At 47.0% G+C, this 143,644-nt stretch overlaps 2 protein-coding genes across 15 annotated transcripts; one reads left to right on the plus strand and one right to left on the minus strand.

Annotated features, from left to right (window-relative positions):
• Positions 1-10,063: 10,063 nt before the first annotated feature.
• On the minus strand, positions 10,064-114,479 carry OGDH (oxoglutarate dehydrogenase). Of its 11 annotated transcripts, XM_063608936.1 has the most exons (25): positions 114,334-114,413; positions 101,602-101,712; positions 95,975-96,223; positions 74,580-74,771; positions 72,323-72,425; positions 63,676-63,720; positions 52,767-52,882; positions 45,701-45,855; positions 45,086-45,232; positions 44,373-44,463; positions 43,022-43,201; positions 37,657-37,785; positions 24,838-25,017; positions 24,266-24,418; positions 22,680-22,782; positions 22,249-22,377; positions 21,746-21,896; positions 21,333-21,460; positions 21,048-21,226; positions 20,564-20,635; positions 18,580-18,708; positions 17,246-17,318; positions 11,769-11,932; positions 11,421-11,575; positions 10,064-11,278 (listed from the first exon to the last, which is right to left on the minus strand). In XM_063608936.1, the coding sequence occupies exons 3-25, from the start codon at positions 96,194-96,196 to the stop codon at positions 11,158-11,160; spliced, it is 3,117 nt and encodes a 1,038-aa protein (XP_063465006.1). In that variant the 5' UTR covers positions 96,197-96,223; positions 101,602-101,712; positions 114,334-114,413; the 3' UTR covers positions 10,064-11,157. The 11 variants fall into 11 exon arrangements, with proteins under 11 accessions (XP_063465006.1, XP_063465007.1, XP_055149218.1 ...); XM_063608937.1 differs by lacking the exon at positions 101,602-101,712 and having other exon boundaries at positions 114,334-114,429; XM_055293243.2 differs by lacking the exons at positions 72,323-72,425; positions 101,602-101,712 and adding an exon at positions 72,549-72,639 and having other exon boundaries at positions 114,334-114,429.
• A 22,918-nt stretch (positions 114,480-137,397) lies between these two features.
• Positions 137,398-142,753, plus strand: TMED4 (transmembrane p24 trafficking protein 4). Of its 4 annotated transcripts, XM_055293268.2 has the most exons (6): positions 137,398-137,575; positions 138,400-138,579; positions 139,228-139,328; positions 139,477-139,602; positions 139,808-139,954; positions 141,440-142,753. In XM_055293268.2, the coding sequence occupies exons 3-6, from the start codon at positions 139,245-139,247 to the stop codon at positions 141,587-141,589; spliced, it is 507 nt and encodes a 168-aa protein (XP_055149243.1). In that variant the 5' UTR covers positions 137,398-137,575; positions 138,400-138,579; positions 139,228-139,244; the 3' UTR covers positions 141,590-142,753. The 4 variants fall into 4 exon arrangements, with proteins under 4 accessions (XP_055149243.1, XP_055149241.1, XP_055149246.1 ...); XM_055293266.2 differs by lacking the exons at positions 137,398-137,575; positions 138,400-138,579 and adding an exon at positions 138,738-139,004; XM_055293271.2 differs by lacking the exons at positions 137,398-137,575; positions 138,400-138,579 and adding an exon at positions 138,793-139,020.
• The last annotated feature ends 891 nt before the right edge of the window (positions 142,754-143,644 follow it).

Raw genomic sequence — 143,644 nt, forward strand, 5'->3', positions numbered from 1 at the left:
GGGTGGCCGGGCAGAGGCGCTCCTCACTTCTTCCCGGATGGGGCGCCCGGGCAGAGGCGCTCCTCACTTCCCAGACGAGGCGGCCGGGCAGAGGCGCTCCTCACTTCTTCCCGGACGGGGCGGCCGGGCAGAGGCGCTCCTCACTTCTTCCCGGACAGGGCGGCTGGGCAGAGGCGCTCCTCACTTCCTCCCGGGCGGGGCGGCCGGGCAGAGGTGCTCCTCACCTCCCAGACGGTGGGAGGCCGGGCAGAGGCGCTCCTCACTTCCCAGACGATGGGTGGCCGGGCAGAGGCGCTCCTCACTTCCCAGACGGGGCGGCTGGGCAGAGGCGCTCCTCACTTCCCAGACAGGGTGGCCGGGCAGAGGCGCTCCTCACTTCCCAGACGATGGGTGGCCGGGCAGAGGCGCTCCTCACTTCCCAGACGATGGGTGGCCGGGCAGAGGCGCTCCTCACTTCCCAGACGGGGTGGCCGGGCAGAGGCGCTCCTCACTTCCCAGACGGTGGGTGGCCGGGCAGAGGCGCTCCTCACTTCTTCCCGGATGGGGCGCCCGGGCAGAGGCGCTCCTCACTTCCCAGACGGGGCAGCCGGGCAGAGGCGCTCCTCACTTCTTCCCGGACGGGGCGGCCGGGCAGAGGCGCTCCTCACTTCCTCCCGGGCGGGGCGGCCGGGCAGAGGCGCTCCTCACCTCCCAGACGGTGGGAGGCCGGGCAGAGGCGCTCCTCACTTCCCAGACGATGGGTGGCCGGGCAGAGGCGCTCCTCACTTCCCAGACGGGGCAGCTGGGCAGAGGCGCTCCTCACTTCCCAGACAGGGTGGCCGGGCAGAGGCGCTCCTCACTTCCCAGACAGGGTGGCCGGGCAGAGGCGCTCCTCACTTCCCAGATGATGGGTGGCCGGGCAGAGGCGCTCCTCACTTCCCAGATGATGGGTGGCCGGGCAGAGGCGCTCCTCACTTCCCAGACGATGGGTGGCCGGGCAGAGGCGCTCCTCACTTCCCAGACGGGGCAGCTGGGCAGAGGCGCTCCTCACTTCCCAGACAGGGTGGCCGGGCAGAGGCGCTCCTCACTTCCCAGACAGGGTGGCCGGGCAGAGGCGCTCCTCACTTCCCAGATGATGGGTGGCCGGGCAGAGGCGCTCCTCACTTCCCAGACGATGGGTGGCCGGGCAGAGGCGCTCCTCACTTCCCAGACGGGGCGGCCGGGCAGAGGCGCTCCTCACTTCCCAGACGGTGGGTGGCCGGGCAGAGGCGCTCCGCACTTCCCAGACGGGGCGGCCGGGCAGAGGCGCTCCTCACTTCCCAGACGGTGAGTGGCCGGGCAGAGGCGCTCCTCACTTCCCAGACGGTGGGTGGCCGGGCAGAGGCGCTCCTCACTTCCCAGACGGTGGGTGGCCGGGCAGAGGCGCTCCTCACTTCCCAGACGGTGGGTGGCCGGGCAGAGGCGCTCCTCACTTCTTCCCGGACGGGGCGGCCGGGCAGAGGCGCTCCTCACTTCTTCCCGGACGGGGCGGCCGGGCAGAGGCGCTCCTCACTTCTTCCCGGACGGGGCGCCCGGGCAGAGGCGCTCCTCACTTCTTCCCGGACGGGGCGGCCGGGCAGAGGCGCTCCTCACTTCTTCCCGGACGGGGTGGCCGGGCAGAGGTGCTGCTCACTTCCCAGACGGGGCGGCCGGGCAGAGGCACTCCTCACTTCCCAGACGGGGCGGCCGGGCAGAGGCGCTCCTCACTTCCCAGACGGGGCGGCCGGGCAGAGGCGCTCCGGAGTAGCCATTCTTTTATTCCTTTACTTTTTTTTTTTTGAGACAGAGTCTCACTCTGCTGTCCAGGCTGGAGTGCAGTGGTGCAATCTCAGCTCATTGCAACCTTTGCCTACTGGGTTCAAGCAATTCTCCTGCCTTAGCCTCCCGAGTAGCTGGAATTACAGGTGCCTGCCACCAAACCAGCTAATTTTTGCATTTTTAGCAGAGACCGGGTTTCACCATGTTGGCCAGGCTGGTCTCGAACTCCTGACCTGGTGATCCACCCGCCCTGGACTCCCAAAGTACTAGGATTACAGGTGTGAGCCACCGTGCCTGGCGGAAGTGTTCTTCCTTTCTAATAAACTTTCCTTTTTCAAACCTATACTGTTGTCAGTAAGTTCTTCCTACCAACCCGTGAATCGACAACTTCCTGGTGCCGGACTCTGATACCTTGCCTGGCAAGCACTTTGGGAGGCTGAGGCAGGAGGATCGCTTGAGGCTAGGAGTTCAAGACTAGTCTGCATTACATAAAAGACCCCATCTCTACAAAAGAACAAACAAAAAATATAACCAGTTATGATGGCACATGCCTGTGGTTCTAGCTACTTGGGGGGCTGAAACCTGAGAAACACTTGAACCTGAGAGGTCAAAGGTGCTGTGAGCTGAAATTGCATCACTGCACTCCAGCCTGGGTAACAGAGTGACACCCTGTTTCAATATTAATTAAAAAAAAAAAAAACCAACATGTAGGTAGCCTGGGCAACAGTGTGAAAATGCATTTCTACAGAAAATACAAAAAGTAGCCAGGCATGGTGGCATGTACCTGTAGTCCCAGCTACTCAGGAGACTGAGGTGGGAGGATTGCTTGGGTCTGGGAGGTCAAGTCTGCAATGAGCCATGATCACACCACTGCACTTCATCCTGGGCGATAGAGCCAGATACTGTCTTAAAAAGCCACCAACCGGCCAGGCATGGTGGCTCACGCCTGTAATCCCAGCACTTTGGGAGGCTGAGGTGGGTGGATCACGTGAGGTCGGGAGTTCAAGACCAGCCTGACCAACATGGAGAAACCCCGTCTCTACTAAAAATACAAAAATTAGCTGAGCTTGGCGCCACATGCCTGTAATCCCAGCTACTCAGGAGGCTGAGGCAGGAGAATCGCTTGAACCTGGGAAGCAGAGATTGCAGTGAGCTGCGATTGCAACACTGTACTCCAGCCTGGGCAACAAGAGTGAAACTCCATCTAAAAAAAAAAAAAAAAAAAAAAAAAAACCAAAACAAAAAAACAGGCCGGGCGCGGTGGCTCATGCTTGTAATCCCAGCACTTTGGGAGGCCAAGACAGGCAGGTCACGAGGTCAGGAGATTGAGACCACAGTGAAACTCCGTCTCTACTAAAAAAAAAAAAAAAAAAATACAAAAAATTAGCCAGGCATGGTGGCGGGCGCCTGTAGTCCCAGCTACTTGGAGAGGCTGAGGCAGGAGAATGGCGTGAACCCGGGAGGTGGAGCTTGCACTGAGCCGAGATCGCGCCACTGCATTCCAGTCTGGGTGACAGAGTCAGACTCCGTCTCAAAAAAGAACCAACCAAACAAACAAAAGCAAAAAGCATGTAGGCAGTCGGGTGTGGTGGCTCATGCCTGCAATCCTAGCACTTTGGGAAGCCAGGCAGATGGATCACTTGAGGTCAAGAGTTCGAGACCAGCCTGACCTGTATGTTGAAACCCTGTCTCTACCAAGAATACAAAAATTAACCGGGCATGGTGGTGCACACTTGTAATCCCAGCTACTCAGGAGGCTGAGGCAGGAAAATCACTTGAACCCAGGAGGAGGAGGTTGCAGTGAGCCGAGATTGTGCCACTGCACTCCAGCCTGGTTGACGGAGTGAGACCCTGTCTCAAAAAAATAAAAAATTCATTACATAACTAAAAAGACAGTGTGGTATTGGTGAAGAATAAAGACAAAGATCAATGCATAGAGTAGCAAACCCAGAAACAGACCCAAACAAATAGTACCCAACTAGTGACAGGTATGCATCACCATGCCCAGCTAATTTTGTTGTATTTTTAGTAGAGACGCAGTTTGGTCACCATGTTGGCCAGGCTGTTCTCAAACTCCTGAGTGTGATGGCTCGTGCCTGTAATCCCAGAACTTGGGAGGCCGAGGGTGGATCACTTGAGCCCATGAGTTTGAGACCAGCCTGGGCAATATGGCAAAAACCCGTGTATATTTAAAAGAAAAAAATTGTCCGGCATGATGGCTCACTCCTGTAATCTCAGCACTTTGGGGGGCCGAGGCAGGTGGATAATCTGAGGTCAGGAGTTTGAGACCAGCCTGACCAACAAGGTGAAACCCCATCTTTACTAAAAATACAAAAATTAGCTGGGTGTGGTGGTGGGCACCTGTAATCCCAGCTACTCGGGAGGCTGAGGTAGGAGAAATGCTTGAACCTAGGAGGCAGAGGTTGCAGTGAGCCTCCAAGGGGCTGCAGCCCACCCTGGCCAGGATGGTCTTAAACTCCTAACCTCAGGTGATCCACCTGCCTTGGCCTCCCAAAGTGCTGGGATTACAGGCGTGAGCCACTGCACCCAGCCTGAAGTTTTATTATTACTCAAGTCAGTCTCCCCGAGCATTTGAGCATTTGGGGATCAGAGTTTTTAAGGATAGTTTGGTGGGTAGTGGGAGGCAGCCAGTGAGTCAGGAGTGCTGATTGGTTGGGTTGGAGATTAAATCATAGAGAGCTGAACTGTCCTCTTGTGCTAGGTCAGTTCCCAGGTGGGGGCCACAAGATCACATGAGCCAGTTTATCAATCCGAGTGGTGCCAGCTGATCCATCTAGTGCAGGGTCTGCAAAATATCTCAAGCATTTATCTTAGATTTTACAATAGTGACGTTATCACCAGGAGTGACTTGGGGAGCATCGGAATCTTGTAGCCTCCAGGGATATGACTCCCAAACCAAAATTTCTAACCTGTTGACTAATTTGTTAGTCCTATAAAGGTAGTCTTGTCCCAGGCAAGAAGGGGGTTTGTTTTGGGAAAACGCAGTTATATTTGTCTCAAACTACAAACTATAAACTAAGTTCCTCCTAAAATTAGTTCAGCCTATGCCCGGGAATGGACAAAGACAGCTTGGAGGTCAGAAACAGGATGGAGTTGGCCAGGTCAGACCTCTGTCACTGTCTCAGTTACAATTCTGCAATGACAGTTTCAGGAGGCCCCTTCGGGGAAGTAGAAATGACCAGCATTGGGAGGGAGTTAGAAGGTTCTTACAACACAGAATGAACACAACATTTGCAGTGCCTTGAACCCCAAAGAGCAAGTGCCAGCCACTCAATAAATAAGCCCTGGATGAAGGGTGGGGAGGGGGTCAGGAGTCCCATCCCAACTTTGGAAATCTAGGCAGGACCTGGCCCATCGTGGTATATGGGGCTCTGGTATTGAGTCTTGGAAGGAAAGAGCTATGGTAGCTTCCCGACATGATGGCCAAAATCCTGTTCCATTTTCCTATTACCAGCCTTTCTGCTCAGTCTTTAGTTACCACCTCTCCAATGGAGGGAAAATGTAATAGACAAGCAAGTATCCCTGCATCCTGGAAGCCCAAGGGAGTCCCTGCCATGTGCCAGGCACTGCACCCAATGTGGGGGACAGCAAACAAGCCAGTGGCAGGATGGTGACACACACACAGCTCCTGAGTGACAGGGTGGGCTGGGAGGGAGTGGGCTCTGCAGACAAGGCAGGGAAAGGGATTCCAGGGAGAGTGAGTGAGGAGATGAGGAGGGGGCACCTAGTTCCTTTCCAGGTCCTCTTTGTGCAGCCCGGAGCACCAGTGGGGAGGGAGGACAGCCCCCTAAGCAACCAGACTGCTGGGGAAGGTGAGCTAGTGGTTTCCTACAGGGGACAGACAGGATCCAATCTGAGTTTGAAGATCATTTTGCAGTAACAAGGCAGTCCTACAGCCCTGAAGAGATGAGCAGGTGGCTCCTGGCACAGCCCCAGCAGGGGGAGGGAATAAGGGGTACAGGATGCCCAGTGGCACTGCCAGGTTACTGGCATGGCTCATTAAAAAAACCTAGGGAGGGACACCGGGCGTGGTGGCTCACGCTTGTAATCACAGCACTTTGGGAGGCCAAGATGGGCAGATCACGAGGTCAGGAGATCGAGACCATCCTGGCTAACATGGTGAAACCCTGTCTCTACTAAAAATACAAAAAAATTAGCTGGCCGTGGTGGCGGGCGCCTGTAGTCCCAGCTACTCGGGAGGCTGAGGCAGGAGAATGGCGTGAACCCGGGAGGCGGAGCTTGCAGTGAGCCGAGATCGCACCACTGCACTCCAGCCTGGGTGACAGAGCGAGACTCCGTCTCCAAAAACCAACCAACCAACCAAACAAAAAACCTAGGGAGGGACAAGATCTGGGGCTGGGTGGAGAAGAAAAGGAGACTCCCCTTGGACATCTAGACTCAGCCCCTGCTCTGCAGAGGCACATGGTTAGCTGTCGGGGGCCTGCTCCCCACCTCCTTTCTTCCCACTGTCTTATCCAGTGCCCCAGGGGCCAGGACCCCCACCCACAGATGACTCATAGGACCCAGTGCGTCTCCCTGCTCTGATCCGTAAAGCCAATGGCCTCCCTGACATTTCCATCTGGAGGTCACAAAGCTTTCAAATTCAGCCCCACCCCCTACACACCCCTCTGACCTACTCTCCCAGTTCCACGTTGCGGTTGGCCAGGCAAGCCTTCCTGACATCTGCCTGCCTTCCGCCCAAGTTTTTATCTCACCTGGATCTCTAAGCTCCGCCCATTTCCCTCCAACACCTCTGGGTGCCAGTAACATCTGCTCCCACAGACCACTACAGCCTCTGGACATACCAACCTGGTCACCAATCTGTTTACCTTCCTTTCCTGGCCTCTGGCTGTGACAAATGAGGCAATGCGGCTTTGCTAACTCCAGAACTAAGCAAAACTGTTCCTTGATCCACAGCCCAGACCCTTCATTGAACTTAGGTGCTAAACTCTGTTAAGCCTGACCTTCAGGACCAGAGTGAGCAGAGGAAATGAGAGAGAAGACCCGGCACAGAGGCAACAGCCCCTATCCTCGGGGCATGTTCAGTAGTGACTTTTCCCACTAGGGCTGGTTCCCTACACAGGGTAGAGGTCTGGGCAGGGAAGGGACTCAGGGTGCCCAGGTCAAGAGTTCCAGAGGCAGACCAGAACCCAGTTCTGTGCTGGGGAGAGCTGGAAAGGAGACAGGGTCTTGGCAGGTCTCAAGGCTGACAAACCACAACCGACACACCAGTGGGTAGAGCACTGGAGGGAGAGACCCTCTGGCCAGGGGCCTGGGTGGACTTGGGCACTTAGGAGTTAACAGAAGTTCCCATGGCAGTCTGGGGCCCTGAGCCCATGAGCCAGGTTGGGGGCTAGTGAGGCCCTAGGGAGGAGAAGTCTGGGAAGATGGGTGGGGCTGGGTGGGGGAATGAGGCCTTAGGAGGTGGGTAACGTGGCCCCTTTGGGTATCCTGGAGAAAATCTCCTGCTCTGGCCCTCATTCAGGGAAGTCTTTGATGATTTATTTTGGGGACTGAGCCAGGTGTGCTAGCATACACTGGCGTGGGCAGAGCAGGGGTCCCTGAGCAGAGACCTGCTGGTCACAAGATCACGGAATCCTACACAGGGACATTTCTACCATCTCTGTACAGTGAAATCCCAGTCGAATACTATCCCGACAGGGAGCTTACTACCCCACCAAAGTTAGGCCTGAAGTATCACTGGACATTGATTCCAATTCTGTTTCTGCTGGAGGAAAGGGAGGGAATCCAGGTGTAGGGTTCCTAGTCACTCCAGTGGGGCTGGCAGCCTCTTCTCCCTTCTCAAGTGTGGACACCTTTGCACAAACATGGGAGTGAAGCCTCAGCCTATCATTCCCCTATCCCCCACCTCCCACCCCTCCAGAAGGCACTAGCTCTCAGACCACACTGAGTTCACGGGGCTGGTGATGCCCCTCTTTCACCCTCACCCACCCCACCCATCACCAGCAGTAGTACTTGGGTGAGGGGGGCTGGCTCTGAAGTTCCCTCCCCAGTGGGGCAAGCTGACGCTCTCACATCTAGCTTAGGTATTTCGGATCCAGAAGTACCTTTTTTATATCCAGAAAAGCACAAAGACATTGGCAGTGATGTTGGATAGGTTATGTCCCTGTCTGCCCTGCCCCATCGGCGACAATTCAGGAGCTTCAGGGGTGAGTCAGGGCCAAGCTGCTCGCCAGTGACCAGAACAAGGCCTCTTTGTCCTAAAAACAGTTTGCGTTTCCCTTCAGCTCACCCACACCACACCATGCCTGCTACATCTGTGACCCTAACCCAAGGCTGTCACCTGATGTCACTCTGCTGTTCGGTACACACACACACACACACACACACACACACACACACACACACCCGGTCCTGGCCCACAGTCTCATCTAAACACACAAGATGCTGCCTAGACTGCGTGGAGCTTCTTCCTTCTAACAATTGTTTTCCAATTTTAGAAAATGGGACAATTAAAAACTGAAACAGAACAAAACCAGGGAACCATCTGCAAGACGTCATGTGTGAGCACCTGGTCCAGCATGTTCTGAGTGTTCTTGATCTTTCCAGAGCCCTTACAAAGCCCTGTTCTCCTTCAGGGTGCTGAGGGCCACAGACCTGCAGTGAGAACTTACAAAGACCCGCCACATACTTCGAATTTCCAGAGGAGCTTTGCCCGTTCCTGTGGTCACAACTACCGCCAGGACAACCTAGGGGTCACCGTGCTGAGCCGCTTCAGGAACCAACTCAAGCCCCACTCTCTGGGAAGTGTTCCCAGACCCTCAGAACCAGTTTGGGCTCTGCTCATCCGGATGTTCCGCTTCCCTGGCCAGCTGGGAAGCATTGAGGCGAGTCCCAGCTTCCCTTGCTGCAGCACACTGAGGCCATTTTTCCAAAATCTTTTTGTTGTTGTTGTTGAGACAGGGTCTTGCTTTGTCACCCAGCCGGGAGTGCAACCACAGCTCCCTGCAGCCCTGACCTCCCAGGCTTGAGTAATCCTCCAACTTCAGCCTCCTGAGTAGCTGGGACTACACGTATGCGCCATCACACCCTGCTGGTGTTTAAATTTTTTTGTAGAGATAGGGTCTCTGTTGCCCAGGCTGGTCTTGAACTCCTGGCCTGAAGCGATCCTCCTGCCTTGGCCTCCCATAGTACTGAGATTACAGGCGTGAACCACCCAGCCCGGCCAGGATTTTGGGTAAGTGGTGAGGCACAGGGAGGTGGCACTGGTCACCAGCAGACGCATGCAGGAGCGCCTGTCTACAGCTCTGGGGGTGGTGGCAGCAGCTCTTCACGGCCACCCCAGGACCCACTCCACTTGGCACTGGCTGGTGGTCATGCTTCCATCAGAAGAACCTTGGGCCATGCTGTAAAGGGACAACAGGACAAATCAAGGGACCCAGGCAGGTGTTCCCTAGAGAACAGGGTGATGGGTCAGAGGCTTGACCCCACTTACGCTCTTCCTCAGGGGTGAGATTGGTTGAGTGCTCAGGAAGCCAATACCTGGCTTGTTATGGGATGAAGCTCTTGGCCAGAGGGGACCCAGGTGTGTGCTGATGAGAGGCCCCATCTCTAGGTTGGAATCGTTGCTTGGGCTCTGGGGAGCACTAATTAACAAATGTGTGAGCCGGGCGCGGTGGCTCACGCTTGTAATCCCAGCACTTTGGGAGGCCGAGGCGGGCGGATCACGAGGTCAGGAGATCGAGACCATGGTGAAACCCTGTCTCTACTAAATGTATAAAAAAAAAAATAAGCCGGGCGCGGTGGCGGGCGCCTGTAGTCCCAGCTACTCGGAGAGGCTGAGGCAGGAGAATGGCGTGAACCCGGGAGGCGGAGCTTGCAGTGAGCCGAGACTGTGCCACTGCACTCCAGCCTGGGCGACAGAGCAAGACTCCGTCTCAAAAAAAAAAAAAAAAAAAAAAAACAAAACAAAAAAAACACAAATGTGTGGTTAGGGTGAACCCGCAGGCACACTGGCTAAAACGGAGAGGCACAGAGTGCACAGTACTTTTTCAAGGTGGAGCCAGGGGAAGAACCCAGAGCAGGGAAAGCTCAGAAACAGGACTGCACCCAAACAGCCCGGCAGCCCAGGCCACCTCTGCCGCATTCACAAGGATGGCTTTGCCTGAGAGGGCCTGCAGGTGGTGGTCACCACTCCCCCTGTCCAATGAGGGGAGGGCTGCTTCCCAGGCGGGTTAGGAGGGGCCTAGCCCAGCCCCATCCCCTCAGGGGAGAAGGCAGAACAGACAGACACAGCAGACGCGCCCACGGATATAACTTAGTTTATGGGTCAAGCCGATGCAATGCGAAGTTGTTTCTGTTCCTTTTTTTTTTTTTTTTTTTTAACCAAAATAAATAAATCAGATCTGTCCCTGTGAAGGTCAGAGTGATAAATGAGGGGCAGCTGGCCCCTTGGCCATGGCCTGGCCCCTTACCCCCAGCCCCTCCTCTCCCTCTTCTGACCTGCTTTGGCACAGCAAAGAAAATGATGCATCAGAAAGTCTCCACTGGGTTAAAGGAGAAAGAAAGAGTGGTTAGGGTGGGGAGGGAGGCCAAGGGAGGAGGTGGGTGGAGGTGGAGGGTTAACAGGACCAAGACAGAGCAGCCAGTGCCCCGGCGGTGGCGACCTGAGCGGGGCTTCCTGGCTACACACAGACTCTGTGGGCTCCAGGTGCTGACTGGGCCCAGGCAGGGTGGGTGGGGCATGCTTGGGCCCTACACACAGCCTGGAACCCTCGAAGGAACAGCAGATAATGGACACTGCAGAGACCGAAGCTGCCCTTTCTGTGCCAGGTCAGGCCAAGGCTCTCTCCTGCCAGCTGCCCCGGGTCATCCTCAGTTCATGCCACAGCTGGGGCCCACCCTAGAAACCTCTGCCAGCCATGGCTAGATCCGACTCCAGGCTCCTCTACAGATTCTAAGGCTCAGGCTCAAGATGAAGCTATCCTAGTCTCAAATACAGGAGCCTGTGTGTTGCTGGGTGACAGGGGTTGCCAGCACACTAGGAAGCCACACAAGGCCCAGTCCCTACCCTAGTGGGTGAGACTGGTGGGGAGGGCTGTGGCCAGAGCTGACCCCTCCCCAAGGACATCCCTCGGGGGCTACCTTTCCTCCTGCTTCCCCGGGGCCTCCTGGAAAACTGCTCAGAAGTCAGCAGAGCCTGGGCAGCGTGTGGCCTGTGGGACAGCCAAGCACTGGAGGGGGACGACAGCCTAACTCCTACGAGAGCAGAGGGAGGGGTGGTGGCACAGCGAGGAGGGCGGCGGTGTGGGCAGTGCTGAGGCACTATTCTTTAGTCGAGAAGCAAGGGGCAGTCATGGGTGTGGAGAGAGCAGTGGCCCAAGCAACCCTAGGCAGCATCTACGAGAAGTTCTTGAAGACGTCCAGGTCGAAGGCCGTGTCCAGGAGGCGCTGCAGCTCCGTCAGGTGGGTCTTCTTGTTGCCGGTGGCTGGAGCAGCCGCTGGGTCCCGGCCGGCATACCTAAGAGACAGAGGGAGGGGGCAGTGAGGGCAGGGGCCACTGAGTTGGCCCAGCCCATCTCTCTGCTGCATGTGCCTGGCTAACTGCCTACTGGCCTGAGGGGAGGGTCCCACAGCCTTCCTGGCAGGGACTGAGGCCTTACCAGACGGGCTTGGCACGGCTGATGGTGGTCCGAAGTCTTGGCTTCACGTAGTCATAGTAGCCTTGGTTCTTGTGCTCCTCCTGGCACCAGGCCAGCTCAGCACTGGGGTACTTCTGCACCTCCTTCAGCAGGAGGTCAAAGGGGAATGGCGACAGCTAGGAGACAGCAGGGGTCAGATCAAAAAGAGGAAACTCAGAGGGCAGGCAAGATCCAGCAAAGGGAAACTGGTGTTCCGAGCAGGGAAGGTCAGGAACCTGAGGGCCACACCCCAGGCAAGGCTGTTCTGTGAAGGCAACAGAGCCCTGACCCCTGCTGGGGGGACACCCTGATGGCACCATCTGCCCTCACCTGCTCAATCCTTGTGATGGCCACCTGCCCCACCATGTCGCGTGCTTTGCGCTCCCGGGTGAGGTCATAATACACTTTGCCAGTGCAGAAGAGAAGCCTTTTGACATTCTCTGGGTTCTGAGCTGCAGGGCCATCTTCTGGGATCACCCGCTGGAAGTGTGTTCCTACAAGAGAGTTCCCATGGCTAGGCTGGTTCTCTCAGAGATGTGGCTGAGAGCTCTCCTGGGCCCCTCTCACTTCTGCTGTGTGTGAGCAGAGGGCTCCTGGAGCCAGGGCTGTGCCAGGGACTGCTGCCAGGACATGCAGCTTTCAAGGGTTAGAGATGCTTCCCCTTCACCAGCCTCTGATGCCCTGTATTTGCTCTGACCAGGTGCACTTTGAAAAGCACGTTATGTGTAACAAATACACAACAGACATGGCCAGCTCTGGGTATCAAGTAACACCAGGCTAGCCCTCAAAACAGCTTGGCTCAGACTTCGGGGACAAGAGTATATTAAAACATCCCGGCCAGGTGCGGTGGCTCATGCCTGCAATCCTAGCACTTTGAGAAGCCGAGGCGGGCGGATTGCCTCAGTTCAGGAGTTCGAGACCAGCCTGGGCAACATGGTGAAACCCCATCTCTACTAAAAAAATAGAAAAAATTAGCCAGGTGTGGTGGTATGCGCCTGTGGTCCCAGCTACTCAGGAGGCTGAGGTGGAAGAATCAGTTGGGCCTGGGAGACAGAGGTTGCAGTGAGCCAAGATCATGCACTATAGTCTGGGCAACAGAGCAAGACTCCATCTCCAAAAAAAAAATCCCAGCCGGGCGCGGTGGCTCACGCCTGTAAATCCCAGCATTTTGGGAGGCTGAGGCAGGTGGATCACCTGAGGTCAGGAGTTCGAGACCAGACTGACCAACATGGTGAAACCCTGTCTTTACTAGAAATACAAAATTAGCCAGGCATGGTGGCGCATGCCTGTAATCCCAGCTACTCGGGGGGCTGAGGCAGGAGAATTGCTTGAACCCAGGAGGCAGAGGTTGTGGTGAGCCAAGAATGCACCATTGCACTCCAGCCTGGGCAACAAGAGTGAAACTCCATCTAAAAAAAAAAAAAAATTATAAAAAAATTATATTAAAAAAATCCCATGTTTATTCCATTTCTACTGCTCAGGATTTTACAAATATAAAAACTTTCAACACAATAAGAGAAAATATTCAGATAGAGAACAGTGGGTTGGCCAGCACTTTGGGAGGCTGAGGCAGGAGGATCCCTTGAGCTCAGGAGTTCGAGACCAGCCTGGGCAACATGGTGATACTCCGTCTCTGCAAAAGTACAAAAATTAGCCAGGCACGGTGGTGCACACCTTGTGTTCCCAGCTACTTGGGAGGCTTTGGTGAGAGAATCACTCTAGCCTGGGAGGCAGAAGTTACAGTGAGCCATGATGACCACGCCTCTGCACTCCAACCTGGATGACAGGGTAAGAATCTATCTCAAAAAAATATAGAAAACTGGGTTGAATGGTACAAACATATAGTTAGATAGACGGAATTAAGTTCAACGTTTGATAAAGGAGTAAAGTTAACAAACATGTATCGTACTTGGGTGATGGACACCCTAATACCCTGACTTAAGCACTACGCATCATATACAGGTAACCAAAACCAGTTGTGTTTCTATACACTAACAATGAACAATAAGAAAAGGAAATTAGGCCAACAATTCCATTTATGATACAAAAAGAATAAAAGTCTGGGCACAGTGGCTCACACATGTAATCCCAGTACTCTGGGAGGCCGAAGTAGGAGGATCACTTGAGCCCAAGAATTGAGGCTGCAGTGAGCTATGATTGCATCAGCCTGGACGACAGAGTGAGACTCTGTCTCAAAAAAACACAAACAAAAAATAAAAAACAAAAAAATTAGCTCAAAGTGGGTCAAAGATCTAAACGTAAGAGCAAAAACTGTAAAACTCAGAAGAAAACATAAGGCAAAAGTTTCACAACACTGAATTTGGTAATGATTTCTTAGATATGACACCAAAGTCACAGGCAACTGAAGAAAAAATAGACAAATCTGACTTCATGAAAATTAAAAACTTTTGTACATCAAAAGATACTAACAACAGGCCAGGTGTGGTGGCTCACGCTTGTAATCCCAGCACTTTGGGAGGCTGTGGTGGGCAGATCACCTGAGGTCAGGAGTCCAAGACCAGCCTGGCCAACATGGTGGAACCCTGTCTATACTAAAAATACAAAAATTAGCTAGGCATAGTGGCGTGCACCTGTAATCCCAGCTACTTGGGAGGCTGAGGCAGGAGAATCGCTTGAACCCAGGAGGCAGAGGTTGCAGTGAGTTGAGATTGCACCAATGCATTCCAGCCTGGGTAACAGAGTAAGACTCTATCTCGGAAAAAAAAAACAAAAAAACAAAACAAAAACCAAAACCAAAACCAGATACTAACAGCAGAATAAAAGAACAACCCATAGAACGGGAGAAAATATTTGCAAATTATATTTCTGATAAGGAATTAACATCTAGAACATACAGAGAACTCTTAAGAATCAAAAACAAGCAACCAGATTCAAAAATGGGCAAATAATTTGAATAGGCTGGGTGCCGTGGCTCACGCCTGTAATCTCAATACTTTGAGGCCAAAGTAGGAGGATTCCTTGAGCCCAGGAGTTCAAGACTAGCCTGGGCAACATAGTGAGATCCTGTCTCTTAAAAAAAATTAAATTAAAAAAAAAAAAAGGATTTCAATAGACAGTTCTCCAAGGAAGATATACAAGTGGCCAATAAGCATATGAAAAGATGCTCAACATCACTTAATCATTACAGAAATATACATCAAAGCCACAATGAAATATCATCTCACACCCATTAAGATGGCTACTATGAAAAAAACCAGAAAATAGTAGGTGCTGATGAGGATGTAGAGATGGTGGGATCCTCATATACTGTTGGTGGGATGTAAAATGCAGCCACTGTGGAAAGTTTGGCAGTTCCTCAAAAAACTAAAAATAGAATTACCATATGGTCCAGCAATTCCACTTCTGAGTACATATTCAAAAGAATTGAAAGCAGGGACTCAAAGAAGTATTTGTACACCAATGTTCATAGCAGCTCCTCTAATCACAATAGCTGAAACATGGAAGCAACCCAAGTGTCCATCGACAGATGAATGGATGAGCAAAATGTGGCGTACACATATAATGGAGTATTATTCAGTCTTTTTTTTTTTTTTTTTTTTTTTTTTGAGACAGGCTGGAGTGCAATGGCACGATCTCGGCTCACCACAACCTCTGCCTCCCGTGTTCAAGTGATTCTCCTGCCTCAGCCTCCCGAGTAGCTGGGATTACAGGTATGCACCATCACTCCCTGCTAGTTTATTTATTAATTTTTTTGAGACGGAGTCTCTCTCTGTCACCCAGGCTGGAATGCAGTGGCGCAATCTTGGCTCACTGCAACCTCTGCCTTCCAGGTTCAAGCAATTCTCCTGCCTCAGCATCCTGAGTAGCTGGGATTACCGGTGCGCGCCACCATGCCCAGCTAATTTTTGTATTTTCCGTAGAGATGGGGTTTCATCATATTGGTCAGGCTGGTCTCAAACTCGTCACCTGCCTCAGCCTCCCAAAGTGCTGAGATTACAGGTGTGAGCCACTGGGACCGGCCTATTCAGTCTTTTTTTTGTTTTGTTTTGAGATAGAGTCCTACTCTGTTGCCCAGGCTGGAGTGCAGTGGTGCAATCTTGGCTCACTGCAACCTCCGCTTCCCGGGTTCAAGCAATTCTCCTGCCTTAGCCTCCAGAGTAGTGGGGCATGCACCAACACACCCTGCTAATTTTTGTATTTTTAATAGAGACGGGGTTTCACCCTGCTGGCCAGGCTGGTCTCAAAACTTGTGACCTCAAGTGATCCACCTGCCTTGAACTCCCAAAGTGCTGGGATTATAGGGATGAGCCACCATGCCTGGCTATTCAGTCTTAAAAAAAAAGAAATTCTGACACATGCTACACAACATGGATGGACCTCGCAGACATTATGCTAAATGAAACAAGCCAGTCGCAAGGGACAAAGACTGTATGATTTCACTTATGAGTTCCATAGAGTAGTCAGTCAAATTTATAGAGGCAGTAACACATTGAACTGGATACTTAAAAATGGTCAAAATGGTAAATTTTATGTTGTGTATTTTACCATAATAAAAAAAGATTGGGGGCTGGGCACGGTGGCTCATGCCTGTAATCCTAAGCACTTTGGGAGGCCAAGATGGGTGGATCATGAGGTCAGGAGATTGAGACCATCTTGGCTAACATGGTGAAACCCCGTCTCTACTAAAAATACAAAAACAAAATTAGCTGGGCGTGGTGGCGGGCGCCTGTAGTCCCAGCTACTTGGGAGGCTGAGACGGGAGAATGGCGTGAACCCGGGAGGCAGAGCTTGCAGTGAGTCGAGATTGTGCCACCACACTCCAGCCTGAGCAACAGAGCGAGACTCTGTCTCAAAAATAAATAAATAAATAAATAAAAATAAAAAATAAAAAAAGATTGGAAAAAAAACCCCCAAAAAACAAGGGGCTCGCCTTGATTGAAGACTAAAGGGGGTTTGGTGACTGGTGGGATGCAGGCTTCCTGGCCTGGTGGCCCCTGGTGGGTGGTAAAAGCTGTGTTAGCATCCTGCACTCCACTGTCCCTATAGAAATCTCAATGTTATGGGTCTCCCTTCACACAAGTGCAGCTGGCATGTGACTTGGCAGGAACTGCCGTCCAGTGTTTTTTTCTCTGTCCTGAAGGGCTTGCTTTGGGGCTGGGCCTCCGAGCCAGTGGTGAGCTGCCACTCACCTGCTGAAGGAGGCCGCAGGCAGCGGCACTAACCCTCAATCTTGGACATACTTAATTGCCTCTAGTGGAGTCCTTGGGGGCATTTGCAGGTGAGAGGCAACAGCTCCTGGGCTGCATGTTAAGACATGTCATTTGACCAACTTGAATGTAAGCTGTGACCTTCCTCATCTGGTATCATGGGTCTTTTTTTTTTTTTTTTGGTGCCAGAGTTTTGCTCTTATTGCCCATGCTGGAGTGCAATGGCATGATCGCAGCTTACCGCAACCTCCACCTCCTGGGTTCAAGCAATTCTCCTGCCTCAGCCTCCTGAGTAGCTGGGATTACAGACATGTGGCACTACGCCCAGCTAATTTTGTATTTTTAGTGGAGATGGGGGTTTCTCCATGTTGGTCAGGCTAGTCTCGAACTCTCGACCTCAGGTGATCTGCCCTCGAACTCCTGACCTCAGATGATCTGCCCGCCTCGGCCTCCCAAAGTGCTGGGATTACAGGCGTGAGCCACTGCGCCCAGCCATGTATCACGGGTCTTTACAACCAAAAATCTGGCAAGAGCCAGTGAGAATCACAAATGTCAGCCCCACCAGCTGTAAAAGAGCAGCAGCAAAGAAGCCCCAAACATAGCTTCCCCCAAGGAAATGCCCATCTCCCTCACACCCACCTGGAAGCATCTCATCAAAGCTGGATCTGGCCTCGGGGTGGCGCAACAGGGATTTGGGGGTGAAGATAATTAACTGAAATACAGAACAATAGGCTCGTGAAGGATCAGATTCTGAAGATTCCAGAAGGAAGGTCAAAAGCAAGGCTACCCAAGCCTTGACCTTCAGGCCATGAAACACACCTGCCCTCCCACTCAACAGGAGCCTCAGGTCAGAAGAGGCAGAGAAGGAGGGAAAAGGAAAGATGACCAATTTCCCTGCTGTTCACCTCCCCTAGCTGGGTATCCACTCCTGGCAGGGCCCATCCCAGCCTGCTCGGACTCCCAATACTCCCCTCCCTGCTTCTCTGTACCTAGGAAAGAGCTCTGACCCTCTCCTTGGCAGTCGCAGAGCAAATGCACCCAAAGCCCACGTAAGGCTGTGACATGGCCCAGCACCAAGAAGCACCAGGGCTGTCCTGCCCTGTGGGCCCTTGGACTGCTGGGGACACTCTGAGCTGCAAGCCTCCGCTCCATACTCCCACCCCTGCGGCATCCCAGGGCAGCAAGGCACTCCCTCGCTGTCCCCAACACTCCTTCCTTTTTTTTTTGAGACAGAGTCTCGTTCTGTCGCCCAGGCTGGAGTGCAGTGGTGCAATCTCGGCTCACTGCCAGCTCCGCCTCCCGGGTTCACGCCATTCTCCTGCCTCAGCCTCCTGAGTAGCTGGGACTGCAAGTGCCCGCCGTCATGCCCAGCTAATTCTTTTTGTATTTTTTTTAGTAGAGACGGGGTTTCACTCTGTTAGCCAGGATGGTCTCGATCTCCTGACCTCATGATCCACCTGCCTCGGCCTCACAAAGTGCTGGGATTACAGGCGTGAGCTACCGCGCCCGACCACCTTCCTTCTTATGAATCACTTCTCCAATGTATCCCTCCACTCAACTTCTACTCACCCTTCAACACCCAGCTCAGGAGCTGCTCCCTGGGGACCCTGCACTCCCTTGGCCTCTGCCAGGGCTCGCCTCTCTTCTAAAGCTCAGCACACCCCCTATGACCACCTGTTCAAACATCCGTCCTCCCCACCGGGCTGGGGCCTGCAGCCTATGTGATTGCTCTGCATGTGGTGCTCAGCAGTATGCAGGGGCCCAGTTGGGGAAGAGGACACATGGAACAGGCAGTCCCCTCACAGCAGCAGTGAGGAGGAGGGGCCAGGCTCCCCGACACCATGTCCTGCCCACACTGCCCCTGCAGGTGCCCACCTAGCTAACCCCAAGCAAGAGGCTCTCTGAGGAGCCCTTCCCTGCACCAACAGGGCAGGGCCAGGCCTCGTTTGAGCAAGGGAGGCCCTGCCACTGACCGGCTTCCGGAAGGGCAGCAGGATCTGGCGTCGTAGCACGTGGAAGAAGTTGCCAGGGGTGGAGCAGTTGACAACAACCCAATTGCAGTCATACAGCTGATTGATGTTGAAGTTGGCTTCTTTAAGGTCCTGCAGCAAGGAAGGAAATGGCCAGAGGCCAGGACGCAGCACTGAGTCTTCTGGGGCATCTGGGGGCCCTCAGGTGACTAGTTTGGATATTTGTCCCTGCCCAAATCTCATGTTGAATTGTAATCTCCCACTGCTGGATGTGGGGCCTGGTGGGAGGTGTTAGGATTACAGCTTGGGCCATCCCCTTGGTGATGAGTGAACTCTGAGTTCACAATGAGATCTGGTTGTCGAAAGTGTGTGGCACCCCTCTCCCACTCTCTTGCTCCTGCTCTGGCCATGTGACATGCTTGCTCTCCCACTTCATCTTCTGTCATGATTGTAAGCTTCCCAAGGCCTCCCCAGAAGCTGAGCAGATGCCAGCATCATGCTTCCTGTACAACCTACAGCCAATTAAACTTTTCTTTATAAATTACCCAGTCTCAGGTTTTTCTTTATAGCAACATAAGAATGGCCTAACACACTGACTTCACCAGGAGACATAAGCTGACACTAACAAGTGAGTCCAGTAAGCTCCTTCGGCCAGCCTCATACCCTGGAGAAGAGCCTCAGTCCCACTCAATCCATACTATTTCTCTGAAAGCTATTGCCCAGCATGAAACAGATACCACTTTAAGAGACACAAGTTCTACCTAAAACCAATTTTCCTTAGACACTGACTCCTAATGATTTTCTTTTGAGTTCTTTTTTTTTTTTTTTTTGAGACAGAGTCTCCCTCTGTCACCTAGGCTGGAGTGCAGTGGCACAATCTTGGCTCACTGCAACCTCCACCTCCCGGGTTCAAGCGATTCTCTGCCTCAGCCTCCTGAGTAGTTGGGACTACAGGTGCCTGCCACACGCCTGAATAATTTTTGTATTTTTAGTAGAGACAGGGTTTCACTATATTATAGGCCAGGCTGGTCTTGAATTCTTGGCCTCGTGATCCACCTGCCTCGGCCTCCCAAAGTGCTGGGCTTACAGGCGTGAGCCACTGTGCCTGGCCAGTTCTTCTTTTTTTGTGAGACGGAGCTGCCCAGGCTGGAGTGCAGTGGCACGATCTTGGCTCACTGCAACCTCTGCTTCCTGGGTTCAAGCAATTCTCCTGCCTCAGCCTCAGAGTAGCTGGGATTACAGGTGGGCGCCACTATGCCCAGCTAATTTTTGTATTTTTAGTAAAGACAGGGTTTCACTATATTGGCCAGGCTGGTCTCAAACTCCTGACCTCATGATCCGCCTGCCTGGGCCTCCCAAAGTGCTGGGATTTCAGGCGTGAGCCACCATGCCCAGAACAGTTCTTTTTTTTTTTAAGACAGGGTATTGCTCTGTCACCCAGGCTGGAGTGCAGTGGCACGATCTTGGCTCATTGCAGCCTTGACCTCCCAAGCTCAAGCAATCCTCCCACCTCAGCCTCCCAAGTAGCTGGGACTGCAGGCGTGCACCATCACGCCCAGCTAATTTTTAAAATTTCTGTAGAGACAGGGTCTCACCATGTTGCCCAGCCTGGTTCTTTGAGTTCTTAAAGTTTCACTGGAATCACCCCAAAGTTCTCTCCTCTGAAGTGTGTACCTGAATCAGGGTCTGGAAGCATCCCACAGGAGCCCTTGCTGAGGAGCTCACATGGCGTTTCTGTGCTTGCAGCAACAGCAGGAAGCCAATGGAGGCAGTCCCTGCACCTTCCTCTGTGCTCGGAGGAAGTCTCTCATCCCAGGGCGCCCAGAGGCATGGGGCCACACCTGTTCACTCACGTGAGCTCCCCAGGATGGACAAAGGGACAGAGGCACGATCTGCCACTTCAGGATGACCAGATAGATTGTTCTTCCCCAGGTTTCCCACCAGACACCCCGAGAATGGCTGGGCTGACAGGGCCTGTATTACTCACTGGCAGGACGTCTGGGTCATCGTTGCACATCTGCAGGAACCGCTCTGGGCGGGCGGAAGAATGTTCTGGACCCTGGAACCAGACATGTAAGTTACAGTTTAGGAGCTCTTGCGTACTGACATTTGCCGCATCTGCTGTTCCTCCTTCTTAACCAACTAGCTCATTTCTGGTTATCTTTTTTCTTGATGGCAGGGTTCAGTTCCTTCCCCCTCCCACCAGCAAAGCACTCGGCTCATCATTTCCACACTTGGACGCCTGTGCATCTAGGGAGTCTGCACCAGGAGGGACGGGGCATGCTAGCCACATCCAGATGGGCTACTCTGGCTTTCTGAAGTGACATCCCATCTGAGATGGACAGGAAGCACCAGCAGAGCCCTTGGGAGGCTGGTGTGAGCTGCTGGCTCTCATGCCAGTCTTTGGGGTCAGGGTCCTACACAGGCCCTTCCCAAGTCCTGGGTCTGGCAGGGAAGGGCCAGAGGCTCACCATGCCCTCCATGCCATGGGGCAGCAGCAACACGATGCCATTCTGCCGCACCCACTTGGCTTGTCCCGGGCAGATGAACTGGTCGATGATGCACTGGGCCGTGTTATGGAAGTCACCAAATTGGGCTTCCCAGAGGACCAGGGCATTAGGACTGGCCATGGCGAAGCCCAGCTCAAAGCCTACAAGGGACAAAGGAAGGAGAAAACCATGTCCAGGACACCAGCCAGTAGGCCCAGCGGGGGTGGGTGGGTGAGAGGCCCTGGTGGTGTAGCTCCAGGCACTCACCCAGCACGCCGTACTCAGACAGTGAGCTGTTGCACACAGTATAGGGGGCCTGATTGGGCCAGAGATGGTTCATGGGGATGCAGGTTCTCTTGTCCACGTTCTGGTCGTGGAGCACATGGTGGCGGTGGCTGAGACAGGACAACAGAGGTAATAATTAGGAGCTCTGACTTGACAAGCAAATATGCTGGGGACCCGCACGAAGCACCAGCAGATGCCATGCTCTGTGACCTGGACTTCTGGCCAGGCAGCTGCAGGGTCAGCCCCACCCAGGTCTTAACAGAAGCACCCACAGCAAATGAGGGACAGAGGTTTTCAGCCTGACAGCAATGGGACTCAGTAACTGTCTTCTGGAAAAGAAACACCTTTCCATCTTCTACTCTTTGGAGGGCAAATGAAACTGCCCAGAACGTTACCTGAATGTGCCCCGCTCCACGTCCTGGCCGCTCAGCCGGATGTGGATGCCCTCCTTCAGGAGTGAGCCAAACGCCATGTACTCCGCCAGAGCCCAGTCCACAGTCCGGTTCTTCACCATTTCCCCACGAGTCTTCAAGATCCGGCTCAGCCCTGCAGAGACACAGCTCTCACCAGCTGCTGCAGGCCCTGCCTGCACATGCCTGCCTTGCTTCTCAGCGTGCCCATGGCAAGAGCGGAGCCTTCTTTACTCGTAGTTTCTGGGTTCCTGACTTGCTGGAAAAGCTGTGACCTCAGTCTCTCCTTTACCACTGAGGAAGTGTAGGATTGTGCTAAGGGCAGGGAGTGGGAGAGGTGGCTCCATCCAACCACCCCAGAGGCCTTGAGCAGGGCAGGAAGGGAGTCTCTGTAGGACACATGATGGTGGCCAAGGACACAGTCCTAGACAGTCGTCGCCCCTGGCCTGGGCCCCAACATTTCCACAGGTCAGCACAGAGCGTGTTACCTCCATGAATAGTAAAGTTTTCCACAGGCACAGAACTAGCCACATTCCCGATGTGTGTCAGAATATCCTCCGTCAGACCCGTGGAGGGGCAGGACATGCTCCTGGGCTGCCCGTCCAGGGTGAAGAAGCCTAGGAGAGGAAGAACAACTGAGGCATGACATCTGCTCTACTTTTCCAGGGACCACACCATGGCAGACACGTGATTTTGGAGAGAAGCAGGGTGAGAGACAATGAAGCTCACACTGTGTTCCCCAGAAAACATTAGTGCAGGGGTCTGGGTCCAGGGTCTGCAGGGGGCTTTGCTGAAATGGTGCACACAACTGTGCATTGTGGGTACAAAGGGGAAAGCATGAATTTTTTTCTGGGAAGAGGATGCCTCGTTACATCAGATCCTTAAAGGAGCTTATTTGTGGCACTGTTTCTTCACTCACCAGGCCAGGGAGAGTCCAGCCAGTGCTTAATGTGCAAGATCTTCTCATCTTTAGATCTGGCAAAAGCTTCCTCACAGATCTTATCATACTTGGAAATTTCCTCCTGGAGGGTTGGGCACAACACAGCCTGACTGGCAGAGGGCATGACTACTGCACACGCCCACCCATACCCCCACACTTTCTGACGGCCACCACGCAAGCCCAACCATACCCCTGGCACAACTTCCATGCATGCCCACCCATATTCCCACACTTCGGGGATGCGAAATATCTCAGCCTCTGGGCCTGCTCCTTCTCAACAGGCATAACACCTTTCTAAGATTTTATTCTTTTCACTCCCAAAAGTTTCTTCCTCACATTTGCTGGGTAGAGATTCTGCTCAGAGTTTGAACCCCTAACCCTTCACCACTTTTTTTTTTTTGTTGTTGAGACGGAGTCTTGCTCTGTCACCAGGCTGGGGTGCAATGGTGCGATCTTACCTCCCTGCAACTTCCGCCTCCCAGGTTCAAGCGATTCTCCTGCCTCAGCCACCTGAGTAGCTGGGACTACAAGCGTGTGCCACCACGCCCAGCTAATTTTTGTATTTTTAGTAAAGATGGGGTTTCACCATGTTGGCCAGGATGGTCTCGATCTCTTGACCTTGTGATCCACCTGCCTCAGTCTCCCAAAGTGCTGCAATTACAGGCGTGAGCCACCACGCCCAGCCCACCACATTTTTTCTTAAGAACTGGTCCAGGCCAGGCGCAGTGGCTCATGCCTATAATCCCAGGACTTTGGGAGGCCAAGACAGGCGGATCACTTGAGGTCAGGAGTTCGAGACCAGCCTGGCCAACATGGGGAAACCCGGTTTCTACTAAAAACACAAAAATTAGCTAGGCGTGGTGGCTCGCACCTGTAATCCCAGGTACTTGGGGCGCTGAGACATGAAAACTGCTTGAACTAAGGAGGTGGAGGTTGCAGTGAGCTGAGATCATGACACTGCACTCCAGCCTGGGTGACAGAGCTAGACTCCGTCTCAAAAAAAAAAAAAAAGAACTAGTTCAGTTCTCATGGTTCCCAGCACAGTCCCAAGGTCTGGGCCACAAAGCTCTGTCTCCAGCATAGAGGCTACAGGCTATCGGGTTGTTCTGATCTGGGATCTGTCCTGTTCCCATGCTCAGATATAGCTCCTCACACCCACCCTCTCCCTCTCTAAGGCAGCTGCTTGGCCTTCCCACTCACAACCAACCAGCACTTACTATTCAGATTACAACAGGCCCCTTACCAAGCTGGATCCACCACCTACCTCTCAACCATGCACAATTTGTGAAATCTGAGAAAACCTACTAGGCCGCTACTACCTCAACCTGAAAATATCCCCTTCTCTTCCCCAAAACACTGTTTAAGGCCCACTTCCTTTACAAAGCATCTCAGTGGCCCAGATTCTCCAAAAAGTTATGCGTTGAAATGCTGTAGCTGTAAATATTTCACATCCTCTCACGTGTATCCTCATAACTCGCAAAAGTGAGAAGTGGCCCTGTGGCCCACCTTTTCTAGTCATCCCCGGCCCTGGAAAGGCGCACTGGGATAGAGCCGCAGGGACGCACCTCATACTCAGGCTGGTTGACCACACCCTGCGACACCAGCAGCTCGGCGTACTTCTGTAACACAGGCTTCTGCTTGCGGATCTGCTTGTACATGAGCGGCTGCGTGAACATGGGCTCATCCATCTCGTTGTGGCCGTTGCGCCGGTAACACACCTGCTCAGAGCAGTGAGAAGATGTCAGAGACAAGGGCTGGCCCTTTGGGAAGAAGTGCTGTTCGGGCACCTGCCCCATCTCTCCTAGGTGATGGCCACGTTCTTCATTCCTCATGCCTGCCCTGGAGTTTACCTTCTCTAGAATTAGGATTCTATGTATCTCTCCTTCACACAATAGAGCTGCTCTGTCAATGAGGAGTGGCCCTCCTCAATACCACAGCTCCTGCCTGGGAAGCATTCCTTGCTGCTTACAGGCCTGAACTATTTGGAGCTCAAAGGAACCAGCATGAGGCCTGGCAGTAGAGAGCCCTGAGGTGACTCATCTGGACAAGCTCCTCTCCTTGGGACACAGCGGTGCCGAGGGCAAGAGGGGTGGGTCAGATGCTCTGCCCAGGACGTGCTGTCCCCAGAGTCACTCACCAAATCGACGACCACGTCCTTGTGGAAGGTGCTCCTCCACTCGGCCGCCACTTTGCACACGTACATGACAGCCTCGGGGTCATCTGAGTTCACGTGGAAAATGGGAGCATTCACCACTCGGGCCACGTCGGTGGGGTAGGGGGAGGAGCGGGCCATCCGAGGGTCGGTGGTGAAGCCGATCTGCAAGGAACATGTAGCCTAGCAAGAGGGCACCTGGCACAGCCGGCACAGGGACCAAAGGGCGGGGCTGAGGCCGGGCATGGCGTGCACTTGCCACCTGGCTACTCTGATCAGGTACGTGCCCCAAAATGGCTGTTTACACCTCTTCTTTTCCTTTGTTTTTTCCTATTCTGATAACAAAATCCATATATACCTAACATAGAGAATTTAAAAGACATAGTATAAAAATTAAATTAAGTTACCTATAATTCCACAGGCTACAGGGTAAATATTCTGATGTTTTCCTTTCCAGATTATTTTCTTTGTATGCATATATACATAAATAAATATTTAAATTTGGGATATTATTATTTCTATTATTTTGATTAATTCTTTTTATTTTTTGTAGAGATAGGGTCTCACCATGTTGCCCAGGCTGGCCTCAAACTCCTGGGCCTAAGTAATCCTCCTGTCTCGGCTTCCCAAAGTGTTATTACAGGAGTGAGGCACTGTGCCCAGCCTAAGAATTTTTTTTTTTTTTTTCAGACAAAGTCTCACTCTGTTGCCCAAGCGGAGTGCAATGGCGTGATCTCTGCTCACTGCAAGTTCCACCTCCCGAGTTCAAGTGATTCTCCTGCCTCAGCCTCCCCAGTAGCTGGGAATACAGGCACGCGCCACCATGCCTGGCTAATTTTTGTATTTTTAGTAGAGACGGGGTTTCACTATGTTAGCCAGGCTAGTCTTGAACTCCTGACCTTGTGATCCACCTGCCTCAGCCTCCCAAAGTGCTGGGATTACAGGAGTGAGCCACCACGCCTAGCAAGAATTTTTTTTTTTTTTTTTTTTTAAAGAGAGAGTCATGCTCTGTCAACCAGACTGGAGTGCAGTGGTGCGATCGTAGCTCACCTCTCATGCCAGCGTTCTGTGTAGCTGGTGTTATAGGTGTGCACCACCAGGCCCAGCTAATTTTTAAATTTTTTTTGTAGAGATGGGGTCTTGCCATGTTGCCTGGGCTGGTCTTGAACTTTGGGGCTCAAGTGATCCTTCTGCCTTGGCCTCCCAAAATGCTGGGATTACAGGTGTGAGCCACAGTACCCAGCCAGAAAAGAAAATTTAAAGGCTTCATAACATTCCCTACCAGTTAGATGTACCAAAATTTAATGATATATTCATAATTTTATGATCTGCATTTAAATTTTTATCTTATATTTCAAACACAAAGCATGATAATACCACACTGCTCATCCTTAACGCCTTCACCTAACACGAACAAATCTCAACAGTTTCGCCATATGTTAGTGGACCAAAATGTTTCTGTCACAGAGGCTCAAGCCCGCAGGCCTCCTTACCCTTAAATCAGAGGCGGACACTGCCACAAGTTGCTATTTGTATTTCATACATCCGTAAACAGCATATAGTATCTTCTGAGGCTTGTTGGTAGCTTTGCAGTTTGCCTTTTAACATTTGCTTTTATGATACATCCAGGTTGAAACATGTAGCTATACTTCCTTTAGTCTCTACTTTCGAGTGAAACTTAACCAGACACAGTATACCCCAGAGTATTTATCCATTCTCCTGTTGGTGGGCATTTCTTTTGTTTCCAATTTGTGGTAAACACAATGTTGCTGCACACATCTTATACAAATTTTCTCCCTCAAATGCTGAGTTTTTTTGCAATCAAATCCTAGAAAGGGAAAACTGAGCCACAGCCATGAGCATTTTAAATTTTTCTAAATGCTCTCCTGAGTAGCTGTTGTACTTACACTCCTACTAGCAGCATATTAATACCCTGCAATTTCCATTTACCATACTGTGACCATTTCCCCAGGATATTAAACTTTTTTTTTTTTTTTTTTTTTTGAGACAGAGTCTTGTTTTGACTCCCAGGCTGGAGTGCAGTGGCGCACCTCCGCTCACTGCAAGCTCCACCTCCCGGGTTCACGCGATTCTCCTGCCTCAGCCTCCTGCGTAGCTGGCACTACAGGTGCCCGCCACCACGCCCGGCTAATTTTTTGTATTTTTTTTTAGTAGAGATGGGGTTTCATGGTGTTAGCCAGGATGGTCTCAATCTCCTGACCTCGTGATCCGCCCACCTCGGCCTCCCAAAGTTCTGGGATTACAGGCATGAACCACCGTGCCCGGCCATTCCCCAGGATATTAAACTTTTTAATGGTTGTTTAATATCCTATCCAATGGCTTTGCCAAATTTTATGCAAAGACGCTTCTGCTGTTGGACATAAGTTTGTTTCCTAACTTTGTGGTAGCGCAAATATGGTTTTGACAAAAACTTTTTTTTTTTTTTTTGAGACAAGGTCTCACTCTGTTGCCCAGGCTGGAATGTAGTGGTGTGATCACTCACTGCAGCCTTGACCTCCTGGGCTCAAGCAATCCTCCTGCCTCAGCCTCCTCAGTAGCTTGGACTACAGATGTGTACCATGACACCTGGCTAATTTTTGTTTTGTTTTGTGTAGAGACAGGGTCTCACTTTGTTGCCCAGGCTGGTCTTGAACTCCTGAGCTCAAGCAATCCTCTTGCCTTGGCCTCCCAAAGTATTGGGAACAGGTTTGAGCCATTGCATCTGGCAGACAAAGAGTCTTATGAAAAAATATTTACCATCAGATAGCTTCCTCAGGTGAAATTTCTGGAAGGGGAATTTCTAAGTATGTTCTCCCATCCAAGTACTAACCAGGCCCGACCCTGCTTAGCTTCCAAGATCAGACGAGATCGGGCACTTTCAGGGTGGTATGGCCGTAGACTCTAAGTATGTTCTAAAAGAAATAAGAGACTCGGCTAATAAGTTACTTCCTCTCCTTCTACAGATCTTCCTGATGCCACACTACCTCATGAGCAATGAGTCAAAGCAGTAAAGAGATAAAGAAAATATTAGCAAAATCTAACTCTATATTTATGTTTAATGGCTTTTAAATAATCTCCCTTCTCACACTGACTAAAGAAATGATCAGAAATAGTCAGACACTGATGAGAACATTAAAAAAAAAAATGATGTGCCAGAGCCTGACACATAAGAGAGCCCTGAACAATCTCAGCTGGTATTGAAGCCAGCATTGCCCATCCGGGGCTTCAGCATGTAAAGAAGGGCCTGCAGCAGGAAGTCAGTGATCATAACATGCCTTACTTCTAGAACCTCACAGAAAGAAACCCATTTTGCAAGGCTGAGGTCTCAGCTGCCCTCTCCAATGTTCACCACTGTTACGAGCTTCTGTGCCTTCATGCACATATGGATGGGAGCACACATGATGGAGGTGCACTCTAGCAGCAGGAGTATCTACTTGGGTGGATGTGCATACATGTGTGATGGAGGTGCACTCTACCGGCAGGGTTATCTATACTAGTGGCTGTGCATACACACATATGACAGAGGTATACTCCAAATATACTCTGTACTTTTTTCCACTATGGGTGTATTAATAATACCTCTTAGTATATTATTTGAGGCAGCTATACTTACCACTATACCACCAATGTACTCTCTTAGTATACTTTTGGGAGTTAGTGTTTTAGTAGGAAAATCTCGCTAAGAGGAAAAGCTGGTCTGGGAGACAAAGGAACCCTAGGGCCAAATGGTTTCTCCTCTCACCCCTAGCCCTTCTCACCCCTCCCATCTACTTCAACCCTGACAACTCGTTCACTAGCTGTGCCTATACTTCCAAGGAGGAGGAATCCAAAACTTCTGGAGGAGCCGGTTCCCCTGTTGGAACAGGTCTCACTGTTAGGAGTTCTTCCTTTCATTCAACTAAAATCTGCTTCTTGGTAATTGCAGCCACACACTGGAGCTAACTCTGTCCATTAGATGCTTTGCTACTCAATCATTTATATTTGAAAACAGTATCCAAGTGCAAAAGAATGAAGCAGGACTCCTTCTTTGCACCATGCACAAAAATTAACTCAAAACAGATCATAGATGTAAGGGCTAAAACTATAAGACTCAGAAGAAAGCATAGGAGGTAAAACTTTGTGACCTTGGGTTAGGCAAAGCCTTCTTGGATATGACACCAAAAATCACAAGCAACAAAAGAAAAAACAGATAAATTATGCTTGATAAAAAATAAAACTTTTGTGCTTCCAAGGACACCAAAATTGTCCCATACTTGCAAATCATCGGATACATGGCTCATATCCAGAATATATAAAGAACTCTTACAACTCAACAGTAAAAAGACAATCCAGTCAAAAAATAGGCAGAGGATCTGAATAGAAATTTCCCCAAAGATATACAAATAGCCAATAAGCAAGTGAAAAGACACACACATCATTAGTCATTAGGGAAATGCAAATTAAAACCAAAATGAGATATCACCTCACACCTTCTAGGATGGCTAGAATAAAACAGACAATAGCAAGAGTTGGTGAGGACATGAAAAAACTGGAATCCTAGCTGGGGGTGCGGTGGCTCATGCACGTAATCCCAACATTCTGGGAGGCTGAGGCGGGTGGATAACTTGAGGTCAAGAGCTCAAGACCAGCCTGGGCAACATGGCAAAACCCTGTTGTTACTAAAAAAAAAACAAAAAGAAAAAAAAATTAGCTAGGAGTGGTGGTGCGTGCCTGTAATCCCAGCTACTTGGGAGGCTGAGGCAGAAGAATCGCTAGCACCTGGGAGGCAGAAGTTGCAGTGAGCTAAGACTGTACCACTGCACTCCAGCATGGGTGACAGAGTAAGACCCTGTCTCAAAAAAAAAAAAAAAAAAAAAAAGGAACCTTGATATATTTCCAGCAGGAATATAAAAATGGCACAGCCACTTTGAAACAGTCTGAGATTTCCACAAAAAGTTGAACGCAGAGATACCACATGATCTAGCAATTCTACTCCTAGGTATATACCCAAAAAGGAATTCAAACATATGTAGACACAGGCTGGGCACAGTGGCTCATGCCTGTAATAACAGCACTTTGGGAGGCTGAGTTAGGTAGATCACCTGAGGCCAGGAGTTCAAGACCAGCCTGGCCAACAAGGCGAAACCCAGTCTCTACTAAAAATGCAAAAATTAGCCGGGCATGGTGGTACACACCTGTAGTCCCAGCTACTTGGGAGGTTCAGGCACCAGAATTGTTTGAACCTGGGAAGCGGAGGTTGCGGTGAGCTGAGATCATGCCACTTGCACTCCAGCCTGGGCCACACAGAGGAGTGTAGGTGGCAAAAAAAACAAACAACAACAAAAAATGTATATATAAGGCCTGGCGCAGTGGCTCACACCTGTAATCCCAGCACTTTGGGAGGCCGAGGCGGGCAGATCACGAGGTCAGGAGATCGAGACCATCCTGGTTAACAGGGTAAAACCCCGTCTCTACTAAAAATACAAAAAATTAGCTGGGCGTGGTGGTGGGTGCCTGTAGTCCCAGCTACTTGGGAGGCTGAGGCAGGAGAATGGCATGAACCCGGGAGGCGGAGCTTGCAGTGAGCCGAGATCACGCCATTGCACTCCAGCCTGGGCAACAGAGCGAGACTCGGTCTCAAAAAAAAAAAAAAAAAAAAGTATATATAAACACTTGTACATAAATGTTCACAGCAGCATTATTTTATTTCTTTAATTTTTGAGACAGAGTCTTGCTCTGTCACCCAGGCTGTGGTGCAATGGCGCGATCTCGGCTCACCGCAATCTCCGCCTCCCAGGTTCAAGCGATTCTCCTGCCGCAGCTTCGAGAGTAGCTGGGATTACAGGCACAAGCCACCACGCCTGGCTAATTTTTGTATTTTTAGTAGAGATGGGGTTTCATCATGTTGGCCAGGCTGGTCTCGAACTCCTGACCTCAGATGATCCACCTGCCTCGGCCTCCCAAAGTGCTGGGATTACAGGTGTGAGCCACCGTGCCCAGCCCACAGCAGCATTATTTATAATAGCCCAAAAGTAGAAACAATCTAAATGTTCGCCAACTGATATAGGGCACATATTGTATGATTCAATTAATATGAACTTTTCAGAATAAATACATCTATAGAGACAGAAAGTAGATTAGTGGTTGCTTAGGCTTGGGAGGATGGAGGGGTAGCAGTAAGACAACTAAGGGATGCAAGATTTTTCCTTGAGGTGATGAACGCTCTGAAATCAACTGTGATAGTTGCACGTATTTATAAATATACTAAAAACCACTTAATTGCAGACTTGTTAAAGGGGTAAATTACATGATAAGTGAACTATATTTAATAAAGCTATTAAAAATACAATTTAAAAAAGTTGAGCATGTGGGTGTGGTGACTCACACCTGTAATCCCAAGCACTTTGGGAGGCTGAGGAGGGTGGATCACTTGAACTCAGGAGTTCAAGACCAGTCAACATGGCCAACACAGTGAAACCCTGTCTCTACAAAAAAAACAAAAATATTAGCCAGGTGTGGTGGTGCATGCCCATAGTCCCAGCTACTGAGGAGGCTGAAGGGGGAGGATTGCTTGCGCCTCAGGGGTGGAGGCTGCAGTGAGTCTAGATTGTGCCCCTGCACCCCAGCCTAGGCAACAGAGTAAGACCTTGTCTAAAAATTAAAAAAAAGAAAAAAAAATTTCTTTTTTTTTTTTTTTGGCTGGGCATGGTGGCTCATGCCTGTAATCCCAGCACTTTGGGAGGCCAAGGCAGGCGGATCACTTGAGCTCAGGAGTTCGAGACCAATCTGGCCAACATGGTGAAACTGTCTGTACTAAAAATACAAAAATCAGCCAGGGATGGTGGCAAGTGCCTGCAGTCCCGGCTACTCAGGAGGCTCAGGCAGGAGAATCGCTTGAACCTGGGAAGTGGAGGTTGCAGTGAGCTGAGATCGCTCCACTGCACTCCAGCCTGGGTGACAGAGCTAGACTCCATCTCAGGAAAAAAAAAAAAAAAAAAAAAAAAATTAAAAAAAAATTTTTTTTAAAACATGAGCATATTCCAACAAGAAATCCCAAAGAAATTCATGCCAAGATACAACAAACTTCTGAAAACTAGACAAAGAAAATATGGCCGGGTGTGGTGGCTCATGCCTGCAATCCCAGCACTTTGGGAGGCTGAGGCGGGTAGATCACCTGAGGTCAGGAGTTTGAGGCTAGCTTGACCAACATAGTGAAATCTGTCTTTACTAAAAATACAAAAATTAGCTGGGCATGGTGGCAGGTGCCTGTAGTCTCAGCTACTCAGGAGGCTGAAGCAGGAGAATCCTTGAACCCAGGAGGTGGAGGTTGCAGTGAGCTGAGATCACGCCACTACACTCCAGCCTGGGTGACAGAGCAAGACTCCGTCTCAAAAATAAAATAAGATAAAAACCTTCCCACAAAGAAAACTGTAAGCCCAGAAGTCTTTCAGTGGTGGATTCTACCAATCATTTAGGAAGGGAATAATATTAATTATACAGAAACTCATTCAGAATATAGAAGAGGAACCTCCTCTTAACATTTCACGAGGCCAGCATTACCCTGATACCAAAACCAGACAAAGGCATTACAACAAAAGATCAACACCCCTCATGAACATAAGACAAAAATTCCACATTTGGAAATCAATGTACTTCATCATTAGCAAACTATATGGTCATCTCAATGGATGCAGAAGAGCACTGACAAAAATAAGCATCCATTCATTATATATACTGTCCACAGATTAGAGACAGAAGGGAACTCCCCTAGCCATGGTAACGGACATCTATAAAAAAGCTACGGCTGACATCATACTTAATGATCAAATACTAAACACTTTCTTCCAAAAATTGGAAACAAGAAAAGGATGTCCGTTTTTATCCACTTCGACACTGTGCTGAGGTCCTAGCCAGTGCAATAAGAAAATAGAGAATACAAAGCACAGATACATGTGGATTGGAAAGGAAGGAAAATAACTTTATTTCAAGTCACATGACTGTCCATCCAGAAAGAATCCTCAAAAAAAAAAAAAAGAAAGAAAATCCTCACGCTTGTAATCCCAGCACTTTGGGAGGCCGAGGCGGGTGGATCACGAGGTCAGGAGATCGAGACCACGGTGAAACCCCGTCTCTACTAAAAATAGAAAAAAATTAGCCGGGCGTGATGGCGGGCGCCTGTAGTCCCAGCTACTCGGAGAGGCTGAGGCAGGAGAATGGCGTGAACCCGGGAGGCGGAACTTGCAGTGAGCCGAGATTGCGCCACTGCACTCCAGCCTGGGCGACAGAGCGAGAATCCGTCTCAAAAAAAAAAAAAAAAAAAAGAATAAGCAGTTACTCAAAAAGTTAAAAATAGAGGCCGGGCACGGTGGCTCACGCTTGTAATCCCAGCACTTTGGGAGGCCGAGGCGGGCGGATCACAAGGTCAGGAGATCGAGACCACGGTGAAACCCCGTCTCTACTAAAAAATACAAAAAATTAGCCGGGCGTGGTGGCGGGCGCCTGTAGTCCCAGCTACTCGGAGAGGCTGAGGCAGGAGAATGGCGTGAACCCGGGACGCGGAGCTTGCAGTGAGCCGAGATTGTGCCACTGCACTCCAGCCTGGGCGAAAGAGCAAGACTCCGTCTCAAAAAAAAAAAAAAAAAAAAAAAAAAAAGTTAAAAATAGAACTATTATATGATGTAGCAATTCCACTCCACTTCTGGATGTACACTCCAAAGAACGGAAAGCAGGATTTCAGTCAGGCACAGTGGCTCATGCCTGTAATCCCAGCACTTTGAGAGGCCTGAGAGAGAGGATTGCTTGAGCCCAGGAGTTCAAGAGCAGCCTGGGCAACATAGAGAGAGCTTAACTCTACAAGAAAATTAAAAAAAAATTAGCTGGGCATGGTGGTGCACACGTGTAATTCCAGCTATTTTGGAAGCTAAGGTGGGGGAACTGCATGAGCCCAGGAGTTGGAGGCTGCAGTGAGCTATGATCACACCACTGCACTTCAGCCTGGGCGACAGAGCAAGACCCTGCCTCAAAGGAAAAAAAAAAAAAGAAAGCAGAGTGTCAAAGAGATATATGGACATACATGTTCATAGTATCATAGCAGCATTATTCATAACAGGAAAATGTGGAAGTAACCCAACCCAAGTATCCACTGATAAATGAATAAGCAAAATGTGATATATTTTACTTATAGAGTGGAATATTATTCAGCCTTAAAAAGGCAGGAAATTCTAACACATGCTATAACATGGATGGACCTTGAGGACATTCTGCTAAGTGAAATAGCCCAGGCACAAAAAGACAAATACTATGATTCCATTTATATGAAGTCCTTAGAGTACTCAAAATCATAGAGACAGAAAGTAGAGCGGGTGGTTGCCAGGGGCTGGGGGTCAGGGAAGCGGGGACTCGGAGTTCATGTTGAATGGGTATGGAATTTCTGTTGGAGATGAAACAGTTTTGGAGATGGATGGTGGTGATGGTTGCACAGTATTATGAATGTATTTAATACCACTAAACTGTTCACTTAAAAATAGTTAAGAATGTAAATTTTATGTATATTTTACCATAGTAAAAAAATAGAAAAAAGTCCGGGAGCAGTGGCTCACGCCTGTAATTCCAGCACTTTAGGAGGCTGAGGCAGGCGGATCACGAGGTCAGGAGTTCATGACCACCCTGACCAATACGGTGAAACCCCGTCTCTACTAAAAATACAAAAATTAGCCAGGCGTGGTGGCACGTGCCTGTAATCCCAGCTACTCAGGAGACAGGCAGGAGAATTGCTTGAACTTGGGAGGCGGAGGTTGCAGCGAGCCAAGATCACGCCACTGCACTCCAGCCTGGGTGACAGAGCAAGACTGTTCCAAAAAAAAGAAAGAAAAAAAAAAAGAAAAAAACTCAGTTCAGTAGTGAGGTTGGTTTTTTAGACATCTCTGTTCCCTTGGTATTTTTCAGGTCTTCTAACACTATTCTTTCAAAGAAAACAGATCAAATACTGACTCTTATCATTTTCTCTAGTAAGCTATTCAATCTCTCTGCTCCTCAATTTTCACTTTTGTAAAATGGGAATAGTACCACTCACTGCATGGGTAACTACCCTACAAATTAAGTTAATATACATAAAGTACCTAATTCAGCATCTGGGACACAGTAGACAGTAAGTGGTAGCTTTTACCATATTGTGTGTTATATTTACACTGGATAATGTTCATACCTTCTCTTAGTATTTGATCTCTTAAATTTTGAGCTCTTTAGTGTTTGCTACTTAGTGAGCATATTTACTTACTTAAATTTAAATTTTTCCCTTTCTCTCTCTACTTCTTGCTGAGACAGCTGCATGTGTTTCTCTGTCCTCCTCTAATCAATTCTACACTATAACAAATCATCTTTAAAACCAACCAGTATCTCATCACTTCCTTGCGTCAGTCTCTCCAATGGCCTCCCAATGCCATTGGGAGCTTTCCTCAGGCGCTGCCTGATGGCAGTTCTCTCTTGCACTAACCATGAGCTGCAATGGCCTTGTCCACTCCCTCAGACACTAGGACCTCTCTCCTGACTTGATCCGATGCTCCCCAATATTTGCTACCTGACCTTGAAGTTTCCATTTAAATGTCAAATCCTCAGTGACATGTCTGCTGACTAACCCAGTATCTTGCAGAACACCTCCCACACCCACTTCATGACACTGTCTATGAGCCCCCTGACCCTGCAGTAAACTGTAAGGTCTGTGATGATAGGGAGCACATCTGTGCTCTGCCTGGTACCTAGGAGAGTGCCTACAGTTAAAAGGCACTAGAATATCTGTTATGGAAGCTTCACACGCATCGACAAGGGGAACCCTTAGTTGTGGCTGGTGGAAGAACCTAACAGGTGATATGTATCAGGCCTGGGCAGAAACACTCATGAGAATGTTCATCACAGCATTACTGAAAATAAAAAATGAGAATCCTAAGAGTCCATTTTATGACAAAAGTTATAAGATATTTCTATTAAAATTATTTTAAAAGGGTATGTAATGATATGAGCAAATATGTGGTAAATAAGAGTGGATATAAAGCTGTGTACATGGAACCCAGTTTCTTAAAGAAAGAGAACATCTCCATGCACGGGCCATCTGTATGCCTGTGGAACCAGAAGAAAATATTCTTGTCAGGCATGGTGGATCACACCTACAATCCCAGTGCTTTGGAAGACCAAGGTGGGAGGATCACTTGAGGCCAGGAGTTCAAGAGCAGCCTTGGTAACAGAGTGACATCCTGCCTCTACAAAAAATAAAAAAAAATTAGTCAGGAGTGGCGGTGCATGTCTATAGTCCTTGCTACTCGGGAGGCTGAGGCAGGAAGATTGCTTGAGTCCATGAGTTCAAGGCTGCAATGAGCTATCATCATGCCCCTGCACTCCAGCGTGAGCTACAGGGCAAGACTGGTCTCAAACAAACAAAAATCTAAAACAATAATGCCATCTTAAAAATAATGTATTAAAATCTATTTTTTTCTTATTTATTTATTTATTTATTTATTTATTTATTTATTTATTTATTTATTTTGAGACGGAGTCTCGCTCTGTCATCCAGGCTGGAGTGCAGTAGCGTGATCTCAGCTCACTGCAAGCTCCACCTCCCGGGTTCATGCCATTCTCCTGCCTCGGCCTCCCAAGTAGCTAAGACTATAGTTGCCCGCTACCGCAACCGCCTAATTTTTTTGTATTTTTAGTAAAGACGGGGTTTCACCGTGGTAGCCAGGATGGTCTCGATCTCTTGACCTCATGATCCGTCTGCCTCGGCCGCCCAAAGTGCTGGGATTACAGGTGTGAGCCACCACGCCCAGCCTATTTATTTTTTCAAGACAGGGTCTCACTCTGTTGCCCAGACTAGAGTGCAGTGGCATGATCATGGCTCACTGCAGCCTCGACATCCCAGGTTCAAGTGATCCTCCTATCTCAAACCCCCAAGTAGCTAGGACCACAGGCATGCACCACTATGCCTAATTTTTTTCTAGACAGACTCTTGCTCTGTCGCCCAGGCTTAGTGGTGTGATCTTGGCTCACTGCAACCTCCGCCTCAAGGGTTTCAAGTGATTCTTGTGCTTCAGCCTCCCAAGCATCTGGGATTACAAGTGCACGCCACCAAGCAGGTAGCTTTGTATTTTTAGTAGAGATGAGGTTTCTCCATGTTGGCCAGGCTGGTCTCGAACTCTTGGCCTCAAGTGATCTGCCCACCTTGGCCTCCCAAAGTGCTGGGATTACATGTGTGGGCCACCATGCCCGGTGCTAACTTTTTTCTTTTCTTTTTTTTTTTGAAATGGAGTTTTGCTCTTGTTGCCCAGGCTGGAATGCAATGGCGCAATCTTGGCTCACTGTAACCTTCACCACCCAGGTTCAAGCAATTCTCCTGCCTCAGCCTCCCAAGCAGCTGGGATCACAGGCATGTGCCACCACACATGGCTAATTTTGTATTTTTAGCAGAGACGGTTTCACCATGTTGGCCAGGCTCGAACTCCTGACCTCAGGTGATCCACCTGCCTCGGCCTCCCAAAGTGCTGGGATTACAGGCCTGAGCCACTGAGCCTGGCCACCCAGTGCTAATTTTTCAATTTTTTTGCAGAGAAAGGGGGTCTCACTATATTGCCCAAACTGGTCTCAAACTCGTGGGCTGAAGCAATCCTCCTGCCTTGGCTTCCCAAAGTGCTAGGATTACAGGTGTGAGCCACTGCACCTGGTTTTTAATAACAGATGTATTTTTATAATCAGAAAACAGTGAATGTCCTAAATGACTCAGAGATGTCATTCTAAGTAAGACTGATGTGAGCAGCAAAGCCGCAGGCTGGTGTGAAGTACCTGGTTGTTGACGACCACGTGCACGGTGCCATGAGTTGTGTAGGATGGCAGGTCGCTGAGGTGGAAGGTCTCGTACACAATGCCCTGGCCAGCAAATGCAGCGTCCCCATGCAACAGGATGGACATGACCTGTAGACACCAAAGGAGACCCCAAATCCAAAATGTTCTGATTGCCAAGTCCACAAGGCAAACAGAGGAAATGTATCATTTGTTTTTCAAAAAATAACGTTTTGAGATAATTTCAAACATAGAAAGTAGCAGGAAAGTCCACAGGGCCCCAACTCCCCAACGTGCTAGCACCTTGGTATGTCTGCTCAACACCAACACACCCTGCCATCGTCATCTGTTCTCAGCACTGAGAGAGCTGTAGACCTGATGCATCGCTAGGACACTCTCCAACATGACCACCTGGACCCTCCGTTCTGGGAGGGCAGCACTAGCTTAGCCATCTGCCCCAGACCCCACATGGGAGGGCAGCATCGCTTGCCAGGTCTCTTCGGCTCCTCCAACCTGGAGCAGCTCCTCATCCTTCTTGTCTTTGCACCCTTGACAGACCTTGGGTCCCCACTTGGGAAGGACATACTGCATCAGGTCAGGTTAACTGTGCTCACCTGGGAGGCTGCTGTTTGCTATCCTCCCTTTCACTCACCATTGTTTTCCTTGGTGATGAGTATAGTGGTAGTATTTTGTGAGAAGAAACTTTATATCCTGTTCCTCCTCAAACCTCCACCCCAGCCTCAGCAGTATTGACAACTGTGTCTGAACCAGCCCCTTGGGTGGTTGATGGATGGCAAACACCAGTTTCTGTTACTCCTACATTTATTAGTTGGCATTCTCTGCAAGGAAGAGCTTTCCCTTCTCCCTTGTTTATTTACTCGTGTTAATATGTACTCATGGTTCCTATTTTATTCGACAGGTTGCATTAATATTGTTAGTTATTTTAATGCTCACACTGTTCCAGGTTGATATGGAGAGCAGCTCCTTCCAGCTGCCTCCCTTTCCTGTGAACAGGGACAGGTCTTTTCATTCATGAGCACCTCCTTGCTTCCTGACCAACAGAACATTGTAGCTTCCATGTTGTACTGTCCCTGTTCAGCCCTGTACAATATCAGCTGTTTCTCTAAGAAGCCAGCTTCCTCCAGGAGAGGATGGGATTTAAGACCAGTATTCGTGTGCTCATCACTGCCAGGATATCATCATTTCTAGGCCCATTCCGCATAGATCTAAAAAATATACGTGTGCATATGCAGGCATACATATACACGGCTATTTCTGTGTGTGTGTGTGTGTGTGTGTGTGTAATAAAACTATGAGTTTGTATTGACACCTCCAAATTTTAATTCAACACTTTCTAGGCCACCTCCTTCCATACCTATAAATATCTCCTACAACTGCAAGACACTCCATCCCCACTGCCATCGATATGTTTACTCATTTGCTCAGTGTCCCCAATGCCACAATCATGTAAGCCCACCACCTCTACTCCTTGGATACACAGCCTATACCTCTTTAAAACCCTTGTATTAGTCAGGGCTTTCCAGAGAGACAGAACTGACAGGGTGAGGAGGAAGAGGGAGAGAGAGAATGATTTTCTTTCTTTTCTTCTTTTCTTTCTTTTTTTTTTTGAGGCAGGGTCTCACTCTCTCACCCAGGCTGGAGTGCAGTGGCATGATCTCAGCTCACTGCAACCTCTGCCTCCCAAGCTCAAGTGATTTTCCCATCTCAGTCCCCCAAGTAGCAGGGAATACAAGTACATGCCACCACGCCTGGCTAATTTTGACATTTTTTTGTAGACACGGGGTTTCACCATGTTGTCATGGTGGTCTCGAACTCCTGGGTTCAAGCAATCCTCTTGCCACAGCCTCTCAAGGTGCTGGGATTACAGGCATGAGTCATCGTGCTTGAAAGATGGATTTTTAAGGAATCAGGCTGGCAAGTGCAAAGTCTGCAGGGCGGGCTGGCAGGCTGGAGACCCACGGCAGAGCTGATGTTGCAGCTTAAGTGTGAAGGCTGTCTGGAGGCAGAATTCCTTCTTTTCTGGGAATCTGTTTTTTCTCGGAGGCCTTGAACTGACTGGATGAAACCCACTCATATTGTGCAAGGTCTTCTACTTTACTCAAAATCTACTGGTTTAAATGTTAATCTTATCTTTACAAAATGCCATCTAGATGGGTGTTTAGCAAAAAAAAACTGGACGCTGTGGCTAGCCAAGGTGATATACAACACATCCTCTCCTGCTGTGTCCTCAGCCTACGGGCCTACTGACCTGCACCTCCCTGAGTTCTTGTGATTACCCTGATCCTCAGCACTGTGCTGAGTCATCCTTGGTTAAGACCCATGATTTGTGTGTCAGGGACAAAACCTAGAATTTTTAAAAACAGAACCGCAGGTGTCCTGCCTTTTGGTGGATGTGGCAGGTGCTCACTAGGCTAGTAGCATGTGGTCGTAAGGATCTGGTTTGCTTACGGGCCCCCTTGGAGGTGTGCAGCTTTGCTACGATGCCCAGGCTGCCTGAGTGTGAAAGCCACTGGTTTTGAGTCACTGATATTTCATGCTTTCCTGATCCCCATAGTGTGTTGTTTCTTCCTGCAGATACTTTTCTGTCCAGTCTGTCTTCTGCTGACAGGGCATCTGTAGTCAGTCTTCCTCTTGTCATGGTATTTGTTCTTGATCATCTTGGTGATGTTGTACTGCAACTACCATGCCATACTGCACTGTGGTAACATAACATGCACTTCAGCTCCCTGAGTTTCTGGATTTAACAGAAATCAAATCACGTCCTATGGGTGTCAAGAGGAGTAAGAAGAACAGGCAGATGGCTGAGCCTGTAATGACCCCACACTGACCCTGCTGGGGACATGTGAGGGCTTGAGGCGAGGTGACGAGGAGGCTCAGAAAGAGGGCCTGGCAGCTATCCACATTGGGGCAAGGGCAAACTTGTGACAACAGGGTTTGTGCACACTGGAAAACAAAGGGACTGACAGTTCGGACTTAGCTACATGCAGACTTATGAGCAAATCAGGGACTAACCAGCCTCTTCTGTCCTGGCGTCTCATGAAGGGACCAATCAGTGTGACCATCTGTAGCAGTTTAAAATATACTCTATCACTTTTACTCTAATGATTTCATTCCTTTTTAGGAAATTTCCAGCATCATGAGGTGAGTACTGCTAGAGTGGATTTCTGTCCACAATCTATGAATGTAGGAGTCACCCAAAGTTTTCGGGAATCTCATTCCACTACTCAGCCCAAATGCCCGGGCGAGTGTCCTAGCCAAGGAGGGTGCAAATACCAGAGGCACTGGTCATCACAATGCTGGTCTCCCCATGCTGATCTCGCCTTAGCCCAGGCCATCCCAGACACCTAGTGTTGTTACTGCCTGCGGGGGCTACAGGTTCCCCAAACAGAGCTGAGGCCTCTTTGCATCTAGTTGAAGTTTCTGTGACACTGTCTTGGCCCATGAGCTTGAAGCCATGGAATGACCTCTGCGTCCCTGTGGGTCATACTCGTTCTTTACAGTGAGTATTGATCGATGCGGGAATCACTTCCCCAGCCCAGGCTCCATTACCTATGATGGCAGTTTCCCTTCCTTAACACTGTAAGCATGACAGTAGTAAATTTACAGTATTTAAAATTATAGAACCTGGTAAACTAATAATTGGTTCCACTTCTTTTTTTTTTTTTTTCCTTTGAGAAGGAGTCTCCCTCTGTCACCCAGGCTGGAGTGCAGTGGCGTGATCTCAGCTCACTGCAACCTCCACCTCCCAGGTTCAAGCAATTCTCCTGCCTCAGCCTCCTGAGTAGCTGAGATTACAGGTGCGTGCCACCATGCCTGGCTAATTTTTTTTTTGTATTTTTAGTAGAGATGGGGTTTCACCGTGTTAGCCAGGATGGTCTCGAACTCCTGACCTCAGGTGATCCACACGCCTCAGCCTCCCAAAGTGCTGGGATTACAGGCGTGAGCCACCACGCCCGGCCAATTGGTTCCACTTCTAACACAGACCTGACCTCTTTCCAGGGCACAACTAGGAGGCTGGCCCCTCCCTGCTCTGTGTTCCCAATTCCCCCTATATCTTTGCTCTTACCTTTCATCTCCAGAAAACATTCTTCCCTTCCCACCTCCCTAAATCCTGCCACTTCTCAAATAAAATGACAACTACCTGCTCTGCTACTAAGGGGTCTGCCTTCTATCCTTGGTCCAACTCTAGCCCGCACCCCTGCACACCTCTTCCAAAGCTCTTCGTGGCTAACTCCACAGTTTCCTATCATGCCGTGTATGTGCTATTTGCTTCTTTACACACGACCTTTTTTCTAAAAAGAACAGAAGGCTCTGGAGAGAAAAGTGGTGATGCCTTCTTTGTGTGTTTCCCAGAACCCACACATAAGACATTACAGATATTTGATTTTTTTCTGATTATTTAGTTTTTAGGTCATCATTAATAGGAAATATAAAATTTGTCAGACAAGATTCTATCTTGAAGTTAAATAAGGGCAAACTGTTACAATCTGTTGAGACTATTTCTACACAAGCAGGCAGGCGAGTCAACTCCCAACAGTCACATAACCAGAAATGGTGAAGCAGGACCCCACCTGCCTGCAGTCTGTGCCCTCCTCCATCTTCCTCCGTCTCCTACCAGCCCGTGAACTCCCGCCTCTGATCACAGCAAGCATGACTCTCCTGACAAGTCTCAGTTCTACAATTTCTCCTTCAGGCTCACCGACACTTTTTCCTTACAGACTCTCAGACGCCCCTCCTTTTCAGTGAAAACATCTCTGTCCATTCAGAATAACTGCAACCTGGCTCCTTCACAGATTTGGTGAAGACAAAAGCAAATTTCCCACATAGTTCTGACGATTACAACTTCAGGAGAAGGAACACTGTAAGCAGGACTGTTTTACTATTGCTATTCTTTAAAAGTAGATTTTAAATATATATATATATTTATATATATGTATTTTTGAGACAGAGTTTTGCTCTTGTTGCTCAGGCTGGAGTGCAATGGCATGATCTCGGCTCACTGCAACCTCCACCTCCCAGGTTCAAGCGGTTCTCCTGCCTCAGCCTCCTGAGTAGCTGGGATTACAGGCGTGCGCCACCACGCCCGGCTAATTTTGTATTTTTAGTAGAGATGGGGTTTCTCCATGTTGGTCAGGCTGGTCTCCAACACCTGAACTCAGGTGATTTGCCCGCCTCAGCCTCCCAAAGTGCTGGGATTACAGGTGTGAGTCACTGTGCCTGGCCGACTTTAAATACTTTTTTAAAGTCCAGATGCACCCAGGGCTCTGGGTTATGTTGGTGAATGGAACTCCATGCTGGAACATGGGGCCTTGACGATCTGCCTTGCACGCCTCTCTCTGGGCCTTACCTTTTTCCCTTCAGTGTCACCACAGTAGAACTGTTCAGCTTTGGTCTTGCCCATCACCACGGGGTCAGCGGCCTCAAGGTGGGAAGGGTTGGCCACCAGGGACAGGGTAATGTTCCTGTCGGTGACACGATTGATCCTGCGGTGGTACATGCCCAGGTGGTACTTCACATCTCCGGAGCCCTGATGGGGTAAACAGTGAATTTGCAACCTGGCTAAGGAGATGTTCAGTTTCCAAAAGAGTCTATCTATCTTATCTAATCTAATCTAATCTATCTATCTATTTATTTTGAGACGGATATCTATCTATCTATCTATCTATCTATCTATCTATCTATCTATCTATCTAATCTATTTATTTATTTTGAGATGGAGCCTCGCTCTGTTGCCCAGGCTGGAGTGCTATCTATCTATCTATTTATTTTGAGATGGAGTCTCGCTCTGTTGCCCAGGCTGGAGTGCAGTGGCGCCATCTCGGCTCATTGCAAGCTCCGCCTCCCAGGTTCACGCCATTCTCCTGCCTCAGCCTCCCGAGTAGCTGGGATTACAGGTCCGTGCCACCACGCCCGGCTAATTTTTTGTATTTTTTAGTAGAGACGGGGTTTCACCATGTTAGCCAGGATGGTCTCGATCTCCTGACCTCATGATCCACCCGCCTCGGCCTCCCAAAGTGCTGGGATTACAGGCGTGAGCCACCCCGCCTGGCAAGAGCCCTTTTATACAGGAATTTTTTTTTTTTTTTGAGATGGAGTTTCGCTCTTGTTGCGAAACTCGTTGGAGCGCAACGGCGCAATCTCGGCTCACTGCAACCTCCACTTCCTGGGTTCAAGCAATTCTCCTGCCTCAACCTCCCAAGTAGCTGGGATTACAGGCATGCACCACCACGCCCGGCTAATTTTGTATTTTTAGTAGAGATGGGGTTTCTCCATGTTAGTCAGGCTGGTCTTGAACTCCCGACCTCACGTGATCCCTCTGCCTCAGCCTCCCAAAGTGTTGGGGTTACGGATGTGAGCCACCACGCCCAGCCTTATATGGGATTTCTACTCCCAGGAACCCAATGTAGAAGGATATGGAGGCCTTTTCCCAGGATCATTCCCATCCAGGGCATAGGGAGAATGTCCCTCAGCCAGAGGGGACACACCCCTGCACTCAGAGTGGGGCTGCCGGACCTCTGACCAGGAGGTGGGCCACTGGCCACCTTTGTTCCAACACTAAAATTCTTCCAACGAGGAAGGCAAATCACAAATGGTACAGAAGAACCAACCCCCTGTAAGTCATTCTAAGAAAGAAGTGGAGCCAGGGGTCTTGTGTAAGTTAGGGCTATGCTGGATGTGTCTCTATGCAGGTGCCTCACCTCATCAGCCGCCTCCAGCTTTGAATCGAATTGACAGAAGATCTGTTCCAGCTCCTTCCTGATGACATTTGCAAGCACATTCAGCCGCCCTCTAGAACATATGGGCGAGTAGGGTTAGCAGAGCCTGAGGTCACGGCTTCCAGATGGCAGATGAGGGTGTTACAATCCCCTCCCCCTCCCCTTCCCCCATGACACGGCACCTCCTCAGTTTGCAGCCCAAGGATAGCTGTAAACTGGAGCTAATGTGGGAACCGAGCCTCTCCCTGCTGGGCGATCAAGGCCACGGTGGGCAGCAGAAAGGTAGAAGATGCAGCAATGCCATGGGCCTGAGGCTTCCTTACCCTCCTCCCTCCCCACACCTTCCCTATTTTCACAGTCTTGGCCTCCCCTTCAATGTCAGGAAGCAGCCTTCCCTCCAGGTTAGACCCCAACAAGGGAACTTGGGTTTGACTTTCATAAAGATGCACTGTAAGGCCAAATGCCAGTCTGAAACTACATGTGGCTTTGGAGGTGACCGTGACTTTGCAGTCCTCCAGAGGCAGGCAATGTGAGAATCCCCTGCAAAGCAATACACCCTCAGGTACCAGATGAGCCCAGACTCACAACTGGCACTCAAGGAGGAAACAGCTGCTCTCTCAGTGCCTTTACCTGGTGCCTCCTACACAGCCCACAGGGATGGTGAGAAACCAGGCTGGGTGCGCCCTTGGCCATACCTGTGTGGCATGCCCATGATCACGTAGTCCACGCCATTCTCACTCGACTTGTCGATGATGGTCTTGAGGGCAGGGATCAGTACCTCGCAGCCTTCTAGACCAAAGCGCTTCTCAGAAGACCACTTCCGCTGTAGGAACTCCTCAAACCTGGACAGGGAACCAAGCCACCCTGAAGGGCAATTTCACTCTTCCTGACCAAAAAGAGAGGATTCCAGCCAGGCAGGTGGCTCACAACTGTAACCCCAGCACCTTGGGAGGCCGAGGTGGGCGGATCACCTGAGGTCAGGAGTTCGAGACCAGCCTGGCCAACATGGTGAAACATCATCTCTACTAAAAATATAAAAATTAGCCAGCCGTGGTGGTGTGCCTCCGTAATCCCTGCTACTCAGGAGGCTGAGGCAAGAGAATCGCTTGAATTCAGGAGGTGGAGGTTGCTTTGAAGGCTGATTCTACTTGCCTGGTGTCTCTTCGCACACGTGCAGCTGGAGCTTTGCCTGTACCACCCCAAAGCCCCTCTCACCTCGGCCAACAGGCTGCACACAGGCCTGATCAACACAGACAGGGTCGCTGCTTCCCTGGGAATGTCTGCCCCATGGCCCAGGGCCAGACCCATACCTGGTGGACCGCACAAGCCTGGCCAGCAGGGTCCGCTTCTCCTCATTTGTGAACTGCATGATCCCGGGGGTCTCAAACTTCTGCCGGATCCACTGGCACTGCTCCAGGTCATTGATGAACATGAACTCCACCCCAATATGCTGGCAGTAGGCCATCTATTCCATATAGAAACACACAGTCAAGGGGGTTTCTAACCAGGCCTGGCTGAATGAAGAGTGCCGACTGCCCATTCAGCCAGAAGGAGGGGATGAGCAGGAGGCTTGTTCTGAAATGTACCCTAGTCGAGTGTGACTGAGGATGGGATGGAGTGCGTGCCAGGCAGAAGCCCTCTTCATAGGGTCATGAAGTGCTTCCTTCAGGGACCTGGGTCACTTGTACACAGAGAACCTCCTAGCCTTCCAAGGACAGGCCAAGGGACAACCCCAGTTCTACTCTGTTACCTTTGTGGCAAGAAGCACAGACCGCAACAGTTGTGGAACTGGGTTCTTCCCCAGGGAAGACATGCTGTCATCAAGGTCAGACCTGTACCAGCACCCATGACAGGAAATGCCCATAGGGTGTCATAGGCTCAATGGCTGTTTAAGATTTGCAGGTTTAAAAAATTATTTATTTATTTATTTTTTTGAGGCAGGGTCTCTCTTTGTCATCGAGGCGGGAGTGCAGTAGTGCTATCAGGGCCCATTGCAGCCTCAACCTCTTGACCTCAAGTGATCTTCCTGCCTCATGTTTTGAATTTTTTGGAGAGATGAGGTCTCACTATGTTGCCCAGGCTGGCTTGAACTCCTGGGCTCAAATGATCCTTTTGCCTCAGGAAACAAGATTGCCCATAAGACAAAAGTCAGGATCCTGAGCAGATCAAGACGTCCTGCACCACATTCACACCGCACAGCTGGGTGAGGAAGCAGCACCCAGATCTACAGAGCTCGGCAGGGAGGAATTCAGGAAGAGGAGAGGTGCCGGGAGCGAGAGGAGGCACCAGGCTCTTAGAAGTCCATCTCGGGGCCAGGCGCGGTGGCTCATGCCTGTAATCCCAGCACTTTGGGAGGCTGAGGGAGGCAGATCACAAGGTCAGGAGTTTGAGACCAGCCTGACCAATATAGTGAAACCCCGTCTCTACTGAAAATACAAAAATTAGCCAGGTGTGGTGGCACGTGCCTGTTATCCCAGCTACTCAGGAGGCTGAGGCAGGAGAATTGCTTGAACCTGGGAGGTGGAGGTTGCAGTGAGCCAAGATCATGCCACTGCACTCCAGCCTGGGCGACAAAGCAAGACTCCATCTCAAAAAAAAAAAAAAAAAGAAAAGAAATCCCTCTCGGGCTGCCCTCATCCTGGTACTCCTGCAGAGGCCCAAAACTCGACCTGCACAGCTGCCCTGGAGGACCAGAATGAGAGTCTGAGAGCAAACTGCAAGTCAGCATGGAATAAAAAGAAGACAGGCCCTGATGTGGGCCAACAGACACTTTACAGACCCTCAAAACCTCCTCTAACTGCCTTTATAGCAGCCACTGCTGCCAGAGTACTTAAAAGTGTTAGGTCCTGCTCAGCAGCTCTCATCCATGACCCCACTTGGTTTTCACAACAGACAATGAGACCAGCTGGCATGAGCAGTTAAAGGATGTGCTGAATCTGAGACCAGCCCTGTTCTTTGCAGAGGAGGGCAGGCTATCCCTGCACACAAGCTCCATGACCATGAAACAAAGCAAACTTTGCCTAAACTCAAAATTATGGCAAACCACAATACTCTAGTTATTATCCAAGTCAACAGAAGAAAAATCTTGCCTAGGAACTAAAAGAGAAAGTGCTGCTGGGAAAGACCTTAGTATTTAAGGTTTTTTTTTAAAATTAATTAATTTATTTATTTTTGAGATGGAGTCTTGCTCTGTTACCTGGGCTGGACTGCAGTGGCACAATCTCGGCTCACTGCAAGCTCTGCCTCCTGGGTTCACACCACTCTCCTGCCTCAGCCTCCCAAGTAGCTGGGACTACAGGCGTCCGCCACCACACCCGGCTCATTTTTTATATTTTTAGTAGAGACGGGGTTTCACCATGTTAGCCATGATCGTCTTGATCTCCTGACCTCGTGATCCGCCTGCCTCAGCCTCCCAAAGTGCTGGGATTACAGGTGTGAGCCACCACACCTGGCCTTTTTTTTTTTAGATGGAGTCTCCCTCTGTCGCCCACACTGGAGCGCAGTGGTGCAATCTTGGCTCACTGCAACCTCCGCCTCCCGGGTTCAAGCGATTCTCCTGCCTCAGCCTCCCGAGTAGCTAGGACTACAGGTGCATGCCGCCACGCCTGGCTAATTTTTTTTTGTATTTTTAGTAGAGACAGGGTTTCACCGTGTTAGCCAGGATGGTCTCGATCTCCTGACCTGGTGATCCGCCCACCTCGGCCTCCCAAAGTGCTGGGATTACAGGCGTGAGCCACTGCGCCCGGCTATTTAAGATATTTTTATTAACCCCTGTTTGTTCCCCCACAAACTTCATGCTGAAATTTGATCCCCAATGTTGGAAGTGGGGCCACATGGGAGATGTTTTGGTTGTGAGGGTGGATCCCTCATGAATAGATTAATGCCCTCCCTCAGAGGTGAGTGGGTTCTTGCTCTATTAGTTCTTGAGAGAGCCAATTGCTAAAAAGAGCCTGGCACCTCCCCACTCTCTCTCTTGCTTCCCCTCCCACCATGTGATCTCTGCACAAGCAGGTGGGTCCCCTCTGCCTTCCACTGGGAGTGGAAGCAGCCTGAGGCCCTCACCAAATGCAGATGCCCAATTAGATTGTGAGCCAAATAACCCCTTTTCCATTATAAATTATCCAACCTCAGGTATTCCTTTATACTTTATAGCAATACAAAATGGACTAAGACAACCCCAAACCATATGTTCTTTTTTTTTTCTTTTGAGATGGAGTCTTGCTCTGTCGCCCAGGCTGGAGTGCAGTGGCACGATCTCGGCTCACTGCAAGCTCTGCCTCCCGGGTTCATGCCATTTTCCTGGCTCAGCCTCCCGAGTAGTTGGGACTACAGGTGCCCGCCACCACACCTGGCTAATTTTCTTGTATTTTTAGTAGAGACGGGGTTTCACCGTGTTAGCCAGGATGGTCTCGATCTCCTGACCTCGTGATTCGCCCACCTCGGCCTCCCAAAGTACTGGGATTACAGGCTTGAGCTACCACACCTGGCCCCACAAACCATCTTTTCTAATCACATCTAAGATAAAACCAGGAAGTTCTAAATTAGATGCACAAAAAATACAAGAAGAGGGTGTAGTGGGCCCCCTAATCCCTAACTTCAGAGTCAACATCAGTCCACTGTCCTATTTCACCTTTAGAGACACTTGGGGATCCATAGTGCCCAATGTACTGACCAGCAGAAGAAACTACATTTCTGCAGAAACCCATTCAAGAAGACATGGCCAGCCCCAGAGTGGCTGTTAATGAGAACCTTCAAAGAGGACCCACCCTCTTTGGATGGGATCCATGCCTAAGTTGCAAACCCAGCAACTGGCTATCTGTCCCTTCTTCATCACGACCCCAAATGACCCACTGGTGAGGGGTGCTGTGAGGGAAGGACTCTTCCCTTCATCACTACTGCTGTTTCCAATTACAGAGCTGGCAGAACTGTGCTACCCAGGCTCTACCCATGCCTTTCCTCTCTCCCTTTTACACCTGATAGTGGCAGAATTTCCATTATTGAACAGAAGAAACTATTGGGTTAAAAACTCTAGAAATCAGTATCTCTCCAACATTAGCATTACTCTAGCAATTAACTTGGAGATGTAGTTACCGGGCCACTAGATCATGTTGTGTTTTTCCTGTTCTTGGCTCTGTCTCCAGGAGAAAAGGGCAGCAAGTTTCAGGGGCTGATTCTTTGTTTTTCCCTCTAATGAGACAATTTTTAGGAAGCCAATAAGTTGAATTTCCTCTAATTTTTGAAAAAGGTACAAATTGACCACCATGTCACATGATCAATAGCTTAAGATCTGTCTGATTATATCACCAATCTAACATACACACACATTAAATGTAAGTAAAGCATCACCATCAGGCAGGGTGATGAGAAGTTTATGCAAATGTCTGTAAACTGTTGTGAAAATGGAGTTTTCTAAGTTGGGGCCACTCTGGGACCAGGAGGGCGTACAGCCTTAGGCTCCTGGGTACAGGTCCAACCATCTCAGACAACAAGAGCCAACTCCAAGGCTCTGGCATCAACTGAACTGAAAGGGAGGCAGCCCTTCAATGTGCTTCAGGCCCTCCACCCCCTTCGTATGATGAAATCGGAACTACTTGGGATTCAAGATTCAGAGAGGAAGTTAGCCATAGGGACATCAATGCCTCTGCCCCTCATTCTGCTCTCTGGGAAGGAAGGTGCTGAAGAGGCCCCTGAGAGGTGACACTGTGACGTGCTATGGAGACAGTGACTCCGTGGGAGCTTTCCAATGCGAGAGCATGTTTAAGGATGAGCTGCTGGGGCCAGGCGCAGTGGCTCATGCCTGTAATCCCGGCATTTTGGGAGACGAAGGCAAGAGGATCACTTGACTCCAGGAGTTCAAGATCAGCCTGGGCAACATGGTGAGAGCTCATCTCTATAAAAAATACAAAAATTAGCCAGACATGGTGGTGCACTCCTATAGTCCCAGCTACTCAGGAGGCTGAAGTAGGGAGATTGGTTAATCCCAGAGGTTGAGGCTGCAGTGAGCCATGATTGTGCCACTGCCCTCCAGCCTGGGTGACAGAGTGAGACCCTGTCTCAAACAAACAAACAAACAAACAAAGAGCTGCCAGGCTCCCCACAGGGGACTCCTCTGAGGTAAAAGGTACTAGTGCTGAGTCTGCTCTCAGCACAGACTGGTATCACCAGATGGCTGTTGTAACAGAAAATACACTGAAGGAACTGGGTGGAACACATGAGCAGTGAAATAACCTGGGGGTAGGGCCACTTGGAGAAGCTATATGGGGTGCCATTTGTGGGGGGTCCAGGCAACACAAGAACTTCCCAGATCAGCAACATTCAACAGAAACATTATGTGAGCCACATATGTAATTTGTTTTTCTAGTAGACCCACATGAAATTTTCCTATTTTATTTGACCCGATGTATCAAACATTATCTTTTCAACATTTAAAAAGTCATTCAAATATTTTGTACATGTTAAGTGCTCAATAGTAACATGTGGCTAGTAGGCAGAACTAGAAACTATGGTCAGTGTGGTGACGCGGGTGCAGATAAAGGCAATAGGAAGGACCCAAAGGTTCATTCTTCTTGGATTAACCCTTATCACTCCCTCCTGGTGCCCAATACATCCCATTAGCCACAAGCTTCTGATACTGGCACATAGTTCTGGTTTCTACCCCTTTCTCCCCGACAAGTGAGGAAGGGAGGTGGTGAAGCAGCTCCAAGCTGACATGCTGACAATACTTCAGGATGCTCATCACAAACTACAGAAAATGCCAGCATTGGACACTCAGCTTTTTTTTTTTTTTTTTTTTGAGATGGAGTCTTGCTCTGTCGCCCAGGCTGGACTGCAGTGGCACGATCTTCGCTCACTGCAACCTCCCCCTCCCAGGTTCAAGCAATTATCTGCCTCAGCCTCCCATGTAGCTGGGATTACAGGAGCCCGCCATCACACCCGACTAATTTTTGTATTTTTAATAGAGATGGCGTTTCACGATCTTGGCCAGGCTGGTCTTGAACTCCCGACCTTGTGATCCACCTGTCTCGGCCTCCCGAAGTGCTGGGACTATAGGCATGGGACAGTGTGCCTGGCCTGGACACTCAGATCTTTTTAAGCCACTGTGCAGCCAACTGTGGAAACACTGACAAGAGAATTTTAAATTAAAATTCACTTGCGGCAGCAAGCGTTAATCCCTGGGGTGCCAGGGGGCTTCTGATTTAGGGCACCTGGGCTGTGGCCTGGGTATCAGTTCTGTAAGCTCTCCAGGTGGTTCTAATGTCCAGCCATGAGAGGAACAGCCTCAGAGAGCCTTGATGGCCAGTGTGGTTCAACCTGGGTTAGTTAGGGACATCAGGATTCAGACTCTGCATGATAGGCAGGACCCCAGGTGATCTATATACTCAATTCTGAGGGTCCCCATTCCAGAGTACTTCCTCAGTTTATTTTAACCTCAATCCTTTAGCTCTGAATACCAGGAACAGCATTAAGTAATAGTAATAGCCAACTCTTGGCATGGACCTCTCATCAAATCCATTCTCCCCTCTGCAATGGGCATAGAAGTCACCCTTATACTGAGGGAGGCTATGACTTGCCCAGGATGGAAGAACTAGACACAGGTAGCCTAACAGCAGAGCTACAACTCTTAGCCACTGTCTATAATGTGTGTGCATGAAAGAATTCCCTGGCAGGCTTAGTACTAAGAGTCCAGAAAGAAGGAAAAAAATGAAACAAAACACAAGGATGAGAGGGACAGAGGGAGAGAGGGAAGAAGAAGAGTGGCCACCACTCAGCAGCCCTGACACTGAGCTGTGCAGGAAGCCACCCCTGACTTGAGGCCTGTCCTTCAGGGTTGAAATGACTCTCCTACCATCTGTAATAAACTCCAAGTGGGATCTGAAAGCAGAGTTTACTTCCCCTCTCTATGGCTGATCACAAAACCACTGGTTTCTATCTATAAAATGGCAACAATAGCCACAAAAGTCCTCCTTCCCTCACAATTTTTAAAACGACAGACAGGTTCATGTTTGTAATCCCAGCACTTCGAGAGGCCGAGGTAGGAGGATGACTTGAGCCCAGGCGTTTGAGACCACCCTGAGGAACACAGCAAGACCTCATCTCTACAATAAAAAATAAAAAATAAAAATTAGCTGGGCATAGTGATGTGCACCAGTAGTCCCAGCTACAAGAGGTTGGGGTGAGAGAATGGTTTGAGACTGGGAGGTCGAGGCTGCAGTGAGCCAAACTGTGTCACTGCATGCTAGCCTGGGTGACAGTAACTCTGTCTCAGAGAAAAAATAAAAAGACAGGACAAAGAAAAAAAATAAAACTAGTCTCAAAGCCATCCTGCCAATACAAGTTCTTAAAAAGTCCACTAATTTTTCCAGAAACTGTTCTTACCTCCAGCCGACGGATGATCTCCCGCAGAGGAAGTGCTGATTCCTGTCCCCCGATGAAAGTGGTGGTGGGCAAGTGGAAGACCTTGTCGAGGTCAGACTCGTCCAGGCCATAGAACCCTGCAGGGCGATGTGGGCAGGACAAGCCAGATGAGGAGGGACGGGGCATGGCCATGCAGGGACCACAGTTTATAGAAAGGGGAAGGAACTCCCCAGGGGAGCAAAAAGAGAAGAAAAAAATCATATAAAAAGCCCCTGATATATGTGAAATAAGTAATATTTTACAGCCAGAAACACAAACTTTAGCAATAAATAGAAGCTGAGGATATTAGAGTATGACAGGTAAGTCACAAAAAAATTCATATTATGCATATGTTAGTTAAGTACACCAATTATTCATAATTTAGAGACAAATTTATTTCAAGGTTCCAAAGATAACCAGTTTTGGGGGTGGGAAGAGAGGTCCATGAAAAGGCACTGGGTAAGTCAGTCAAAAATCAATACAATAGTTAAGGAGGAATTAAAGTAGAAAATGAAGAACTGATATAGAAGAACAGATCATATGACAATAATATATGTATGTGGTGAATGTCAAAAAGCTGGGGGAAGGGGACTAAGAAGTGAGGGAGAAACAGTCACCAGAAGTCAACTTGTCTGTTGGAGCTCCAGGCAGGGGTGCACCACAGGGCAGCACAGCAGCATGCAAACAGCCCCTGGCCTTGGATTAAGGACCGTTGTCTTCTCCTGAAATTCCTGAACTATGCGTTCTGAGCCCATTCTGCAGGCAATACTCAGCAGTCACAGGTATAACCCTCCCTTCTCTGGACTCCAATCACTCAGCGGGAACCAACTGAGTCAGCACTAATATTGGCTGCAGCACTGTGGGGGAAGACACCACCTCACCTGAAAGTGCATCTCAGTCTGAGAAAGAATAATGCTGGAAGAGCTCTTTCCCTGGCATTATATGCTTGTTTCATCTTGCTGTATCAAAGACGAAGACTGTCAAATGACACCATACATTCTTTTATCCAGTTTGGCATCTCTCCTGACATAATATATCAGCTAGAGTATGGCAAAAAGCACAGTTCAAGAGTCACTAGCACTTGAATACCTTACATCAGCATTTTCTCAGGCTCCAGGAATGCACAGTGAACTGGTATTCTGCAAAGTCTCCAACATCTGACTAGATCTGTGAAATATTCTCATTGTTTGCTGGCCAAATTAAGACTAAAAGGAGCCATAAGGGTCCAGCAAGGGATTAACGGTGGTAGTTTGCAAACACAATTGTGTATTTTGATCTCCTTGGAGATTTATAAAAAGGCTTGTTTCTAGGCTCCAACCCTGGTACTGACTCAGTGAGTCTCAGGGTGGGCCCACGAATCTCCCAAGGTGATTCTGATTCAAGCATGGTTTGGGAACTACAGCCTTTATTTATCTAATGCTTTAGGAGAGGTTCTTTTTTGTTTTGTTTTTTAAGTCTTAAAAGCAAACTCTCCATTTTCCAAGCCCTGTTTGTTTTATTAAAACAAAGCAAATCTGGCTTTTTTTTTTTTTAACCTGGAGGGTGGTGATGGTAGTAGTGGCTTAGTTAAGCCTGCCCACCCAGTCCCTCCTGTTAGTCTGTCAACACTGAGGGCACAGCAACCACTTGGGCCTAGGTGAAGCACGTGGCTCTTGCCATTTATGGCCTGGCTTTTGGGCAATTGCCCTATAATATTTATGGAGGAAAAACAGAATCATCTTTGAGAAATTTTTCCTAAAAAACTCAGGCCAGGTGCAGCTGATTGGGGATCAGAATAACAGTGCACATTTTGTTGGGAAATATTTTGATTGTGAAACTAATCAGTCCAGTGTATGCCCCCAGACAAGGACTGTGTATTGGTTGCAATCTTTCAGCATGAAGACCCTGTGAAGTAGGGGCCTACAGATATCCCTTGACCTCACCGTGTGATGGTCTTTCACTTCTATCATCCTGAGTTCATAGTTCTTGGGCTATACTGCTGAGCCTCAGAACTGCTGGTACACTTTTAGTTCTTTAGCTATTTGAGAAACTAAATCTATATATGAGTGCTTTGTGAAAGTGGAGTATGCATATTCTTCCCTATTCCCCCAATCAGTACAACTAAAAATCCTAGACATTATATGCAAAACAATCATAAGACAACTCTGAAAGGTGGAGAGAATAAGGCACACCAGCTAGGGAGGTCTCAAGGCAAAACACACCAGGGAGTTCCCTGGAATTTCTTTTTTGCTTCAAATACTGCAGACTTGGAGCAGAAGAATCAGCAACCCCAAAACTTTTTTTTATTATTATTATACTTTAGGTTTTAGGGTACATGTGCACAATGTGCAGGTTTGTTACATATGTATCCATGTGCCATGTTGATTTCCTGCACCCATTAACTCGTCATTTGGCATTAGGTATATCTCCTAATGCTGTCCCTCCCCCCCACAACCCCAAAACTTTAAGAAGTGTATTTGATAACAAAAGCCCGACAAAAGCTGCTCTCTACCAAAAGACCAGGAAAGAGGTAGCATATCAACACAAAAAACTTTTAGACAAAAATTGCTCTACTACAGCCAAATACCACAGAAAACACTGTGACCCCACCCTCACCAGGCTGTAATGGGCCCTAGCACCCAACCCCATCACAGAGGTTTCAGAGAAGGCACAAGAGGGAATCCAAAATGTCCTCCTCTCTGGGAGGTAATGCATCGGCCCCTTCCCCTAATCCCAGTAACGGTGGATACTTGAGTGGGAGAAGGACTTCCACCTCTGCTGGCAATAACGAGGTGGTGCCCTCCCTTTCCCCCACCACAGTGGGGAACAGTGTCTACAAAAGGTCTGCTATAACAGAAGATTTAAATAAGATCCTGACTCTCACGATACCCAAAATGTCCTGGTTTCAATAAACTATAATTCATAACAAGACCCAGGAATATCTCATAGTGAATGAGAAAAGACAATCAACAGACATCAACACCATGATGACCAATATGTTAGAATCTCCTAAGATTTGAACAGAGTCATCATCAATTTCTTTTTTTTTTTTTGAGACAGGGTCTCACTCTGTCGCATAGGCTGGAGTGCAGTGGTTCGATCACTGCTCACTGCAGCCTTAACCTCCAGGGCTCAGGTGATCCTCCAACCTCAGCCTCTTGAGTAGCTGGGACTACAGGTGCACGACACCACGCCCAGCTAGTTTTTGTAATTTTTTTTTTGAGACAGCGTCTCGCTCTGTTGCCCAGGCTGGAGTGCCGTGGCACGATCTCAGCTCACTGCAACTTCCGCCTCCCAGGTTTGAGCAATTCTCCTGCATCAGCCTCCTAAGTAGAGCAGCTGGGACTACAGGCGTGCACCACCACACCCGGCTAATTTTTGTATTTTCAGTAGCGACGGGGTTTCACTATGTTGGCCAAGCTGGTCTAGAACTCCTGACCTCAAATGATCTGCCCGCCTCAGTCTCCCAAAGTGCTGGGATTAAAGGCATGAGCCACAGCACCCAGACTAGTTTTTGTATTTTTAATAGAGATGGAGTTTTGCCATGTTGGCCGGGCTGGTCTCGAACTCCTGAGCTCAAGCAATCTGCCTGTCTTGGTCTCCCAAAGGGCTTACAGGCGTAAGCCACCGCACCTGGCCCAAACAATTTCAATGAGCAATTAAGAACACGATAGAGACAATTTTAAAAGTGAGTCACAAATTACAATGTCTCAGCCAAAAACTGAAGGTGTAAAGAAGTACCAAACAGAAATTTTTTTAAAAATCAAAAAACATTCAATGGATAGGCTCAATGGCAGAATGGAGGGGCAGAGAATCAGTATATTTGAAGACGGAACAACAGAAATTAACCGATCTGAAGAACAGAAAGAAAATAAAAAATGAATAGAGCCTCAGGGGACATGTGACAGTATAATCAAAGATTTCACATACATATAAATGGATAAAATCAAAGAAGCAGAGAATAAAGAGGGTGGCTGAAAAGGTACTTAGCTAAAAACTTCCCAAATATGGTAAAAGACCAAACCCAAAGATTCAAGAAGCTGAGTGAATCCACAGGATATTCCCGGCCGGGCGCGGTGGCTCACGCTTGTAATCCCAGCACTTTGGGAGGCCGAGGCGGGCGGATCACGAGGTCAGGAGATCGAGACCACGGTGAAACCCTGTCTCTACTAAAAATACAAAAAATTAGCCGGGCGTGGTGGCGGGCGCCTGTAGTCCCAGCTACTTGGAGAGGCTGAGGCAGGAGAATGGCGTGAACCCAGGAGGCGGAGCTTGCAGTGAGCCGAGATCGCGCCACTGCACTCCAGCCTGGGCGACAGAGCGAGACTCTGTCTCAAAAAACAAACAAACAAACAAACAAACAAACAAAAAAAAAAACAAAAAACAAACACAGGATATTCCCAAAGAAATCCATGCCAAAACACATGATAATTAAACTTCTGAAAAACAAAATCAAAGAAAAAATGTTAAAAGCAGTTGTTGTAAAGTGACACTTTACCTATAGGGAAAACAATTCAAATGACAGATTTCTCATCAGAAACCATGGAGGGTAGAAAGAAGTGGCACAGGCTGGGCATGGTGGCTCAAGCCGGTAATCCCAGCACTTTGGGAGGCCGAGGTGGGGCAGATCACAAGGGCAGGAGTTCAAGACCAGCCTGACCAACATGGTGAAACCCCGTCTCTACTAAAAATACAAAAATTAGCCAGGCGTGGTGGTGCGTGCCTATAATCCCAGCTATTCAGGAGGCTGAGGCAGGAGAATCGCTTGAATCCGGGAGGCGGAGGTTGCAGTGAGCAGAGATCACACCACTGCACTCCAACCTGGGCAACAGAGTGAGACTCTGTCTCAAAAAGAAAAGAAAAGAAAAGAAAGAAATGGCACAACACTTTTCAAGAGCTGAAAGAAAAGGGAAAAGGATTATGTCTAACCAGAATCTTATATCCACCAAAAATGTCCTGTAGGAATGAAGGGGAAATAGAAGTTCCCAGGCAAAGGAAAACTAAGTTTGTCACCAGCAGACCTGCCCTAAAAAATTGGCCAAAGGAAGTATTTTAAACAGAAAGGAAACAATAAAAGAAGGAATCTTGGAACACCAAGATGGAAGAAAGAACACAAAAAGCAAAAATCTGGGTAAATAGATCAGATTCTCCTCCTCTTGGGTCTTCTAAATTATGTTTGATGGTTGAAGCAAACTTATGACTCTGTCTGATGAAGTTCTAAATGTATGTAGAGAAAATATCTAAGATAATTATATTATAAATGCAGGACAGTAAAGAGATATAAAAGGAGGTAAGGTTTCCATACTTAATACGTACTGAAAAGTTATGACACTAGTAGATGATAAGTTATGTCTATATAAAGTAGTAATACCTAAAACAACTACTAAAAATGCTATATAAAAGGATACACTCAAAAACACGCCAGGCGTGGTGGCTCACGCCTGTAATCCCAGCCCTTTGGGAGGCCAAGGCAGGTAGATCATGAGGTCAGTTCGAGACCAGCCTGGCCAACATGGTGAAACCCCACCTCTACTAAAAATACAAAAAAATTATCTGGGTGTGGTGGCAGGCGCCTATAATCCCAGCTACTTGGGAGGCTGAGGCGGGAGAATCGATTGAAACTGGAAGGCAGAGGTTGCAGTGAGCCAAGATCACACCACTGCACCACTCTAGCCTGGGTGAAAGAGTGAAACTCCGTCTCAAAAAACAAACAAACCACAAACTATACATAATTAAAAAAAATTTTTTTAATGTGGGTTTAAAAATCCACAGCACAGGAAAATGAAAGCAAAGCAATGAAAAGCAGAACAAAAAAAAATAGTAAAATGGCAGACTTGAGCCCTAACATACCACTAATTACATTAAATATAAATGACCTAAATATATTAAATAGAAGACAGAGATTATGAGAAGAGTGGAATATAAAACAAAACCCACCTATATGCTTATCCACAAGAAACTCACTTCAAATGTGATATAGACAAGTTGAAGTAAAGGGAGGAAAAAATGTATCATGTAAACATTAATCAAATGTAAGTAGGAGTGGCTTATATTAATATGAGATGAAGTGACTTCAGAGCAAAGAAAATTACCGGAGACAAAGAGGGACATTCCATCATGGTAAGAGGGTAAATCTACTGAGAAGATACAGCAATCTGAAATGTGTATACACCAAAGAACAGAGCTGCAAAATAAGTGACCCCAAATCTGATAAGACCCACATTTATAGCTGAAGACTTTAATACCCCTCTCTCAGTAACTGACTAAAAAACTAGACAGAAATTCAGCAAAAATACAGAACCCAACAGCCATTAACTAACAGGATCTAACAGACGTGTGTGTGTGTGTGTGTGTGTGTGTGTGTGCATGCACATGTATGTGTAGTTTAGAGATAGGGTCACCCAGGCCAGAGTATAGTGGTGCAATCATAGATCACTGCAGCCTTAAACTTCTGGGCTCAAATGATCCTACCACCTTAGCCTCCTGAGTGCCTAGGACTGCAGGCATGCACCATCATGCTTGGCTAATTTTGTTGTTGGTGGTGGTGGAAATATGGGTCTTGCTATGTTGCCAGGCAACAAACTCCTGGCTTCAAGTGATCCTCCCATCTTGGTCTCTCAAAGTCCTGGGTTTATAGGCATGAACCACCATGCCTGGCTCTAGCAGACATTTAGAGAATACTCCACCCAACAATAGCATTTCAACGGTGGCATTCTTTCCAAGCATCCATGAAACATATGCCAAGACAGACAATATGGTGGGCCATTTTTTAAAAACCCAACAAATTTAGCACAATTCAAATCATATAGGGTGCATTCTCCAACCACAATGAAATCCAACTAGAAAGTGATAATAAGAAAGGTAACAAGAAATCTCCAAACACTTGTAAACTAAATAACACCCTTCTAAATAATCCAAAGGCCAAAGACAAAATATCAAGGGGTATACAAAGAATACAATAATGACCAGCCCAGGCAATACAGTGAGATTTCATCTCTATAAAAAATTTTAAAAATAGCCAGGCATGGTGGCATACAACTGTAGTCTTGGCTACTTAGGAGGCTGAGGTGGGAGGATAACTTAAGCCCAGGAATTAGAGGCTGCAGTGAGCTGTGATCATGCCACTGCACTACAGCCTGAATGACAGAGCAAGACCTTGTCTCAAAAACAACTGAAAGAAAATGAAAATATAACATATCAAACTTTGTAGGACAGCTAAACCAGTACTGAGAGAAAAATTTATAGTAGTAAATACATCAGAAAAGAGGGACAGTCTCTAATCAATAATCTAAGTTCCCATTCCTAGAAAAGAGGGAAAAACAACAAACAATCCAAAAGCCAATAAGCAGAAGTAAGGAAATAATAAAGAGCAAAAATCAATGAAATTGAAAACAGCAAAACAGAGAAAAACCAATGAAACAAATAACTGGTTCTTTGAAAAGATAGTAACATTGACAAATCTCTTACAAGACTGACAAATAAAAAGAGGACACAAATGACCAATATCAGGAATGAAACGGGATATCAATACAGACCCTTCAAATATCAAGAAGATTCTGTTCCTTTTCTTGACGTTGAAAAAGAAATAAAAAAAAATGACTCTCAAAAATAAGGGAATACTATAAATAACACTACACACATTTGACAACTTAGATGAAATAAACCACTTCTAGAAGAACACAAACTACCATTACTCACCCAATATGAAACAGATAATTAGAAAAGCCCTATGGCTAATAAGGAAATCTAATTAATAAATAAAAACCTTGTGAAAAATTAACCTCTAAGCCCAAATGATTTCGCTGGAAAATTCTATCAAGTATTTGAAGAAGAGTTAACACCAATTCTATTCAATGTCTTTCAGAAAATAGGAGAAACACTTCTCAATTCATTTTATGAAGCCAGAATTACCCTGATACCAAAAGCAAAGACAGTACAAAAAAAAAAAAAAGATGAATATCCCTCATCAATATGGATGCAAAATATATAAAGAGACAGATACAAAGACATATAAAAAGAATTATATACCATGATCAAATGGTGTTTATTCCACTAATCCAAGGCTGGTTGAATAATCAAAAATCAATCAATACAATCCACTACATTAGCATTAAATAGTCTACATTAAAGAATAAAAATCGGCCGGGTGTGGTGGCTCATGCCTGCAATCCCAGAACTTTGGGAGGGTGAGGTGGGCAGATCACCTGAGTTCGGGAGTTCTAGACCAGCCTAGCCAACAAAGTGAAACCCCACCTCTACTAAAAGTACAAAAATTAGCCGGGCGTGGTGGTGCACATTGGTAGCCCCCACTACTTGGGAGGCTGAGGTGGGAGAATTGCTTGAACCTGGGAGGTGGAGGTTGCAGTGAGCTGAGATTGCACCACTGTACTCCAGACTGGGTGACAGAGCAAGAATCAGCCTCCAAAAAAATAAATAAATAAATAAATAAATCACAAGATCATATCGATGCAGGAAAAACATCTGACAAAATTCAATATACATTCATAATTAAAACTATCAGAAAAAATATGAATACAGAGGAACTTCCTCAGCTTGATAAACAGCATTTACAAAAAATCTACAGTTAACATTATACTTAATGATGAAAGACTAAATGCTTTCACCCTTAGATCAGGAACAGGGCATAAGGCTCACCACTCTTACCTCTCTTATTCAATACAGTGCTAAAAGTTGTAGCTACTGTAATAAGGCAAGAAAAGGAAATAAAAGGCACACAGATTGGGAAGGATGAAATAACTTCCTATTTTCTGATGACATGACTGTCTATATAGAAAATCCTAAGGAATCTACAAAAAAAAAAAAAAAGCCCTAGAATGAGTTCATCAGGATCTCAGAATGCAACATAAACACTAAAATCAATTATATTTCTATATACTACCAACGAATACGTGGACACCAATGTTAAAAAAGAAAATAATAGTTAAGTGTAAATATAACAAAACATATATACAATGTATATGCTTAAAACTACAAAAAGCTGATTAAAAAAATCAGTGATCCAAATAAATGAGGAGCCATACTATGTTCATGGATTGGAAGACAACATGGTAAAAATGTATTTTCTCCCTAAATGGATCTATAGGTTTAAGCCAATTCCTATCAAAATGGCAGCAAGGTATATGTAGACATAGATATGCTTATCCTCAAATTTATATGGAGAAGGAAAAGGCCCCTGAATAGTTAAAACGATATTGTAAATGAAAAATAAAATTTAGTAGCTACAGTAATCAAGACACTGTGGTATCGATGGAAAAACAGACACACAAAGGAAATAACTGAAAATCCAGATATAGACCCACACCAATAAGTCCAACTGATTTTTGGCAAAAGTACAAAAGCAATTCAATGAAGACAGAGTTTTCAGCTAATGGCACCAGAACAACTAGACATCTACACACAAAAATATAAAATGAACAATAAAAGAATCTTGATCTAAATGCCTTACATGGAAATTTACTTAAAATGGATCATAGATTTATATGTAAAACACAAAACTATAAAACCTTTAGAAAAATGCATAGGAGAACATTTTAGGGATCTAGGGCTAAGGAAAGAGTTCTTAGACTTCATACCAAAAGCACAATCCATAAAAGGAAAATTAATAACTGGATGTCATCAAGCTTAAAAACTTTGGGCATATAAGCTGAGGTAGGAAACGAGGGGGGAAAAAAGATTAAAAACTTCTGCTCTGCAAAAGATCCTATTAGCCAAAGAATGGAAACAATCCACTCCAATGAAGAGGTCCTTCAACAGGTGAATGGTTAAAAACAATCATAGTACATCCACACCATGGAATACTACTCAGCAATAAAAAGGAACAAACTATTGATTCACACCAACAACCTACATGAATCTCTAAGAAAATTATGCTGATTGAAAAATGCCAATCCCCAAAGGTTACATACTGTGATTCCACATGTATAACATTCCTGAAATGACAAAATTACAGAAATGGAGAACAAAATAGTGGTTGCCAGGGAATACAAGTAGTGGCTGGGATGGCAGGGAAGTAGATATGGTCATAAAAGGGCAACAGGAGGAATCCTCGTGGTGATGGATGTCTAGAGTCTTATTTTATCAATTTAGTGTAGTGGTGTGATGTTGTACTATAGCTTTTCAAGATGTTACCATTGGGGAAGCTGGCCAAAGGGCACAGAACTGTTATTTCTCACAAGTGCATATGAATCTACAATGATCTCAAAATAAAAAGTGTAATTAAAAAGTAGAGTTTCACAGATATTAGAAGAAGGAGAAAAAAGATAACTGCTTAGAGAAGCCAGAGTGTAAAGAAGAGACTGGCCACCAGGGTGGATGACAATAGGCTGATGATCCCCCAGCATTTAGACTCTGGATTCCTCAAATGTGTTTTGCCCAACTGAGGGTCACTAAGAGTTCTCGGTAAGTTTTTATTAATACTTCAGTTGGCCTTCAAACATAAAACATTTTGGAAATCTTGCCCAAAATGCCCAGGAAGCAGAATCTGGAAGAATCCAGAGTCCAGTCAAAGACTCAGCACAGAATGTGGAGGACAGGACAAGCCACCATGCAGAGCTGAACATGGCTTCATGTGCCCAGCTGGCTATGGCAGCAGCTAAAGGTGAATTATGCTGAAGATGGAAGCTCACAGTGAAGCGATGAAGCACACGTGAAGATGAAAAGTGCTCTTTGAAACACAAATGAACAGAAACAAAACAATACCATATAAGTAGCTCTACTTATTGGTTAATAACTAAAAGAAGGGAAAAACATATTTCAGAACAATTAACAAACTTAAAAACACGTGACAGAAGCTGTGTCAACTTTCCCCATATTGCATGCTAGGAAAAGTTGCACATCCTATTCAAATGAAGTCCTCAACTCTGAAAAGGTGAAAGGCTCATTATTTTCATACCTCCTACTGTTAGCATTCGAAGTCGTTCCTTGAAAACTGCAAGATCTGAGAGGCAGAGTGGGGTATCATGGGTGAGCGCAGAAGGAAAAAGACAGGTGAGAGTTAGTTTAAAAAAGACCCAAACACCAAAACCCTACACCATTACTGCAGTAACGGGTAGCACAGACACCATCACAGGGACACATACACACATCAAGGGAGAAGTGGGTGGGTTACATGGTCAGGGGGGTCAATTTTGTTAAACATGGAAATGATTCATAGAACAGCTGGAATAAGGTGAATCAGCACCCTGACAATGGAAAGCCATCAGGCAGCGTCGTTTGAGAGCTCCTCATCTCCTTAGCTTCAAGAAGTGGCGGATAACAGCACTTTCCTGGGAAGTCACTACTTTGAGATGAAAATTGAGGAAAAGAAAATGAAAAAGCCTAATTTTTAGAGTAGATATTTCTCAGCACTAGATTCAGGCGGCAGACTACTCTAAACTGTAAGATTTTGAAGAATTCTAAAGAATGGAAGGAATCCTTGATCTCCCAGCTCAAGAAGGCAAACTAGAAAAGAAGAGCTTGCTAGCTGAAAACCACTCAAGAGGCACAGCTACGTCTCCACAGCTGTACATTTCCTTCTACCTGTAAACTTTTAATTGGATTTCTACTATACATAACAGCTTTCTGAGCCACTGGTGAAATCAAGACATTTATTTGGATACACAAAACATGCTCCTGACCCTTACTGTCTGGGCGTGCGAGCCTGGGGGACGGGGTCAGGAAAGTAGGCAGTAACACAGGCACACAGAGAGGCTGATAGTTGAGCACTCAGAGTGCTGTCACTGGGTATGCTCCCTGTACTGGGAGTGCAGAGAAAGGCCAGCGAGCGCTTCCTTTGAAGTCAGACTCAGACCCCAGGAAACAGGCCTGCTTCCTAGGGCTGTGACAGGGGCTGCAGGTCTCCAGTCCTGGGCAAGCCACACTGTCTCCTTCCCCCAGGGAACAATAACCACTGAAGAACTCAGAGCCAAGTGGCTCTTAAGACAACAGAGTATCTAAATGTCAATATTTTGCTTAAGGCAAGGATGAAGAATCTTAAATTTTCTCCTTCAATCTTCAAAACCAAGACATGAGACCATGTCAAGATGCCATAAGTGAGGTGTATGTTAGTCACCCTGGAGACTCCAGGTAAGGATCCACACAGGGGAGGGCCTCAAAAGGAACCTTAAATACTCATTCCCATTTTTAAAAATCTAAAGGCAATGTGGTAAAATGTTTACATTCTTAGTACTGAGTATGTGAATGCTCTTACTTTTATCTGTACTTTTTTATATTTTTAAAATAAAAGGCAAACAAAACACACAAACCAAAGAAGAGGAGAGTGAAGAGAACAACAGAAGATATTCTGGTTGTCACAATTTACAGAAAGCACACAGATTTTCCAACACCTGAGTGCTCTGAAGCATTGTAAATTACTTCGTGAAGAGTGCAGGTGCTGTGAGGGAAGAGAGAGGGAGCGGATAGAGATTTGGCCACAGTACTTCCAAGTGAAGCACAGAGGCAGGAATGTGATGCTGGGAGCTAGGGGACTCGGTTTACCAGTTTCTGGGTATCTCCAGTCAAAGAATCTTCTCAAATGTCAGATGTCTACTTGGCCAGCTTCATTCTCCTTGAGGGTGACCATATCGCCCATGGCTTCAACCACCCTGGTTATGTTCTTAGCTTGGCCCCGCCCTCCCGAGTCACTTAGGAAACCTCATCTCCAGCTCCTCGGTTATCTGTGGCACACAGCACGCTGCACACAGCAATCAATGCTTACTAAATGAACTGCTCTATATCACTCTGAAATTACAAAAGCTAATTAAACATCAACTCTATTTTTAGCTTATTTTTCTCAGCCATCAAAGGAACAAACCAGAGAGCCCTGGAAGGTCAGGACGATGTATGGAAACTTTGTCATGACTCGCTGTGCTGTTAATGACAGCAGGTTGTCAGAGAAAGGCAAGAGCTAAGTAGTTGATATTTTGCCACATTTTTGAACTTTTAAACTGACTTTTTAACTATTTAACTCAAGTTCATTTCATAAAATGGTATTAGCAATTTGTAAACATCAATGGTAAATTCGAGAGAAGTTTCACACTTTCTTCCCATTTATTTATACAATTGGTTTTTAATTCTCCTTTAATTATGTTTAAATCTCACATTAAAGTACATCTCACTGAGCACGGTGGCTCATGCCTATAATCCCAGCACTTTGGGAGACCAAAGCAGGTGGATCAGTTGAGCTCAGGAGTTTGAGACCAGGCTGGACAACATGGTGAAACACCGTCTCTACTAAAAATACAAAAATTAGCCGGGCGTAGTGGCACATGCTTGTAATCCCAGTTATGTGGGAGGCTGAAGCAGGAGGATTGCTTGAACCTGGGAGGCAGAGGTTGCAGTGAGCTGAGATCCTGCCACTGCACTCCAGCCTGGGCAACAGAGCGAGACTCTGTCTCAAAAAAAAATAAAAATAAAAATAAAAAAAACAAATTTAATTAGGCCAGGCACAGTGGTTCACGCCTGTAATCCCAGCACTTTGTGAGGCCTAGGCAGGTGGATTACACGAGGTCAGGGGTTTGAGACCAGCCTGGCCAATATGGTGAAGCCCTGTCTCTACTAAAAATACAAAAATTAGCCTGGTGTGGTGGCGCACACCTGTAGTCTCAGCTACTCAGGAGGCTGAGGCAGAATTGGTTGAATCCAGGAGGAGAGGTTGCAGTGAGTCGAGATCGTGCCACTGCATTCCAGCCTGGGCTACAGAAAGAGACTCTGTCTCAAAAAACAAAACAACAACAACAAAAAACCCAGTAAAGTACACCTCAATCATTTTTGTCACTGTGAAAAGTTATACTACAGAATTTACACCGAAACCACAGACAGTGGCATTTTTAAGTGGGAAACTAATTCAAATGCTACACTTGAAAGATAAAATTGGGCCAGGCGCAGTGTGGCTCACCTCTGTAATCCCAACACTTTGGGAGGCTGAGGCGGGTGACTCACTTGAGGCCAGGAGTTCAAAGCCAGCCTGACCAACACAGTGAAATCCCTTCTCTACTAAAAATGCAAAAATTAGCCGGGCATGGTGGTGCACATCTGTAATCCCGGCTACTTGAGAGGCTGAGGCACGAGAATCACTTGAACCTGGGAGGTGGAGGTTGCAGTGAGCTGACATTGCACCACTGCACTCCAGCCTGGGCAACAGAGTAAGACTCTGTCTCAAAAAACCAAAAATAATAATTAAAAAAAACCAAACAACAGCAAGAAAAAACGAGGGCAAGAATTTCTAATTAAGCAAGAGTTTCTAACTGTTTCTAATTAGGCAAATGAGTGGGCCTCACTGTTGGGACTCACTGTCTAGACCTTTCTATTGGTAATACCCGGGTTCTAGTGTTTTGCAATATACACCCATATCTACCATGGCACCTCAACTGATGACCCTTCTTCAACAGCCAGTGGAAAAAGCCTCCCTAGGAGCCCTCCTACCAGAAGACGTTGGGCTGCCACTACCTCCCACTCTGACTGGATCCATTCAGGGATATTGTAACATGAGGTTGGTGCCTCATTCTCTGGATCTGCAAATTTGCTGTCAAGGAACCTCACTATGGAATGTGAGTGAAGAGAAATGTGTATTTAATACGTGTCAGCTGGGTGCGGTGGCTCACTGCCGTAATTCTAGCACTTTGAAAGGCCAAGGCAGGAGGGTTGCTTGAGCCCAGGAGTCCGAGACAAGCCTGGGCAACATAATAAGACCCTGTCTCTATTTTAAAAATAAAATAAAATAAAAAAATAAAGTATCTCATGTTGGAACTCTGAACCCTCTTTCCCCAGGGAAATGAGGTTTATAGTACAGCCTGGCACAAATTAAGATGGGCATCTGGAGATTTACCTGGAAACTGGCCCCTAACTTTAACACTTCGTTAAAAAGTTATCTCTGGCCAGGTGTGGTGGCTCACACATGTAATCCCAGCACTTTGGGAGGCTGAGGCGAGTGGATCACCTGAGGTCAGGAGTTCGAGAGCAGCCTGGCCAATATGGTGAAACCCCGTCTCTACTAAAAATACAAAAAATTAGCTGGGCATGGCGGTGGGTGCCTGTAATCCCAGCTACTTGGGAGGCTGAGGTAGGAGAATCGCTTGAACCTGGGAAGCGGAGGTTGCAGTGAACTGAGGTTGTGCCATTGCACCCCAGCCTGGGCAACAAGAGCAAAACTCCATCTCAAAAAAAAAAAAAAGTTATCTCTGTTCCAGCCATCACCTGCACAGTTATGGAACATAATCCACACATAATTGAGAAACTGTTCTAAAATTAATTTTAAAAATTGTTAATGAAAATAATCACTAGGCTGGGCACGGTTGGCTCACTCCTGTAATCCCAGCACTTTGGGAGGCGGAGGCAGGTGGACTGCTTGAGCTCAGAGGAGTTTGAGAACAGCCTGGGCAACATGGTGAAACCCTGTCTCTATTTAAATTTTAAAAATTTAATTAGGCTGGGTGTGGTGGCTCATGCCTGTAATTCCAGCACTTTGGGAGGCCAAGGCAGGTGGATCACCTGAGGTCAGGAGTAAGAGACCAGCCTGGCCAACATGGTGAAACACGGTCCCTACTAAAAATACAAAAATTAGCTGGATGTGGTGATGGGTGCCTGTAATCCCAGCTACTCCGGAGGTTGAGGCAAGAGAATCACTTGAACCCGGGAGGCGGAGGTTGCAGTGAGCCAAGATGGCACCATTGCGCGCCAGCCTGGGCAAAAGAGCGAAATTCCATCTCAATAATAATAATAATAATAATAATAAACCACTGGCCCTACCATCTCAACAATATTTTTTACTGTATTCATAACAAGTTCTGTCATGCTACACTTGAAAGATAAAACTGAGGGCAAGAGTGTGTCCATAACATCTGATGGTAAATCCTGACACTCTGGTGCTACTGAGGAGTTCTGTGTCTGTACAGTCTCTCCTAACTGGCCAGAGTCTACTTGTTAATTATCTTTCCTTATTACTTCAGGGACCAGGAGAATTTCTGAGAAGTGAAGACAGGTGCCCTAAGCCAGGATTTCCCAAACTTTTCAAAAATGGTCATAAAAGGTCAACTCAGTGGAAACTATAGCATATATTCCACTTTATTAAAAAACTCAGAGTGGACAGAATTCCCTGCTTGCACTGCAGACCAAATTGGCCAACCACCCAGGTGCTCAGCTGGCAGACTGTTTTCAGGGCAGCATCATCAGTGCCCTTTGAGAATGAATGGCTTTGCCAACGGCTCCTGCCCTCCATCACTGCCCCCTACCTGGAGCTTTTCCAACAAAAGACAGAACAAGCTCTGACAGAAGCACCACAGGCTATGTTCAAACATGGGTATGATCACTGCTGTGAGCCTGTTTCCCCAAGGAGAGGAAGAATCTGTGCCTGCATCCACAGGGAGGTGGGAAGGGCGGCTAAGCGGAGGCACGGCAAGAATCCTAGCTCTGGGGAAATAGTCATGTGACACAGGACACCACTACACAACAATCCCTGACCCATCTACACACTGGTCAGGTCACCAGGTTGCCACTCAGCCTACCCCCTTCTACTGCCTCATTCCTAAGCTGGCAAATAGTTCTCCTGGGCCCCAAACATCCCCCATACAGAGTCCTCACTTCTTAGTTTGCAAATTCCTGCACTAGATGCTACGCTGCTTCCTTATCATTTGGCTACAGGGCAGTCTTCACCACTAACTCCTGTGTGTTCCTGGTCTTTTTGCTTGACCTCTCAGTTTCTGAATTTATCTTATTACCAGAGAGTTTGGCAGCTACTCATCTCAAAAGATTGCTAGTAAGCCCACTTGGCACACAGTTAAGGTCCAGGCACTATTTTAAGGAGTTTATTCAATTTTGAAACCACCTGAGGAGGTAGGTACCAACACCCCTGCCTTACAGATGAGGTGATGAGGCACAGAGAGGTTAAGCAACTAGCCCAAGGTCACACAGCTAGTAATAGTGGGCTGGGATTCCAATCCAGGGAGTGTGGCTCCAGAGTCCAGGCTCTCTGAGGTTCGAATGAGATGACGGGTCTTGAAGTGTTCTACAAACTGTCTAGCGGTCACATCTGACCTGCTGTTTTCTTGAAGACCTGCATACATCAAGGGTGAGTGTTTGAGACCAATTTTCCTACAGATACAAATGTTTTAACAAGTTTACGTGGTTTCCATTTTTTGTACCTGAAGACTTTAGTGCGATTTTTAGGTCATACTATTTCAAATCCACAGGATTAAAATGCACCTTCCTCTTGAAACGTGGAGACTACTCCCTGACTCTCTCTCTCAGTGGTTCCAAAGGGCTCCTGGCCAGAGAGATCAGAAGTTTTCCTTTCTCAAAGGATTTCAGGAAGGGCCACTTCTATATGTTTTAGTTTCTTGGTTTATAAAGTCCTCTTGTCCTCTCACCCTCACCATGATGTTGTTGCTGAATCTGGAACCACAAACCTCACAGAAATACTGAGGACACTATTCCAGAGTGAAATATATGGTGAGACCTTGTGATGGCCTGAGAAGAGATTCCCAGATTCTGGCCCTGCCTCGGCCACTAATGAGATGGGAAATTAGTGTGTATGTTGACAGTGCTTAGGGTTTCTCACCGTTAAAAGACTATGCTGGGTTGGGTTTACCTAGGTGTGGCCCCTCTTGATATTAGTCTGAAGGGGAAGAGAGGAGAGATTTAGAGCTCCCCTGGTTATACTAACGTGCACAGTTGGGACAAGGAGCTGGGACGATGCAGGTTCTGGAAGGAGAGGGAGAGTCAGTCACTTCATCTGCTTCTCTCCTGTTCGAATGTTTTGCTGCTTGTAAAAAATGAGCATTCCAGCTGGGCGCGATGGCTTGCGCCTGTAATCTCAGCACTTTGGGAGGCTGAGGTGGGTGGATCGTGAAGTCAGGAGTTCAAGACCAGCCTGGCCGACATGGTGAAACCCCGTTTCTACTAAAAACACAAAAATTAGCTGGGTGTGGTGGTGCGCACCTGTAGTCCCAGCTACTCAGGAGGCTGAGGCAGGAGAATTGCTTGAACCTGGGAGGCAGAGGTTGCAGTAAGCCGAGATTATGTCACTGCACTCCAGCCTGGGCGACAGAGCAAGACTCCGTCTCAAAAAAAAAAAAAAAAGAAAAAGAAAATGAGCATTCCACAGCTCCCCTACCCTGCCTAAATGCAGAGTGAGGTTTTCCTCTGAAGAGGTGGCTTCCAGATGCAAGTCCCTGTGCTCTTCATCAGGGAGCAGCAAGTCTATCAGCTGGGGAGTTTGGCCTGCTCTGAGCACCTGAAGAGGATCCCACAGGTCTAGAAGTCTCTAGGGGCTGGAGAGGCACAGGGCAGACAGGCTGTGATGGGACTGGGGGTTCCAGCAGGAAGGATCGCTATACTAAGGGGTGAGCAGTAGGGAAGAGGCTCCAAGACCTCCTGGGACACTGCAAAGAGAGGCCCTCTTCTTGGGAGCACAAAGTTGTCACCACGGAATGAAAAAACAGGGTTCAACTCATGCCCAGTCTACCATCTGAACTGGCCTTAATCAATAAAATTCAAGAGGATTTCTCTAAACTCCCTTCCTAAATCTGCTAAAGGGCTGGTATAAAAAAAAAAATTACAAACCATCAATGCCAATTCCAAAGTCAATGATGCTTGATGATTCATGCCTCATCCCCTAGACATAACTTAGTAACGCCTATAAATACATCCGGGCACTGCAGAGCCTTAGAGACTGTCTGTACCATTCCCCAAAAGTGCCTGTGAGGAGGCTAATTTCATACCTATCCCAAGACCAGTATTAGGCAGGTAAGTGATCATCAATTTCATCAGCATGCACAGTGTCTATTGTGAACACCCTGGCCATTTAAAAATTAGTCACATCATCATTTCTTTAGTACAGGTTAGCAGCACAGTGACGTAAAGCACACTAACTCTGCAAAGCAACTGCAGGTGAGAGCCCAGCCACATCACCCACCTCACTTCATGAGGAGGAGGGGGTGTAGGTGGGACTATCTTCTGGCAACCGTGACGAAACCCCAGTGTGCTCCACACATGCCCCTCCCAAAGGCCCTGACCTCCTGACGCTGTGGGAATGCCTTCCAAAGTTTCCTCAGTGTGATCACCAGCAATTACAAATCAGGAGACCCAAACTGAACAACTTGCTCTAGAATTCGTCCCCTAAGGGACATGGCCTCCAGTCAAGGGAAGGCCACACTGGGCTTCAGAAAAGGATGACTGTGTCAGCAGTTCCTGAGCAAGGCCTCATGGACATGCCTCACTGAAGGCAGTGCTGCACTGACATTTGAAAACCTGAAGCCAAAAGAGCTATACTCTGAAGTGCTTCTGATCCACCTGCCTCAGGTGGACAAGACTTTTCCCTGTGCCACAAACCTTTCTGTCCAAAATTTTATTTTCAAATTTTGAGACTCAGACAATCTGGCTGAAAAAGTAAGATAAAAATAACTTGGCCAAAACACACTAAGGCTACAATACCGATAAATTTCAAGTGATCAGAATGAAAGGAAACTTAAGAGCCTTTCCCTCCTGCCTGGACATCCTGGCTACCACAGGTCGTGGCACAGCGAGAGGAGCTCAAGCAACGCAGCTGACTGCTCTCAGACCCTCACCAAGTTTGTCTGTGGATGAGATAATGTCAGCGGGCACGGAGGAGTCCAGATCAGCATCCAAAATCCCCAGGGGGTCCAGCTGTGCTACATGGTGCCCTCGTATCTATGAGTGGGCAACGATGAGAGGGAAGGACACACACAAAAGGACAGAAGAAAAAAAAAGAGGGAAGGGGTAAAAAAAAAAGTAAAATTACATTAAAATTAGCATTTACAGCTTAATTCTCACCCACGTTTGAAGAAACAGTTACTGGAGCATCATCAAAATTTACACAACTAATTCCGAGAGGATCAAGTTTTGCAATGTGGTGACCCCTGACCTGGAAGCAATAACACAAGCAAGTCATTAAGCAGATCCAGCGAGCTGTGGGGACGATTAAAAGAGTCATAGGTTATGCAAACCTTTTCCAAAGAGGAACACAGCACCAATAAACCCACACGACAAAATTAGTTTTTAAAAGTCTTGGAATAACTTATTTTAAAAGCACTATTGTGCATAAATGTACTTTTATAAAAAAGAGATAAACTCAGGTTATGATAAACTTGGGAGTCTGAAAGGATCTGTTTCTTGGGATCTTTATACAGTTTCCACGGATAAACAGAAATGAGATATGCTGGGCAATTCTTACTCCAACGTGAAGCCTGCCTCAGCTTAGAACATAAACATTTCCCTAAGGTGCTGGGTACAGTGGCACATGCCTGTAGTTCCAGCTACTTGGGAGGGTGAGGTAAGAGGATCTCTTGAGCCTAGGAGTTTGAGGCCAACCTGGGCAACACAGTGAGACCCCATCTCAATTTAAAATAAATCAAATTTAAAGAAAAATTTTCCTAAGTAGGAAAATGAAAGTTTAAGTGTTGGCCTTAATTGGTGAGGAGTGCAGATAAGAAGTCATCTTACTAAGAGAAGGTTTGCCTTTATCATATATCCCCGTGAGGAGTGAGGGCTCTCGCCCTGCTGCTGCTGAGTAGGTCAGCACACAGTAGTCAGAACAAAAAATCCCCGCTACACCACAGACTTAAAGCATCTGATTTGAACTATTTAAAAACCAAAAGGAGAAAGAAAATCCCTTCCAATTTAAGATTCTTTCACAATTTCTTGCTAGCAATTTGAGAAGGGAGCAGCTGCTGGCAAGTCACTGCAAGATCAGGCTGAAGTTGTTACTGAGGCCAACTGCGTGCAGGCAGTGATAAAGAAACACCACTGGGCCTCCTCCTCATGCAAATATCCATGTGGACAGCACTTTAAAGCATATGGCATTTACAAAACTCCATGCATCTCCTTTCTAAGGCAGAATACACTTGCCCCAGGGACACAGCCTTACTTGCCAGGCCATGGCATGAAGGGCCAGATACCCAGGACCTCCCCTATGTTGCCCCATTACAACACCTGCACTACTGCCCTGCTGGCACAGGAAATGGCCCATGCCACCAGAAACCAAAGCATGAGAGAAAAGACAGCCCAGGGACATGAGTACCCTTGTTGCCACCAAAGCAATTACACAAGAACAGGTGGCAGGGTCCTGGATGCCCATGGGAGCTTCCAGAAGGGAAGCACCAGGCTCACTTGTCTCTACCTGTCGTCCTTAGAAATATCACAGATGAAGTCTTAAGATCTGAACTCTGGGCTCTCCCCACCTATCAGGTGGACATCCTAGAAAACTTAGGTTATTGTGCTCTGGGAAAGGACAGGGGGGAGCCTTGTCCTGCTCAACACTTGCCTAATGAGACTGGCCACTAACTGCAATACTTTTGGAGAGTTCCCCTGCCCCTCATCACTCTCTGTATGCTCAGCTGTACCCTCAGCTGCCTCTCCCTGCCTCCATATCCCCAACCTCTATAGGTTTTCTTCTCTTATAGTATTCAGTTGTTAGCAACTGAGAAGGGGGCATCAACCATCCAAAAGCACCACCCCTCCCAGCCACTGCTCACTGGCAGATGGGCAGCACTTCTCCTTGATGCCCGGGTACTGACTTGGTTTCCCTGCCCACAAATATTTCTTGCCAAGTAAGGAAAAGAAATAAGGAGCCCCTTTATAAGGCAGGCATTAGTGGTGCCAGGAGATTTGCTCAAATAGGGCTAGCCTGGTTCCTTTTCTTGTGTATTTGTTTTTCAGCCTCCCAAAGCAGGGAGAAAGCACCTAGTATTTGAGGTGGTATAAGTAAAGTGACAACATACACTCAGAAAGGCCAATAGGGCCCATGAGGCACCACCTAAGGAACACTGCACCCTTTCTCGTGTGTGGGTAAAGCGCCCGCCTTACCTGATATGCCCTGATGAGCGACTGCACTGCCAGGTGGTCCTCCACGAGCTTGTCCACGTTGGGCTGTGCTTCCACCAGGGACTGTGCATGGGCCACAGCAGCCAGGGAGCCTCGGCTCAGGGGAAGGGGACTCTGGTACGCAGTGCCCGGTGGGGCTCCGGCATTCGTGTTGCGAAAAAAAATGTCCCATGACTAAAGACAAAGAAGGTACAGGGTTACCTCACTGCTCCCCTAAGTCCAGGATGCATCTGTGTCCACAGAGAACTGCTCTCTGCAGGCAAGGCAAGTCTATCATAGGCTGGCTAAACCTGCTTCCTCCTGGACAGTGGGGTCTCTGTTTCCAAACGGTGGGTTTCTCTCAGCGTTCAGGCTCCCTGCTTTCCACAACTTTTGTCTTCGGGATGCACTTTCTGACCTCCACAGCTATAACACAGATGCCCTGTGGCCGCCTTCCATCAACACACATACCCCAAAGGCCCAATGCCAAACAACTCTCCTCAGCTCCTATACACTGGGCCTGGGGACTGACTCAGGATGTAGGTCAACAGAGACACTTACTGTCAGCCTTCTCCCCAGGCCCCAGCACCTGGTAGGTGATCTCTTGACCTCCTGTCTATAGGTCTGCAAACTCTACCAGTTTTTCTGTGGGATGCCAGATGCTCACATCCCATCATGCACCTCCCTCAAGGCCCCAGGGGCTCAGCACAGCCTGTGAAGAGCCCAGGGTCACCTTGCTCATGTCCTTTCACTTCCCTGGAAACAAAGCGGAAGTGAAAGGCATAGTGAAAGGCACTAACCCCATAGAGAAATAATCTCATTGCTACCTCAGGAGAAACTCAGGAGCTAAGAGCTCAAGGTGTGGGGTCAGAGATGGAAATTCAAATCTGATCTCTGTGTCAGGGATCAAAATTCAAATTCAAGAGGTAGGCTCTTAGTGACTTACCTTTCTGTGCTGTTTTCTCATCTATGAGGAGAGAAATACATACATTCTTCATAGGTATGCTGTAAAGACTACCCTAGTTAAAGGCATTAGCACACAGTCTAATACTTCACAAGTACTTCACAAAGTCAGGTGTTAGTATCAGTTTGAATTTCCTTAGAAAAACTATAAACTAATTTACTTATATTCCTACTATTTTTGGCTATTTCATGTCTGAATTATTTGATTTACAATTTGCAGAGATACTGTGAACTGTAATGGTTTATTCATCTCATACAAAGATGCAAGTTTTTAAAATATTTAAGAGATCAGACATACTAAGACTTCACAAAAGCTCATTGTAAAAAGAAAAGAAAAGCACAATTAAACACCAGTTTATTTATTTTATTTTATTTTAATTTTTTTGAGATGAAGTCTCGCTCTGTTGCCCAGGCAGTGTGGTGGCATGATCTTGGCTCACTGCAACCTCCACCTCCCAGGTTCAAGTGATTCTTCTGCTTCAGCCTCCTGAGTAGCTGGGATTACAGGCGCACGCCACCAGGCTTGTAATTTTTGTATTTTTAGTAGAGATGGGGTTTTACCATGTTGGCCAGGCTGGTCTCAAACTCTTAACCTCAAGTGATCCACTCGCCTTGGCCTCCCAAAGTGTTGGGATTACAGGCGTGAGCCACCGCGCCTGGCAAAACATCAGTTAAAAAAAAAAAAAAGAAACATTGTTTTTCTTTTCTGCAATACATTCCCCAGCCTCTAAAATTCTTCCATCAATAAACTCTGGTAAGACTGTCTTGAAAAACTTGGAGAGGCAAGGCAAAACTTTATGAGATCTTTGCATTCTCCCTCTAACAAGATGCCACCCAGATGTGCTCCTTGTCTGGGACATGGGTGGATATCAAATGGGTCTGTCTGAGTCTGGAGACCAGAGGGTAGAGATGGCTACAGAATCCAATATGCTGGTCCTTAAGGTCTTCTGTTTTTTTCAGACAGGTTCTTTTATAATGCTGGCTAGGGCATAGATATACGTCACTCAGATGGTCCCACTACCAAGAGCACTGCTATATACTGCTGCTAGACACAAACTAGAAAAGACACAATGATAATGCATAGGCCTGGACCATCTGCCTCATGCAGGGGAGTCTGGTCTCTCAGTGAAATCTGTTTTTGAGGGGAGTTTTGTGGAATACTTTTTTTTTCCTTCCCTTTTTCTTTTTTGTAGAATATTTAGAACATTCTGTAATAAGCATGTATTTTTTGGTATTCAGAAAAAATAATTTAAAGAAAACAACCACCAGAGATGTGACTGCACAGTATTGTGAATATACTAAAAACCACTGTAGCTGGGTGTAGTAGCATGTGCCTGTAGTCCCAGCCACTTGGGAAGCAGAGGCAGGAGGATCACTTAAGCCTAGGAATTCAAGACTGGCCTGGGCAATACAGAAAGATCCCATCTGTTAAAAACAAAACTCCACTGAATGGTACACTTAAAAATGACTTTTTTTTTTTTTTTTAAAGAAACAGGGTCTTGATCTGTTGCCCAGGCTGTTCTCAAACTCCCAGCCTCAAGCAATCCTCCTGCCTCAGTCTCCCAAAGTGATGGGAATCCAGTTGTGAGTCACCAGGACCAGGCCCAATAATTACATTTATGTTATGTGAATTATATTTAAAAAAAATTTTTTTTTTTGAGACCGTCTAGCTCTGTTGCCCAGGCTGGAGTGCAGTGGTGCAATCTCGGCTCATTGCAACCTCTGCCTCCTGGGTTCAAGCGATTCTCCTGCCTCAGCCTCCCGAGTAGCTGGGATTACAGGTGCCTGCCACCACGCCCAGCTAATTTTTGTATTTTTAGTAGAGACGGGGTTTTACTGTGTTGGCCAGGCTGGTCTCGAACTCCTGACCTCGTGATCCACCTGCCTCGGCCTCCCAAAGTGCTGGGATTACATGTGTAAGCCACTGCACCCAGCTTTTAAAATGTTTTTACAAATCAAACTATTTGAGGTTTTACGGTTTTTACCTTTCTGGTTAATTTCTGGTGCACTGGTTGATGTGGAAGACAGATTTGGGGTTCTCTTCTGGCACCTCCCACAAAACCTATTATAGAAGGATCTTATACAAATGTAACCCAACAATCAGGAACATGAAAAAAGGCTGCAAACTTTCCTTTTCTTTCTTTTTTTGAGACAGGGTCTGGCTCTGCTGCCCAGGTTGGAGTAGACTGGCACGATCTTGGCTCAATGTAACCCCCACCTCCGGGGCTCAAGTGATTCTCCTGCTTCAGCCTCCTGAGTAGCTGGGACCACAGGCACGCACCATCACGCATGGCTAATTTTTTTTATTAAATATTTTTTGTGCAGATGAGGTTTCACCATGTTGCCCAGGTTGTTCTTGAACTTCTGAGCTCAAGTGATCTGCCTGTCTCAGCCTCTCAAAGTGCTAGGATTATAGGCATGAGCCACCATGCTGGGCCTAAACTTTCCTTTTCAACAGATGCTATCAAAATGTTTGCTAAAGAAACCCAGGGTTTGGAATCTCCAAAGAGATTCTCATCTTCCTCCATTAAATCAGTTCTCATGAAAACTCAGGGTTCTCCTCCAACATGAGAAAAGGCAGTATTTCCACCAGAGAAAAAAACTGACTTACTCTTAGGAGAGAAAACAGAGGATGTCTCAGCATTAACTCCCTAGGCAAAGTAAAGGCTGCCTCCCACTCAGTCCATGACTGGTTCTGTCAAGGACACAGGGATCTAAAAGGTGGCTGTGCACAAACACACTGGACACCCTCAGGTACTTCTGACTTCATGGAGCTTTTCCAGCAGGACTGAGAGCTCCCTACATTCTAGAAGCAGAGATGACTGGGGACCACACACACTGGACATCCATCTTCATTGTGAAAGCAGGGATGACCAATGACTGCACTTCTTGGCCTCTACCCAGGCCTCCAATAATTGAGGACCCGACCTAAAAGGAGAAACCCCTTGAATACAGCAGGAAACTGGGCAGGAGTCAGTCTGGCTGTATCCCACCCCTGCACAGCAAGAACCAACAGCAAGCTACCACTGTCACGTAAAACCTAATCAGGCCAGGCGCAGTGGCTCATGCCTGTAATCCCAGCACTTTGGGAGGCCAAGGTGGGCGGGTCACCTGAGGTCAGGAGTTCGAGACCAGCCTGGCCAACATGGTGAAACGCCCGTCTCTACTAAAAATACAAAAATTAGCTGGGTGTGGTGGTGCAGGCCAGTAGTCCCAGCTACTTGGGAGGCTGGGGCATGAGAATCGCTTGAACCTGGGAGGCAGAGGTTGCAGTGAGCTGAGATCGCACCATTGTATTCCAGCCTGGGCGACAGAGCGAGACCTTGTTCCCTCCCCCCAAAAAAAAGAAAAAAAAAAGAAAAAAAAGAAAAAGGCTGGGCTTGGTGGCTCACGCTTGTAATCCCAGCACTTTGGGAGGCCGAGGCAGGCGGATCATGAGGTTAGGAGATCGAGACCATCCTGGCTAACATGGTGAAACCCTGTCTCTACTAAAAAAAAAAAAAAAATACAAAAATTAGCTGGGCGTGGTGGTGCGTGCCTATAATCCCAGCTACTTGGGAGGCTGAGGCATGACAATCGCTTGAACCAGGGAGTCAGAGGTTGCAGTGAGCTGAGATGATGCCGTTGCACCCCAGCTTGGCGACAGAGTGAGACTCAGTCTCAAAGAAAAAAAAAACCCACAAAAAACCTAATCAAAATTTATTTACCCCAAACTTGCTCCAGTGCTAGAATGTCTACCCTCACACCGTGTGACCCACACCCCAAGTCTAGCTGTGGACACTTACTTAGTTCCCCGGGGCCACAACAGGTTTATGGATAGGGCATGACCCTCAAACCCAGTAAGTACTGGAGAACAGCACAACCCAAACTTTATTAAACCCCTAAAACATACTGTCTTTCTTCTACTTCGTAAAACCTATTAAGTGTCCAGAAACACAGGGCAAAGTCACCCAAGAGCAAGAACTTAGATTGAGAGTCTCTCCAGCTGTACAGACAGCCTCCTTTATCCTAGGGGACAACATCCACTTTTGCATCCAGAGTCAAAAGTCATAGCAAAATCACAAGTTTACTTCTTTTCAATAAAATTAGCTTTGAATAACAAAACAGTAAAAAAAAAAAAAAACAAAAACAAAAAACACTAATAGCAGCAAGGATAGGTATAGCTAACTTTTATTGAGGCTCTCTGTGGGCTTTTCTAACTTACTTGGAGCACCTGGAATGTCAATCATATTCCCATTGGAGAGATGTGGGCTCAGGCAGAATTTACACACAGCAGTCACCAGGCAGGGTATTAGTAAGGTTAACTGAGTAATAGCAGAGCAATGCTTAAAGAACTCTGGTCACTCTAGTAACAGTGCCTCTTACCCTAGCTTAACCTTGCCAAAGAGAGCTGGGAGCTTCTGGGCTCAACAATAAAATGAAAGGAATTTCCACCCACTGATGCCTGGGGTCACAAGGTCAAGGTCAACTCTCTGGTCCTGAGAGCACAAAGGCTGCAGGACTCCCTCCAGCCTAGGCCCTGGAGACAGGGCGATCATGATCATCGGGCCTCCTCTCTCTGACCTTCTTTTGTGCTTGGAATACAACTCCAGGTGATTTTCAATTGGCTGAGGACAACTGCACAGACGGAAATTCAGCTCATGCTGGAGGCGGTCAGAAAAAAACTGGTTCATACCGGTACTGCTGAGCTGCTGGGAATCCCCGGGAAGGAAAATGCTGGGAATGCAACTTCTGCAGCCTTTCCCTTATTCATCTTACACCATGCATCCCACTTCACTCTCCAGTCGGCTCAGTTCCCACACCACTGGGGGAGCACCCTGCCCCACCTTCAGACAAAGAGCCCATTCTGTCTCCAGGACTGGGTGAGCCTGCACACCCAACAACAGCAAGCCCTCTTTGCACCAAGACCTGGAGGTATACTAAAAGGTTTTTGAATTGAGTGACAGAATGTTTTGTATCGAGTATAGTGACTGCACACATTTGGCAAAACCTACTGCACTAAACACTTAAAACGAGTGAATTTTAATGTATGTAAATTAAACCTCAAAAAAGTTTATTTATTCAAAAAGGCTTTGAAAATGGTCATTATTTGGCCTGCAGGCTTCACCTCCCAAAAGATGTGGCAGCAGGAAGCCAGACCTGCCCAAGTATCAGAGCTCCCAGCCACCCACTGGCCCCACCCCTCCCTGTATGAGTCACCAATGGGGCCACTTCCTTCCTGGTGGGGCCCAGCTGCCACAGTCCATCCCCCACTCTCTTTCCACCTCCCTGTTGTCCTGCAACCCTGTATCTCTCTAACATCTTTCACTCCCCAAGGAGATACCTCTTCTCCAGCTCCTTAAACTACCCACCTCTGCCTCATCCTCTGAACACCTGAATCTGGATCTGCCTTCCATAACCCCTGGCTTTAGGTTCCAGGGGACCTGCAGAGCCCTCCCTGTCCACTTGCTCCCATGCCTCGGCACCATGCTCCTTCCTTCCCCCAGGCCTGGCAGCTACCCTTCTTTCCATGGGATGTTTGTCCTCTCCCTTCACATGGTCGCTTAGCTTTGTCACTATCTGAGAGAGGATTTCCCCTTCTGATACTCCCAGCCCTTACTGTACACTCATCTCAACCTGAGATCTCTCCCCTGCTGTCTGTCCCCCATCCTGGGGGATAAGTCAAGACTAGGCTGAGTCATTGACCAGCGAGCGCAAAGGGAAGCCCCTTCGAAACGAAGAGAAAGCTTCTGGAAGAGAGAGTCAAAGCATGTCCCATCTAATTCCCATGGAGCATGAAGAAACACCTGGAAGGGATAGAAGCCCACTCACCGAAAGGTGGCACCTGGTGGCTGATGGCTCACTGAGAACCTGAGCTGAGTCAGACAACCTCAGCTCTCTTACTGAGTGAGAAAAATAAGCCTGTTGGTTTAAGCTGCCTAAGCTGCATTTTCCCTTTCTTCCAGCCAAATTTATTCCTAATTATCCCTTGCTGTTGCCTGGATGTCCCGGAACTGCAGTCTGATGTAGGCAGGGGCAGTGACTTCTACTTCTAGAAACATTCCAAGTGACAAAGCAGAAGTGAAAAGGAGAAAGCACAATAATGGGGAAAATCAGACTTAAGAATACACAATCTAATAGCATGCTACCATCAAACACACTGAAGACAAAAGTTTCCTATGATAGAAATAGTTTTTCACTCATGAGAAATGGAGGCAGTCAGACTTTGGTTTCTTTATGAAGTAAGTGTGGTATTTGGGCCTTACTTTAGTACTTGGCTCAGGGCGGTGACATGGACTTCTGAGTCACAATGACGTACGTGGGTATGCCCAGCTCCACACCCAAGTTGCAACCCATCACTAGTGTTATTCACCTCTCCAATCTCTTAATTGGCTTCTGTTGCACAACTAATAACGTATCTGTCCCCTTGCCTTGCCTCAAATATACAGTTACACACAGTTAATTCTCTGACCACCAATGACAACGTCACTGATAAGGGGAAAAAGGTTAAAATGTTAAGGTGAGTGGGAAAGGCTGTAAATGACATTCAAGGGGCAGGAAGCTGCCAGAAAAGGTGAGCCAGGAGTGAGGGGTCCTGGGCCAGGGGAGGGGTGCGGGAAAGCACTCACTCCCAGAAGGCCAACTTCTGAGCCCTGCAAGGTGCTATGGGATTCTGATGAAGTTCTTATCACACATAAACATTTTCCTAAGAGTGTCAGATGTGTGCAGGATGTACCATGTTAAAAAATGAATACCATTTTTTTTTTTTTGAGACAGAGTCTGGCTCTATTGCCCAGGCTGGAGTGCAGTGGCGTGATCTTGGCTCACTGCAACCACCCCCCAACCCCCATCCCGGTTTCAAGTGATTCTCCTGCCTCAGCCTCCCCAGTAGCTGGGATTACAGGCACTGCCATCATGTGTGGTTAATTTTTGTATTTTTAGTAGAGACGGGATTTCACCATGGTGGCCAGGCTGGTCTCAAACTCCTGACCTCAGGTGATCTACCCACCTCAGCCTCCCAAAAGGGCTGGGATTACAGGCGTGAGGCACCATGCTGAGCCAATGAATACCATTATTTCTAAAAATCCAATAATTCTCATTCAATTCAACAAGTATCTATTAACTATATGTGGCATACCGTAAGGTTTGTGAACAGGAAGATGACTAAAATGAGCTTCTTACTCTCAACAAGAAAAACCAGTAAACGTGTAAATTCACAGAATGGATCCAAGTGTTGAGAAACGAAGATTAAGACAAGTGGGATGGGAGAGGAAAGCAAGGCTGCTCTGAGGAGGTGCCCACGGTCTGAGCCCTAAAGGCAGGGTAAGGTCTACAGAGCCTAAGGAGGAGAGAGAAGACATTTGGCCAAAGAGAACAGACAACGGGAGCACCTGGCCAGTGCCCGTCCACCATGTGCTGACACTCATGGTACTGCCACAGGCAGGGTGTATAGATGGTTAAGAAACCAGGCTGGGCAGGTGAGCTGGGACCAGGCTGCAGGTGAGTGAAAAAGAATATGGGAGATAAAGGAGAAAACCACTAACCACCCCCAAGAGGAACAAGCACCTGACCAGGGTAGTGGCTGACTTTTGCCACCAAATGGCATCAGAGGGAGGGGTGGTTTGCAGGCAGGGAGCTTGTGTGCCCCCCACCCTACTCACCGCCACCTTCCCATGAGTGGGTTTAAGATCATCAACTTGTTGCTGAGATGACTTAACCATGAGATTTCGGCGGTAAATAATTTTTACATTCTGGATGAAGTGAAACCAGACCTCCTATTTTAAATTTTAGGTAACTAAAAGCACTTAGCTGTAATAAATGAAGCTCTGCTTTCCAAGTCAAAAGTCACTGCTCCCCAAGCTCCCACAAACTCAGAATTCTATGTAACCACAATGCACTTTCCTCACAGTGACCAGTGCTCTTTCTTGAAAGGAAGCCCTTGAAAGGCTGGAAACACCTCAGTGCTCTCTGCACATGGCAGCTGCTCACCTAACCTTTACTGAATTAAATTCAGATGGTATTCAGCCTCCCTTCTGGGGGAACAGCCTGACAGGTATGGGGTTCCACCCTGGGAGAGTCTGAGTCCAGGGCTGCCCCTCACTGCAGCAGAGGTGCTGACCTTAGCAGGTGCCACTCTCCTAACCAAGGAGCACTTGTCTGTTCCCACATATCAGCAGCTACAGGCAGCAGTTGGTTAAGATGTACAGATGGTTAAGAAACCAGGCTGGGCAGGTGAGCTGGGACCAGGCTGCAGGTGAGTGAAAAAGAATATGGGAGATAAAGGAGAAAACCACTAACCACCCCCAAGAGGAACAAGCACCTGACCAGGGCAGTGGCTGACTTTTGCCACCAAATGGCATCAGAGGGAGGGGTGGAGCTTGTGTGCCTTCCTGAGTCAGCAGTTGGGGGTCTTGAGGGCCAAGCTCCCTGCAAGTCCTTGGTTGTGAGGTTTCCAATAGGTAGGGCTTCCTATTTCTGAGGGTGGCAAATACACCATCTGACATCCCTTCCCCCAGCAGTAGCTGACACCCATTGTCATGCAGGATGGTGCTCTACAGCCCCCCAGTGCCCACTCACAGACCAGCAGGACTGACTGTGGCCACCTCTTGGGTCCCCAGGTCCTAGGTCTGCCTCCCATGAACTGCAAGAGGATTCGGGAAGTTGCTTCAGCTCTCTGGCCTGTTTTCTTGTCTGTAAAAGTCTCAAACACAGGCTATTTAAGATGATGGCCCTGCATTTGCAGCTTTTTAAAATTTTTAAAGTCCGGCCAGGTGTAGTGGCTCACGCCTGTAATCCCAGCACTCTGGGAGGCCGAGGTGGGCGGATCACGAGGTCAGGAGATTGAGACCGACCTGGCCAACGTGGTGAAACCCCATCTCTACTAAAAATACAAAAATTAGCTTGGCGTGGTGGCACGTGCCTGTAATCCCAGTTACTCGGGAGGCTGAGGCAGGAGAATAGCTTGAATCAGGGAGTCGGAGGTTGCAGTGGGTCGAGATCGTGCCACAGCACTCCAGCCTGGAGACAGAGCGAGACTCTATCTCGAAAAAAAAAAAATTTATAAAGTCCTTGCACATATACTTGCATTTGTTCAAGAAGTTGATGAGGAACATGAGGAGAGTGTTACAACTTAGCCCAAGCTCTATGACTACGGGTGGCTCTGGACTGACGAGACCACTTCCTCTCATCTATCCATAGCCCCTGCAGACGCCACTCCTACAGCTGCCCTCCATACTCCACCTCAGCCACAGAACAAGCCCAGCCCACCCACGTAGCTACCCTTGGTCACCACATTACTGCCACCTTGTCTAAATAATCCGGGACGCGGGTGGGGCAGGCTCCGGTCTCCTTGCTGCATGGAGCCACACCCAGGCTCAAAGGCCGTCAACTGATAAGTTGATGAGGCCCAGCACTATCCACACAACCTTACTTACTAAGTTCTGACACTGACAATGCTTTTTAATTGCTATAAATATGAACTAAGGGCACCACGTAACCAAGGAACACCGGCGTATGGCTCTTCTTTCAGTTCATTCTAATCCAGCCAAGCTGATAAAAAGTCAGCTGCTGGGCACCATGTGACCAGCCAGCCTGGAGTTCAGCGAGCACTGCTGTAAGGCACAGGCCTCCCATCCTGGCCTCAGTGTAGACCAACAACTCATTCCTTTCCTGCATACAAGACAGGACAGGCCTACATGACCTCTACCACTCCTTCCAATGCTGCCCAGGAAATGGCCCTAAACATGTGGGCCAGAGCTTTTCCTGAAAATATCCTAAGAACAAGATTTAAAACCCTATGTGTGACTACCCTGAATGTCCAAACAGGGTACTCCCTATTGGGGAGACCTGTGGATGGAATGCCCACCTCCAGAGCCTTCAGCAAATGATTCCTGCTGTTGGGCTAAGCACAAGTCTCCAAAGAAAATGTGCAGATGGTAGAGCTGGACTCTGGACCCTCCATCAATGCAGGCCTTGCTCAGACGTTGCCCAGGCCAGAGTACCACCTACCACCATTCTGCCTATGAAGCAAAAACAAGGCAGGGCACTGCGATCCAGGCCTGATAACCTGCCACTACAAACTGTTCATACTGAGGCCAGTTAAGAATGGGCTTCTATTTAGGTATTCTTCAATTAAGGAAACCACACGCTCCATTATAGCAATGCTTAGTCATTATAGGTGACAGAATATTTCTAAACAATCTCTATTATCTTCTCTCTGTACAGGTGTGTAAATAAAACATCAATAAACTTCCAAGATTAGCAAAGAACAGCTGCTTCAGCTCTGCCCTGTGGAATCTACTGATATCAGAATGATATTTGCTGGGACTCTGCACTAGGCTAAAGGTGGCTGCTTTATCAGGTCATTATGAAAAGGGCTGTGGAGGGCTGTCCAGTGGCCATGCCTTTTCCTCTCCCCAAACGATGTCCCTAAGGGTTGTCTGTGACTTGCTCTAACCAAGGTAATGGGGTGGGGAGTAGCAGTGTATGGTCTGGACCTAGGCCTCAACGGCCCCACAGCCTTTCCTTTCCCTGTCTTGAGCTACTCTGGGACTTTGTGCAGGAATCGCTCCAGCCTACTGGAGGATGGCAGGGCCCAGTGAACAGCCAGCACAAACTGCCAGACACATCAGAGGCCTTCATGGCTTCTAGCCTGGTATGAGCCTCAGCCCAAGGGAGCTGGCAGTGGGAGGAGTGGGGAAACCTAGCCAACCCACAGAGTCATGAGACATGCTACACTGGTGCCAAGTTTTGAGGTGGTTTGTTATACAAACATTCATGGAAACCAGACTTTTTACTGCATGAAAAGACATCCAAGATGCTGTGACCACTTTCTCACACAGTCTTTCTGACATCCCTCAGGAAATGAGAACGCTTCAAACTACCCAGATCTGCACACAATGGCACATTTTATCAGCTCTCAGAATTGCAACTCTCAAGGGAGGTGAGGAAGATCCACAGTCTGGGGTCACCTGTGGTCGTCTGGTTGAGGTCTCATCTGTCCTCAATAATTATGCAACCCTATTTGGGGGGAACCCCAGCCCAACTACACAAAGCATCTGCTACAGGGTTTCAGACCGAATACCACGTGACTGACCACTCAAAAAGAGGGTTCTAAAGGCTATCTTCTCACCTCACGATCCAATCATGGATGTGTAGAGATATGAGAATCCTAAAGCCCTCAAACCTCCCTCCAAGGGAGTCTTGGATGGGGAGGGGAGCCAGAGAACAGTAACCTAGAGACTAAACAGACTATTTTTTAATAACATGATGACTTCATCTAAAAATCTGGCACTAACCTTTTACTAATTTCTCACTGCCACCCAGCTTCAGACTGTTCGGGGAAGCTGAGCTGCCTCTGACTTACAAAACATGGCTCTTTCATTTCCTCAAAGGCAAGCACCTGTGGCCACCTGTGCTACAGAATGGAACTCATTGGAACAATTTGCTCCTTTTCACTCTTGGAGTCTACTTTCCCATTGAGGTTTTTTTTTTTTGACATGGAGTCTCGCTCTGTTGCCCAGGCTGGAGTGCAGTGGCTCAATCCTCGCTCACTACAAGCTCCGCCTCCCAGGTTCATGCCATTCTCCTGCCTCAGGTTCCCTAGTAGCTGGGACTACAGGGGTGCACCACCATGCCCGGCTAATTTTTTGTATTTTTAGTAGAGACAGGTTTCACTGTGTTAGCCAGGATGGTCTCGATCTCCTGACCTCGTGATCTACCCACCTCGGCCTCCCAGCTGGGATTACACGCGTGAGCCACTGGGCCCGGCCCAGTTAAGGTATTTTTGATCTCTCTCCCCTTTCCTGTAATTTCTGACATTAAACAAAATTTTTTTTCTTAAAGTACAGTACAAAAGGATCATCATTAAAAACATCCACCAGGCGGATCATGAGGTCAGGAGATTGAGACCATCCTGGCTAACATGGCGAAACTCCATCTCTACTAAAAATACAAAAAATTAGCCAGGCGTGGGGGCACGCGCCTGTGGTCCCAGCTACTTGGGAGACTGAGGCAGGAAAATCACTTGAACCTGGGGAGGCGGAGGTTGCAGTGAGCCGAGATTGTGCCATTGCACTCTAGCCTGGGTGACAGAGCGAGACTCCATCTCAAAAAAACAACAAAAAACATCCACCAGGCACGTGGCTCACGCCTGTAACCCCACCACTTTAGGAGGCGAGGCAGGAGGACGGCTTGAAGCCAGGAGTTTGAGACCAGCCTTGGCAAAAAAACAAGACCCTGTCTCTACAGAAAATTTAAAATATTAGTCAGGCATGGTGTTGTGCACCTGTACTCCCAGCTACTCAGGAAGCTGAGGCGTGGGGGAGTGGCGGGGGAGAGGATCACTTGAGCCCAAAAGTTTGAGCTACTATCATGGTGCCACTGCATTCCAGTACGGGTAATGGAGACCCTGTCTCAAAAAGAAAAGCTCCAAAAGATGCAGTGATCCTCATTTAGAGTAAGCCTCTCTCCTCCCACCAGCCTCAGTGACCTTGTACGCCTGTTGTCCTGGCCTCAGTCCCTCCTGCTCTTGGGGATCCCAACTCCTCCTGCACCACATCCTCAAACTTGCTCTCCTTCTACCTGCTGAGGGGTCCATGCTCCCACAGCACATAACAAAATCAACAAACACCTCTTGGTTTGATCTTGGAACCTCTCCATTTACTTCATAACCCAAATCTTTGGTCTTTTCTTGCTGCGTCTGGCTCCTGGCCCTGAAGCCTGCATCCATCATCCTGCTGAGTGACCGTGAGCCCCTGTTGGGCTCCTTCACGGCAGAGCATAATGCACTTCCCTTCAGAAGCTCAGTGGGTTCTATTAGAATTTTAAATGTTTTTATTTATTTATTTTTCTTTTTAGGGGCCGGGGGGAGAGAGAGAGAGAGGAGAAAGGAAAGAGGGAAGGGGGCGGAGGGGGGGAGAGAGAGAGAGAAGAGAGAGCTAGAATTTTAACTGTTGTTTAAACTTATTTAATCATCCTGCTAGGATGACAGGGCAAGACTGCTTTTCCTCTTGCAGCCGCCACTCAGCACAGGCTTCAAACACAGCTGTCATGAGCTGCAAACTACCATACAAGTGAGGGTGTTGCTTCATGTTTCCTGTTGTTTCAAAGAAGTTATAATTTTATCACCCTAAATAAACCATAAATGCAAACTGCTTAAGAGTGAAATACTGTGCTAAAGTTGGAGAAGGCGCACTCAGTCAGTTTAGCTGATTTAACACAAAAAGCCACAAGTGCTGAGATTGCTCTTAACACGTGAAGTTAAAGATTATCAAGTGGCGGGGGGAGGGTGGGAGGAGAGTGAGGGTTGAAAAATTACCTATTGGGTACAATGTTCATTATCTGGGTGATGGGTACACTAGAAGCCCAATTCCCACCATTACTTAACGTACCCATGTTACAAACCCACACATGTACCTCCTGAATCTTCAAAAACAAAAAATCATCAAGGGGTAACTTCAAAGCTCATCGCTGAAATCCCATTTACGTAGACCATGCAGTTTATGTATACAGTCAGCCCTCCATATCTGTGGGTTCTGCATCCATGGATTCAACCAAACGTGGATTGAAAATAGTTGGAAAAAAACTGCCTGTACTGAACATGTACACCTTTTTTTCCTGTTATTATTCTCTAAACCAGGGAACCCCAACCCCCAGCCCACAGACCAGTACTGGTCAGTGGCCTGTTTGGAACTGGGTTGCACAGCAAGAAGTGAGCGTCAAGTGAGCATTACCACCTGAGCTCCGCCTCCTGTCACATCAGTGGGGGCACTAGATTCTCATGGGAGAGCCAACCGGATTGTGAGCTGTGCATGCAAGGGATCTAGGTTCACTACTTATGAGAATCTAACTAATGCCTGATGATGTGAGGTGGAACAGTTTCACTGCAAAGCCATCCTCCCCTGATCCCTCAGTCCATGGAAAAATTGTCTTCCATGAAACTGGTCCCTGGTGCCAAAGGAGTTGGGGACTGCTGCCACAAACAACGAAGTATAACAACTATCTGCATAGCATACCTTGTATTAGGTATTACAAGTAATCTAGAGATGATTTAAAGTATATGGGAGAATGTACATAGTTCGTATTTCATTTTATACAAGGGATATGAGCATCCTTGGATATTAGTATCCTCAGTGTGCCCTGGAACCAATCCCCCACAGATACCGAGGAATGACTACATGTATTTCTGATAAGTCATTCATAAACCAATTACATAAAAGATTAAAATACTCAAAATGTATTCCAACCACCCAACTGGCATTGCCTAAAATGCCTTGTGAATTATTCCCAGAAATAAATAACTTGAGTGGCACCAAAGTGTTCTGCAGATTTTTCAACACAGCTGTTCCTTGTCACGTGAACATATCAGATCTCCTTATGAGCACATCAGACTTCCACATACCCACTGTGGGAAGCCCCTTCACCGCACATGCAGCGGCTAGGAGAGTAACTTGGAGCAGGGCTCCTGCCATGGGAGGAGCCTCAGGCCAGGACAGAACCATGGGTACCACAGTCCTATTTTTCAAAGTGAGGCCAAGGCAGTTTCAACACTGCAGAGTGAAAAGGCCCATAACACCCCATAATGGGACAGTGTGTGTATCTGTGCTTTTCCTCCACTTAGTTTCACTCATAGAAAATACCAGTACTGTGTTTCATAAGCATGAAAGGAGGAAGCAGAACGGTGTCGACAGATGAGCAGCGATGCCAGACTTAGCAGTGGGCCAACAGCCTGCACCTGTAATCTGAATGCATAGAGCCCCTCCCTCCTGCAGCGACCACATGTACACACTTTAGGAGCTGACACGTGAAAAGTACAAGAAGAAAAAACCATCAAGAAACAGGTATCAGGCCAGGCATGATGGCTCACGCCCACAATCACAGCACTTTGGGAAGCCAAGGTGGGCGGATCACCTGAGGTCGGGAGTTCAAGACCAGCCTGGCCAACATGGTGAAACCCCGTCTTTACTAAAAATACAAAAATTAGCCAGGCGTGATGGCGCACATCTGTAATCCCAGCTAGCTGGGAGACTGAGGTACGAGAATTGCTTGAACCCAGGAAGCGGAGGTTGCAGTGAGCCGAGATTGCGCCACTGCACTCCAGACTGGGTGACAGAGCGAGACTCGTCTCAAAAAAAAAAGAAAAGAAAAGAAATGGGCATCAGTTAATAAGAACAGGGAGGCAGGCTTTAGGGAGGTGGGCAGGGCAGAGGAAGGCACAGGGCAGAGGAAGAGCCCTGAGGTACAAAGCAAGCTGTGAGAAAGCCAAATGGCCAGAAGGGCCTAGAAGAAAAGCAGGGCCAATGACGGCACCCTCAAGGCAGCTGCTGAAGGCACTGCTGGGAGAAGAACAACAGGCCCCAGCTCCTTCCACTCCCTCAGGACCTAATCCTGGCTCTTCCTCAGCAGGGCCAGAACCTGGCAGATGCATCGCAAGGAACTCAACACCATGCTACAGCTGTAGGTGGGCACCTGTCCCTACAAAACGAGACCAACACTCAGACTCATGGGGGCTTAGCAGTTCTCAATTACCTGTTTGTCTTAAACATTAACAAGGATAACTTAGCTCTGACTGTGTCTTAAAGACATAAATAAAAGTAAGATGTCACCATTTGATGTGACCTCAAATATGCTGAGACCCTAATGACGAGGGCTTCATATGCTGACAGCCCAGGCCACCGATGAAGGCTCTTAAGACGGGTCAGTGAGGAGCACAAATGCCAGACTAGAACAGAGACGAAAGTCTAGGACAGGACCAAAGGTAGGAACAAAAGGGAGATGGCAGATGGGCCCACCACGGAGACAGACTCAGGTCAGCTAGTTAACCGGATTCTGCTCTGGGGAGTGGGCTTAGGGTAAAAAAGGTACTTGCAGCTCTGATTTGCTAAAGTATTTTACCACAAATATCATTTTCACATCAGTTAAGCATTTTAAGAATAAAAGTTTTTTTTCAGAGGCTGGGTGTGGTGGCTCACGTCTGTAATCCCAGCACTTTGGGAGGCCAAGGTGGGAGGACTGCTTGAGCCCAGGAGTTCAACACCAGTCTGGACAACATAAAGAGACTCCGTCTCTATTTACATTTTTTTATTTTTTTAAAAAGCTTTCTATTTTATTTTTAATAGAGACAAGGTCTCACCTTGTCCAGGCTGGTCCCAAACTCCTGGACTCAAGTAATCCTCCTGCCTCAGCCTCCCAAAGTATCAGGATTACAGGCATGGCTTCTACTTATATTAAAAAAAGTTTTTAATTAAAAAAAAATAAAATTAAAAATAAGGAATACAACAACCAATTATAAAGTGTAAAACCAAATGTAAAAAAAAGTAAAATAAAAATTAAAAAAACAAAACAAAATGTAAAAGGGCAGCTTTAAGAGAAGAGTAAATATTTAAACATGGACTGAGAAAAAATTCTATTAGAGAATTAGCCTGTTAATTTTATTGGGTGTGGTTATGAAAACAATTACTTATCAGTTAGTTACACTGATGCATTTATGCCAGAAATGACACAAGTCTGGAATTTGCCTTAAAATACTTTAGTGTCTACTCCTCAAACCCCAAACAAACCAACAAATAAAAAAGTCACTGGTGTAGGGAATAGATTTTTAAGACAGCTGTTGAAGCTGCGTGACCAGTCTCCTCATTAGGTTTATTATCTACTCTTCTCTCTACTGTTATGTATGCCTGGAAACACTATAAAACACAGATTTAAAAATAACAATGGGGCTGGGTGCAGTGGCTCACGCCTATAATCCCAGCACTTTGGGAGGCTGAGGTGGGCAGACTGATTGAGGTCAGGAGTTTGAGATCAGCCTGGCCAACATAGTGAAACCCCATCTCTACTAAAAATACAAAAATTAGCCGGGCGTGGTGGTGTGTATCTGTAATCCTGGCTACTCAGGAGGCTGAGGCATGAGAATCACTTGAACCAGGAGGTGGAGGTTGCAGTGAGCCTAGATCACCTCACTGCACTGAGCAACAGAGTGAGACTCTGTCTCAAAAAAATAAAAATAAATAAATAAAAATAAAAACAATGGGAAAGTAGTGCCAAAGGGCAGCAGAGACTCTGTCTCAAAAAAATAAATAAAAATAAAAACAACAATGGGAAAGTAGTGCCAAAGGGCAGGAGAGGAAGATGTTGAGTTTGTTCCTTTTCTGCTGTATGAGTTTAGTCCCTGCAGCCCTCCGTAAGCTCTCTGAAAATAAGTACAGAATCTGACCTCAGGACATTTCTGATGTTTAAACAGAAGAAGAGATAGATGATCTATCTAAATCCTACAGCACTTCTAATTTTATTATCTCTATTTAAACTATTATTGGGCGCGGTGGCTCACGCTTGTAATCCCAGCACTTTGGGAGGCCGAGGCGGGCGGATCACGAGGTCAGGAGATCGAGACCACGGTGAAACCCCGTCTCTACTAAAAATACAAAAAATTAGCTGGGTGTGGTGGCGGGCGCCTGTAGTCCCAGCTACTCGGAGAGGCTGAGGCAGGAGAATGGCGTGAACCCGGGAGGCGGAGCTTGCAGTGAGCCGAGATTGCGCCACTGCACTCCAGCCTGGGCGACAGAGCGAGACTCTGTCTCAAAAAAAAAAAACAACAAAAAAAAAAACAAAAAAAACTATTATTATCTCTACTTAAACTATGTGTTCTAAAATAAGAGCACAAATAAAGTGAAATAGCTCTAAGGCTATGGATCCTAAACTTTCATGAGTGACAGATGCTTTGAAAATTGGACAGAAGTTATGGATTATCTCCCTTGAAAAACATGCACACAGCCAGGTGCGGTGGCTCACGCCTGTAATCCCACCACTTTGGGAGGCCAAGGTGGGCGGATCATAAGGCCAGGAGTTCAAGACCAGCCCGACTAACATGGTGGAACCCCGTCTCTATTAAAAATACAAAAATTAGCCGGGCATGGTGGCACAGGCCTGTAATCCCAGCTACTCAGGAGGCTGAGGCAGGAGAATCGCTTGAGCCTGGGAGGCGGAGGTTGCAGTGAGCCAAGATCGTGCCACTGCACTCCAGTCTGAGCGACAGAGTGAGACTCCATCTCAAAAACAAAACAAAACAAAACAAACAAACAAACAAAAAACATGCACATACCACATACAGGGCCTAATTCAACTTAAAGAGGACCCACCTTGCCGTCTGGGATGGCAGAGGAGTGATGAAGTCCCTGCTGGATGACAACCGGGATTGCTGGAGGGCACGCCCACTGATTTAATCACCCTGTCCCCTCCCCTCTACAAGCAGGGATGGGCACAGCATGCATGTGATTCCCACACTGTGCCCCCTGGAGACTCCCAGCAACAGAAACAGGCATAAAGACATAAAGCCAGCATGCCCCCACAAAAACCATCTTCAAAAGCTTCCAGCAGGAGCAGCTATGATGGCAGCAGGCCCAGTGTCCACAGCACTGTGGCCACACTGCTCACAGAGTGCACCTTTTACCCACGAATCACTGAGGACCAAACCTTCACAAGGACATGCAGTCTCAGCCAGGTGCCCTTCACCTTTCAGACACTAGGCACTGTCATTTAGGAGCTACTGACTCCAAATCCTAACATCACTGAAAACAACTTGGTTGGTTCCAAGAAAAGGTTATGTTTGAGAAAAGGAAGGCAAAAGAATAGGCCTGGGCACATAATAGTCCTTGATTCTGAAACCTCAGGGCTCAGTTTTATTCTAGATATAATCTGTAGCTGTAGTCGTGTGTGTGTGTGTGTGTGTGTGTGTGTGTGTGAAATCTGCCACAATCTGCAACCAGTCTTCAGTAACATCCATGACATCAAAAGCAGGGGCCAGTTTCACAGAGCACTTCTTCTGGGCAATTTGTTTACAGACTAGGGAAATAAACTACAGATTTCTTACAGAAAACCAGGTCTCACCTTGCCTAGTAAGCAATGCTGCTCCCAGGTTGCCATGGAAACGGGGAAGGACTGGGCTAGATCTGGGCAATAAGGCTGAGACAAAGTGGCATTCCTGAAAAAATGGGACCTGGTGGCCCAGCAGTCATGGGAATATACCCGCCCCCCACCTTTTTTTTAAATTTTAGAGACAGGGTCTCCCTCTGTTGACCAGGATGGAGTGCAGTGGCACCATCATAGCGCACTGTAACCTCGAATTCCTGGGCTGCAGCAATCCTCCCACCTCAGCCTGTGGAGTAGCTAGAACTGCAGGCATGTGCCATCATACCTGGCTAAATTAAAAAAAAAAAAAAATTCATTAAGTGTCACTAATACTTAAAGGGAAAGCTTGTTTACAGGAGCCCAGTGGAAGCAGACTACCTTTTGGTGATAAGCCCCCAAGATTCAAGAGTAGGAAAAAAGCCAAATTCACAGTGAAGATAAGCAATGTTGGCTAGGCACTGCCTCCGAGCTGAGTGCCTTGCTCATGCTACCTCCTTTCATTCTCCCAACCACTGACAGATGAGGCACAGGAGCTTAGAAACGCTGGGACCTACCCTCTTATTACTATACTACACTGCCTTCCCAATTCCTTCAGGAGGCTGGCTGCTTTCCCTGAAAATCAAGGAATGGTTATCAAAACCTATAAATATTTATTGGCTCAAAATAGAATAAAGAATTCTGTCACAAGGCATGACATGGCCAGGCGTGGTGGATCATGCCTGTAATCCCAGCACTTTGGGAGGCCAAGGTGGGTGGATCACTTGAGGCCAGGGGTTCGAGACCAGCCTGGCCAACAAAGTAAAATCCCATCTCTACTAAAAATACAAAAACTAGTCAGGCGTGGTGACGTGCGCCTGTAGTCCCAGCTACTCGGGAGGCTGAGGCATAAGAATCACTTGAACCCAGGAGGTGGAGGTGGCAGCAAGCCAAGATCCCGTCACTGCACTCCAGCCTGGACAACAGCGGGACTCTGTCTCAAAAACAAAACAAAAACAAAAACAAAAACAAAAAAACAAGTCATGACTTACATCAGCAATCATGTGGTGAAAAGTTCAGAAAATGCCCTTATATGTAATACAGAGAAGTTAGAAACAAACAGGAAAAAAATAGGAACATAATGAGCTAAAAGGCCATTCATACAGAAATTACATGATGTGACTAAGGCATGTTACAAATGAAAGTATCCTCTCCAGACAGTTAGAATGGAGGAGCTTCCTGAGGTCCTGCTCTTTTCCACACACTTTCTTTCTTTCTTTCTTCTTTCTTCAGAGGCTTCATCCTGAAGCAGCCCTTGCGGAGATGCTGGAGGGTCACACAAATGCTTCTTCACATCCTCGCAGAGTTAAGCACGGTGTCTACTGCTGGACGCCAATCCAGGGACCATGGCTTCTGCTGGGGCTATGCTGGGTCCGATACAGATATGGTGGTTGGTACGGTGCTCCAGCTGCCTGCCTGCCCGCTGACTCCTCAGGACGCACACACTTACCTGGTGACCAGTCAGGAACAGGCCAACACACCAACACGAGGCAGACCCACAGCCCTGCGAGCCTTACCTTATGTACACTTTTGGGGTTTTCCAGCCAAGCACAGTACATCTCCTCCACATAGTTCGAACTAGTCCCACTGAGAAAGGGCTCAGCAGCAACGGGTGCAGAATAGCACCGAATCTGTTGAAATGTCCTAGCTGCTGCTGGTCTGTTTTGTGAAAATGTCTTAACAGTCTGGGAAGCCGTCAATGGCCTCAACTTAGCAGCACAAGTCCTTAAATGAAACATTTTTGTCCTGAAGTTTTTCACAACTGCCTGTACAAAATAAAAAAAAAAAAAAAAAAACAAGAAAGAAAGGTTTTAAAAACGAGTATTTAGGAGACAAGGCTACTAGATCCTGATACTCTAGAGAAAGGATAATTTTTTTTTTTAAAAGCTACTAGAAAAACAAAAACAAAAACAAAACATGTTCAACTCTAATTATCGAGGAGAAAGACCCTGGCCTATAAATGCATTCATAAGAGTGCTACCTGCTCAGTGCTACCAGTTCACGTGCCTGAGAGCACAACAGAGCTGTAACTGTGTGAAACTGACATACACTCTTGCACCTACTAACACAGGATGCCTGTGTGAGCCCAAGGAAGATTAGTGCACAGTTGCAGATATTACCATCTTCACTTAAAAATTTAAATCTAGGCCAGACACGGCGGCTCACACCTGTAATCTCAGCATTTTGGGAGGCCGAGGTGGGTGGATCACGAGGTCAGGAGATCGAGACCATCCTGGCCAACGTGGTGAAACCACATCTCTACTAAAAATACAAAAATTAGCTGGGTGTGGTGGTGCACGCCTGTAGACCCAGCTACTCAGGAGGCTGAGGCAGGAGAATTGCTTGAACCTGGTAGGTGGAGGCTGCAGTGAGCCGAGATTGCACCACTGCACTCCAGCCTAGCAACAGAGTGAGACTCCGTCTCAAAAAAAAAATAAAAATAAATAAAAAAAATAAATAAATCTAGTTTAAGGGCTAAGATGATAAACATACGATGTTCTTTAAATTTACATATTATATATATATAAAACAATTAGAAGAAAGGCAACAAGGATTAATTAATTTAGAATTAGGATTAGGATTAATTGTAGAATAAGAAAAACATTTTCTAATCTGTCCAGAAACCACTGAGTACCTGCTGTACTTACGATATTATGGAAAATACAAAGAAATTAGAAAAATACTTTCCTTACTTTCAATTTACGCTTGAGCAGAGGAAAAACAACATAGAAAAGATTGCAGAGGAAACACTGAGTACTTGAGAGGTGCAGAATATGCCAGCAGACCCTGTGAGAGGATGGGCTCCTTCCAAGTGGGTGTGTCTCAAGACAAAAGGACATGGATGGGAAGGAGGGAAGAGGAGGCACTGCATGTGGAAGGACCCATAGGCGGAAACACAGAGACGGGAAAAGCCAGAATCTCATGGTACTACGAAGGGTAAGGAAAAGCCACAGAGGGTTGTCCAGTGTCCTGCCCGCCACCTTCTGCACTCAGCCCCCTTTCATAAGCCATGGGGAGCCAGGTCTGAGCAAGGGAGACGTGGGTGGGCTCTGCAAAGATTGAAAAGAGCACATGGAGCAGTTGTTCAACAATGCCTGCCTACCCTGGGCCCTCCATGGTGAGCAACTCTACACATCTGACTCATGCATAAACCCAGAGGCTCCCAATAAGGCAGGCGCCAGCTCTTTCACTTTACAGATAGCTTCAGTTTCCATTCCCTTACATTTCATCCAAGGTCATAGGCTACTAACAGCAGAGTCAGGATCCAAGAGGAAAGTTCACAAGGACGCTGCCTGTGGAAAAAAAGGTGCTTGCTGGCCTACATGGTTGCTCATGAATTTGTCTCAAAGCAGGTGCTCTGGTTGTAAAGTCGGAACTATACCCCATGTCCACACCGACCCGAAGAAAATCCAAGCTCTGAAACATAGTGTGAATTACCCAGAAATAACTGTTACATAAAAATATCTTCTATATTATTTATCGGAACCTTCCTCTTGGCCCAAATATACTCAGAATACACTGAAGGGACACCAAGAGAGAGGGCTTAGAGTGTCCTGCATTCACCTCTGGCCTGCTCCACTGAGAAGAGATAGGTCAGCAAAAGTAAACAGCAGAACATATTCTTTAAAAACAAACTGAACAACAAACAAAAACTTGCTCCTTACAAATTAAAGGTAAACAAGCAATATATTCTGGATATAATTAGGGAATGCAATCTTTACCCCTGGGTTTTTACTTTAGAAATCAAAAGTTTTAAGTTAATTCGGTAGTTCTTCCTACCTCCAACTACACTCCAAGTTTTTCCACTGATATATTTAAGGAAGACAAACAGCCCTAACATTGACAGCAAAAATACTACTGTTGCTTCATTTTATGCTATTTTTTTTTTATTTCTCAGGATCAAAGGAAAATGTTAATTTTTTTTCCTTTAATGTCATTATCTAGGCAACATTAAACACCCAATTGCCTCTGAGTTGGGTTTTCTCCCAGAAAACAATAGCATCACCTCATTAACTATCAGTATTCAGTTGCTGCAATAGCCCAATTAACAGGCACTAAACTGACAATGTAAAACACCAATTTCATCTGTTCTTCCCAAAGTGGCCCCTTCAACATGATCCTGTTTAAGTAAATCATGACATTTTGCTATCCACAGTCACTGAATCTGACACATAGTTAAGTGCTACCCAGCAGAGCTGCCAGGACAGCTGGAGATTTTTTTTTTTTTGATACGGAGTCTTGCTCTGTAGCCCAGGCTGGAGTGCAGTGGTGTGATCTCGGCTCAGTGCAACCTCCCATCCCGGGTTCAAGCAATTCCCCTGCCTCAGCCTCACGAGTAGCTACGACTACAGGTGCATGCCACCATGCCTGGCTAATTTTTGTATTTTTAGTAGAGACAGGGTTTCACTATGTTGGCCAGGCTGGTCTCAAACTCCTGACCTCGTGATCTGCCTGTCTCGGCCTCCCAAAGTGCTGATATTACCGGCGTGAGCCACCGCACCCAGCTGAGATTTTTAAACTTCCCTTAAGATGACTCATGGGAAGATCTGCCCTTCAGCAGATGGCTCAACATCCTCAGCTCCACCCAGGAACGGCCAGGACAGCTGTTTGCTGTCCACACTTTAACAGACCCTCAGAGCCAGCACTAACGCACATTTCCAATTCTGGTAAATACCCATTTTTCACCTTTCTCTCTTACATGAAACGGCATAAGAAGATATTAAAAGCCAAGCACGGTGGCTCATGCCTATAATCCTAGCACTTCGGGGTGCTAAGGCTTAAGGACTGTTTGAGGCCAGGAGTTTGAGACCAGCCCGAGCAACATAGTGAAACCATATCTCCACAAAAAATTTAAACGCTATCAGGGTGTGGTGGCACATGTCTGTACCAGCTACCCCGGAGGCTGAGGTGGAAGGATAGCCTGAGCCCAGGAGGTCAAGGCTTCAGTGAGCTATGATCATGCCACTCCACTCCAGCCTGGGTGACAGAGCGAGACCCTATCTCTAAAAAAAAAAAAAATATATATATATATATAAAATACAAAAAGAAGGAAAACTGCCTGCCAGTCAACATTAGGTCTTGAAATTCAACTTAGAATTCTGTAACTGATACTAAGTCAACTTTAACAATAGTACGTTATTTGGTAGAGACATTCAATTGTTTAAGCAATTTTTGTGAAAGCTCCTCTGAGCTGTCCAAAATATCCAAGTGTTTTGATTTCTGGTTTAAAACAGGGATATCCAATATTTTGGCTTCCCTCGGCCACACTGGAAGAATTGTCTCGGGCCACACATAAAATACACTAACACTAACAACAGCTGATGAGCTTTAAAAAAAAAAATCGCAAAAACATCTCATAATGTTTTAACAAAGTTTACAAACTTGTGTTGGGCCACGTTTAAAGCTGTCCTGGGCCACATGTGGCCCACGGGCTGGGTGTTGGACAAGCTTGGTTTAAAAGAATATTTCTATTTAAATGGGTGCCAACTCCATTCAGCAGAGAAAAGAACAGTCTTTTCAACTGAAGGTGCTGGGACAACTAGAGTTCCATGTCTAAAGAGGAATGAAGCTGCATAGTCATATACAAACAAAATCCAAAATGGATCAAAGACCTGAATGTAAGAGACAAAACTATAAGATACTCAGAAGTTTTATAACTTTCATGAAGTTATAAACTTCCATCTTTGTGACCTTGATTCAAGCAATGTATTCTTAGTTATGACACCACAACTATAAACAACAAAATAAAAACCATAAATTGGATTTCATCAAAATAAAAAATCCGGCCAGGAGCGGTAGCTCACGCCTGTAATCTCAGCGCTTTAGGAGGCTGAGGCAGGCGGATCACTTGAGGTCAGGAGTTCGAGACCAGCCTAGCTAACATAGCGAAACACCGTTTCTACTAAAAATACAAAAATTAGCTGGGCGTGGTCATGCATGCCTGTAGTCCCAGCTGCTTGGGAGGCTGAGGTAGGAGAATCCCTTGAACCCAGGAGGCAGAGGTTGCAGTGAGCTGAGATCGCACCACCGCACTCCAGCCTGAGTGACAGGGTGAGACTCTGTCTCAAAACAAAACAAAACAAAAAAATTTTTGTGCTTCAAACAACTTATTAAGAAAGAAATGATATAGATGGGAGAAAATATTTGCAATTATCTGATAAGGAACTTATATACAGAATATATAAAGAACTCTCATAATGCAACAGTAAAAAGACAACCCAATCAAAAAGTAGGCAAAGGATTTGAATAGACATTTGTCCAAAGAAGATATACTAACAGCCAATAAACACATAAAGTCACCATATAACACAGCAATTACACTCCTAGATATATAATCAAGAGAAATGAAAATGTACATCCACAAAAAAACTTGTACACAAATGCTCATAGCAGCATTATTGGTAAAACCAAACAGTAGAAACAACTGAAATGTCCATCACTGATGAATGGATAAGCAAAACGTGTTATATCTATAGAATATAACAGCATTCTGCAATGAAACTAAGGAAGTGCTGGTGCATGCTCCAACCTGGAGGAACCTTGAAAACATTATGCTCAGTAAAAAGCAGCAGACGCAAAAGACATATTATGAGTCTATTCCTCTGCTCTCACACAACAACCAACACAGAAGATTTCTGTGACTAAACGTGTGGGGAATTCTCCCTACCAATAAGCAATTCAATTCTGCTGCTACCTACCTGGAGACAGCATCAGATACCACAGGTCAAGGGCTCAATCCCACAAGGCTGCCCCCTACCTCCGATGTCAATCGCAAGCCCCCAATCGTCTTACTTGTACTTCTAGCCAACCAGCTAGAAACTGGAGATCCCATGACCCCCTCCTTTGGTTCAATAAATTTCAGGAAACACTTACTTACATCTACTGTTTTTTTCAAAGAATATAACATAGGATGTGGATTAAGAGTTGCACAGGTCAAGGTGTAGGATGGGGTAAGGAGGCTTCTATACCCTCCCCAGGCATGCCACCCTCCAGGAATCTCCACATGTTCAGCTATCCAGAAGCTCTCCGTACCCCATCCTCTTGGGCCTTTTATGGAGACTTCATTGGATATGCATGACTGAAGCATAGATAACCATGTAGACAGGTGATCAGACAAAAAGGGTATGATCTAATACCAACAGACCGAGTGGGGAAACCCAGCCAGGCCTGTTTGTTCAGATTCTTCTTGGCCTCTCTGTGCAGGATTCCTTCCTGTGGGTGTGAGGCAGGACTCCTGAAGTGGGTGTCTTGTGACCTACAATCAGACAAGGTAGGTCAGAGAATTTCTTTATGGCTGGCTCCAAGACAGAACAGTGGAGGAATATTACAGCATATTTTTAGTTTCTATGGCCTCCCTCGGGGAGAAAAAGCAGCAGGTGAAAGGAGTGCCACAGGCCTGTTTCTGGGGCCTAAAGCACCCCAACATTGTAACGAAAGACTGTCTTTCACCTTTATCACTCTGAAGCTGTTTGGAAGCTACTTCAAGGAGAAGGAGAACCAAGGAGAAATACTTTAACAAAATACATACTTATTTTAGTTACTTAGGAAATAACAAGAACTATGGGAGTTATAACCAGGAATCATGGACAAAAACCCATATACGATAATAATATCACATTCCAGAACAGGCAAATCTATACAGAGAGAAAGCAGATTAGTGGTTGCCTGGGGCTGGGGCAGAGGAATGAGGGAAGGATGAGGAGTAACTCAATGGATATAGGGCTTTCTTTTTGGGAGGAGAGGATGAAAAAGGTCTAAAACTAGATTGTGCTGATGGTGTCACAACCCTCTAATACACTGAAATACATTCACCTTACAATTTAAATGAGTGAATTGTATGGTACGTGAATTATGTCTCAATAAAGTTATTTTTTTAATGTGTAAGGAAAAAATGTAACTGAACTTATCACTGTACACAAAAATGATACAAGTTGTAATCCATTAATTTCAAGATGCAAGAATAAACACATACATTTGGGAAAAACAAGTTGTAAAAAGAAAAAAAGTAAAAACCAAAGGAAAATTAGTTTTTAGGTGTTAAATGCCCTGCCCTTAAGAAACGATATACTTAAATAGGGTTCTGTCTGAAATATGAAGCCTTTGAGGTCTATGCCTCGAATTTCCCCAGTTGGGTAGGAGGTACCCCATCCCAGGACACAAACAATGAGGGAAATAAACCAACTACTGACTCCTATCAATATGACATTGGCTAGGTAGGGGGATAATTAAAAAGGCAAGACCTAGCAAAAACAGTCTGCTGTTTCTCAGCAAATGAGTCTTTGGGGGAAAAAAACCCACACATCATTACATGATCCTTATACCTTATGAGTATTAGCTGGCAACCATTTTAAAGGACAACTCATCCACTTTCTTTTTTTCAGTTTTGGACTCAATTGTTCTGATGAATCATGAACACACGTTTGCTATAGACCTATGGCTGTTGTCTCATGCCTGCAATTATTTTTGTTTTAGTAGTAATACAAAGAACTCATGTACAGAGTACAGATATCAATTCTCCCTTATTGGCTGAGAATCTCAAAGAATTTAATATCTTTCACTAGTGACACCTCATTACATATAAGCTGAGGAAAGTAGTAAGGATTACTTTTAAACTGTAAGGTTTTTTTTCATTGCTAGATGGAAACAATTGTTGAGCCTGCAGGTACAGAGACCGTGTGACACCAAGTCACCGTGTGAGCTTTCCTGGGCCAACAGAGACCAAGTGACACCAAGTCACTGTGTGAGCTTTCCTGGGCCAACAGAGACCACGTGACATCAAGTCACTGTGTGAGCTTTCCTGGGCCATAAAGTGGAGACAGTAATTACTCCTAACCCCCTCATAATGTCTTTTTATAATTGTAACACAAATATGAAAGCACTTTGAAAACTTGAAGGTATATCTATGACTAAAGAAATGGCTGGGTATGGTGGTTCATGCCTGTAATCTCAGCACTTTGGGAGGTCGAGGTGGGTGGATCATCTGAGATCAGGAGAGCTCGAGACCAGCCTGGCCAACATGGTAAACCTCCGCCTCTACTAAAACTACAAAAAAATTAGCTGCGCGTTGTGGCAGGCGCCTGTAGTCCCAGCCACTTGGCAGGCTGAGGCAGGAGAATCACTTGAACCCGGGAGGTGGAGGTTACTGTGAGCCGAGATCGCGCCACTGCACTCCGGCCTGGACGACACAGCGAGAATCCAGAGTGAGACTCCGGAGTCCAGGCTGGAGTGCAGTGGCGCGATCTCGGCTCACATATACACATATATACGTATATACACACACACACACACATATATATATATATGTAGCCCAGGAAAAAAAGGCAAACTAGTGATATAAAAAGTTTAAGTTTCCAAGATATTTAAACCTAAATATTAGCTAATTTGGAGTGGCGGTCAAGTGGTAACTTCCAAAACATTAGTAGGCTGTCTCCATCATTTAGCATAGAAGCCTATTTAGCTCACCAATCATGGGTCGTCACCACTGGTAGGGACTGACACCTCCCTGATCAGATCCCTGAGTACGCTTCAGTGTATAGGTCTGAAGACTGTTCTGCCCTTTCCCTGAGATGTGGCCCCACAGCATCAGAGGTGCCCATGACCGATGTGGTATAAATAGGTTGACTGGGGAGGACGTAGATAAATAGGCACTTTTAAAAGGTATTGATAGAGTGTAAATTATTAAATCTTTATGGAAAGCAGGACAATTTTTCAACATCTCATTAAAGCATATATAAAACGTGTTTCCTGCTAAATATAGCTAAAAACTTGAGGCGTTACATTTAAGACAAAACAAGACTGTGAAAGGTGGAGAGAAGGAAGCAGACTGGCTAGGAACCAGAAGACCCAAACAAAGAAAGAGCACTGAGGTTTTTTTTTTTTTTTTTCTGTCAGGGTCTTGCTCTGTTGTCCAGGCTGGAGTGCAGTGGTGTGATCTCGGCCCACTGCAGCCTGGACCTCCCCAGCTCAAGTGATTCTCCCACCTCAGTCCCCCAAGTAGCTGAGACTACTACAGGTGCACATCACCATGTCTGGCTAATTTTTGTATTTTTTATAGAGACAGCTTTGCCATGTTGGCCAGTGTGGCCTCGAACTCCTGACCTCAAGTGATCTGCCTGTCTCGGACTCCCAAAGTGCTAGGATTACAGGTATGAGCCACCACACCCGGCCGAGCACTGAGTTCTTGATTTTCTTTATGCTTCATATGTCTCAGACCTAGGTACTCGAGAAGCCTACAACCCAGAAATGCCAACAGGTGTAGACAAAGAAAACTATAGAAACCTGTTCTCTCTAGCAAAAGGACCAGGAAAAGAGCAGCAAGATGGAAAACTTTTAAAGTTTTAAACAACAATTGCTTTACTGCGGCCAAACTCCACAGGAAACATCCTCACTCCACTCAGCTGATGTCAGAATAGAGACCAAGGACTTTCATCCCCACCTGGTGAATAATGAGCCCTCCCCAACTCACTCCCTGATAAGTCAGTGGAGACCAGGTAGGGAGTCTGGATTTCAATCCTATCCGGCAGTAATGAAGCAGCACCCCTCCCTTCCCAGGCAGGGTGATATCACCAAGGCCTAATGGGGAACTCTTACAGTCATACAGCAATAACAAGGAATCCCTCCCCGCAGACACCCCACCAGCAACAATGAGGAAGCAGCTCCTCCCTGCCCCAGCAGAGGAAGCCTGCATTGCTTAGAGATTTAAACAAGATCAAGAGTCCATAACATAACACCCAGAATGTCCAGGTTGCAAGTCAAAGATCACTCTTTACATCAGGGGCCAGGATAATCTTGGCCGGGCATGGTGACTCATACCTGTAATCCCAGCACTTTGGGAGGCTGAGGTGGGTGTTATCACTTGAGGTCAGGAATTCAAGACCAGCCTGGCCAACATGGTGAAGCCCTATCTTTACAAAAATACAAAAATTAGCCTGGCATGGTGGCACATGCCTGTAATCCCAGCTACTTGGGAGGCTGAGGCAGGAGAATCACTTGAACTCGGGAGGTTGCAGTGAGCAGAGATCGCACCACTGCCTCCAGCCTGGGCAACAGAGCGAGACTTCATCTCAAAAAAAAAAAAACAAAACAAAACAAAAAAAAAACAAAAACAAACAAACAAACAAAAAACCAAAAGAACCAGGATAATTTCAAACAAAAAAAGACAATCTATAGACACCAATACCAAGATGACATAGACTTACAATTATCTGACAAAGATTCTAAAAGAGGCATCCTCAAAATGCTTCCACGAGCAACTATGAACATGCTTGAAACAAATGAAAAATAAAGTTTCAGCAAAGAGAAGATGTAGAGAATAAAACAGACATTTCAGAACTGAAAAATGCACTAAGCAAAAGAAAAAAACTTAAGCATGGGTCAAATGGCAGAATAAAGACAGAGGAAATCAGTGAACTTCTTGAAGACAGAACAAGGCTTCAGGGAAATAACAAAAGATCTAATATTGATGTCACTGGAGTCCCTGATGAAGGCAGAAGGAGGGGCTGGAAAAGCATTCAAAGAAATAATGGCTACAAATCTCCCAAATTTGGCAAAATGCATAAAGAACCCCTTGAAGAATAAACCCAAATAAACGCACACCAAGACACATCATGAACAAATTCAGAAAACTCAATACAAAAAACAAACAAAAAAAACCAAAACCTTGAAGGCAGCCAGAGAGAAATGGTGCATTATGTACAAGAAAAAAAAAAGGCCTGTAATCCCAGCACTTTGGGAGGCTGAGGTGAAAGGATAGCTTGCCTAGGGGTTTGAGACCAGCCTTGGCAACAGAGCAAGACCCTATCTCTACAAACAATAAAAATTTTAAAAACACAGCTAGGCCAGGTACAGTGGCTCATGCCTGTAATCCCACCACTTTGGGAGGCCGAGGCGGGCGGATGGCCCGAGGTTGGGAGTTTGAGACCAGCCTGACCAACATGGAGAAACCCCGTCTCAACTAAAAATACAAAATTAGCCGGGAGTAGCGGCACATACCTGTAATCCCAGCTACTCGGGAGGCTGAGGCAGGAGAATCACTCGAACCCAGGAGGTGGAGGTTGCAGTGAGCTGAGATCACGCCATGGCACTCCAGCCTGCGCAACAACAGCAAAATTCCGTCTCCAGATAAAAAAAAAAGCCAGGTGGCTGGGCCCAGTGGCTCACACCTGTTAATCCCAGCACTTTGGGAGGCCGATGCGGGCAGATGACTTGAGGTCAGGAGTTTGAGAACACCCTGGCCAACATGGTGAAACCCCATTTCAACTAAAAATATAAAAATTAGGGCCAGGCATGGTGGCTCACGCCTGTAATCCTAGCACTTTGGGAGGCCGAGACGGGCGGATCACGAGGCCAGGAGATCAAGACCATCCTGGCTAACACAGTGAAACTCCATCTCTACTAAATTAACAAAAAATCAGCCGGGCGTGGTGGTGGGCGACTGTACTCCCAGCTACTTGGGAGACTGAGCAGGAGAACGGCGTGAACGCGGCAGGCGGAGCTTGCGGTGAGCTGAGATTGCACCACTGCACTCCAGCCTGGGTGACAGAGCGAGACTCCATCTCAAAAAAAAAAAAAAAAAAAAAATTAGCCAGGTGTGGTAGTGGGTGCCTATAGTCCCAGTTACTCAGGAGGCCGAGGTGAGAGAATAACATGAATCTGGGAGGCAGAGGTTGCAGTGAGCCGAGATCACAACACTGCATTCCAGCCTGGGTGACAAAGTGAGGCTGTCTCAAAAAACAAAAACAAAAACAAGCCAGGCGCAGTGGCTCACGCCTGTAATCCCAGCACTTTGGGAGGCCGAGGCAAGTGGATCACGAGGTCAGGAGATCGAGACCATCCTGGCTAACATGGTGAAACCCTGTCTCTATTAAAAATACAAAAAAATCAGCCAGGCGTTGGTGGCACGCACCTGTAGTCCCAGCTACTCAGGAGGCTGAGGCAGGAGAATCGCTTGAACCCGGGAGGCAGAGGCTGCAGTGAGCCGAGATTGCGCCACTACACTCCAGCCTGGGCAACAGAGTGACACTCCATCTCAAAAAAAAGAAAAGAAAAGAAAAAAACCAGCCAGGCGTGGTGGTACGTGCCTGCAGTCCCAGTTACTCAGGAGGCTGAGGTGGCAAGATTGCTTGAGCCTGGAAGGTAGAGGCTGCAGTGAGCTGTGATAATGCCACTCTACTCCAGCCTGGGTGACAGAGTGAGACCCTGTCTCAAAAATAATAAATAAATATAATAAAGAAAGGTGGCCAGGTGTGGTGGCTCACGCCTGTAATCCTAGCACTTCGGGAGGCCGAGGCGAGTGGATCACGAGATCAGGAGTTCGAGACCAGCCTGCCCAACATGGTGAAACCCCATCTCTACTAAAAATAAAAAAAATTAGCAGGGTGTAGTGGTGCGTGCCTGTAGTCCCACCTACTCGGGGGGCTAAGGCAGGAGAATCGCTTGAACTCAGGACGCAGAGGTTAGTGAGCCGAGATCATGCCCATTGCACTCCAGCCTGGGCAACAGAGTAAGACTGTCTCAAGAAAAAAAAAAGAAAGGCAAAAGAACTAGATTAGCTAAAACAATTTTGAAAAAGAAGTGAGAGAAATCAATCTATCCGATTTTGAGACTTCTTACGAGCTACAATAATAAAAACTCTCGGTATTGGTGATGGGATAGACACAAAGATCAAAGGAACGCAACAGAGAATCAGAAAGAGAGTCACGCAAGTACAGCCAAGCGATTTTTGACGAAAGTGCAAAAGCAATTCAATGGAAGAAAAACAGTCTTCTCAAACAAATGGTGCTGGTTAGATATTCATAAGCAAAAAAACCCCACAAAACCCAAAAAACACTCAAACTTTATACTACATACAGAAATTAACTCCAAGTGGATATACCTAATGTAAATGATGAGTTAATGGGTGCAGCACACCAACATGGCACATGTACACATATGTAACAAACCTGCATGTTGTGCACATATACCCTAGAACTTAAAGCATAATAATAAAAAAAAACCATTAAAACTTTTAGAGTATCTATTTGATCTTGAGTCTTTAGGATTCAAAAAAAGCTGGCCACAAGACTAAATTTATATCAATTACATTAAAATTAAAAACTGTTCATCAAAAAGTACCATAAAGTGAAAACATAAAAAAAAAAAGAAAAAATAAATTAAGTCCAAATAGATACATTTAAATGTATCTGAGGCAGGAGAATCGCTGGAACCCAGGACGCAGAGGTTGCAGTGAGCCGAGATCATGCCCATTGCACTCCAGCCTGGGCAACAGAGTAAGACTCCATCTTACTGTGTTTTAAATGTATTTAAAATACATTTAAATAGATTTAAATGTAAAATTTAAAAATTTTATAAAGTGGCTGGGTGCAGTGGCTCACCCCTGTAATCCTGGCACTTCGGGAAGCCAAGGCGGGAGGATTGCTTGACCCCAGGAGTTTGAGACCAGTCTGGGCAACATGGCAAAACCCGTCTCTACAAAAAATACAAAAATTAGCCAGGCATGGTGCAGACACTGGCAGTCTTAGTTACTCAGGAGGCTGAGGTGTGAGGATCACCTGAGCCCAGGAGGTTGAGGCTGTGGTGAGCTGTGATCATGCCACTGCACTGCAGCCTGGGGTGACAGAGTAAGACCATGTCTCCAAAAAAAAAAAAAAATTTTAGAAAAATACACATGATATGTTCTCACTCATAGGTGGGAATTGAACAATGAGAACTCATGGACACAGGAAGGGGAACATCACGCTCCGGGGACTGTTGTGGGGTGGGGGGAGGGGGGAGGGACAGCATTAAGAGATACATCAAATGCTAAATGACGAGTTAATGGGTGCAGGAAATCAACATGGCACATGGATACATATGTAACAAACCTGCACATTGTGCACATGTACCCTAAAACCCTAAAGTATAATAAAAAAAAAAAGAAAAAAAAAAAAGAAAAATACACATGATAAAATCTTCAGCAATTTGGGCTAGGCAAAGAGTTCTTCGACTCGACAACAAAAGCAATCTAATAAAAGACAAAATTGGTAAACCAGACCTCATCAAAATTATAAACTTTTGCTTTGCAAAAGACCCTGTTAAGAAGATGAAAAGGGGCTGAGCACGGTGGCTCACGACTGTAATCCCAGCACTTTGGGAGGCCGAGGGGGTGTTGATCACGAGGTCAGGAGATCCAGACTATCCTGGCTAACACAGTAAAAGCCCGTTTCTACTAAAAATACAAAAGAATTAGCTGGGTGTGGTGGCACGCAGCTGTAGTTCCAGCTACTTGGGAAGCTGAGAAAGGAGAATTGCTTGAACCCGGGAGGCGGAGGTTGCAGTGAGCCAAGATTGCACCACTGCACTCCAGCCTGGGCAACAGAGCAAGACTCCATCTCAAACAAACAAAAAGATGAAAAGAGCTGGGAGCAGTGGCTCACGCCTGTAATCCCAGCACTTTGGGGGGCCGAGGTGGGCGGATAGCGAGGTCAGGAGTTCGAGACCTGCCTGATCAACATGGTGAAACCCCGTCTCTACTAAAAATAAAAAATTAGCCAGGTATGGTGGCAAGCGCCTGTAATCCTAGCTACTCAGGAGGCTGAGGCAGTAGAATCGCTTGAACCTGGGAGGCAGAGGTTGTAGAGATTACGCCACTGCACTCCAACCTGGGGGACAGAACAAGACTCCATCTCAAAAACCAAAAAAAAAAAAAAAAACAAAAAAACAAGATGAAAAGACACGCTGCTGACTAGGAAAAAATATCTGCAAACTACATATCCAACAAAGCAGTGGTATCTAGAATACATTAGGAATTCTCAAAACGCAACAAAAACCGAACAATCTATTTACGAAATGAACAAAAGATATGCACAGACATTTCACCCAAGAGTATACAGGGACCAGGCATGGTGGTTCATGCCTGAAATCCTAGCACTTTGGAAGGCCAAGACAGGAGGATCACTTGATCCCAGGAGTTCAAGACCAGCCTGGGCAACATAGCAAGATCCCATCTCTTCCAAAAAAAGAGAGAATAGACAGATGGCAAATCAGCACATGAAAAGATGTTCAACATCATTAGCCATCAGAAAAATGCAAATTACAACCACAAAGAGACATTAATACACATTTATTGGAATGGCTATAATAAAAAAATAACATCACCAAATGCTGGCAAGTATGTAGAGAAAAAAGACCATACAGTGCCGGTGGGAATGTAAAATAGCACAATCACTCTGGAAAACAGTTTGGCTATTTGTTTAATAACTAAGCATGCACTACGACTTAGTGATTGTATTCCTGGGCATTTATCTTGGAGAAATGTCAATTTATGTTCAAATAAAAACCTGTACGTGAAGGTTTGTAGCAGCTTTATTTGTAATAGCCAAATAATGGAAACAGTAAAGATGTCTTTTAATGGATGAATTAACCAACTGTGGTACATCCATAGCCCAATAGCCCGGCTTCAATAAAAAGGAATGAAGTACCTTTTTTTTTTTTTTTTTTTTTTTTTTTGGAGACAGGGTCTCACTCTGCCACTCATGCTGGAGCGTAGTGGCGCGATCTCGGCTCACTGCAGCCACCACAGCCCAGGCTCAAGCGATCCTCCCACCTCAGCTTCCTGAGTAGCTGGGATTACAGGAACGCACCACTGCATCTGGCTAATTTTTTTTTTTGTAGAGACGAGGTCTCACTATGTTCCTCAGACTGGCCTCGAACTCCTGGGGCTCAAGCGATCTGCCTGCCTCAGCCTCCCAAAGTTGCTAGGATTACAGGTGTGAGCCACTGCACCTGGCCAAGGAATGAACTACCGATACACGCAACAACCTGGATGATTCCCCAGGGAATTAAGCTGAGTGGAAAAAACCAATCCCAAAAGGCTCCATGAATCCCTTTATTTGGCATTCTTGACATGCCAAAATTAGGGAAATGAAGAACAAATTAGTGGTTGCCAGGAGTTGAAGGACTGGGAATGGGAGGAATGTGGGTGTGGCTATAAAAAAGCAACGGAAGGGATCCTTGTGATGATGAGAATATTCTTTTTTTTTTTTTTTGAGACGGAGTCTCCCTCTGTCGTCCAGGCTGGAGTGCAGTGGCGCAATCTTGGCTCACTGCAAGCTCCGCCTCCTGAGTAGCTGGGACTACAGGCGCCCGCCACCACGCCCGGCTAATTTTTTGTATTTTTAGTAGAGACGGGGTTTCACTGTGTTAGCCAGGATGGTCTCGATCTCCTGACCTCGTGATCCGCCCGCCTCTGCCTCCCAAAGTGCTGGGATTACAGGCGTGAGCCACCGCACCCGGCCAATGATGGGAATATTCTGTATCTTGAATTTTATTAATGTCAATATCTGGTTGTGATATTTACTATAGTTTTGCACAATGTTAGAGAAGTGGGAAAGGAACACAGGATCTCTCTGTACTATTATGACTGCATAGAATAAATTTTTATGTACAATTGCTTAAAATTTTACTGTTCTCAAAACGAATTTCTCAATAATTTGTACAATGATCTCAAAAATTACCTGAAAATCTAAAAAGTTGATGATACTGTAGTTTTTTCTTTCCTTTTTTTTTTTTGAGATGGAGTCTTGCTCTGTCGCTCAGGCTGTAGTGCCGTGGCACCATCTCGGCTCGCTGCAACCTCTGCCTCCTGGGTTCAAGCGATTCTCCTGCCTCAGCCTGTAGCTGAGACTACAGGCCCACGCCACCATGCCCTGTTAACTTTTTAATTTTTAGTAGAGATGGGGTTGGCCGGGCGTGGTGGCTCACGCTTGCAATCGGATCACGAGGTCAGGAGATCAAGACCACGGTGAAACCCCGTCTCTACTAAAAATACAAAAAAATTAGCCGGGCGTCGTGGCGGGCGCCTGTAGTCCCAGCTACTCGGAGAGGCTGAGGCAGAATGGCGTGAACCCGGGAGGCGGAGCTTGCAGTGAGCCGAGATCGCGCCACCGCACTCCAGCCTGGGCGACAGAGCGAGACTCTGTCTCAAAAAAAAAAAAAAAAAAAAAAGTAGAGACGGGGTTTCACCATGTTGGCCAGGCTGGTCTCAAACTCCCAACCTCAGGGGATCCACCCACCTCGGCCTCCCAAAGTGGTAGGATTACAGGTGTGAGCCACCGCACTCAGTCTTTTTTTTTTTTGAGACAGGATCTCACTGTGTCACCCAGGCTGGAGTGCAGTGGGGCAATAATGGCTCACTGCAGCTTGGACCTCCCCTGGCTCATGCCATCCTCCCACCTCACCCTCCCGAGTAGTTGCGACTACAGGTGTATGTGGTGTATGCCACCATACCCGGATAATTTTATTTTTTTGTAGACGCCGGGTATCACTTTGGTTGCTCAGGCTGGTCTCCTTGAACTCCTGAGCTCAAGGGATCTTCCTTCCACACTCCCAAAGTGCGGGGATTACAAACGTGAGCCACTATGACTAGCTGAAATTGTGCATGTCAAATGGGTGAATTGTATGGTATGTGAATTTTATCTCAATAAAGATGTTATTTAAAGGGAAAAAGTAACTGAAATGTGAAAAGTGCGCTTAAAAAAAATAATGAGGGGCCGGGCGCAGTGGCTCACGCCTGTAATCCCAGCACTTTGGGAGGCCAAGGCGGGCAGATCACTTGAGGTCAGGAGTTCAAGAACAGCCTGGACAAGGTGGTGAAAACCCGTCTCTACTAAAAATACAAAAATTAGCCGGGTGTGGTGGCGCGTGCCTGTAATACCAGCTACTTGGGAGGCTGAGGCAGGAGAATCACTTGAACCCAGGAAGGCAGAGGTTGCAGTGAGCTGAGATCGCGCCACAGCACTCCAGCCTGGGCGACAGAGTGAGACTCCATCTCAAAAAAGACAACAACAACAAAAAATGAGCATACAGTGATCTTTATTCAACTTTCCAAGATCCAGTCCTCAGCTCATTTACAAAACTACAATAGTGTTACATACTCTCCTAGGGTCTACCCGGCAAAGTAGTTTAACTGTTGCAACTAGTGCTGTCTTACAAAAAAAGGCTTTACCCCATGCCACCCATCCTAAACCCAGCTGTTCAGAGCAGTGTACCTGGAAATCAGCCTCAAAGTACGGACTGCAAGACAAGGCACAAGGAAACCCTAACACGAAGTCCTATGTTCTGGGCAAAGGGATGGGGATGGCAGGTGAGACGCACTCGGGTCAGGGCGAGGGCGCGGCAAGTTTTCTATTAAATCTCAATAGGTTACAACTCATATCCAATGTCTGATACATTTTCGAGGGAAAATGGTGCTTGAAAGATGTTTCTACGGGAAATAAGCTTCATCTCGGTCAATCTGTCCGACCCAACTTCGGCCAGCAGGTGTGGGGGCGGCGCCAAGGTCTGAGCCGTAATCCAAACAGGCAGTCCCACCCAGGGCCACCCCAAGGCTAGATGCTCCGACGCGACTCGAGCAGGCCACACTGTCTTTCGGACAAAGCGACGCGGTCCTCACAGGCGGGAAGGAGAGTGCGTCCCGGTCGGGAAGGACGCCGCCGGAGAGTGGCCTAGCCACGTGACGCCCGCGGCGACCTTGGGGGTCACCCTTGCGGACGCACCGCCCTCTCCCTCACATCCGCCGCCGCGCCCGCCTCCCGCTCGCCCACTGCCAATGGCGCGTCGCTCCGCGCCCCGCGCGACCTCGGAGCGCGCCCGTACCCGCCAATCTCCGCCCGCCGGGCGGGCCCCGCGGCGCCATTGGCTGCCACAGCCATCCATCAGGTCTCGTCCCTCCTACCACCCTCCGTGAGCCCCACTCCATCCAGCTCCACTCCCCTGTCACCGCGGCGCCCGCAGCACCAAGGGCGCGGCGGCCTCCCCCTTTACCGCGGTCTCCAACCCCGGGCCGCCAAGCGCCGCAACACCCGGCACTGGGACGGGCGCGGCGACAGCGCACGGTTACCTGTCTCCGGCTCAGCTCCACCCGAATGAGGCGCCGACACCCCACTCCGGGGCTCCAAACTCTCGGCCCCGCCCCGGCGTATAGCGTCAACACGTAGCCCTCCCCTGGAGAAGAATGCCCGCCCCTCTTACAGAGGACCGATTCGTGACGTCACAGAACCGCGCCGGGCGTCACAGCGCCGACTGCGCAGTTGCAGAAGCCAGGGCCCGCTGGAGCCCAGCTGTTTGCTCCGCTAGAGAGGTGAGATTGAGTCTATGGACTTCCAGCGGCTTCTACGATCATAAGTAATTTCTAAAAGTAAGCTATCTCTAGCGCCTGGTAGGAACCTATCAAGAGATAGTTGGGTTGATGTGAAACTTAGCGCACAAAAATAAACAATTTGAATAACAGAATCTCCGTCTTTGAGATTGTCCTGGGTCAGGCTTTGTGACAAGCGCTTCACCGGCGCTATTGTGTAACAACCTGTGAGATGGATGTTCCTATCCCTGGTCTACAAATGACAATTGGCAGTGCTGGGATCTTGCCCGGGTTGTCTTGACTTTAGAGCCACCTATCAAAGATAAAACGCGGCTAATTAACCTGTCACAACCTGTTGATTGTAAGATGTTCCCTATTTTAAAGTATTAAAATTTGGGGAAAGGCCGGGCGCGGTGGCTCACGCATGTAATCCCAGCACTTTGGGAGGCCGAAGCGAGCGGATCACTTGAGGTCAGGAGTTCAAGACCAGCCTGATCAACATGGGGAAACCCCGTCTTTACTAAAAATACAGAAATTAGCTGGGCGTGGTGGCGCAGTAGCTGGTAATCCCAGCTACTCGGGAGGCTGAGGCAGGAGAGTCGCTAGAACCCGGGAGGCGGAGGTTGCGGTGAGCCGAGATCGTGCCATTGCACTCCAGCCTGGGCAACAAGAGCGAAAATCCGTCTCAAAAAACAAACAAAAAAAGGGGGGCGTATAAGTGCTTATTATAGAACAAAGTTAGGCTAATGTATGTGACAAGGATCTAGAGACTGGAAGAAGGTGAGGAGACCAAGGAACAAACTTCTGTATTCTTTTTTCCTTTTTTTTTTTTTAAATAAATTACGGTAAAAATGTATGTACTAAAAATTTGCAGCTGGGTGCAGTGGCTCACACTTGTAATTCCAGCACTTTGGGAGGTGGAGGCAGGAGGATCGCTTGAGCTCAGGAGTTCTAGATCAGCCTGGGGAACAGAGCAAGATCTCATCTCTACTAAAAATAAGGAAAATAAGCCAGGTGTAGTGGCACTCACCTGTAGTCTCAGCTAATTGGGAGGCTGAGGCAGGAGGATCTCTTGAGCCTGAGAGATTGAGGCTGCAGTGAGCTATGATTGTGCCACTGCACTCCAGCCTGAGCCAGAGAGCAAGATACTGTCTTTTTTTTTTTTTAATGCCATTTTAACCATTTTTAGGTGTATAACTCAGTGGCATTAATTACATTCACAATATTATGCAACCATCACCACTCTATTTCCAAAACTTTTTCATCACCTGAAACAGCAACTCTGTAATCATTAAGCAATAACCTCCTATTTCCCCCTCTCCTCCTGTCCTTCTCTCCTTTGGTAATCTCTATTATACGGTCTCTATACATTTGATTAGTCAATTACCTTATGTGGGTGGAATCATACTGTATATGTCCTTTTATGTCCACCTTATTTCATTGAGCATGAGGTTGTCAAGGTTTATCCGTGTTGTAGCATGGGTCAGAACTTCATTTCTTTTTTTTTTTTTTGAGACAGGATCTCCCTCGGTTTCAGGCTGGAGGGCAGTGGTGCCATCTCAGCTCACTGCAATCTCTGCCACCCGGGTTCAAGTGGTTCTGATGCCTCAGCCTCCCAAGTAGCTGGGACTACAGGCATGCTCCACCATGCCTGGCTAATATTTTTTTCTTTTTCTTTCTTTCTTTCTTTTTTTTTTTTGAGATGATGTTTCGTTCCTGTTACCCAGGCTGGAGTGCAGTGGCGCCATCTCGGCTCATTACAACCTCTGCCTCATAGGTTCAAGCAATTCTCCTGCCTCAGCCTCCCAAGTAACTGGGATTATAAGTGCCCACCACCACGCCCAGCTTATTTTTTGTATTTTTAGTAGCGATGGGGTTTCACCATGTTGGCCAGGCTGGTCTTGAACTCCTGACCTCAAGTGATCCACCCACCTTGACCCCCCAAAGTGCTGGGATTACAGGTGTGAGCCACCACCCTTGGCTAGAACCTCATTTCTTTTTATGGCTGAATAATATTCCATTGTATGTATATACCACATTTTGTTTATTCATTCATCTATTGATGGATACTTGGTTATTTCTGCTTTTTTGCTATTTTGAATAATGTTGCAATGAACATTGGCTTGTAAGTGTTTGAGTCCATTGTGTTACCAAGCAGTGGGCTCACTGCTAGACGCACATAGAAGCCAAGACTATGTCATCAGCTTTTGAGAAAAGGCTTTATTGTAAGGTCGACCAGCAGGGAAACCAGAGGCAATACTCAAATTTGTCTCCCCGAGATGGAATCTGGGGGCAGGTTTTATAGGCAGAAAGCAACTATGAGGGAGATGGGAAAATACAACAAGGTGTGATCTGTTTGGGTCATGCAAAGGGGCAATGCTGGATCTTTGGCTTTTAAGTTCATATTGCAGCAAAACAGGGCACCCCATGCTTCCTAATTTGGTTCCATTCCTCCATTTGAGTGCTTAAGTCCTGCCTGTGGTTGACTTTTATGTTCCCACAGACACCAGGGTCAGCTATCAGGCACACTTGGTTCATCTGGGCATGCTCAGGTTACATGACTTGAAGCCTGGGGATCTATTGTAACTGAAAAACAACTCATCATTTTGTTACTGATGAAAGTTGAACCAGGCTGGGCACGATGGCTCACACCTGTAATCCCAGCACTGTGGGAGACTGAGGTGGGTGGATCACCCGAGGTCAGGAGTTCAAGACCAGCCTGGCCAACAGGGTGAAACCCCCCATCTCTACAAAAAATACAAAAAAATTAGCCAGGCTGGTGGTGGGTGCCTGTAATCCCAGCTACTTGGGAGGCTGAGGCAGGAGAATCATTTGAACTCGGGAGCGGGAGGTTGCAGTGAGCCAAAACCGCACCTTTGCACTCCAACCTGGGCAAGAAGAACGAAACTCCGTCTCAAAAAAAAACTGAACCAGATTCAACTGGTCCTGTGGTTACACCTGTTTATAATTGTTTTGCCTGTATACCCGGGAGTGTAATTGCTGAGTTACATGGGAATTCTGTCTAGCTTTTTCAGGAAGTGATAAATTCCCACAGTGACCGCACCTTTTTTGTTTGTTTGTTTTTGAGACAAGGTGTCAGGTTGGAGTGCAGTAGTACGATCACAGCTTACTGCAGCCTCAATCTCCCGGGCCCAAGCGATCCTCTCAGCTGACGCTCCTGAGTAGCTGGGACAATGGGCATGCACCACCAGGCTAGGCTAATTTTTTCTATTTTTTGTAGAGACAGGATCTTGCTGTGTTGGCCAGGCTGGTCTCAAAGTCCTGGCCTCAAATTATCCTGCTGCCTCAGCCTCCCATAGTGTTGAGATTACAGGTCTGTCTCTCTTTTTTTTTTTTTTACTGTCTCTATTTTTTAAAAAAATTATTATCGGTCAGTCATGGTGCCTCACTCCTGTAATCCCAGCACTTTCAGAGGCCAAAGTAGGAGGATTATCAGCCTGAGCAACATAGTGAGACTTTGTCTCTCCAAAAAAAAAAAAAAAAAACCATTAGGAGTGGTGACACATGCCTGTAGTCCTATTTGGAATGCTGGGACAGTAGGATTGCTTGAGCCCAGGAGCTTGAGGTTGCAGTGAGCTATGATCATGCCACAGAACTCTAGCCTGGGCACAGAGCAAGACCCTGTTCCCCCACCTCCCCACTCCCCCCACCAAAAAAATCTGGTGAGGTGTAGTGGCTCATGCCTGTAATCCCACCACTTTGGGAGGCTGAGTCAGGAGGATTGCTTGAGGCTAGGAGTTCAAGACCAGCTGGGCAACATAGCAAGACCCCCTCTCTAAAATAAATGTATTACAGCCAACTATAATAAATAGGTATGAGGTGGCATCTCATTGTGGTTTAGAAAGTATTATTTTTTAGAGGTAGAGTCTCACTCTGCCACCTAGTCTGGAGTGCATGAGCACAATCAGAGATCACTGCAGCCTTGAACTCCTGGGCTGGGACTGCAAGTGTGGGCCACCATCCACGGCTCATTGTGGTTTTGATTTGCATTTCCCTAATGGCTAATGATGTTGAGCATATTTTCATGTGGTGCTTGCCCATTTGTATATTTTCTTCGGAGAGCTGTCCATTTGAGTGATTTGCCCATTTTTAAATTGGGTTTTCTTGTTGTTGAGTTATAGGAGTTCTTTATATATTCTGGATATTAAATCTAATCAGATATATGATTTGCAGATATTTTCTCCCATTTTGTAGGTTTTCATTTCTTTTTTTTTGTTTGTTTGCTTGTTTTGGGACAGAGTCTTACTCTGTTACCTAGGCTGGAGTGCAGTGGTGTGTGATCATGGCTTATCGCAGGCTTGATCTCCTAGGCTCAAGTGATCCTCTTGCCTCAGCCTCCTGAGTAGCTGGAACCATACCACAGGTGCACACCACCACGCCCAGATAATATTGTTATTTTATTTATGTTTTTTTGAGACAGAGTCTCGTTCTGTCACCAGGCTGGAGTGCAGTGGTGCGATCTTGGCTCGATGCAACCTCCGCCTCCTGGGTTCAAGCAATTCTCCTGCCTCAGCCTCCTGAGTAGCTGGGACTACAGGCGCGTGCCACCACACCCAGCTAATTTTTGTATTTTTAGTAGAGACGGTGTTTCACCATGTTGGCCAGGACGGTCTCGATCTCTTGACCTCACGATCCGCCTGCCTTGGCCTCCCAAAGTGTTGGGATTACAGGCGTGAGCCACCACACCCGGCCAATATTGTTATTTTTTGTAGAGACAGGGTCTTGCTTTGTTGCCTTGGCCGGTCTTGCACTCCTGGCCTCAAGAGATCCTCCCGCCTCAGCCTCTCAAATGTGCTGGGCCTCTTTTTATCTCTTGACAATGTCCTTTGATGAACAGAAGTTTTTAATTTTGTTGTTGTTGTTGTTCCTAAGGAGTTTATCTGGGCTGTCTTGGGGGTGGAGAGGACTCTGCACCTAGAGAAGGTATTGGGTCTCTTGTTAGCAAAGTGTGGCTCATGTTGGCATGGCAGGACTAGTGGGGCAGAAGGAACTTGATGGTGAAGTGGTGGAATTGATCGCTGACTGGCGGCACTTTCTGATGCAGTCTCCTTCAGCTTCCTCATCTGGATGGAATGCGCCCGTCACTCTGTCACCAGGTGGTGCTGTCCACCAGGTCGGGGCCCATGTTCCCAGTGCAGGTTTTGGGTGCCACTTGGAGGATGCCCAAACTCTTCACCTGAAGAGGAAGGGTTCTCCAACACCTGCCCACTGGAGACAGTTTCCACCGAAGACTTCTTCAGCTGAGATACAAAGTGCCAGAGGCTCAAAGGTTCGCATGGGGTACAGGGTTGGTGTGCAGCTTTTGGGGGTGGTCAGGCAACGCCCCACCACCTTGTGTTCTTGATGTGTGCCCCAGGCCTTCCTGGCTTCTCTTAGTGCTAGCCACCACTCACAAAAGGTTGAAAGTTTTTAATTTTGATGTTGCTTATGTCATATCTAAGAATCCATTGCCAAATCTAAGGTTATGAAGATTTACCCTTATGTTTCTTCTATGAGGTAATGGTTTTAGCTCATATTTAGATTGTTTACCCATTTTGAATTAATTTTTATATGTGACTGTGCAGTAGGGATCTAACTTCATTTTTTTTTTTTTTTCTAAGACAGGGTCTCTCCCTGTCACCCAGGCTGGAGTACAGTGGCATGATCATAACTCACTGCAGCCTTGAACTGGGCTCAGGTGATCCTCCTACCTCAGCCTCCCAAGTAGCTAGTAATACAGATGTATGCCACCACATCTGGCTATTTTATTTTATTCTATATTTTATTATTTTATTTTATTTTAAGTTTATTTCGAGACAAGAATCTCATTATGTTGCCCAGGCTGGTCTCAAACTTCTGGGTTCAAGCAGTCCTCCTGCCTTAGCTTCCCAAAGCACTGGGATTACAGGTGTGAACCACCGCACCCAGACCAACTTCATTCTTTTACATGTAGAACTCCAATTGTTCCAGCACCATTTGTTTAAAAGGCTATTGTTTTTCCATTGAATGGACTTGGCACCCTTTTTGAAAATCAGTTGACCATAGATGTTGGGTTTATTTCTGTATCATTCCACTTTTAGTATATGTGCTGCTGAAGCAAGCACTGGGTTTATTTCTGGACTCTCACTTCAATTCCATTGGTCTGCATGTCTATCCTTATGCCAGTACCACACTGTTTGTTTTTAGGAAAACCTGTTCATTTTAAATAACACACTGTTTTGATTACTGTACCTTTGTAGTAAGTTTTGAAATCGGGAGATGTCAGTTCTTCAGCTTGGTTCTTTTCCAAGATTGTTTCATTTACTCAAGGCCCCGTAAAATTTCATGATTGTAAGAATTTGCTTTTCCATTTCTGCAAAAAAGGCTGTTGGGTTTTTTGTTTGTTTTTAGAGACCAGGTTTCTCTTTGTCACCCAGGCTGGAGTACAGTAGCATGATCATAGGATCATAGCTCATTGCAGCCTTGAACTCCTGGGCTCAAGCGATCCTCCTGCCTCAGCCTCCTGAGTAGCTGGGACTACAGATATGTACCACCACACCCAGCTACTTTTAAATTTTTATATAGAGACAGGGTTTCAGTATGTTGCTTAGGCTGGTTTCAACCTCCTGTTAAGCAATACTGTTGCCTCAGCATTCTAGTGATGGGATTACAGGCGTGAGCTACCATGCCTGGCCAGCTGTTGAGACCTTGATAGGTAGGGATTGTATTGAATCTGTAGATCACTGGGTAGTACTGACATCTTAACAATACTAATCTTCCAGTCCATGAATACAGGATGTCTTTCCATTTATTTAGATTGTCTTTAATTTTTTTCAGCAATGTTTTATAGTTATCAATGTATATGTCTTTCACCTCCTTGGTTAAATTGATTCCTAGATACTTTATATTTTCCAATGCATATGTAAGTGTGTTGTCTTAATTTCCTTTTCTTTTTTTTTTTTTTTTTTTGAGACAGTGTCTTGTTCTGTGGCCCAGGCTGGAGTGCAGTGGCCTGATGCAATCTCAGCTCACTGCAACCTCTGCATTCCAGGGTCAGGTGATCCTCCCACCACAACCTCCTGAGTAGCTGGGACTACAGGTGTACACCACCACGACCAGCTATATTTTCTATTTTTAGTAGAGATGGGGTTTCTCCATGTTGCCCAGGCTGTTCTTGAACTTCTGGGTTCAACCAATCCGTCTGCCTTGGCCTCCCAAAGTGTTGGGATTACAGGTGTGAGCCAACATGCCTGGCCTTAATTTCCTTTTCTGATTGTTCGTTACTGGTGTATAGATTTTTGGGTGTTGATATTGTGTCCTGTGACTTTGCTGATATTGTTTATTAGCTCTCGTAGCCTTCTTGTGGATTCTTTGAGATTTTCTATATGTAGGATTTAGTCATCTGTCAATAGAAATAGTTTTCCTTCTTCCTTTCCTGTTAGGATGCCTTTGGTTTCTGTTTCTCATCTAATTGCCCTGGCCAGAGCAGCCAGTACAATTTGAATAGCAGTGGTGAAAGTGGGAGTCCTTGTCTTGTTCCTAATTGGTGGAACAATCGGGAAGGCTTTCAGTCTTTCACTGTTGAGTGTGATGTTTGCTCTGGGATTTTCATAGATGCCCTTTAACATGTTAAGGAAGTTTCCTCCTATTCCTAGTTTTCTGAATGTTTTCTTTTTGTCATGAAAGGGCATTGGATTTTGTCAAATGCTTTTTCTTCATCACTTGAGATCATCGTGTTTTTTCTCCCTTTCTTCTATTACTGTAATATATCACATTAATTGATTTTCTTTTAAAAAATTTTTAAACATTTTATTTTTCTTTTTTTGAGATGGAGTCTCTCTCTGTCACCCAGGCTAGAATGCAGTGGCACAATCTCAGCTCACTGCAACCTCCACTTCCCAGGTTCAAGCAATTCTCCTGCCTCAGCTTCCTGAGTAGCTGGGATTACAGGCACCTGCCACCACAGCTGGTTTTTTTTTTTTGTACTTGTAGTAGAGACAGGGTTTCACCATGTTGGCCAGGCTGGTCTGGAACTCCTGACCTCAGGTGATCCACCCGTCTCGGCTTCCCAAAGTGCTGAGATTGCAGGCGTGAGTCACCACGCCCAGCCTTAATTTATTTTAAGTTCCAGGATACATATGCGGGACATGCAGGTTAGTTACATAGGTAAACGTGTGCCATGGTAGTTTGCTGCACCTATCAACCCATCACCTAGTTATTAAGCCCCACATGCATTGGCTATTTATCCTAATGCTGTGCCCTTCCCGGATTTTTTTTTTTTTTTTTTTTTTTTGAGATGGAGTTTTGTTCTTGTCACCCAGGCTGGAGTGCAATGGCATGGTCTTGGCTCACTGCACCTCCGCCTCCCGGGTTCAAGTGATTCTTCTGCCTCAGCCTCCTGAGTTGCTGGGATTACAGGTGCCCACCACTACACTTGGCTCATTTTTGCATTTTTAGTAGAGGGGTTTCACCATGTTGGCCAGGCTGGTCTGGGACTCCTGACCTCAGGTGATCCACTCGCCTCAGCCTCCCAAAGTGCTGGGATTACAGGCGTGAGCCACTATGCCTGGCTTCTTTTTTTTTTTAATTAAAAAAAAATTTTAGGCTGGGTACGGTGGCTGATGCCTATGATTCTAACACTCTGGGTGACTGAGGTAGGTGGATCTCTTGAGCTCAGGAGTTTGAGATCAGCTTAGGCAACATGGTGAAACCCTATCTTTCCAAAAAAATACAAAAATTAGCCAGGCCTGGTAGCACGACCTGTAGTCCCAGCTGTTTGGGGTGCTGAAATGGGAGGATCACCAGAGCCTGGTGGTCGAGCCTGCAGTGAGCCGTGATCATGCCACTACACTCCATCCTGGAGGATGACACAGTGAGACACTGCCTCAAAATTTTTTTTTTTTAAGTAAACACAATATCTTGCTGCATTGTCCAGGCTGGTTTTGAACTCCTGACTTCAAGTGATCCCCCCACTCCCTGCCTTGGCTTGGCCTCCCAAAGTGCTGGAATCACAGGCATGCACCACCGCACCTGGCCAGCATGAATTGATTTTTTTTTTTCTTTCTGAGACAGAGTCTTGCTCTGTTGCCCAGGCTGGAGTGCAATGGCACAATCTCGGCTCACTGCAACCTCTGCCTCCTGGGTTCAAGCGTTTTTCCTGCCTCAACCTCCGTAGCTGGGATTACAGGTGCATGCCACCACGTCCAGCTAATTTTTGTATTTTTATTAAAGACAGGGTTTCACCATGTTTGTCAGGCTGGCCTCGAACTCCTGACCTCAGGTGATCCACCTGCCTCCCCTCCCCCTTCCTTTTCCCTCCCCCTCTCCCTTCCTTTTCCCTCCCCCTCCCCTCCTTTTCCCTCCCCCTCCCCTCCTTTTCCCTCCCCCCCTTTTCCCTCCCCCTCCCCTCCTTTTCCCTCCTCCTTCCCTCCCCTCTCCCCCCCCACCTTCCCTCCCTCTCCTCCCCTCCCCTCCCCTTCCCCTCTCCCCTCCTTTCCCCTCCCCTCTTCTCTCCTCTCCCCTCTGCTCCCCTTCCCCCCTTCTCTTCCCCTTCCCTCCCTCCCTCCCCTCCCTTTCCCTCCCTCCCCTTTTTTCTTTCTCTCTTTTTCTCACCTCCCTCTCTCCCTCCCTTCTTTCTCTCTCTCTCTCTCTTTCTTTCTTTCTTTCTTTCTTTCTTTCTTTCTTTCTTTCTTTCTTTTTCTTTCTTTCTTTCTTTTTTCTTTCCTTTCTTTCTTCCTTCCTTTCTTTCTTTCTTTTTGGACAGGGGTCTCACTGTGTCCTCCAGGCTGGAGTGCAGTGGCATGATCATGGCTCACTGCAGCCTCTACCTCCCAGGCTCAGGTGATTCTCCCATCTCAGCCTCCTGAGTAGCTGAGACTACAGGTACACCCCACCACACCGGCTAATTTTTAAAATATTTTTTGTAGAGACGGGGTCTCGCCATGTTGCCCAGGCTGGCCTCAAACTCCTGAGCTCAAGCGATCTGCCCACCTTGGCCTCCCAAAATGTTGGGGTTACAGGCGTGAGCCACCATGCCTGGCCATGAATTGATTTTCTTAACATTGAACCTGCAGGACAGTTCTCTGGGTGGCCTTGAACTGATCCAGTTCTCCCCAACTTTCTCACTTCGTTTTCAAGAATAACTGTAGAATGGGCTGGTATTGCAACATCCTGAGATGGGGGGAATTGGCTGGAACAGCCTGGGCTCTATTCCAGTTTCTCCTTGAAACAGGATGTCTTTCAATGCTTTAGCCCAGTGTTTCATGTGGTCCTGGGATATAAAACCCTTGGCCGACTACTTTCTGGAGTCTCTCAACTGTGGTGCAAGTAGGGCAGGTACAGATGAGACTTAACTGCCTCAAGCAGCTTTCCTAAGCCTTGGGGTACTGGCTCAACCTGAATCCTAGGCTGCTGTTGTCCCTTGCTGCCTATCTATAAATAGTAAACCTGTTTCATGTGACTTATTGTGTATGTGAGGCAGAGTGTTCTGCCTCGCTGGATTCAGGAAAGTAGTAAAAGTGCAGCCCAAGAGGCAGTAGGCTGAAGTGGTAACCAGTGCACAGCAGACCTGCTTCACAGAACCACTTGTGCATTCATGGCTAAAATCCACTGGGTCATGGTGTATAATCCTCTTGTTTTTTTTCTTGAGACAGGACCTCTCTCTTATCACCCAGGCTGGAGTGCAGTGGCACAATCTCGGCTGACTGCAACCTCTGCTTCCCAGGTCAAGCGATCCTCCAGTCTCAGCTTCCCAAGTAGCTGAGACCACAGGCACAAGCCAGCATGCCTGGCTCATTTTTGTATTTTCTGTAGAGATGTGGTTTCACCATGTTGCCCAGGCCGGTTTTGTACTCCTGAGCTCAAAGTGATCTGCCTATTTTGGCATCCCAAAGTTCTAGGAATGCAGGCATGAGCCACCATGCTCCCAGCTATATATAATCCTCTTAATATGCTGTTGGATTTGGTTTGCTACTATTTTGTTAAGGACTTTTACATCTAGAATCATAACAGATATTGGTTTGTTTTCTTGTGATGTCTTTAAATGGCTTTAGTATTAGGTTAATGCTGGCTTCATAGAATGAGTTAGGAAATGTTCCCGCTCTTCAATTTGTTGGAGGAGTTTAAGAAAGATTGGTGTTGGCCGGGCAAGGTGGTTCATGCCTGTAATCCCAGCACTTTGGGAGGCCGAGGAGGGTGGATCACCTGAGGTCAGGAGTTTGAGACCAGCCTGTAAATATGGTGAAACCCCATCTCTATCAAAAATACAAAAATAGCCAGGTGTGGTGGCGGGCACCTGTAATCCCAGCTACTCGGGAGGCTGAGACAGGAGAATTGTTTGAACCTGGGAGGTGGAGGTTGCAGTGAGCTGAGATGGTGCCACTGCACTCCAGCCTGGGTGACAGAGCAAGGCTCCGTCTCAAAAAAAAAAAAAAGAAGGAGGATTGGGGATTGGTGTTAATTATTCTTTTAAGTGTTTGGTAGAATTTACCAGGGAAACTATTCCTGGACTTTATTTTGTCACTTTAGGTAATTTGTTTGTTTCTAGGAATTTGTCCACTTCATCTAAATTAATCAAACTTGTTGGTATGTAATTTTTTTTTTTTTTTTTTGAGATGGAGTCTTTCTCTGTTGCCCAGGCTGCAGTGCAGTGGCATGACCTTGGCTCACTGCAACCTCTGCCTGCCAGGTTCAAGAGATTCTCCTGGCTCAGCCTCCCGAGTAGCTGGGATTACGGGTGCCTGCCACCACACCCAGCTAATTTTTTTATTTTTATGTATTTATTTATTTTGAGATGGAATCTCACTCCACCCAGGCTGGAGTGCAATGGCACAATCTTGGCTCACTGCCACCTCTACTTCCCAGGTTCAAGCTGTCTTCCTGCCTCACCCTCCTGAGTAGCTGGGATTACAAGTACGTTCCACTACACTCAGCTAATTTTTGTATTTTTATTTATTTATTTTTATTTCTATTTTGGAGATGGAGTCTTGCTCTGTCACCCAGGCTGGAGTACAGTGGCACGATCTCCTCTCGCTGCAACCTCTGCCTTCCAGGTTCAAGCGATTCTCCTGCTTCAGCCTCCCAAGTACCTGGGATTACAGGTGCCCGCCACCACGCCCGACTAGTTTTTGTATTTTTAGTAGAGACGTGATTTCACCATGTTGGCCAGGCTGGTCTCCAACTCCTGACCTCTGGTGATCTGCCCACCTTGGCCTCCCAAAGTGCTGGGATTATAGGCGTGAGCCACCACACCCCCTGGTAGGTAATTTTGTATAATATTCTCTTATCTTTTTTATTTCTGTATGGTCGGTAATGCCTCCACTTTCATTTCTGATTTTAGTTATTTGTGTCTTCTTTTTTCTGTGTTAGTGTAGGGAAAGGTTTGTTCATTTTGTTGATCTTTTCAAAGAACCAACTTTTGCTATCATTGACTCTATTGTTTTTCTCTCCTCTATTTTATTTATCCCTACTTTAATCTTTATTATGTCCTTCCTTTTGCTAGTTTGGGGTTTAGTTGGCTCTTTTTCAAGTTCATCAAGGTATAAATTTGGTTATTGATTTGATATCTTTCTTCATTTCCACTATCACAAATTTTACCCATGATCTTCTTTAAATGTAGACATTTACAACTATATATTTCCGTTTTTGAACACTGCCTTTAACTACCATTAAATTGTTAACTCCCATAACTTTTGCTCAGTATGATTTTTCATTAAAGTATACATTCCATATTCATTCAACAAATATTTGTTTGTTTATTTGTTTGCTTTTAGAGACAGATTTCACTCTGTTGCCCAGGCTGGAGTGAAGTGGCACGATCTTGGCTCACTGCAATCTCCGCCTCCTAGGTTCAAGCGATTCTTGCACCTCAGCCTCCCAAGTAGCTGGGATTACAGGAGCCCACCACCATGCCCAGCTAATTTTTTGTATTTTTAGTAGAGATGGGGTTTCGCCATGTTGCCCAGGCTGGTCTCAAACTCCTGAGCTCAGGCAATCCACCGCTCCAGCCTCCCAAAGTGCTAGGATTACAGGCATGAGCCACCACGACCAGCCTCATTCAACAAATATTTATACTGGTTTGCTTCTAGGTGCTGGGGATACAGAGGTGAACACAACAGACAGGCAGGATCTATGTTATTACAGAGCTGACATTTTCAGAATGTACAAACAAGGTAGTAATTGATGGTTTGAAATCCATAAATAAAATGGTACTGTGATAGAGAGGGGCAATAGCACTTCTTTCCTTCTTTCTTTCTCTCTTTCTTCTCTCTTTCTTTTTTTGTTTTTTGACCGAGTTTCACTCAGAGTGGCAATAGCACTTCTTTCCTTCTTCTTTCTCTCTCTCTTTCTTTTCTTTCTTTCTTTCTTTTTTTTTTTTTTGATGGAGTTTCGCTCTTGTCGCCCAGGCTGGAGTGCAGTGGCATGATCTCTGTTCACTGCAACCTGCACCTCCTGGGTTCAAGCAATTCTCCTGCCTCAGTCTCCCAAGTAGCTGGGATTACAGGCTCCTGCCACCACACCTGGCTAATTTTTTCTGTTTTTAGTAGAGATGAGGTATCGCCATGTTGGGCAGGCTGGTCCTGAACTCCTGACCTCAGGTGATCCACCCACCTCGGCCTCCCAAAGTGCTGGGATTACAAGTGTGAGACACCGCGTCCAGCCTCTTTCTTAATTTTTGAGACAGGGTCTCATTCTGTCACCCAGTCTGGAGTACAGCGGTGCGATCTCAGCTAACTGCAGCCTCTGCCTCCCAGGCTCAAACCATCCTCCCATTTCAGCCTCCTGAGTAGTTGGGACCACAGGCACGTGCTACCATACACAGGTAAGTTTTGTATTTTTGGTAGAGACAGGGTTTCACCATGTTGCCCAGGCTGGTCTCAAACTCTAGAGCTCAGGCGATCCACCTTCCTCAGCCTCCCAAAGTGCTGGGATTACAGGCATGAGGCATTGCACCTGGTCTCCAGCACTTAATTTTTAATTTTTATTTTATTAAATAAGCAACACATTATTTTCTGTTTTTTACTCTCAAATTCCTTTTGACTTTGATTTTTAATTAATTAATTATTTATTTTTTTTTAGAGACAGGGTCTCACTTTGTCATCCAGGTTGGAGTGCAGTGGCATGATCATAGCTCATTACAGCCTCAAACTCCTGGCTTCAAGCAGTCCTCCTGCCTCAGCCTCCCAAAGTGCTGGGGTTATAGGCATGGGTCACCATACCTTGCCTCAAATTCCTTTTTACCAAGTGACATATTCATATGGCTCAGAAATAAAAAGTATATTTAAAAGTTTTGTTTGTAAAGTCTCCTACCCCATGACCATCCACCTCATTCTTTGTTGGCTTGCCAGATCCCTTCCCTGCTGGGGTTAACTCTTGTTGGATCATGGGGCAGTCATTTATCCTGGGGTGAGAGCAGAGGTGGAGGGAATTCAGGGGTTTGGTAGTGGCCATTTACCGACCAGGACAAGAATATTTCTATATTTTAACCAGTATAACCCTACAGGTGTATATGAGCTAAATCTTAGGTTACCTATAACCACTTATATTAGTTTCTTAAATATTCTTCCAGTGTTTTTTCATGAAGGTACAAATACCAAAGAGAGTTTACTATGTATTCTCTTCCGCATCTGCTTTTCAAATTGATGGCCAGGCGCAGTGGCTCACACTTGTAATCCCAGCACTTTGGGAGGCCAAGGTGGGTGATCACCTGAGGTTGGGAGTTCGAGACCAGCCTGGCCAACATGGTGAAACCCCATGTCTACTAAAATTACAAAAATTAGCCAGGTGTGATGGTGTACACCTGTAATCCCAGCTACTTGGGAAGTTGAGGCATGAGAATCAGTTGAACCCAGGAGGCAGAAGTTGCAGTCAGCCGAGATAGCGCCACTGCACTCGGGCCTGGGCTGCAGAGTGAGACTCTGTCTCAAAAAAAAAAAAAGGCCGGGCACAGTGACTCACGCCTGTAATCCCAGTACTTTGGGAGGCTGAGGTGGGCGGATCACAAGGTCAGGAGATCGAGACCATCATGGCTAACACGGTGAAACCCTGTCTCTACTAAAAATACAAAAAATTAGCCGGGTGTGGTGGCGGGTGCCTGTAGTCCCAGCTACTCAAGAGGCTGAGGCAGGAGAATGGTGCAAACCTAGGAGGCGGAGCTTGTAGTGAGCCGAGATTGCGCCACTGCACTCCAGCCTGGGTGACAGAGCGAGACTCTGTCTCAAAAAAAAAAAAAGAAAGAAAGAAAGAAAGAAAAACAAATTGAACAGTATATCCTGGAAATCTTTCTATTTGTATAAAGCTTTTCAGTTCATAGAGAGCTTCCTGACTTTATCCAGTTGCATAACTGCGTTGTGTGGTTTCAGTAGGGATAGCTCATCAGTGTTCCATTTGGTATTGGCTGGGGCAGCTCCACTGGGACTGCAGGATCCAAGATGGCTTCATTCCAATGACTGGTCCAATTGAGTGGGCTGGACCTCCTGTCAGCTGGGTTCCAAGGGAATGAAAATGGAAGCTGCAAGGTCTCTTGTGGCCTAAGCCCCAGAAGTCATATAGCTTCTCTTTCACTGCATTGAATTGGTCAGAACAAACCACAGGGTCAGTCCAAATTCAAGTGGAGGGAAAATAGACTCCACCCCTCAATCAGAGGAACAGTATGTGTTTATAGGGATTGGAGGAATTGTCAGCAGTGGTCTTTGCAGACAGTAACACACCGAAGCCCAATCAAGGTTCACATCTTTTTTGGTATTATGCATCTTTTTATTTATTTATTTTTTTGAGATAGGGTCACCCTGGCTGGGTGCAATGGCGCGATTTTGGTTCACTACAACCTCCACCTCTTGGACTCAAGCAATCCTCCCACCTCAGCTTCTTGAGTAGCTGGGACTATAGTCACACAACACCACTCCTGGCTTAACTTTGGTATTTTTTGTAGAGATGGGATTTAGCCATGTTGCCCAGGTTGGTCTTGAACTTCTGGGCTCAAGCGATCCACCCACCTGGGCCTCCCAAAGTGCTGGGATTACAGGTGTGAGCCATTGCACCCAGCCTTGGTCTCTTTTAAACTAGTACATTTCCCCCACTTTATCTTCTCTCTTTTCTTGACTTTAGTTTTTGAAGGGCTGAGGCAAACTCTAGATTTGCCTTATTGTTTCCTCTAACTTTGCCCTCTGTCTCCTAAATTTCCTGTAAACTGCAAGATGGGATAAAAGACCTACTTAGATCAGGTTAAATGCTATTAAGGACAGGTGCTCGCGCCTGTAATCCCAGCACTTTGGGAGGCCAAGGTGGGCGGATCACTTGAGCCCAGGAGTTTGAGACCAGTCTGGGCAACATTCGCATCTTTACAAAAAAATACAAAAATTAGCTGGGCATGGTGGCACGGGCCTGTAGCCCCAGCTACTTGGGAGGCTAAGGTGGGAGGATTGCTTGAGAGGCCAAGTCTGCAGTGAGTGGAGATCACACTACTGCATTGCAGCCTGGGCAACTGAGCGAGACTCCGCCTCAAAAAAAAAACCCAAACCATGCTGGTGCGGTTGCTCACACCTGTAATCCCAGCAGTTTGGGAGGGCAAGGCGGACAGATCACTTGAGGTCCGGAGTTTGAGACCAACCTGGCCAACATGTTGAAACACCATCTCTACTAAAAATACAAAATTTAATGGGGCATGGTGGTGCACGCCTACCCTGGAGGCTGAAGCAGGAGAATTGCTTGAACCTTGGAGGCAGAGGTTTCAGTGAACCGAGATCGTGCCACTGCACTTCAGCCTGGGCAACAAAGCGAGACTGTCTCAAAAAAACAAAACAAAACAAAAACAAACCAACCAAACAAAAAGATTAAATGCTATTTGCAAAAATTCTCTGTACCCACTGATGATCCTTAGGTTAGGATGATTATCTCTTGCCTGGACAGGAGAATTCTAAAACCTACTTCAGATTGTCATTCTTCACTCAAAACCTCCTAAAGAGTTCTTGCTCAGGGTAAGAGCCAAAGTCCTTCAAGTGTTCTAAAAGGCCAGCCCATCTGTGACTCTTTTCCTCTGACCTTCTCGCATGCTGTCCTCCTGCCCCGCTGGCTTCCTTGCCCTCCTGACTCACCAGACATGCATTAGCCTCCAGCCTTCACTCTTTTCCCAAGTGTACACACGACTGCCCCTCCTGAGGGGCCTTTCATCTGGCACTTTCTTGGGGAGCCTTACTGCCACTCTGTCTAAAATTGTACCCACTCCCACCTCCAACTAAACACTCCTTACATTTTAGTTTCCTGTGGCTGTCATAACAAATTACCAGAAACATGACAGATTAAAACAACAAGGCCAGGTGCGGTGGCTCACGCCTGTAATCCCAGCACTTTGGGAGGCTGAGGTGGGCGGATCATGAGGTTAGGAGTTCGAGACCAGCCTGGCTGATATGGTGAAACACCGTCTCTACTAAAAATACAAAAATTAGCTGGGCGTTGTGGCAGGCACCTGTAATCCTAGCTACTTGGGAGGCTGAGGCAAGAGAATCATTTGAACTCAGGAGGCGGAGGTTACAGTGAGCCGAGATCACGCCATTGTACAACACCTGAGCGACAAGAGTGAAACTCCCATCTCAAAAAAAAAAAAAAGACATGTATTCTCTCTCTCAGTCACGGACGGCAGAAGTCTGAAGTCAGGAGTGGGCAGGGCTGCACTTCCTAGGCTCTCGGGGAGATTTTTTTCCTGTCTCTTCCAGTTTCTGGTGGCTCCAGGCATGCCTTGGCTTATGGCAGCATTATTATTCCAATGTCTGCCTCTGTGATCATAGTGTCTCCTTCTTTTCTTTTTTCTTTTACATTTTTTTTTTTTTTTTTTGTATTTTGAGAAAAAAACACTTAACATAAAATTTACCATCTTAACCTTTTTTTTGAGACTCTGTTGCCCAGGCTGGTGTGCAGTGTTATGATCACAGCTCACTGCAGCCTCAACCTCCTGGGCTCATGACATCCTCCCGTCTGAGTCTCCCAAGTAACTGGGGACCACTGGCACGTGCCACCACACTTGGCTAATTTTTACATTTTTTGTAGAGACAGGATTTCTCTATGTTGCCTAGGCTGATCTAAAACTCCTCAGCTCAAGCAATCCTCCTGCCTTGGCCTCCCAAAGTGCTGGGATTATAGGCGTGAGCCACCACGCCTGGCTATGTTAACCATTTTTAGGTGTGCAGTTCAGTATGTTAAATATATTCACATTGTTATGAAACAGATCTCCAGAACTTTTTCATTTTGCTAATCTGAAACTCTACCCATTAGACAACAGCTCCCCCCGCAGGTAACCATTCTACTTTTTGCTTCTATGATTTTGACTACTTCAGACACTTTAAATGGAATCATATGGCAATTGTCTTTCTGTGATTGACTTATACTACTTAGCATGATGTTAAGTTTCATCCATGTTGTAGCATGGATCAGAATTTCATCCCTTTTTATGGCTTGATAATACTCCATTGTATATATATACCACATTTTGCGGTAGGTACAATGTATATATTTACATTGCTTCCACCTCTTGGCTATTGTGAATAATGCTGCTATGAAAATGGGAATGTAGGTATCTTTTTCAGATCCTGACTTTACTTCCTTTGGATAAATACTTACAGGTGGGACTGCTGGATTATATGATTGTTTTACTTTTAATTATTTAACACTCTTTTACAATTTATTTTCTGTTTTTTTTTGTTCTAAAATAGTAGCCATTATTAGGTGAGGTATTTCTTATCTCTTATAAGGACACCTGTCATTGGATTTAGGGCCCACCTGGTTAATCCAGGATTATCAAGTCTCAAAATCCTGAATTACATCTGCAGAGACTTTTTTTCCACATAAGGTCACATTCACAGGTTCCAGTGATTCAAACATGGACATATCTTCTGGTCCACCATTAAGTCCACTATACTTTTTTTTTTTTTTTTTGAGATGGAGTCTTGCTGTGTCACCCAGGCTGGAGCACAGTGGCGCGATCTCAGCTCACTGCAAGCGCACCTCCCAGGTTCATGCCATTCTCCTGCCTCAGCCTCCCGAGTAGCTGGGACTACAGACACCTGCCACCATGTCCAGCTAATTTTTTTGTATTTTTTTTAGTAGAGACGGGGTTTCACCATGTTAGCTAGGATGGTCTCGATCTCCTGACCTCGTCATCCCCCTGCCTTGGCCTCCCAAAGTGTTGGGATTACAGGCGTGAGCCACCGCGCCTGGCCTAAGTCCACTATACTTTCTTCTTCTGTGCCTTATTTTTATTCTTGATACTTATCTCCATCTGACATGCTCTATATTTCTTTATTTATCTTGTTTGGCAGACGACAAGATAAAGCCATGGAGACAAGGATTTTTGTTGTTGTTGTTGTTGTTGTTGCTGTTTTTTGAGACGGCCTCACTGTCACCCAGGCCTAGAGTGCAGTGGCACAATCTCGGTTCACTGCAACCTCTGCCTCCCAGGCTCAAGTGATCCTCCTACCTCAGCCTCCAGAGAAGCTGGGACTACAGGTGTTTGCCACCATGCCTGGCTAATTTTTTGTATTTTTGGTAGAGACAGGGTTTCGCCATGTTGTCCAGGCTGGTCTCGAACTTTTGAGTTCAGATGATCCACCCAAAGTGCTGGAATTACAGGCGTGAGCCACTGCACCTGGCCTAGACAAGGATTTTTGTTTTGGTCACCTATGTTTTCCCATTAGAACAGTAGCTGGCACAAATGGCTGCGCAGCACATACTGGTTGAACAAATGAAGGAAGGGGTGGCTGGTCTAGACAAAGAGCCTAGACAAACATTGGCAGAAATTGCCTCATGGCTTCTGAGCAGAAAAATCTCTCATCTGGGGAATTAGACTCCCTAAGTTAAGTTTTCTTTCTTTTTTGGAGATGGGGTCTCACTCTGTTGCCCAGGCTGGAGTGCACTAGCACCATCACAGCTCACTGCAGCCTCAACCTCCTGGGGGTCAACCAATCCTCCTACCTCAGCCTCCTGAGTAGTTGGGACTACAGGCCCATGCCACCCAGCTAATTTTTTTTTTGGTAGAGACAGGGTGTCACCATGTAGCCCAGACTGGTCTTGAACTTCTGGACTCAAGCGATCTTCCTGCCTTGGCCTCCCAAATGCTGAGATTACAGGCATGAGCCACAGTGCCTGACCTCCTAAGTTAAATTTTCTACAGTGGAGAATACAATCTCTTTAATATTATCTCTCAGTTAAGACAGATTTCAGGATCCTCCTTAAAAAAGAAAGAAAATAAGTTTGCCAATACAAATACCATTTCTCACTAAAGTGAATTAGGATTCCTTGGAGAAATGGTTGATTTTGTTTCTAGGGCAGTAAATGTATAAAACGGAAAGCAAGGAAGTCCAGGGTGTCCAATCTTTTGGCTTTCCTGGGCCACACTGGAAGAAGAATTCTCTTGGGCCACACTGGAAGAAGAATTGTCTTGGGCCACACATAAAATACACTAACAATAGCTGATGAGCTAAAAACAAAAAATCTCATAATTTTTTAGAAAGTTTATGGATTTATGTTGGGCTGCATGGGCCGCAGGTTGGACAAGCTTGACCTAAAGACTACTAGGATTGTGGATTACTAGGATTGTGCCAGAAGGACACAGGAGTAACTAAATATTTGATGATATAATCTGAACATTTAAAAAAGGACAATGACTGTAATGGATTAAAGCACATCAAATATCTAAACATCCATCAGTTCATGATAGCACTGCCCCTTCTCCCCAAAGAACCCAAATTGGTCACAGTTAGAGGTTGCTGGGGCATCCATCCATCCATCCATCTTTATTATTATTACTATTATTTGAGACAAGGTCTCACTCAGTCACCCATGCTAGAGTGCTGTGGCCCCATCACAGCTCACTGTATCCTCAACCTCCTGGGCTCCAGCCATTTCCCTGCCTCAGCCTCCTAAGTAGCTGGAATTACAGGCATGCATCACCATGCCCATCTAATTTTTACATATTTTGTAAAGATCTTGCCATTTCCTGGGCTCAAGCAGTCCTCCTGTCTTGGCCTCCCAAAGCGCTGGGGTTATAGGCAGAGCCACTGTGCCCAGGAAAGCATCAAGCATACATCCTGGCTATCCCGAATGGATTGTATTTCAAAGTAACCAGAGAGATGAGAGAATGTTCACCTTTGTAGAAGAATCTCATCTTATAAATGCAGGAGAAATGAGAGCATTTGAAATCACCACTTTGCGCACCTAAGGAACATCATAAATCTATACTAGGGTTTCTCAACCTGGGTACTACTGACGTTTTGAGCTGGATAATTCTTTGCTGTAGGGGGGAGGTGTGCTCTGTGAATTATACAATGTTTAGCAGTATTCCTTGCGTTCATTTTCTAGATAACAGCAGTACCACCCGCAACAGTCCAGAATATGTCCAGACATTGCCAAATTTCCCCTTGGTAGGACAGGGCAGAATCAACCCTTGTTGAGAACCAGTGGTCTAATGATCAGCAACGTTTGCTAGACGGTTAGAAGAAAGGTTGATGGTAAACTTTATGGATAATCAGGATGACAACCCCCAAATTGAAAGATGAATTACAATATTACTAAGAGACAAACCCGCCTTGTGCCTCAATGGAAGTACATAGTGCCAGCCATGAAGTGTTACTGCAAACAAAACAAAACAAAAAAAACCCAAACCTCAACATTACACCTAAACCTAACGAAGCCTCTAGCCAGGGGTAAATCCAAGCTTTGTGGGGCCTTAAACTATACAAATTTCACAGTCCTCTTTAAGAAGAAGACACAAAATTATAAATGTGAAATTAGGTACAGGGGTCTATGCAAGGGAGGGCCTGAAGATTAAGCTTCATTAGTTTCACTGTAAATCTCCCCTGACTCTAGAATTAACTGTGATTACAGGACATACCAGGGACAAAAAAACGTTAAATGACACCTGAAGATACATTCAGCAAAACCCAGAAAGTGGAAAATTCCATTGGTCAAATGACCCACTTTCTTCAATAAGTAAATGCCATGAATAACAACAAAAAGGGGAAATTTTATATATATATATGTTGTTATATGGTTTTTTTTGGGGGGGACACGGAGTCTCTCTCTCACCCAGGCTGGAGTGCAGTGGCACGATCTCGGCTCACTGCAACCTCTGCCTCCTGGGTTCAAGCGATTCTTCTGCCTCAGCCTCCCAAGTAGCTGGGACTACAGGTGAGCACCACCACACCCAGCTAATTTTTGTATTTTTAGTAGAGATAGGGTTTCACCATATTGGCCAGGCTGGTCTCGAACTCCTGACCTCGTGATCTGCCCACCTTGGCCTCCCAAAGTGCTGGGATTACAAGTGTGAGCCACTGTGCCTGGCCCTGTTTTTGTTTGTTTTGAGATAGAATCTCACTCTGTTGCCCAGGCTGGAGTGCAGTGGCACCATCTCAGCCCGCTGCAACCTCCACCTCGCTGATTCTAGCAATTCTCCTGCCTCAGCCTCACAAGTAGCTGGGATTACAGGTGTGCACCACCACACCTGGCTAATTTTTGTATTTTTAGTAGAGACAGGGTTTCACCATGTTGGCCAGGCTGGTCTCAAACTCCTGACCTCAAGTGATCCTTCCACCTCAGCCTCCCAAAGTGCTGGGATTACAGGCGTAAGCCACTGTGCCCAGCCAGAATTGTTATATAAGAGACATATATTTCTATGAAATGCAGTAAGTAAACCTTGTTTGGACCCTAATTAAACAATCTAATGTACAAAATTTTTTAAGGCAATGGGGAAAATTAAACACATCCTAGGTATTAAGTGATGTTAAATAATTTTTCAAATATTGGTGGGTGTGATAATAGTATAAAGTCCTTATCTGTTAGAGACACACACTGACGTATTTATAGGTGAAATGACATGATGTCCAGGATTTGCTTTAATATACAGCACTTCAAAAAAAATGCAGAAAGGGATACATGAAATGAGAAAGGCAGCAAACTGTTGTTGAAGTTGGATGATGAGTACAGTCCTCCATTATTATCCGAGGGGGATAATTCCTGGACCCTCACGGATACCAAAATCCAGGTATGCTCAAGTCCTTTATGAAAGTTCATTGTAATTGTTCTACTTATATAAAAGTTTCAAAATTCTGTTGATAAAATATACTTTTAGTAGAGACGGGGGTTTCACCTTGTTGGCCCAGCTGGTCTCGAATTCCTAACCTCAGATGATCCACCAGCCTTGGCCGCCCAAAGTGCTGGCATTACAGGCGTGAGCCACGGCGCCCGCCCGGCCTTGATAAAAACAAAGTTTCAACCTTCCGTTGCTTTGATTCCATGCCCACTAAGTAACATTCTAGTTTGTTTTTCACTTTCAGAAGGGTGTGCTGTAACTAGGGGATGTAAACAAGCTCCATGACCCTACTTATTCCAAGTTTTTTTTTAAGAGAAGGTATCACCCTCGGTCGCCCAGGCTGGAGCGCGATCACTGCTTAATGCATCCTCGACCTCCTGGGTTCAAGCGATTCTCCTGCCTCAGCCTCCCAAGTAGCTGAGACTACATGCGCACACCACCACACCGGTTAATTTTTTGTAGAGACGGGGGTTTCACCATGTTGCCCAGGCTGATCTCGTACTCCTGGGCTCAAGGGATCCGTCCGCCTCAGCCTCCCAGAGTGCTGAGATTACACGTGCCAGCCACCGCGCCGGGCCCCAGCTTCTTAAAAGAATGATCCGAAACTATGGCAGCACTGGGCTTTTGGTCCCCACCGAAGAAATGTCCGCTCGCAGAGGGTCGCCGCGGCAGGCTCTCCCGACGTGACAGAGTGTGGGTCTGGATTCAGCCTCGGTTCTTACGAGTCAGATAGGTGGACACGCAAAGAAAAACATCACAGGGATTTTTGTATTTAGCACAGAAAACACTCGTGAGACCGAGCTGAGAACCCAAAAGGCACGCTTCAGGCCATCGTAGCCTCCAAGCCTGGCCAGATTCCGTCCACCGACTCCTTGGTGCTCCGAGACCCAAATCGCTAACTGGGGCCTAGGGCTGGCGTGACCGCGCAGGCGCGCCTCCCCTGCGAGATACCGGAGGTAAGCTGTGGTGTAAGGGGTGAGAAATTAAGGGCGGACGTCACTGCGCATGCGCCCTCTGCCCTCGTTGCGGGGGTTGGCGGGCGCCGGGCTGTGTGAGGGGGCGGGGCGCGGCAGTGTTCGGTACGGATACCGGGTTGCAGGAGACCGCGAGTGCATATCACTGCGCAGGCGTCCTCTTCCCCTAACTCTCAGGGTCGCTAGGGTGGCGCGCAGGCGCAGAGCGATGCGCAGATGTGCGCAGGCGCCTAGGGGGTGAGGCGCGATGGCAGGTGTCCGGGCTGGGCCTCTGCAGGCGATGGGGCGGCAGGCACTGCTGCTTCTCGCGCTGTGCGCCACAGGCGCCCGGGGGCTCTACTTCCACATCGGCGAGACTGAGAAGCGCTGTTTCATCGAGGAAATCCCCGACGAGACCATGGTCATCGGTCAGGCGGGCTGAGGGTGGGGAGGCCCTTTGTACCCAGCTCAACCCTCGGCGGCGCTCCCTCCTCCCGAGCCCAGCTGGATCGCTGGCCCCCCCAATACCTAGCCTGAGGGTGCCCCGAGGACGCCAGGCCCCCTGCCTAGAGCTCCGGGCCGCACGTCGGAGGGGGCCGGGCGGAGAGGCGGCCCACTATGGCCGGTCGTGACTATGTGTCTGCCCCGCAGGCAACTATCGTACCCAGATGTGGGATAAGCAGAAGGAGGTCTTCCTGCCCTCGACCCCTGGCCTGGGCATGCACGTGGAAGTGAAGGACCCCGACGGCAAGGTAAGGCTGGCATTGGCCCACGCAGCCGTTCTTCAGTGGAGCTCCCGTGGGGTGTAAAGCACTGCCTGGTGGAGGCCTCAAGGGACAGGAGCTTGCACTTGGAGAGGCTGCGGTATAAAGGTGGGGCCTGCACTCACATACGTTGCAGGTGGTGCTGTCCCGGCAGTACGGCTCGGAGGGCCGCTTCACGTTCACCTCCCACACGCCCGGTGACCATCAAATCTGTCTGCACTCCAACTCTACCAGGATGGCGCTCTTCGCTGGTGGCAAACTGGTAAAAGGATTTTCTCTTTGGCGTCAGCTTAGAATCTCTTGTTTCCAAATTTTGATTTATCATCATTGTGAAACTTTGTAGCACAGTCAGAATTGGGGAGACAGATGTTGCCTTCTGCTCCACAGCCAGGGACAATAGTGGGTTCCATACCCTGGAACAGACAACTGGAGACCCCACCACTCATACATTCCATGTTTCCTTGCAGCGTGTGCATCTCGACATCCAGGTTGGGGAGCATGCCAACAACTACCCTGAGATTGCTGCAAAAGATAAGCTGACGGAGCTACAGCTCCGCGCCCGCCAGTTGCTTGATCAGGTGGAACAGATTCAGAAGGAGCAGGATTACCAAAGGGTAAGTGCATATATCTCCTTGTAATTGGAGAGGGCAGTTGACCTTTATACCCACTATACCTACTCAAGTTTCTGCTTGGGAGATCAGCTCTGCAGAGAATGGAATGAAAGGCATTGGTTTAGATAGGTTGTTTGTTTGTTTGTTTGTTTTTGAGACGGAGTTTCACTCTTGTTGCCCAGGCTGGAGTGCAATGCCATGATCTCAGCTCACTGCAACCTCCGCCTCCCCAGGTTCAAGCAATTCTCCTGCCTCAGCCTCCTGAGTAGCTGGGATTACAGGCATGCGCCACCATGCCTGGCTAATTTTGTACTTTTAGTAGAGACGGGGTTTCTCCATGTTGGTCAGGCTGGTCTCGAACTCCCGACATCAAGTGATCCGCCCGCCTCAGCCTCCCAAAGTGCTGGGATTACAGGTGTGAGCCACCGTGCCCTGCCTGTTTTGCTTTTTTATCAAAACTTTTTATTGTGGTAAAATATAACACCAAATGTGCCATTTTAACTAAGTATATAGTTCAGTGGTATTAAGTGCATTCATAATGTTTTACTACAAACACCATCATCCAGCCCCAGAACTTTTTCATCTTCTCAAACTAAAAATCTGTACTTATTTTGTTTTTGAGATGGAGTCTCGCTCTGTTGCCCAGGCTGGAGCGCAGTGGCGCGATTTCGGCTCACTGCACCCTCCGCCTCCCAGGTAGCTGGGATTACAAGCGATTCTCCTGCCTCAGCCTCCTGAGTAGCTGGGATTACAGGCAAATGCCACCATGCCTGGCTCATTTTTGTATTTTTAGTAGAGACTGGGTTTCACCATGTTGGCCAGGCTGGTCTTGAACTCCTGACCTCAGGCAATCCACTGCCGCAGCCTCCCAAAGTGTTGGGATTACAGGTGTGAGCCACTGCACCCAGCAAATCTGTACTTATTATAATAACAGTAACTTCCCGTTTCCTTTTCTCCTGACACCCACCATTCTACTTTCTATCTCTATGATCCTGACTACCCTACCTCATATAAGCGGAATCATTCAGTATTTGTCCTTTTGTGACTGGCTTATTTCACTGAGTATAATGTTCTCACAGTTCATCCATGTTGTAGCATGTGTCAGAATTTCTTTCCTTAAGGCTAATAATATTCCATTGTATGCATGTGCCACATTTCACTTTCAGTAGTCATTTTTAAGCTCTATAAAATAAAGTGAAGAAAGGACAGTTCACAATCTAGTAATAGCCTTTGCCTACCTGTTTTTCTCGGAATCTTGTTGGAAATGGTAGGATCATGATTTCGGTCCCAACAGAGATGCTTGTGGAGGGACAGCCTGTCCCTTTCTTGGGGCAGCCTCAGTGGGGAGACCATAGCACTCCTAATGGAGTCACAGATAGTATTCCTAAAGGAGTTTGGCCCTGGAGTTGAGTAGTTACACGCAGGGAGGGACCTCACAACAGCCACACTGTTTCTCCTGCTCATTTAACCCTGTGTTGCCCCACACAGTATCGTGAAGAGCGCTTCCGACTGACGAGTGAGAGCACCAACCAGAGAGTCCTATGGTGGTCCATTGCTCAGACTGTCATCCTCATCCTCACTGGCATCTGGCAGATGCGTCACCTCAAGAGCTTCTTTGAGGCCAAGAAGCTGGTGTAGTGCCCTCTTTGTATGACCCTTCCTTTTTACCTCATTTATTTGGTACTTTCCCCACACAGTCCTTTATCCATCTGGATTTTTAGGGAAAAAAATGAAAAAGAATAAGTCACATTGGTTCCATGGCCACAAACCATTTGTATCAGCCACTTGCCGACCCTGGTTCTTAAGGACACAGGACATTAGTCCAATCTTTCAAAATCTGTCTTAGGGCTTGTGAGGAATCAGAACTAACCCAGGACTCAGTCCTGCTTCTTTTGCCTCAAGTGATTTTCCTCTGTTTTTCACTAAATAAGCAAATGAAAACTCTCTCCATTACCTTCTGCTCTCTCTTTGTCCACTTACGCAGTAGGTGACTGGCATGTGCCACAGAGCAGGCCCTGCCTCACTGTCTGCCAGTCAGTTCTGGGTTCACTCAATGGCTTTGTGAATGTAAATAAGGGGTAGGTCTTGGCCCTAGAGGATTGAGATGTTTTTCTATATCTTAGAACTATTTTTGGATAAATTATATATTTTCCTTCCTAGTAGAAGTATTACTGCCTGTAACTAGCTCAAAACACCAATGCAGTTTCTGCATTCTGGGTTTTGTTTTTTGTTTTTTTGTTTTTTTTTTTTGAGTTTTGCTCTTGTCGCCCAGGCTGGAGTGCAATGGCATGATCTCAGCTCACTGGCAACCTCTGCCTCCCGGGTTCAAATGATTCTTCTGCCTCAGTCTCCTGAGTAGCTGAGATTACAGGTGCCCACCACCACGCTCAGCTAATTTTTGTATTTTTAGTAGAGATGGGGTTTCACCATGTTGGCCAGGCTGGTCTTAGACTCCTGACCTCAGTTGATCCACCTGCCTCAGCCTCTGCATTCAGTTTATTCACATATTTTTGGCAACTCCCATGGCAGCTCCTAGGATTTCAGCGGTCTGTGGGCCAGAAAGCAGGCACCAGGGCTGATCTCAAGGCCGTATCAGAGGGCCAAGCAGAGTTCTTTTGGATACCTGCTTTTCATCCCACAGGGCCTTAGAGTCAGCGGTAAGGTATCAACAGAGCTAGCATGGGGCAATGCACTCTTACCCTCCTTCTCAATTTTTATTTAAGCTGTGCTAAATGTTTTCTTCAAGGGAACCAGATTTGGTTCTTTACAGAATTTTCCAGTGAAATAAAACATGTTGTAATAGCTGTGTTTGAGATGAAATATCAGAGGTTGTGGGCAGAGGGGAGGCACCTAAAGGAAAAGAGGAAAGGTGCCTGGGCTGCCTATGCAGATGACCTGGAGTGGACTTCACTATGGACTTGAGGTACTAAGGCTTGGCCTGGACAGGCAGTCTAGGGGGTATGGGAATACACGGTGTGGTTGTTCAACTATTTGCAAAGGTCAACCAAATAGACCACATGTTCGCAAAGTATCATCTGAGGAAATTAAGTACCTTCTTAGCCCTCTCATAAATTTGAACAAATTTTAATACACTTCCCTCATGCCCTTCTATATAAAACTTAATACCATTAGTTCCCCATTCTTGACATTTTATTTGTTTTTATTATATATTTATTTGAAATATTTATTAAATTATCTGACCTACAGAACTAAATTCTTCTCCTTTTGTTATTTTTTATGTCCTATACCATATATGTACCTATTTATATATTTTTTTCATTTTTATTTATTTTTTGAGACAGTCTTGCTCTGTCGCCCAGGCCGGAGTGCAGCAGCGTGATCTTGGCTCACTGCAACCTCTGCCTCCCGGGTTCAAGCAGTTCTGCCTTAGCTTCCTGAGTAGCTGGGATTACAGACACCCACCACCACACCCGGCTAATTTTTGTATTTTTATTTTATCTTATTCATTTATTTATTTTTGAGATGGAGTCTCACTCTGTCGCCCAGGCTGGAGTGCAGTGGTGCAATCTTGGCTCGCTGCAACCTCCCTCTTGAGTTCAAGAGATTCTCCTGCCTCAGACTCCCAAGTAGCTGGGATTATAGGCGTCCGCCACCATGCCCAGCTAATTTTTGTATTTTTAGTAGAGACAGGGTTTCACCATGTTGACCAGGCTGGTCTTGAACTCCTGACCT

The sequence above is a fragment of the Symphalangus syndactylus genome, chromosome 9 (assembly GCF_028878055.3).
Source record: "Symphalangus syndactylus isolate Jambi chromosome 9, NHGRI_mSymSyn1-v2.1_pri, whole genome shotgun sequence".
In the NCBI taxonomy this organism is placed as follows: domain Eukaryota; kingdom Metazoa; phylum Chordata; class Mammalia; order Primates; family Hylobatidae; genus Symphalangus; species Symphalangus syndactylus.

Coding starts and splice junctions, on each gene's coding strand:
- OGDH (XM_063608937.1), bottom strand. CDS start 96,196: ATGTTTCATTTAAGGACTTGTGCTGCTAAGTTGAGGCCATTGACGGCT. Junction 44,464..45,085: donor ATCATGGGCATGCCACACAG/GTATGGCCAAGG, acceptor CATATGTTCTAG/AGGGCGGCTGAATGTGCTTG. Junction 11,279..11,420: donor AGCCGTGCCAAGCCCGTCTG/GTAAGGCCTCAG, acceptor TCTGTCTCTTAG/GTATGCCGGCCGGGACCCAG.
- TMED4 (XM_055293266.2), top strand. CDS start 138,845: ATGGCAGGTGTCCGGGCTGGGCCTCTGCAGGCGATGGGGCGGCAGGCA. Junction 139,329..139,476: donor TGAAGGACCCCGACGGCAAG/GTAAGGCTGGCA, acceptor CATACGTTGCAG/GTGGTGCTGTCCCGGCAGTA. Junction 139,603..139,807: donor TCTTCGCTGGTGGCAAACTG/GTAAAAGGATTT, acceptor GTTTCCTTGCAG/CGTGTGCATCTCGACATCCA.